The sequence below is a fragment of the Talpa occidentalis genome, unplaced genomic scaffold (assembly GCF_014898055.3).
Source record: "Talpa occidentalis isolate TD23 unplaced genomic scaffold, MPIMG_talOcc4v2.1 talOcc4.8, whole genome shotgun sequence".
NCBI lineage: Eukaryota > Metazoa > Chordata > Mammalia > Eulipotyphla > Talpidae > Talpa > Talpa occidentalis.
The window spans coordinates 80,501,994-80,646,172 of record NW_023605194.1 but is presented as its reverse complement, the minus strand read 5'-3'; the positions used below and the strand labels follow the sequence as shown (position 1 = coordinate 80,646,172).

Here is a 144,179-nt window from a genome sequence, read left to right as displayed (position 1 = left end):
GTCTGCTGCACCATGTGGGTCACCTCTCTGTCCTGGGAAAAAACTCGTGCTGCAGTAGCTGTGATAGCTTCTTAGTGCTGAACCCCTTGCGTCACCAGGGAGGCCCCAATTAATTTTTTTTTAAATATTTATTTATTTATTTATTTATACAAGCACTGGGTACAGTCAGAAGCGCGGGAGGGTGAGAAAATTCACCAGAGCCAGAGCGGGGAGCAGAGCAGGCAGAAGGACCGAAGTACACTGCTGAGGGGAGCAGAGGGCAGCAGGATTGGTCTGCGAGCCATATGGGACCCTCCTCCGGTGGCCGGGGAGCAGCCGGGGATCAAACCAGCGCTGCAGAGGCTGCGGGCAGCTTCGCAACCCAGCGCTCAACCGCTGCGCCACCAGGGAGGCCCCCCAATTAATTTTTTAACATGTTTAATAGCTACACTAAGATCCCCTTCATATTACATTGTGGTATGTTTGAATGACTCTTAAACCGATGTCTTCGAAGAGGTAGTCTTACCAACTGCAGAAGAAGAAACTTGACCATAAATAGCCATTGCATTCTAGGATAGCTCTAATTAGATAAACTTGCTTTGCATTTTGATTCATTTTCATTCATATTTAGCTGCATTTTCTGCTCTCTACCCCATTATTTTGGAGACTACGTTCTCACATTAGAAAATGTATGGTCAGGTGAGCAGACCTCTCTTGTCTCTCCAGCTGTTCCCCTCAGCAGTGTGTTTCATCATTCTGCATGTTCTGTTCCCTGCTCTGTCTCTGATGAATCCTCTCACCCTTCCGTGCATCTGTCCTGTACCCTGGCTCTTGTATAAATAAAATAAATCTTTAAAAAAAAAAAAAGAAAATGTATGGCCAAATAAGATAGCACCTCAACAAAGCTGGCAGGTAGGGATAGCTGAATCTATTAATCTCCAATTAAAAAGTTATTCATTATAATGAGTTTTAAAATTCATGATAAGAAATTTAAAAATAAGTTTAAAAGATATATTACTGAAAATAGCACTGATTTAAAAGAAAATAGTTATTTTAAAAGATAGTACTAAAGACAAGAATTAGATATCACCACAGACATTTTTTTAAAGTTTATAGAGATTAAAACATGATATCTCTTTTTATGTATCAGAAATTTCAAAAATTACCTTCACATACAGGAGATTTTGGATACCAACCAAAGTTATAGCACTGAATTAAATCTGATCCACTTAGATAATAATTTTCATGACAGAAAAATTGAACTACATCTCCTTCTTCATAGGTTTCCTTAAGAGGATGAAAATAACCATTTTCTATTAATCTTAAAGAAGAGCATCTTAACTCTAAAAATTGGAAAAAAACAAAGAGGTGTTATTCTTTCTACTAGAACAATATTCATCTACTACTTATTTACTGTATAAGCAATAAAATGATAGATTTGCCATATTTTGTTATGAACAAGAAAAGAGTGTTAATTTGTATAGTAATTAAATAACATTAGCCTTATTTCAATATCTGAACTAAAAGGAATTTGGCTCTTCAAGAGTTTTAAATGATGAAAGCCTGCTACCTACATAATTAAAACCAGAGGCAAAAAAGAACTATGTAAAATGCAACATAGTTAGAATGACAATTTTATGGGTTTATATATGAAAAGAAGTTTACTGAGTGGGATAAGGTTGTCTTCCAAGTGAGCACCTACTGGTACATTTCGGTGTGAGAGACCATCCATGCGTGCGACATTCCACCTCTTCTGTCTTCTTCCCTCCAGCTGTGTAATAGCCAGTAGCACATTCATACTGTAATTTGTCCTTCACTTTAAATGTTTTCTGTGTTGTGGAGTAAGTTCCATGATGTAAGTCAGGGGCCAAACATGTTTCTAAAAAATATTATAGTTATTTATTTTGTGATTTAAAAAAATCTCAAATTTATTTTCCCTGAATCTTAAAATTATATGAACCAAGTTTTGCATCTCTATTCCCTTTTCTCATACATCTTGTGTCCTAATGCCACAAGTCTTTTATTCTTAAAATTCTAATCTAGTGTACTTGACCAAAGACCACCATTAAACTGAAGTTTTATGCAATAACAATTTTTGGATTATATGTCACCTGTGAATTTATATGATTTTAACAGTGTACAACCATTAGAATGTAAATATTCAAATTACTGGCTAATTTTTACTGTATTTGATATTGGTTTACAATATAAAACAATGTGTATTATCCCAATTTCTTCTCCAGTAAAGGAAATAGCAAATTTATTTTGAGAGAAACAGGTATATTAAGATTCTTTCTTATTGGGCCTCCCCTGGTGGTGCAGCAGTTGAGCTCTGGGCTGCAAAGCTGGCCACAGCCTCTGCCGCACCGATTCGATCCTGGGCCGCCAGCAAGGGTCCCACATGGTGCGACAGACCTCTCCTGTCATGCCCGCTGCTCTCCTCAGCAGTGTATTTCGTCAGTCTGCCTGTTCTGTTCCCTGCTCTGGCTCTGGTGAATTCTCTCACCCTCCCATGCTTCTGACTGTACCCAGGGCTTGTATAAATAAATAAATAAATAATATATATATATATATATATATATATATATATATGATTCTTTTGTATTATTCTACCCCAATTTTTTTCATTATTATAAAATGCTGGAGTTAGCGTGTGAGTTTAGAATGTTTGAATTAACTAAAAAGTTTCTGCATAGCAAAAGAAACTATAAATAAAACAAAAGACATCCAACTGACTGTGAGAAAATATCTGTACATCATATATGCAGCAAGGGACTAGTCTCCAAGATGTACAAAAAGCCTCATAAAACTTGATAAAAGGAGGATAAAGAACTCAATTAATCAGTGGGCAAAAAAACTAAATAGACACTTCTCCAAAGAATACATACAGATGGCCAACAGGCAAGTGAAAAAAATGTTCAACATGACTTATCATCAGGGAAGTGCAAATCAAAACCACAATGTGACACCACCTCACTCCAGTGAATTGGCCCATATTAAAAACAAAAACAAAAACAAAAAAAAGAACTAACTAATGTTGGAGAGGGTGTGGAGAAAAAGGAAATCTCTAAATGCTGCTGGTGGGAATGCAGACTGGTTTAGTCTCTATGAAAAACAATGTGGAGTTTTCTCAAAATATTAAAAATGTGTGGTTCAGTAATTCTACACCTACATTCTACATTTATTCAAAGAATACAAAAACTAAAGTGAAGGGAGTCATATATATATATATATTTTATATATACCAAATAAATATATCATATATACCTAATATATATATTATATAGGCAGTAATAATTACATATGATGTATATATAAATATATATACCTTATATAACTTAGCTATTATAAATAGTGTTACAATGAAGACATAACAGCTAAGTTATGAAAGTAACTTAAGTGCCTAAGGACAAATGACTGGATTAAGAAGATATAGTACATACACAGATGGAATACTATTCAGCTTTAAAAACAAACAGGAAGACTCCTGCCATCTGCAACAAGATAGATGGAATTCCAGGGCATTATGATAAGTGACATAAACCAGAGAGTGAAAGACAAATACCATGTGATTTCACTCATAAATGGAGTATAAAGAAACAAAACAAAGGAACTGTCAGAATTAAAGCAAAAAAAAAAATTCTAGAAATGACTGCAGAATTGAGGTTACTAGAGGGGAAAGGGTGGGAACAAAGTGGGGAAAGGCCCAATGGTACGCCATAAAGAGGATAAGAGTGCTCTGGGGTGGGTGGGTATCGTGAAGTACCTCTGAGGAGGCCTATTCCTCTAAATCATATACTGTGATGGAAATCAAGTTTCCCTCAAATAAATAATATAAAAAAGAATGTTTGAATTCAGGAAACATCTATAAACTGCTTGCATTTGCAGACATAATGAAAAATCAATTATAGTAGTAAAAATATCCATAAATCTAAAAATACGCTAGCCTGGCAAACACTTAACTTCATTTTTATGAAATGAGTCTTAAACACATACCATGCTCCTTTCTGCAGGTGGGTTGAGAAGACCATCCATCAGGGAGACACTGAACCACTTCTTCATCCTGCCCTCCCGTGGTTTTGTACCCTGATGTACAGCCATAGCGCATACTTTCTTGAAATGTGTACAATGACTTTGCATCAGCAATGTAACCATTTCTCAAGTCAGGTTTAGTGCATTTTTCTATGGAGAAAAATATTTCTTTGCTTACCTTGATGAAATTAAACTTGTCCTTACTACATTGTAAAACTAAAGCAAACATTAATATTCTCCTTGGAAGTTGAAAGAAAGAAAAACTTTTACTCCATAATTCTTTGATTTAATGCAATTTTGGAAATATCCTCCATGTTCTGCAAGAAGTTGTTCTAAAAACTGGTATCACTTGACAATGAAATTCTTTGTATTACTAATTTTATTTTCATCATTATTTTACCCTCACCACCTCTGCTTTTATTTATTTATTTATTTTTTACTGGTCTATGCAGTTGATTTATTTAATTAATTTTTATTTATTTTATTTTATATAATTCTTACATCTTTTTTCATCTTTGCACAATGTATGCATTTTCGTTTTGGTTATATTCCCCATAAAATTGCACCTCCCCCCTTATTTTGACTCTAGGCCTTCCGTTCCCCTCTCCCCCTCCCCCCTCCCACCCAGTGTCTCTGGTTTATAGTTGCTTGTTGATTTTGATTTTTATTTTGTGTTGATTGGTCTTTTTCCTGGTCTCTTATTTAGGTTTTCTAAATTCCTTCTATGAGTGAGACCATCCGGTATTTTTCTTACCACCTCTACTTTTAGAAAAAATATCTAGAGTTCTTCCACCAGCTGATTGTCATTCATGGTCAATAGGAGGAATCCCATTTGGATTTACTTTCAAATACTGTGTTTGATAACACAGTAGACTTACCATGTAGCAAAAGCATGTATCTACTTCGTTGATCCTTAAACAATTCTGCAGAAATCTTAATATGAAAATTTTATTCCTTTATTTTCAGCAAATGACCATTTAGCTTTGTAATAAGTCTCGATAGTCAGTTCATATAGATTGTAACTGAGTATAGACATGTTACTCAAAACCTGTATAGAGTTATTCTAAATATTTGCAACAGTAATGTTTCAGCCAATAAATTTACCTTAGCATTGTATAGAGCTCCATTATTCAAGTCCCATTATTAGACCCTCTTAACAAACCAACTTAAAAAAGTTAAAAAGACTTGCCCAAAGATATTAATTTAAATGTTTCATACTTGCTGTGTGATGATACTTTACAAGTTGTTTCTCATAAAAACATTATTGCCATTTTATAGATAAGAAACTGGCTAAGAATGTTAAAGTCACTCAGCACTGGTGAAGCAGGATTTACAGGCACAATCTGACTTGTATCTTAACCATTACACTATGGCACTGACCCTCACTTTTCTTGTGCCTCCTGTTTCAACTCTCTTACCTCACCAGCAGCCTCCTCCAGGAGTGTCACCTATAACAGTCTTTGGCTTCAGCCACTGGTTACATTACTTCTGATCTCAAAGAGTTAGTAAAGCTAAGATGTTTAATTTATTTTTATGCTCTAATTATAAATGATATTTATTTATTAAAATAAATGTTAGTATTAGCCTGTGCTAACACTAAAGTGCAAAGCTCAAATTTATAGTCTGTCCTGGAAGAATAGACCATAGACCCAACTTTCTCTTCTAAATTGACCAAAGCCCCTTGCTCTGCAAACAAGAACTCAGGAAATTCTCCACTCAGGTAAGATCACCTGACCCAACATAAATCCATTGATTGACTTTAGCATAGCCTGACACAAAATAAAGAGATAAACCAATCAGATTTCCTTTTCACAAAGTTCAACACAAAATTTAAAAAAAATTCAAAAGGATGTTATGAGAAAAGAAGTTGGCATACAATGGGAAGAAGTCTTTCAAATGATAAAACACTAGAGCAACAATCTAGTTCTTCCTGAGCCCAGGATCAAGCATTTTTCTAGCTTCCTGTGCAACATTATCTGTATAAATTCCTCTACTTAAAATAACTCAATTGTACCTCTTCTTTACATCTAATAAATAATTTTAATTATTATCCTTATTTTCTTCACAAGGTTTCATTAAGAGCCAGTTGGGAAAGAAACATTTTAGTGAGAAATACCATTTAATTTCAGAATTTAATTCCTGCTGAAATAAAATGACAGTGCACCAGTAATTTTGTTTTTATGTATCAAAATGTTTAACCATTTGTCAGTTTTTATTGGATCTTTATAAACATACAATGACATCACATCCCAGCAACTTACTGAAGCAACTTGGTTCTGGAGACCAGCCTCCTGCCGTACATGTGGTTTTCTCCTCTTGTTTACCAGTTTTGGTTGTATAACCAGGCAAGCAGGAATATGATATTTTTTTACCTATGCTCATTGGAAAGTAATAATTTTTGAAAGTATAGTAATATTGGGCAAAACTTCCATTTTCCAAGTGAGGAAGACCACATGGTTTCTCTGAAATAAGTAAATATCAAGTTGAAAACAAAACATATCTAAAACTTTGACATTTGTGATCAAACAATATATTTTTAAATTGAAAGTGTTTGCAGACACTTTAACTAGTATTTATTTATTACCCAAATGTTTAATGTACTTTTGTGACAATCTTTTTCAATCAGAATTAATAGACTAGCAACCCCGACAAAATCATGTAAAACTAAGCAGGCCACTATTTTATCAGGAGCTCTTTCCCTACCTTTTATAAACAGCGCATTCTGATAGAGATATAATACAAAGTCACATATGTAATTGTGAAATTTCTAGTAGCCACATCAATAAATAGGTGTGTGAAATTTATTTTTAATGATAGGTTTTACTTGACATAATATATATTTTAAAATTTTACTTTTTTTTCTTATGAAGTCTGAAATCCAGTGTCTATTGGCTCCTATAACACATACCAAATTTGGCACAGGCACAGTTCAATAGTCATATGTGGCTGGTAGCCACTCTATTGGACAGGAGTATTCTAAAATAGATGAAATTCTCTAAAGATATGCAAACTTACAAAATTTTGAAATAAATGGTTTTTGCTTTGTCAGTTAAAAAAATAAAAGGATTGAGCAAGAATTTTACAAATCAGAATATTTAAATGGATAGAGACATAGTAAAAAGTATTCAACTTTGTGAGTCAAAAGTGAAATGCAAATTTAAACCACCATGGCTACAACTACACATGCCCTAGAATGACTAACATGAAAAGACAGATGGTCATAATGAGTGTTGAAGTTGCGGAGAAATCAGAACTCTCGTGACTCCAGTAAGAGTATGAATTGCTACAACCTCTCATGACAAGATAGTTTTGCACAATCTACTGGAACACAATATGCACACAGCATATCAGAAAAGCATATATCTATCTGTGTGCTCAGGAACATGTAAAGAAAAAATGATTAATGCAGCACTTTCATTCAGGTCCCAAATGGAAGCAATCCAAATGCCCATTAATGGTGGAAAAGATGAATACATTTGAGACTATGCATAAATGGAATACTAAACAGCAGCACAAATGCTAAATGCTGAATCTCACAAACATATTACATGATAAAACAAGCCAGACACAAGTGAGTGAATATTATATATGCTTAATGTAATATACTTATTAGGACATCACTGACATAAACATTGCATTAGTTTCAGGCACACAACATGTTTTGATGTTTGTGTATATTGTGAAAAGTTCACTCCAATATGTCTAGTTAACATGAGTCATCTCATATACTTACTAATTTTTGCTGTGATGAGAACTTTTAAGTTCTACTCTTTGCAACTTTCAAAAACACAGTATTATTAACTATAGTAACTATGCTCTATATTACATACTTTTAATGTATTTATCCTATAATGGGAAGTTTGTACCTTCCAATCACCTCCACCAGCGGCCCTGCACTCCATCTCTGCTGCCCAGAGTGGCAGATTAGGGGAAGAGGGTGAGGAAGCATTGAGGGTGTGGATGGCAGGAATCTGAGGCAAGAGATGTGCCTGTTCCAAGACATTGGAGAAAACACTGCTTCTAACTGCAGCTGCTCAGAAGCTACTGGAAGCTCAGATGTGAGGACTACAGTGAACAGCAGAGAGGGGTGCAGAGAAGCCACAGAGACCATATTCAAGGATCCAGAAATACCATAAAGCAATAGGAAAGCAGTTCATGAGAAGAGGCAGGAATGCCTTCCTCCAAAAAATTTCTAGACAAAAGTTGGTAACATCAAAATAAATGATTTCTCTCAGTGAGAAGCACTGCTGACAATGCACACACTTATTATTCTGGAGGAAGGAGTTTGAAATGTCCCAAATCAACAAGATGCTGAACTGTATACCCCACATAGAGTTTCCACCAATGAGTGATAAAAAGACATGAAGCAAAGGGAAATAATGATTATGTAAGTTATAAAATCAAGGAAAAAATTGTCCAGTAATCACACATATGAGTGTATATAGATTTAAGAAATTGTCACAGAGAAATAAAATGATTATATGACAGCATTTATTTCACTTATTTCTGTCCAGGAGGATGTTAGAGGTAACAAAGTGTCCATCATTAGAAGACTGGATAAGTAAAACATATGAACACTATGTAGTCCTTAAACAACAACAAACTAGATTCAGCAACATGGAGCTGAATAGCGATAAGGCAGTAAAATCTGTGGTCATGTTTCATCTATGAAAAACATGCAAACGAGACATAATTAACAGAAGTATTTAAATATTTAATAATACATCAAATGCACGTCCCAGTTTGGTTCTAGGGGAACGAAATCCAGAATCAGGGCTAAAGGGGTATATATATACATAAAGGAAAAGTAGCACCCTTCATAGGCCAATCCTCTGAAGTGACAAGTAAAATTAACTTCATTGTTGCCCCAAGACACCCAGTAGGGGTGGGCAAAAGTACATGAGATCATAGCCTCTGTCTTTAAGCAATTGGCTTTTTTGTGGACCAAGCTTACAACCATATAATTAGAAAATTAGCTTGATTATTTCAGTGTCTTCATGAGACATATAATAACTTTATCAGGTGGTTTCCCCCTATTTAGACAGGAAAAGAAAACCAAAGAAAACTATGTAAATATTCCCTTATTTATAATTAGATGCATTAAAGTGAATTCATGTATCTTCACTTTCATCACTTTAATTATAGTTTATCTTCTTTTTCAGTAGAAAATTTGTAGTAAACTGTTCAGCTAAAAGTCAATTATAGGGCCTCCCCGGTGGCGCAGCGGTTGAGCACTGGGCTGCGAAGCTGCCCGCAGCCTCTGTAGCACCGGTTCAATCCCCGGCCGCCAGCAAGGGTCCCACATGGCGCGCAGACCCCTCCTGCCATGCCTGCTGCTCCCCTCAGCAATGTGTTTGGTCAGTCTGCCTGCCCTGCTCCCCACTCTGGTTCTGATGAATTCTCTCACCCTCCCATGCTTCTGACTGTACCCAGTACTTGTATAAATAAATAAATAAATCTTAAAAAAAAAAAAAGTCAGTTGTAATCTGGAGGATGTTTCCTTTAAACAAATTCCCTAAGGTGTCTATTTTTTCAAGTAATTTTGCTTTGTTTCCTACATCTGTGGACATTTCATAACCTGACTGGTTTCTTGTCCCTATAAACTAATAATGCTCATCACTGTCCTCCCATACACATCCACTGTCTGCCTCATGTTCACAGTAACTCACACTCGAGGCTGTGTGGTTATGAAGATTTTTTATAGAGTCCGCAGGTTTTGGTTTGTCTGGACAGTCCTGGTTTAAATGTGTTGGCCACATATTTATTAATAGAGCCTCCTTTCACTCCCAAAGTGTCCTCATTTGCATAGTCAATTATATAGTCCTCTTACTTATTACAACTTCATGACTTCAATCAATGAATAAAGCATTAGGATAAAAATCAAAATTTTTTTGACAGTTGACAATCTTGCTGAAGATTTACAGTTACTTCTTATTTTTCAAATTTTCCACTTTAAGTTCTCACTTTATGTAAACAGAATTAAAATTGCACAACTTTGTAGTGCTAGGAGTGGCTTCCAGTGTGCAATTAGAATTAAGGTTAACATACAACTTCTAAATGACCATGTTGTTAACCTGAAAACCCCTTAAGGTATTTAGATACTGTTCTTTTATCCCCCCAAATCCAGATATACAAAGGGTGTATTGTCTTATGTTACTAGAAGAATACTTTGCTAGTTTTGCCCAAAGGGAAATATCTAAGTATTAAAATTATATTTATAAGAAATATTTTTTAGTAATATTGATGTTCCCAACTGAGAGCATATATTAAAAATCCAAATTCAATTAATTTTAGAGATTTCCTTTATATTTTTTAGATAATAAATAAGAGTAAGAATTATTTTTACCTTCTGCATTGAGTTCTCCTGATATGATTAACAAGATGATAAAAGCCAAGTCTTTTGACCTCATCTTCAATGGCATGCTTAATAAAGACTAACAATTTTAAAGCAGTAGGGGTTCCTCATTAATTACACAACACTTCTCTTGAAGAAAAAGTTAATTATTTACAACATCCAAGTCTCTTTGTCACAAGCTGTATATTTCATTCAAAATATTTTGTATAGTACTAACATAACAAAACTATGTTAACTTACAATATTGATCATGCCAGAGGTAAATAGGAAATTGATAACCCATAAGGGCAGAAGCATAATAATTAACTCAAACTACATGAAAAGAGTAACATTTTAACTCTAATTTTCAATTATAAGTCCACAGAGTAAAGTTCACTTGTGGCCATTGATTTCTTTACCACTATTGATCAAATGAAAAGATGAACTTAGGAACATGAGATAATGGATAACTGTTGTTAAAATATGACCATGTCAAATAAAACAAACCTCTTGATTCTGACAACAGGATGGTGGTTACCAGAAGGAAAGGAGATGGGGGAAAATGAATCAAGGGGGTCAACTGTATGGTGGTGGAGATTTTGATGGGTTTACAATGTAGCATATACAGATGTCACATTATAATGTTGTACACCTGAAATCTATATAATGACATAAACCAATATCATATATATATATTTTAATACATATGCATATGGTGCTATGTATGTTGTACGGATTAAAGAGAACAACGATCTTAAATGTCTCGAGTAATGATAGGATATTAGTAGCTATGTCTACTATTTAGAGAGTTGTATTTTGTGGCAAGTGATTAAAATAAGCTTTGTGCTATATTGTCATTCATTTATGAAAACTTTTTTGAGTGTTCATTCTATACTAGGTCATTTTCTAGTTTTGGGTATAAAGCAACAACAACAAAAAAATAAAGATTAAAATGACCCCCTTCATGAGTTCTTATTCGAATGGGTTTTTAATTTAAACTACAAAATAATACTATGACGTGAGAGTTATCATTTCAATTTTGTACCTTTAAAAGATCACATGTCCCAGTGGACTCTCACAAGCCTAACATTCTATGAAGCTGGCAGCCAAAATAAGAAACAGTGCTCAGAATGCCCCTTCCACTGAAACCCACCCTCAGGGTTAACACTACCTTCACTTCTAACAGCACAGGACAGTTGGGACTGGTTTCATACTACAGCAGCGAGACTGCCGAGTATATTTTTAGTCTGACTTCTTTTGCTTCACATTTTGTTTGGAACATTGATGCATATTTTAGACTGCAGCAGAATTTCCTCTCTGTATATGGCTCCATTCTATTAATATGCCATCATTATGTATCCATTTTACAGTCCAGGATTGCGCTCAGTTTAGAGATTAATAAACTAGTGTGTCACTTCCAGTTTAGGAATATATACACTATGACTTCTGCTTATCTTCAAGGAATTTTTCAATTTGAAAATTTTCAAACAACATCCATCTGGTCTTTATTATCAGTATGTTATTGTTTTAAAAACATATATTTACCTGTCCGGAGCCTCATGGAGCATGTGCCGTGTTGCGCATGCTCGCAAGTTAGGTTTCGATTTCTATTTCGCCTTCGGAGAAACCACTGCGTTTCCGAAAAATCACGTGGGACTGAGAGGTACGAGGGGAGGAGCGAGGGGGGATAAGAAGGGAACCAGAGGAGAAGGAGAGAGACTGCGTAGAGGAGAAGGAGAGAGACTGCGTAGAGGAGAAGGAGAGAGACTGCGTAGAGGAGAAGGAGAGAGACTGCGTAGAGGAGAAGGAGAGAGACTGCGTAGAGGAGAAGGAGAGAGACTGCGTAGAGGATGAGGCGAGGAGACCTCGAGAAGGAGACTGTGGAAAGGATACTGTGTAGAGACTTTGAGAGAGGATACTGAGAAACGTACTGAGAGAGGAGCATAGAGAAAGCCAGGGAAGGTAGTAGGACAGGGAAAGGAAAACACATGTAAAAGTAGGAAAAGGAAAAAGGAAAAATAAAGAAGCAAACGCTAGTGTCAATTTGTCAAGCCCCTCATTTCAATCCTCAGCCCTTCTCTTTCCGTGCCTCCGAATCCCGCGGGTCGGGACAGGTGGCGCCCAACGTGGGGCACGAAAAAGAACGAAGGAACCGCTGAAGGACCAGCTGTGGTGAGCCGGCAAGTAAAGTAAAGTAAGGTAAGGTAGCTGGGACCATGGGCAATTCAATGTCCAAGGGGCAGTTAGTTATTTCCCTGGAAGCTCTTCTAAAAGAGTTTGGGGTTCCTCTCAGTAGAAAAATTCTTAAAGGATTTGTAGAGACCCTTAGTATCACTAGTTAATGGTTTCTGAAGCAGGATCAGGTCGATAGTGACAATTGGAATAAGGTGAAAGGAGATATTGTCTTGCATCAGCAATTATATGGCCTTGAGTCTCTTCCTGGCACTACTTTGACGGTCTGGAGAGTGGTGGGAGATGCTCTTAATGCCGGTGGCACTGTTGCCACTCAGTTAGCCACTGAGGCCTTAAGGACAGCGAGACAAACGGAGGAAGAAGATAGAAGTTCCATTAAGAGTTCTACATCAGTAAGTCCCCCTTCCTCTACTCAAAAAATAACAACAGCCCCTTCTCCAGATGATTCTACTGATGAGTCGGGAGGAGACGAGGAACAGGATGAGAAAGGCCTCAGTTGTTATAAGGCAGGGAAGCGTAAAAGGAGATGGAAAACACCTGGGGAGTCACCTTGTAGAACCCTCGACAGGGTTGATCTTCCGTTAATGGAAAGACTGTGCTCTATGATGGAAAGAGTTCTGGCTTCCCAGGCCCCTAATTATGCTTATCCGGTCGTGGAAGGGACAGATCCTCAGGGGGTGCGTACTAGAGTACATGTCTCCACATCTTTTAAAGATTTGAAGGCTTTGAAGGAATCAGTTACTCAGTATGGCCTCCAGAGCACTTTTACGCATACCTTATTGGATAGCTGGATCGGCACGAATCCGACTCCTAATGATTGGAAGGCGCTAGTCAGAGCAGTGACTTCCCCAGGGGATTATTTGGTATGGAAAGGTATATTTTTAGAGAACTGCACCTATACAGCTAAACTCAATGCTGAGGCTGGATTTCCGGTTAGAAACAAGGATATGTTAGCAGGAGAAGGGCAATATGATAGTAATGACCAACAAAAAGATTACGATCCGGCTGTATTTGCCCAAGTTGCAGCAGCTGGACGGTCAGCCTGGAAGGCAATAGGCGATAGAGGAGGAGCCGACATTCAATTAACAAAGGTCATTCAAGGGTCGACAGAACCTTATGCGGAGTTCCTAGCAAGATTGATGACTGCAGCTGGCAGAATTCTAGGTAACACTGATGCCTCCCTACCAATAGTTAAACAGCTTGCATTTGAGAATGCTAATAAATGGTGTCAGGAAGCTATTAGACCCTGGAAAGCTAGGGCTAGTTTGGATGATTATGTAAGACTTTGTAAAGATATTTGTGAAGCGCAAGTTACCGGTGCGGTGATTGCTCAGGCCTTGCATGGTCCAGTAACTGGACCCCGAAACCGTGTCTGTTTCGCTTGTGGTCAGAAAGGGCATATAAAGGCCTCCTGCCCGGTTTTGGGGCGGAGCGGGGGTGCTACGGCACCACGAATTGCTAACCCTCAAAAGAAACCAGGCGTTTGTCCACGGTGCCGAAAGGACAATCATTGGGCAAACGAGTGTCGGTCTAAGACAGATTATCAGGGAAATCCGCTGACCCCCGTATGGGAGGACAGCCGGGAAACGCGTGGGGGAGGGCACAGCCCCGGCGACCCTCTCAGCCAATTATAGGGGCAGTTCAGAGCAATCCCCAAATAAGGCAAAGTTTTTCTCTGACCTCTTCCGCACCTCTCCAGGAAGTGGCGGATTCGATTTGAGTGTCTCCGCATATACTGTTCTTACTGCTAACATGGGAGTGCAATGTTTACCTACGGGCCAGTATGGTCCTCTCCCCGATGGAATTGTGGGGCTAATAATTGGCCGCAGCTCCAGTGCCCTTAAAGGCCTGCAGTTCATCCCAGGCCTTGTTGATACTGATTACACTGGAGAAATTAAGATTCTTGCGTCCGTTGCTCGTGGAGTTATCTCTATATCCCCCGGTGACAGAATAGCTCAAATTATACCATTACCAAGATTAGCCAGTGACGGAAAAGTCCACCGTGTAACTCGCGGTGCTGAAGGTTTTGGCTCTTCAGGTAACCCCGTTGTGAATATGGCTCTGACATTAGATAGGAGGCCTCTAATTGAATTGATAATTAATGGCAGAACATTTAAGGGCCTTTTGGATACTGGGGCAGACACTTCCATTATATCCAAGGAGCATTGGCCTTCACAGTGGCCTGTGGCTACCGCTTACACATCCTTGCAGGGTCTGGGAATATCCCAAAATCCTTCCAGGAGTACTATTGTGCTCCGCTGGAGAGACAATGAGGGCCATAGTGGGCAATTTCAACCTTATGTCCTTCCTGGAATCCCCATGAACCTCTGGGGATGAGATGTTCTGGTGGAGATGGGAGCTTCCTTAGTCACGGATAGTCCAGCTGGCCAAATGATGGTTAATCAGGGCTACGTGCCTGGACAAGGTTTGGGTAAACAACAGCAAGGGTCTCCCTCTTTTAATCTACAGGAAGTGACGAGGGAAGCAGGGGATAAACGAGGGCTCGGTTACCCTTTTTTCTAGGGGCCGCTGTGATTAGGCCTCCACCCATGCCCATTCCTATCACTTGGAAATCTGACACACCTGTGTGGGTACCACAGTGGCCCCTGCCGAAAGAGAAGTTAGAGGCCGCAAGAATGTTAGTAGAAGAACAGCTACAGGTCGGACACATAGTCCCGTCTACTTCCCCTTGGAATACTCCCATCTTTGTTATCAAAAAGAAGTCTGGAAAATGGAGACTATTACAGGACCTTAGGGCAGTGAATGCAACTATGGAGATTATGGGACCAGTGCAACCTGGTATTCCCTCTCCAAGTGCCATTCCGCGAGATCATTATATCTTGATCCTAGATCTTAAGGATTGTTTTTTCACTATTCCATTACATGATCAAGATTCCAAACGCTTTGCATTTTCTATCCCGGCCATTAATGCTGCTGCCCCACATGACAGATATCAATGGGTGTGCCTTCCTCAGGGTATGGCAAACAGTCCCACCATCTGTCAAATTTATGTCTCCAGAGCCATTGCTCCTGTTAGAGTCAAACATTCGCAAGTGCATGTATATCATTATATGGATGATTTGTTACTGGCAGCTCCCACGTCTGACCTGCTGTATGCCTGTTTCCAGGACCTGGAGAATCATTTACTGACGTCAGGTCTAAAGATTGCTCCTGAGAAGTTACAAATGGCTGAGCCTTTTCAGTATTTAGGATACCATTTGAGTAAAGGTAGTTATGCTCCAGCAGTACCAAAATTGGCAGTAGCTCACCTTCCCACCTTGCATGATTTCCAACGCCTATGCGGTGATCTAGCATGGATACGTTCTTCGCTCTCTATTACATCGGGAGAGCTGAAGCCTCTTTTCGACATGCTGAAAGGAGAAGCAGACCCTGCTTCTCCTAGAGTCATTACGAAGGAAGCTCGTGAAGCGATTACCAGAGTCGAAAAGGCTCTAGCCCTGGTGACCTTAAATAGATTGTCTGTCTCTCGCCCTTTTGATGTCTTGGTATTTTGTAGTAACCTTACTCCCACAGCACTTATATGGCAAGATGGTCCCGTTTACTGGATCCATCTTAACATCTGTCCAAAACGAGTCTTAGAGCCTTATTTTCATTCGGTTGCCAGAATTGTACAAATGGCTCTGGACTCTCGCCTACATCTTTCAGGTACTCACCCGCGAGCTGTGATTCTCCCTTATAACAAAGAACAAATTCAGTGGTTAATACGCCATGATGAAACATGGAGTATCCTTTATTTTACCACTTCAGTACTTTTTGATTCACATTATCCCAGCAGCCCTTTATGTAAATTTTTACAAAATCATCCAGCCTGTTTCCCCAGGATCCTCGTTACTGAACCTATTGCGGGGGCGCGGACAGTGTTTACAGATGGCTCCAGTAATGGTACAGCCTCCTTTGTCTCTGAAGGGGATCGGAAGGTGGTCTAGGTGCCCAGTGGTTCGGCCCAAGTCATTGAGGCGACCGCCGTCCTCTCGGCTCTCGAGACCTACTCACAAGAACCTATCAATTTGTATTCTGACAGCAAATATTTGGTACATGCTTTAAATGTTTTGGAAACTGTTGCTCATATTTCTGTTCACAGCTCCATTGCACCCCTCTTTCATCAGTTGCAAACACTGATTTGTAAGAGAACTCATCGCCTTTTTGTGGGTCACATCAGAGGTCATCTTCCATGGCCAGGACCTTTAGCGGCTGGCAATGCCGCAGCTGATTCTCTTACTAGGGGACGTCTAATTTGTCCAGCACTTCAGAGTGCTATGGAAGAACATGCAGTCCTGCACACCAACGCCACGTTACTTAAAGGTCGTTACGGGTTGACTCGTCGTCAAGCTCGTGACATTGTTCGTACTTGTCACAAGTGTGCACCTTTTGCTCCAGCAGCTGTGCCTCCCCCAGGAGTTAACCCCCGGGGCATCCTCCCTAACCATATTTGGCAAACCGATGTGACTCATGTACCCTCTTTTGGACGACAGAGCCTGGTCCAAGTCTCCGTCGACACATTCTCTGGTTTTCTTTTCGCCTCCCCACATTGCGGTGAAAAGACTTCTGATGTCCGCTCACATTTGCTACATGCGTTTGCGGTAATGGGCCGCCCACGTGTCATTAAGACAGATAACGGTCCTGGTTATACCAGTAAGGCCTTTGCCTCCTTTTGTGCGGTCCATCGCATTGTGCACAAAACAGGAATTCCATACAATCCGCAGGGGCAGGGTATAGTTGAACGTGCTCATGGTTCTCTGAAAACTATGCTTTTAAAACAAACAGGGGGAGAACACTCCCCCAGGGACCGTTTGACTACAGCTCTCTTTACCCTTAATTTTTTGACCCTAGATACTCAGGGGCGGTCAGCTGCTGATCAGCACTGGTCGCCAGACCCTCGGCAGGTCACGATGCTGCAAGCGAGATGGAAGGACCCAGTTAATAATGAGTGGCAACCACCCGCGCCAGTATTAATACAGCTGCCAGGCAGCATTTGTCTTTTCCCACAGGATGCAGAAGCAGAACCGATGGGTTCCTGCTCGATTGGTTCGGTTTGTCAATATACCTGACCCTGCTAACATTGATGACACAAGCATCCCAGATGTTAGTACGATGGGCGATTGTGCATCAGCTGCCGTTTTTGCTCCTCATTGATCATCATGATTCCACTTTTCCGCAAGTATTTGCCACTAATCTTACTGTTGGTCTGGCTTCCAAGCCATTGGATAGTGCCCCGTTGGGCCAGGGTGAGGTGAAATTATTTAATGGCATTTATTCTGTAAACATTAGTTCTACCATTGAATAATTTGTTTGTATTCAGAATAATAGATTATAGAGTTTGTCTGCTGCTGTCTGTCTGTCCCCTCCTTTCTTTTTTGTCCTCCCCAATAATGCAGGAGATGCCACTGGGTTGAGCTGCTCAGTGGAGACTTGCCCCCTCTCTGCCTCCTGGGCCCGGAGTGCGGAGAGAGCGATGATCGTTGTCTACCTTCTATTTTAGTCATGCCCGTGGATGTTTCTGCACACCTTTCCCCTGTTCTACCTAGGAGGAGACGTGATTTTAGCATCACTGCAGCTATTGTTGCCGTTTCAATAGCAGAGGCCGCGGCTGCGGCTGTGGCTGCTGCCGCCGTTGCTGTCACTTAAGCTGCTGTAAATACGGACACTATGGACAATTTAGCTGCCGGTGTTGCTTCTGCATTGTCAACACAGTAATATATGAATGGACATTTGCAGAATGGACTTTTTATGCTTAGTCAGCAGTTAGCTCATGTAAGAAGAGATAGACACACTTTTGTTAACCACTCACATGCATTGTAACTTTTTGTACAGTTTTATTTGTGTAATTCCTGTTATGGTGAAAAATATGTCTATGGAAGTAAATAGGTTAAATAGTGTAATCAGAGGACCTTAGAACCACCAGCTCCTGAACCTGACCTCTCAATTGGCGAGACAGCTCATAACTTTTAACAACACTCGGGTTACCCTGTTTCGAGTAAGGGTCTCATTGCCTGGTTTAGAGGACTCCTCCCAGAGTTGCTGTTTGTGCATTCGGCATATGGTTTCTCCGTCGGCTACGGAAGCGAAACAAAGAACGTGCTATTGTGGTCAGGCAAGTACTTGGCGCCATGGTACTTGACCAGGACTCCCCAGCGGCATCCGGATGGGTCAACTTAGCCCTAGAGAACCTGTGAGCCAAAGACGGGTAAGAGCGTAGCCCGTCCAGACCAACCTAAGACAGCGGTCCAGACCAAGTGCGCTGGATTAGCAAAGACGGGTAAGGCTGGCTACAGGATATGCCAACCTAAGACAGGCCAGGTATCTCATTTAAAAGAAAAAAGGGGGAGATGTCCGGAGCCGCATGGAGCATGTGCCGTGTTGCGCATGCTCGCAAGTTAGGTTTCGATTTCTATTTCGCCTTCGGAGAAACCACTGCGTTTCCGAAAAATCACGTGGGACTGAGAGGTACGAGGGGAGGAGCGAGGGGGGATAAGAAGGGAACCAGAGGAGAAGGAGAGAGACTGCGTAGAGGAGAAGGAGAGAGACTGCGTAGAGGATGAGGCGAGGAGACCTCGAGAAGGAGACTGTGGAAAGGATACTGTGTAGAGACTTTGAGAGAGGATACTGAGAAACGTACTGAGAGAGGAGCATAGAGAAAGCCAGGGAAGGTAGTAGGACAGGGAAAGGAAAAAACATGTAAAAGTAGGAAAAGGAAAAAGTAAAAATAAAGAAGCAAACGCTAGCGTCAATTTGTCAAGCCCCTCATTTCAATCCTCAGCCCTTCTCTTTCCGTGCCTCCGAATCCCGCGGGTCGGGACATTTACCCACTCTTTCTGAGGCATATCAAAGTAAGTGGTAATGTTTGTGGATGCCTCTCTGAATACTTAAGTAAATATATCAGTAACTGAAGCTTAATTATTTTTACAATTATTTTCAAAATGAAATTTACAAAGAAATGCACGATTTTTAAGTGTGCATTCTTTAGTCTGTGTATCTCAAATCTCTACCAATTACCATTGTCCCAGATATTTCCTCTTGCACCTTCCCAGTTAGTCCCACCAGTCACATCCTTTGCTTCTTTAACAATCTCATACCAATGGAAAAATACAAATATTCTTCTTTGTAAGGCTTCTTTCTGTCAGAATATTTTGGGATACATCCACATTATTGTGTGCACCTGTATGTCATCCCTTTTATTGTTCAATTTTACACTGAAGTTTAGGGTATTGAAGTTGAAATAATTTGTGGGATCACAAATTTGACAAGTGTTAGAACAAGGAATCAGATCTCTTTCCTAAAAAGTAAAAAATATATATATAGAGATATCATATTAGATCTCTAATTTTAATGATATTAATTTCAGTAAATATAGTAAGTATATAGGTCTACAAATCAAGTAAAGCAAGGAAGTATAGTTAATGTTTCAAAAATTGCAAGGCTGGATAAACCTCTTTTATTCCAGTTAAGGATAAAGCTAAATTTTAAAATACATGCTGCAAACTGTCCGTCAGCAACACATTTCCCTCTCTTGGAGGCAGATAATGCGACAGCAAAATACTGAGAATTCAGACCTGCACTTCACTGTAAGGGAAGTTCATCGGGCACAAGGAAAATACCAGAGGAAATCTGGGTCTATAGAAAGACTGACGAGCAACCAATTAGCACCTATGTGAGCAAATACGAAGACTTCTTAATTATATGGGTTTAAAGCAAAAATGATGATGAGGATAATAATTTATTGCTTATAACATGCTAAAAGTAAAATGTTGACAATAACACAAGGCTGGGAAGGCAGAAACGTGGCATATTGTAAGGTCTTTTTACTGTATGTGAATTGGTATGTTACTTACAGAAGGATTGTGATAGACGTTTACCAGAAGCCTGAAAGTAACAAAGAGAATAATATAACAAAAAATTAAAGGTAATAGCCAACAAAGTAAATAATGTAATATATATATATATATATATATATATATATATATATATATATATCCTATTCAATGTATCCAAAAAAGGTCAGAAAAAAAGGAGGGAGGAGGAAGCAGATGTGATGAATATAAAACAGATGGTTTAAATTCAGCCACATCAATAATCACATTAACTTAAAGTCTAAACATCTCAAGTAAAAGGCAGAGATTGGCATATTGGATTCAAAAGTAAAGATTCAATTATATGCATTCTACAAGAAATCCTTTTTACACAAATACACAAAAGGCTAAAAGTAAAATACAAATATACCATACCATAATCGTTTCCGAAAATGACACACATGTTCTACTTCTCTGATTTGGTACTAATGGTTACTGCTAGAATACCTGACTTATTTTGTCCAAGAGAAGGAAAATTGGACTCAAGCTGATTTATGAGCTCTGCCCAAACTTTCCAATTGTACAAACTGGAGAAAAATGTAATACAATATCCTCAATGATTCAAGTTACCAGTACCTAGCTGGAATCACCATTTGGCTTTTTTCAGGTAACCTGAAATAGCGTGTGCCCTGTAAGATATGGAGTTTGCTAAACAAGCAACATCTGCTTGCTGACAGAGAGACTGAATTAAGATGAACTTTTCATTAAGCAAGCTGCCTAGCTATGATGGGAAACAGATTGCTATTACCCCTTCAGTATGTTAGCACTTTAGAGCAAATATGAACCTGAGTAATAGGGACTTACTGTTTAACAGGTATAGAGTTTCAGTTTTTCAAGATGGAAAGTTATGGAGAAGGATGGTGGGGATACCAATACCAATACTATTTATTTGAAATATCTCCAGGTATGAAACGTCATGTTTTGTCATTATTATACCAAATGATGGCAAATCATTGTTTTACTTTGCAAAACAAGGACAAAGTTCAAACCAAATTTTTGTTTCATAATTAAAAAAACATTATTATAAATACCAAAGACATGTGCAGTTATAATGAGACATTATTCATAGAATACTCTCTAGGGTTTGTTTCTGAAATAAATTTCTATGACTTTTTTGTTTTTAATCAGAAGGGACACATAATTTACTCCTGTTTTAGAAAGACTACTTTACATTGTTTTCCATAATTGTTCTTGACATGTTGGGAGTATTTCCTTCATCTTTTACATAGGCTTAAAATTTTTACACACACCCACAAATACATATGTCCTTGAATATAAATTTTGATTATCTTTTTCTGGATTCTTTTTATCTGTGATAACCAGTTAGAAACAAAGTACTTTCATTTGATTCTCCTTTCTTGAAAAAGAATTATAGATCATCACTTTTTGTTTACGCCAAGGATCAACAACTGGTTGAACAAAACAAAAATTAAAAGCAAACCTATGAGCAAGTTTACCTATTAACGACAAATAAGCCAAAGATGGTATTTCCTTAGTAAACATGTTTGAATGTACTAGACTTTTGTTGCTAAAAAAAATTAGAAGTTATAAAGATAATGACCTGGGGGGAAAAATATCATGTACTGAGAAATATTTAACAATTTGGAATACAGAATACACAATGTGTATTTCTTACTTTCAAACATGAAGCATAGATGAGGTATGAACACCTAAGTAATACTAGGTATATTTAGAGAAATAGAAAGAAAAATGTTCATGGATGTAAAACTAGTATTTGTAAAAATCATAGCTATGCAACATTATATATTTATAAATTTAAGATTAAAGATAATATTGTATGGTCATAACAACATCCATTGGAAATTTTGGTTAACTTAGGAAATTCAGGCAAATATTTTCATTTAAAACTCGCTTCACCATTAATAAACTCACCTAAAATAAAATTAGATTGTCAACACATTTATATTCCTTCCTTTATATAATGTAATACCTAAAAAATATAGCTACTACTAAAGTAAAAGGCTTAATTAATTCACTGTTAGGTTTCACAGTCTTTAACATATATATATTAACACACAAACACAGATGCACAAAACTTTTTCCTTAGAGGAGTCTTCAAATCCTGATATGGATTTATCACATAAATGTAGAAGAAAGTTCTTTATAAAAAGTTAGGATATTATGTAAAATTTTAAGTATTTTAGATTTAAATTCAATAATGGAAAACATTTTAACATCTGAAAGCCATCCTCTTGCACATGTTATATAAATATTTCTTATGCAAATATGAATTGACTATAATCATTTTAGATGAAACTAATACCAATAACATTTTTTTTAAAGCCGGTTAATTATATCTTAGCCTCTTTTGTACTAAAATTCCGTTAAAGAGAAAACCAAAGTATTTGGGAATCAACAAAAAACAGTTTGGAAAATACTGAGTACTAAGTCCTAAAGCAGTTTATCAGAAGAAAAATGCAAGGTAAAGAGATGCCAAAGTTACTTCAGTTAATTTCAATATACTCTTAAAATGCCAATATTATCTTTATATCTATCTTAAACAAATCTCAGGCAATTTTAGCCTAACTAGCTTTAATCCAAATTCTAACAAATAAATTAGTTAAATGATTTCTCCATTTATAGCTACTACTGCTATCTTTCAAAATTAAAATTGATATATAATTTCCATATACAGTCCCAGACCTTGGGACTTTCAGATTTCAAATAGCCATGGGAATTAAGCTTCTGAATACCTAGATTCACACACGCTCAGTATTGATAAGAGTGACGTAAAACTATAGAAAATAGCATGCTTGCTTCAGTGCTGCATCAATTTTAGGTCTGTGGTATTTGACTAGAAAACAAGGTTCAATTACAAGCTCTTGTCACATAGGTTGCTTGCACTTCATTTCCGTAAGTGTAGCCTCTCTATCTGGATGGCCCAGCCAGTCAAGGAAATAAATGGGGATAGGCATTTGAGGGATTATTTTTAGCCTCACAACACTTTTCTTTTTCACTTATTTTATTTTTTAATTGAGTTATCAATGGTTTATTTTTTTTTAATTTATTTTTTTTTATGTCTCCATGTAAGGGAGTGTTTTGTCACTCACTCTGCAGCTCTCCAAAAGGAATACTGCTGATATTCCAAAGGGTATTTTTTTATTTTTTATTTTTTTTTATTTGAAAATATGTGATATTTTATTTTTTTTAAATAATAAATTTTACTTTTATATTCCCCATACAATTACAACCCCCCATTCTGATCCCAATCCCTCCCCTCCCGCCCCCCACCCCCGCAAAAGTGTCTCTGTTTCATAGTTTTTTGTTGATTTTGATTTTCACTTTCTTATAGTTATTCATTTTCCTGGTCCCTTATTTAAGTTATCTAGATTCCTGCTATGAGTGAGACCATCCGGTATTTTTCTTTTTCTTTCTGGCTTATTTCGCTGAGCATGATCCCTTCCAGCACCATCCATGTTGCTGCAAATTGCATGTATTTATCTTTTTTGAATGCTGAGTAATATTCCATGGTGTATATGTACCACATCTTCTTGATCCAGTCATCTATTTTTGGGCATTTGGGTTGTTTCCAAAGCTTAGCTATTGTAAACAGTGTTGCTATAAACACAGGGGTGCAGGTGTTCTTTGGAATTGATGTTTCTGTGTCCTTGAGTTATCAATGGTTTAAAACACCATGTATGATGTAAATGAATAGTTTCACCACTCCTCAGTAGTATGTGAGTTGGCAGAATCTTAATACTTCTGATACTTATTTTAGAACAATGCCTCAATTTATCTATTAAATTGGAGTAGTAAATTTTCCTTTTCCCTTTTGATATATGATTATGTATAAACTAATATATTATAAACGAATATATTTTAACTAATATATGTAAAATATATATACTAATATATTTTAAGATAATAGGTATGAATAACTGCTAAAATCATGTAATGTACCACTCATATGCATAAAGCTATTAAATAATAAAGGCAATGAAGAACATAAACAAGTACATTTATTACATAAATATTTAAAATCTTAATACAAAGTCAGGTTTTAGAAGTTACAGAAAGTCAAAAACACTGTACATGTTCATGATTAGTTTGAAAATGTCATTTTTTACTGTACATAATGAAAATGGTTATATTTATTAATAAGGAATGCCAAGTGTATCCATCACCATTTGAATAGCTTGGAGAGGATTTGTGATTTCTTCCACTTTATCTCTTCTTAAAACCCAATCTGGTTTAAGTCTGTGAAAAGAAAAAATCTGACATTAATAAAGCTCTTCTCTTCACAGAGTTACCTCCCCTGTTTTAACTAAAGTAAAATGTTAGGCAATTCCGGAACCATTACTTCCCTTACAACATTCTCAAAGAGGTGGAAGGGCTTCACATTATTGCCCATTACTAGTTCCAGACTATTTCATCCCATCTTTCCTGAAAAATAATCTTGGCTCCGTTGAAGTTTATGCTATTTAGCTTCACCTCTGCTCTTTGTTCACCTACCATCTACCAGTCAAAATAATTCTCAGTGATTTGTTCTCTGCACACTTAGCTTTTGATCTTCTTTTAATTCCAGTCACCACTCTTAGTAACTTCAATATCCATGTGGCTAAAAAATCAACAACCTGGGCCTCCCTGGTGGCGCAGCAGTTGAGCGCTGGGCTGTGAAGCTGCCCACAGCCCCCACAGCCTCCACAGCGCCGGTTTGATCCCCGGCCACCGGTGAGGGTCCCACATGGCGTGCAGACTTTGCCTGCTGCGCCCAGTGCTCTCCTCAGCAGTGTACTTCGGTCCTTCTGCCTGTTCTGCTCCCCGCTGTGGCTCTGGTGAATTCTCTCACCCTCCCGTGCTTCTGACTGTACCCAGTGCTTGTATAAATAAATAAATAAATAAATAATAAAAAAAAATCAACCTTCATGGGTCAGTTTTTGCCTCATCTTCCTTCTGCTCTATCACAACCAATCCTATTTTAAATGACTACATAATAGACTTGGCCATCAACAGAGAAGGCATCACCAATGACAACATAACCTGAGACTTCCATTTTCTAACCACCACTTCTGATTCATCCATCTCGCTTGATTTAATATACACACTGCACTAATTTTTTGGCCGCACTGGGATCTCCAATTTATTAGACCTTAACACACAATCCCATCATCCACCAATATGCTCTTCTCAATTCCTTCCTAGTTTAGTTTAGCTCCATCAATATAATCCCCTTATTAAATCCCATTAAAGCTCTTTCTTATTGAATTCATCTGGAAAATTCCATTTGGATTCCAAGTTGAATCCAAATATTTTCTTTTACCACTCCTATGTATCTGGACATTTGTAAATAAAAATTACAGAATCAAGCTGATTTTATTTTATACCAATAATTGCAAATCTAAATGAATACTTTAAATTTCCTGGTACGTTTCCATTCTTTTTTTCATATGTTCCCTCTACACCCTGCCTGATCTGACTCTGAGCTAATGAATTTAAAATCTCATACTTTAAGAAATAGTATTAATTAAAGGGGAATTCATATATCTTTCTCAGATGGAGTCCTACTCTTTCCATCTTCTTATTCTTTCATATTAAAAATCCAAATATCAATTAATTGGTGAGTGTGGATGGAATGCAATGGAATAGTACTCTGTGATAAAAGGAAATGAAATTCTAACACATGCATTCACATCTAGAAACCTCAAGCATTATGCTAAATAAAAGAATATAGTCACATAAAGTCCCTTACTATATGATTCCATTTATGTGACAACGTAAAAAGGGAGAGTATTTGAATCCAAAGGGGTAAAAGTGAATTTTGGTATGACAGAAATAGTTAGTGGTGGTGGTTTTATAATCATATACATTTGTCAAAATCATTGAATTGCACAGCTATATGATGAATGAACTTATACTGCTGATAAAATTTACCTCAAGAAACCTGACCTCTATCAAAAGAAGAATCCATTAATATATCAATAGCAGTTTTTATAACATAATTAGCATTAAATTTTACAGTGTCTTTAAATGAAAATTTTATGTAGAAATGGTCCAATTAATAAATTATAAGCAGATAGATTATTTTATTACTTTGTAAAATATGCATTCATAGACCAATTCACAGCTATTTTACAACTTATGACTATGAGTAATTACAATATTAAATGGGATATAATCCAAGTCAAAAAACAGTGCCTTGTCAACATTGAAAGATTTATATCTGGTAGACAGAATTTCTAAATCACAGAAAGGAAGGAGATTAGGAGAAATGAAGAGAGGAAATTAATACTGCAAGCTATTTCACTTCATCAAAATCAGTTAAATCTTTTTGTTAAAAAGGAAAAATCAGAAAATAAATTCATCAATAAAACCCTACTGCCTGAGCAAAATGTAAAATTATAGTTGAATTACCAATATTACAAATTTTGAACTACAAATGGATAACAAATTAGTACTATAATTATTACAAAATTATAGTTTCAATTTATATCATTTAACGAAAGCTATCAGAGTTCTCTACCTCTCTTAGATTTACTAAACAATCGATTTTTATTCATAGGAGCATTCTGATTAGCAAACTCAATAATGTTTGCTAAATGAACAGATGGATGGATGGATGAATACTGACACAAATTGATAAGAGTACATTTACTGCTTACCTTGAAACTACCCTGGTTCTTATAGGTGTTTCTGGAATAAAGGAAATGCTCATAGAAGAATTCCTTTGTTTATTAATTATTCTTTCAGTATTCATTTTATGTTTACGAGCTGTAAGTTTGTAGAGACTATAAATACAGTCAACAACTTTGGACCTACTTCGAACATCCTAAAAAAGAAAATTCACATTTAATAAAATTAAGAAGAACTGAATTTGTAACCTTCTATGCTAGCAAAGTCAATCATAATAAACAACTGCTATGCATTAAATTATGACCTTGTTTAGTAATCAAAAGCCAAGTTCTTCAAGTTCAGCAGTTAGTTTTCAATTACAATCTAATCTGTAAGACAATTATAAAGAAGGCAAATATTCTGAAAATGTACACTTAATTGAAACTGAAAAAAGACAAACATTATTATAGTCAATATACCTATTATAGCCTGTTAACAAACTTGTGAATTTTACCTCCTCAAAGTTGCAAAGTTGTCTACTCATCTCTCTCTCACTGACACAATCCTAGGTCAAGTGCAGTCGCTTGCACAGATCACTTGCCTCCTTCTTTCATAATGTTCCTACACCCACACATGCTCTCCCAAATCTATTCTTCAATCAGCAACAAGTGATGCTCACATGTAAGTGAAACATTTCTTTCCTTAAAATTCTTCCAGGGCTTCCATTGTACTTGGGATTAAAATAACAATCCCATCATGACCTATGGTCACCCCTACATTGGGAGCAACACCTAGAAAGAATACTTCAGACTTCTCATCACAGAAAACCTTGAAAATGTTTTTATGATTTCCATAGGAGGATGAGGAGTCATACATGACCCTTGTTCTACCTTGTTAGGATAACTTGTTATTTCCTCAAGTAAAACAAATTCTATTTTTGGCATTCCATTCCCCTGATACTTGAGAAACTCATATTATCAGTGCAAAAATTAGGTTTGAACATATACAAACCCCTATTTTAGTTGTGATAGTTACTGAAGGCAAAGAATAAAAATCTAAGACCTAAGAACCTAGAAAAGTAACCTTGAAAAAGTAACCTGATTAATACTTACAGAGGCTCGATTTGTTGTCTTCAATAAAACAGCTAACAGACAACAAGTTTTTGTGAAAATGCTTCCCCCTTTATCTGCAACTTTGTCACCCGGTTTTTCACGGTATCTCTGCAAAAGCTCCAATAGTGTATCGACACAGTTTTCTACATCATAAACTGCTGAAGTAGTTTTTTCATACTTGAAGAGATCAAAATGAAATCATAAGTTAAACATATTAATGGGAACACTCCAAACCAAAAGATTGCTCAGTCAAATTTTGGACCATCTGTAGCAAGTGCAAAGGACTTCATGAAAGGACTGTTTGATATTGCCATTTCTGGATTCATTTCATATGTGGGTCTGTATTTTATTTCTTTATTTTCAACCTACTTCTGAAGTTCCATAGAAAAAAATGAATCAAATATAAAATCTCTGAAAATGAACATCTTAAAGCAAATAAAAACACACTTAGAGACTAGTGAGACCCTCTCATAAAAAAATATATTTATCTGTGAATAATCATAGAGTAAGATGATAAAAGCAATGCTTCTTGAGAGAAAGGTAGTTTTGCTTCTAAATAAAACAAAAATAAATGTGATACCAATATCCTAGGATGTATTTTCTTGTCTCAGTTATCTAAATGTGTCTTAGATTAATATAAAAGTTTGCTTGGTAATAATTATAATAACTCGAAGATAAAAATAACAAAGCAATATTAATAGTTAACACTGAATCTGGCACTTCTAAGTGTCAAGCATTTTATGTACACTGTCTCATTTAATCCTAACAGTAACATTATGAGGTGGGTAGTATTATTACTGCATTCATTTTACAATTGAAGAAGGTGAAACACAGGCAGACCAAGTAACCCATACACTGCAAAGCTGGGATTCAAACCCAGAGGCTGAGCATCAGAGTCTGTGTTCTATAAGAAAATACTGGGTAAAGTGCTAAGCTGAGATTGAGGCAATGGGTGGAGAGATAAATCTACTTCTGCTATCTCAATATCTTTGATTGCATGCATTATAGTTTGGTACAGATATCTGTTAGTAGTCCAAAGCCAAAATACTTAAATTCTAATATATAGATTATTATAGGGTAAGTTATAGCAATATATTATCTGTGCCAGACATAATTATAAGAGGGGTTACTGTTTCAATATAATATAGTGGATAAGAGCAGCAGCTCTAGAAGTAGACAAAAATGGATTCTAATTAAACTCTATCACTTGACTCACACTCAAGTTATTAGATAAGGAACCTAACTTCTGTAATGATTTTTATTCCTTGTCTATCAAATGGGATTAATAAAAATGACATTGAAATAAACAATACTGTAAGTATTAAATTAAATAATACATGAAAAACACTAGCCCATAGTAAACAAATAATAAATGGTATATACCACTGTTATTAATATCATAAGGACAGAAGAAATAAAATCATAATATAAAAAAATTAGCGTTTCTATCTACAATTATGTCAATTAAACAATTCCTCTCTAAGACTTAGCCAAAAATGGATTTTGACTTGGAGCAATTAAAAACTTAAGTTTCTGGATCACAGTTCTTAACTAAATGAACATGACATTATCAAAATGGAAAACTACCTTAGCAACATTAAGCAAGACTTGTACAGCATATCTGATGACTTCCATGCAAGGTACACTCCGATTACAACTTCGGATCAAAACAAATATTTTAGCTATTGCTCCACTCTGGGCCATATTCTCACAACAAAGTGGAGACAATCTAGTAACAACCTCTGAAAGGGGAAAAACAAAACAAAACACCAAGGTTATTTCTGAGCAATAAAATGAAGTTTTAGATAATACTGTACTATCATAATATTATTGTTTGCACACACAGATAAAAATGCATTTCTAATCTTATGTAAGATATTTTTAAAATTTACTAACCTAGATGCTTTAAAGCCTCAAGTATTGCAGAAATGTGCTTATATGTCAAGAGATAATGAAGTGCAAGTGCAGTTCTTTTGTAGAGTTTGTTTTCTTCTCGAATCTCCCTATTAACAACTTGAAGACTTAGTCGTATGGCTTTAATTTTCGTACAATCATTTTTCTTTCTCCAGGAATATCCTCTCCATAATGCCTTAAAGAGATAAAACACAGTAGTTTTAAGATTATAACCCATGATATTTTGAGCTTAAATCTGTTTACACAAAGTAAATATTTTCTATAGATTTACAGGCTGTGATTAGAAACTGTGACATCAACTCAGTTCAGATTCTAATAAAAAGCAAAACTAATCTTCCTAAAAAAGAACTTCATCTAATATTCTTATACATAAACTGAGACATCATTCATTGACAAACAACATCTAAATCTATTCAAAATGTTAAAATGCTTTTTCATCTCTCCTGGGAATTTGAAAATAAAGATTTAGCAATGAAATTATGGTAGTATACATTTATGAGTGCTTCTATTTGGCTAATTATGTTAGCTTTTTAAAATGTTGTGATATGTCTTCATAATATTACCTATTATGCAAAAGAATTGCAAACCAAATCTTGACCTAAATTCATAAAATTTTCAGTTACCTGAATTTTAGTAATTCCATTATTAAATTTCTCCTGTTTTTTATGGAAGAGAAAATGGCGTATTCCCTTCTGTATAACTGATGCAGCCCGATTTTGCTGGTTCAGACGTTCTTGAACTTCATGCCGAATTTTTATGATGTGTTGATATCTTTGAATAAATCGCTTTCTCTCTAATCTTGCTCGAAACCATCTCTGTTTAAAACATGTTAAGATTTTTTTCTTTTTTACTTCAGGATCTTTAATAAATTTTTACACACACACAAACATGCATAAATGAAATAGAACATTTTATTGAAATATCTTTCAACCGTCCTGAGTAGCATTGCTTCTCTGCCTTACTAGGTGCAAATCCTTCCTATTCAAATTGGATGTGTCTATGTTTGTGTGTGTGTGAATTTCATATTGCCTTCATTTTATAATATGTATAAATTCTTTCAAATATAATTTTGCAATATTTTCACTTAGTATTTTATATATAAGTATATGTTAACGCATCCAAGCAGGATTCTTATTAAGAATATGAAAAATTCCTGTTCAGTCATAAGGAAAACAATACCCAAAGTAAAATGGGGAAAGTGTAAGGGAAAAAAAAGCAAACCAATATACAAAAAAGAACTTAACTGATATATATGAAAAAATATTTAGATTTGTTAGCAATTCAGCAAACCAAAGCAAAAATGAGATATAATTTTCTATTCACCAGAATGGCAACCATCAGAAAGTCTTCCAATACCATGTGCTAGCAAGTATAGCCATTGTATTCCTAGACTTTGCTAGTAGCTGTGTAAAGTACTTAAGAGAATAATTCAGATCTTAATTTAATAATTTATTTAATAATTCAGAGCTATGTGCACCGTTCACAAAACATCCACCTGTTTTTTTTTTTTTTTTTTTAAAGCGGCATGTATTTATTTATTTATTTGTTTGTTTGTTTGTACAAGCACTGGGTACAGTCAGAAGCGCAGGAGGGTGAGAGAATTCACCAGAGCCAGAGCAGGTAGCAGAACAGGCAGAAGGACCGAAGTACACTGCTGAGGGGAGCAGCGGGCAGCAGGAGAGGTCTGCGCCCATGTGGGACCCTCCTCCGGTGGCTGGGGAGCAGCCGGGGATTGAACCGGCGCCGCAGAGGCCGCGGGCAGCTTTGCAACCCAGCGCTCAACCGCTGCGCCACCGGGGAGGCCCACATCCACCTGTTTTTAACCTATCAAATCATCCTAAAAACAATATGGCAAAAGGCAAAATATTAAGTGACCTCAGCTTAAGATATTTGGAAATTATTTATTAAAAAATTAAAAAGTCTTAGAAAAGTTATATAGTTTTACTGAAAATGAGAAGCTAACCTGAATACAGATGACTGAATTAATCTGTTTATTAGCATTCTTTATAGCCAGGTGAAGTTTATATGCTCTCTGAATTTTAAGAGCAGACAGGTGATAAAATGCTGCTGCTGTGAAATGAAGAAGCCTGATTTTGGCTCTCTGTTCTGAAATCTAAAAGAGAAAAAAAATATTAATAATCAAATCCTAAGAAAACCAATGTTTATTTATGCATGGCCTCAAAATCAAATCATATAAACTAGTAATAACAGATTAACTTCCAATTACTAAAATTACTTACAGTGTAATTCAAATTGATTATAACTCTTCACTACACAATATATGCAATAGTGTAATGTATAACTCAGGGTATAGAAAGCAAATTTATATTTTGACAGTTTATGCTAAAGAAATACAGCTTTATATTTAACTACACACTACCCAATAACAATTGCTTTGTGATTATGAGAGAAGTATATGAGAAGTATATGAATATTAAACTCAAAAGGAGTATATGAATTGTTTTCCCCAAGTACTAGATAAGTTAGCAAAAATCCAGCACAAAACTCTTGTAGCATAAGCTTTGTTCAGAGGCCTTTTACCTTTAGATTTCCACTTTCAATTTAATGAACAGAACACAAAAGAATTCTACTTTTAAATTATGAATTTAATTATTTTGTCTTTGCCAGCGCTTCATATATTGGATGCCCAAACTTTACAAGCTCCCTCACAAGGATTCTCTTGCTGAAGATGTGAAATTAACACGGGAATGGTAGTTACAACACTAAAATAGTCCCTTTGCGGTAACAAAAGGCTACTTCAACATCAATTAATATGGAGCCCTCCTATCATAATTCTTTCAGATCCTTTAAGATTTCTACAATTTCTTCTTTGTCTACTACAAAGACAAATTTTGTTTTGTATTTTTGGTGGGGAGCATCTGTGGGAAATAGTCTTATACGACAAACTATGGCAACCCAATGATCTTGTTTTACCGTTCTGCAGAAGCTGAGTCAATCCAAGTTAGTGGTTGTATTTGTTCTGAAATTATTCTCTGAATACCAAAATATCTTAAACACAGTTTAACTCCAAAAATGCTCATAAGACTGAGATGCTTTACTTAAAAATACTTACCCTTTTTCTTACTAACCAACCACGCACCAGTGCTTGCAGAACAACTGCACATTTTTTCAATTTAACATATTTTATCTTTTCATGCTTCCCAACCTCCCTGGCTCGTATAAATCTTTGTATGGTCAGAGCAGCAGACTTCTGCCGAAGAAAGTCCTGCCGTGCTTTATATGCTCTAAAATTTGCTTGGATCAAAGAAGCAGCTTGATGTCTCTATAAGGAAAAATTTACAAGTAACAGTAACAGAAATCATTAAAAAAAATAATAAACTTTAAAAGATAGTATAGCTAATTCACTTTTTTACAGCTTTAATTTTAAGCATTCTTATTTCATACACAAGAAAAGGTGATGGTTCATAATTTATAAACCCATCTAGCTCTTCAGCTGAAAACAAAAATTTTATGAAGGTTTAAGCCAGGGTCAGTAAGTATCTGGAGCTCTTTTCCTCTCATCCTCTTGACAGTTTTCACTGTGAGGGGGGAAAGGAAAAACATGACTACCAGATGAAAATACTTTATAAAAATGTAGGCCACATTATAGAGTGCAGAAAGAATGTTATTAACAGTTACGAAGGAAGCTATTTTTATTTTAAGAACCACAGTGTACCACCAGCATATTGTAAGATTCTTCCATTATATATCATCCTGACAACCAAATGAGAAGACATTAGAAAAAGTATATGGATTGAAATGGGAACTAGGTTTGTTTTACAACATAGACTTCTGACCTACTAGCTGAATGAACTTGGGAAAGTCACTTTATCTCTCTATACATGAATGTTCTCATCTATACAATGGGTATTCTAATAATAGGTACCTCATAGGGTTATTGTGAGGATCAAATGAATACATAAATATACAATAGCAGATGTAATAATAATAGTGGTTATATTGCCACAGTAAATATTAAACATCAAAATGCACAATATTTTTATTTATTTACTAAAACACCATAAGTACTACAGATTTCCTAAAGTATTGTGTTAAATATATTAAGTAGGATACTGATTGTGGCCTAAATAAACTGCTTGATTTATACTAGACAAAATATGTACATCTATTATTTCTCCCAAGAAATTATTATTTTTTAAGATTTTTTTTTATTTATTTATACAATAGCTGGGGTACAGGCCAGAGGTGCGGGAGGGTGAGAGGATTCACCAGAGACAGAGTGGGGAGCAGAAGAGGCAGAGAGCACTGCTGTGGGGAGCAGTGGGTGCAACAGGAGAGGTCTGCTGCGCCGTGTGGGAATTTCCCTGGCTGGCTGGGAATCAAACCCGCTCTGCAGAGGCTGCAGACAGCCTCACAGCGCTGTGCTCAACCATTGCACCACTGGCAAGGCCCCCCAAAATTATTTATTCTAAGTCATTTCAAGTTTGCGTTTGAGAAGCTTATAAATATAGAGTCATACACAAAAATGCTCACAAGAAGTAATTCTATGAGTGAATATAATTTTTAAGGGACTACAACAAATATTTAAATCAAATGTATCATTAGGTCTTTCAGACATTCTTTTTGTTTTCTGTTTCCTGAAGTAGTTCTTTGCAAACAAGCTTTATTTTTACACCTACTTTTATCATTAAGAAGTGCTCACAAGCTATTCTTGTACAAAGTGTAGCTCTCCATTTTCTCTGAATGACAATTGCTGATGCTCGCAACTCCAAAAACCTAAAAAGGTAATTATTGGAAAGTAATTTCAAATTAATCTATTTGATAAATATTTACTGCCACCCCCCCTTAAATGCTAAATGATACAGAAAATAAGGCGATGAGAAAATAAAATGAAGTGAAAAAGAATCATTTATATCTAAGTTCTATTAATCAGAATTTTACACTTGCCCAAGAGTGCACTCACACATGCACACAAACTGACATGAAAAAGTTTTGCAGTTGGCAATATTCCAGCAGGCAAGAAATAGAAGGTTCTAGAATGATAAAGAATTTGAAACGGGACAAAAAGAAATTATGATTATCCACATCCAAAGACAGATAAGGGAGGTGGACGTAGAATGGGAAAGTATAAAATCTGAGTCTTGGAGCAAACAGATACGGGGTGGTTAGGAAGAGATATTGGAAAATTATGAGCAGCATAAAGCAAATGAGAAAGATATTCATTTGAAAGGAAAGACAGGCATTATCAAATCACCTAAAATAAGTATTCTGGAAACAAAATTGATAAAATTTAAAATGTGGGGGCTAGAGATTAAACCTGAGATGTCAACATAGTGAAAATAGGTAAAAATTGAGAATGGACAGGCAGGCTCTTTGATCTCTTCTTGGTTAAGTAGAAAAGGTAGAATTTTTTGCTAGATTTCTTAGCAAATAAGAGTTAAGTGTTAATGAGAACAATCTGGCATTTTGGTGAAGAAAAATTAGATACTGGTCCTTAATAGTAAATAGTAGCAAGTATATCTTTGGATGTTAAGTTTTGATTCTACCCATGAAATTGATGAGGAATTCTTCTAATATTAGAGTGCTCCACTAAAAAAAATCTTGAAGCCATCATTAATATATTAACTACTCAATTCTGGGAACTCAGTTCTGAAGAAAAAAAAAAAACCTTATGAAATAGCAAATAATACAGCAAATCTGGTAACAGCGTCTGAAAATGAATGTAAAAAAAATGAACTAGGAATAGGGAAATGCAATTAACACAAGCTAGTAGCTAGGTCTTCATCATAAAAGATGAAGAATATGGGGGTCATACAAAGTAAAAAAAAGAAAGAAAAATATGAAAATAACTGACAGCCAAATCAATAAACAAAATAGATCAATGCAATAAGGAAAACAAACTTTGTGAGAGTACATTATTTCTCACCTTCCATACTTATCTTAATCCCTAAGAACTAGAATTAATCAAGTTTAAGTAAATATTTTTACTTAATTATAATATCAGGGCTCTATTTCAAAAAATAATGGAGATCCTACAAAACAAACCATACAAATTAAGCACAGTAAATTTTTAAAAATCAATAGGCAGTATTATTTAATATATGTACTTGGCTACCACACCCCCCCACACACACACCCCTCATTTTCTCCCCCACAGCTATAATGCATTACCAAGCTCTCTTCTGTTTGGTATAGAAGCAACCTTGAAAGATTTTAACAGCTTTTAAAACAGCTAGATATTCTTTACGTGCTTTCCAACACCTATACCAGGCTTGAATCTTGCAGGCAGCTTTCACTCTACTTAAATATTTCCTGGCTTTATATTTCCTCCACGCAGCCTATTAAAAACATAAATAAAATAAATATGGAATGAGATGTCTACTTTTCTTTAATTGGAAGAATTGCTATTAAAGACTGCATAAGGTTAAAAAAAAATTAACCGCGGAAATAGTCATATCATGACTCTTCTAGTAGAATTATTCTTCCCTGACATACAATGAATGACTCCTGTGAGAACAGTGGTGCTACAGTGAATGCCTACTAAGTGCTTCATCACACAGATTCCTGTGGTTGGCTGCCAGCTAAGCTATATAACCATACAAATATTTAAAAACTGGAAGATATGGAAAGTCAATATGCATACTGTCATCACTATCTCAATCCATTGGAAGAAAAGAACGAGCACCATCACATGACTATTCAGCTTTCTGAGAAGGAATGGAATCCTTTCCACCACCTCCCACTCCTCACCTCCTCTCCCTCACATACTCTTGTGATTTGTGTTTAGCTGGTAGGGAAAACCTGAGAGCATATCTATCATAGGAATGATCAAATTTTCCAATATGGACAACCTGCAACTGACTAAAAGTTTAAATGACATCTGTAACGTATTAGGTGCAATAATATAGGTAGGTGGGTAATGACATCTTTAATCAGAGAAGAGGAAATCAAAGTTTAGAAAAATTAAATGATTTGAGGTCACAAGTAGTAGGCAGAGGTATTTTATTTAATCATCGCACATGAGATTATTAAGGTCTTATTTGATAAAATAGAAATTGATATTGAGAAACAGGAGACTTATTACCACATAGCCAGTAGCAACATAGTTAAAATTTGAACTCAAGAATAAGTGACTCCAAATCACTAAAAACAAATACTGCAGCCACTCTTTCTATGTGGGTTAGGGTCTACATTTGGTTGGCAGAGAAGAATTACATGTATGTGATGTCTTTAACATACTTGGAGCATATTATATATGGCTTTTATGTAAACAAAGCTGAATAAAAACATATTGGTATTCAGAGTGGGAACCAAGTGTCTGTACTTTTAAAGATTCTAAGTGATTTCATTGGGCATTTGAGACCACCAGTATAAAAAAATTAGAAGTGTAAAATATAAGTTTATAAATTAGTTATATAAAAGGAACTCTGTTCAATAATAAAATACAAAACTGCTTTGGAAACCAAATATGCAAAAACGGTCTGAATAAAGTACAATGGGAATATTCCTTTGATACATTTTACTTGGCTATGTCCAATTCACCCTTTCCTTTATTCTTTCTACTTAATTGCTAAGGAAATTCTATAGAGACTACACCTGGGGGATTGGGGAAAGGAAGCAAACATTGTTTAAAAATGAACAATGATATAAGAAAAATAGAAAAAAAAAAAACAGAAAAAAAATACTCTTTGGCAAAAAATAAAAAAAAAAGCCACTTTGCTCTGGGAAGACTCCTTGGACTTACTTAGGTTTCCCTTCTTCACATTCCAGCAACAAATACTTATTTCTTATAATATACTCCTTGCCAATTTATCTTCTTTGAGGATGGCAAGTAGGTGTATTTTACTATTATTATAATTGCATATGTATTTAGCACATTGCCAGCACTAAATATTTGTTGAAAATAAGCGCTATTTGTAGCTTACCCACAACATAGCAAGACACCAACTTTCCACAAGTAGGCTCAAAGCTCAGATTATTAGAGTTAGAATAGAAATAGCAGAAGTACTCAGAATTAATGCCTGGTTCTTGTTCACTATGCACAACATCAGCAAGTTATTTAATCTTTCTCAATTTATATTTAATCTTTCTCATTTATATTTCAGAAGAAAAATATTCTACATCCCTCACACATTTGGAGAACAGAATAAACAGTAATATAAAAGTGCTTTGTGAACTATATGTACTAAATACTCTGATAAAGTAAGTATGCCTATCTAGACTAAGTAGTTCTGATTAACAGATTAGTAGAATAAAGTTACCTTATTTGTTCTATCTTATGCCAAGTAATACTTTGCCTTAGCCTAAATTTTCCATGTAAAAAAATAACTTTACCCAATAAAGAACTCCCGTTAATCAAACTATATTCTCCCAAGTCTTCCAAGAGTGCTATTACCAACTGAAATACATCAAACATAGTCTTTGCTGTGTTGACTGAATTATTATTCATTCTCTTTTCTCACTTTCAAAAATGTTTGTTTAGACAACAAAGGAAATGGTAATGTAACTCAAAGTATTACTCTTTATGACTAGCTTAGGCTCATTTTATAAATTCTAACAAATACTGGTCAAAGAAAAAAAGCTTTATATTTAAATATACAAATACCTGGATTTTTATGGTGCTATCTTTAATTTTTTGAAATTTCCGTTTCTGCATAAATCCTTTCATTACAGCTTGAATAATGATTATGCTTCTCCTAATCTGCAAATAAACTTCTCTTTGATGTTTTGTAGCCAGAAAGGCTCTGTGGTGGTTTTGTAAGATCTTTGCTGCTTTTCTGTATGCTAGAAACTGTTTTCTGGCTTGCCATGTCCTGAAATACTGCTGTAAAGTGAGGGCAGCTCTTTTCTGCTGAACAAATCGTTGGCGACACACAGCCATCTGAAGGAAGGACTGAATTTGTAGGGCAGCAGGCTTTTGTGTTTCCAATTTTCTTGTGACCATTTTACAAAAAGCTTTTTGAATTGTTACTACAGTCTTTCTTGGCAAATCAAACTCTGCTTCCTGTGACCAAGCACCCACAAAGGTGTTATAACAATTGTGAGTCCCAGCTGCTGAGCTCTGAACGACCTCACATTGGGTTTCAGTTCTGTGACAGTCGACCACGGTTTGGGGAAAAGCAGCAGCCAGGTTTCCCTTAGACACATTTTTCAACTCTGATCTAACTTTCTTGCCTCTAAAATCACCCTGAATAGTGTGTAGGGATTTCTGAACTGCTAAAACCGTTTTTCTTTCCAATTTTATTCTTACATATGACCTATAATAATTCTGTATAACAACAGCTGCAGCTTTCTTTGCTTGATAATCAGCATTTGCCCTGTGCATTCTGTAAAGGGACTGAATTCGTGTGGCAGCCAGATGCATATGCTGGATGTCCCTTCGGACCCTGTAGCGTCTATAAGAAGACTGGATACAAATAACTGCTTGGGTACGCTTTGCAGTTAGTGCTCTGTATCTTCGTTGAACAAAGATGACTGTTTTTCTAAAGTGGAAATAACGCTTCCTTATTTTTGAGGCTTTAAAATACTTTTGGACAATGAGGGCAGCCTGATGCTGTTCCTGAATCTCTTGCCTTAAGATCATGTCCTGGATACAAGCTGCTGCTTTTGTGAGTGCATAGTGTTGAAGAGCTTTCTGTGTTTTATTTGCTCTATATACTTTTTGTACTAGTTTTGCAGCCCACTGAACCTTTTGGTAGAAATAATACTGCCTATACATTCTATATGTGCTTTGTATTATGACAGCAGCTTTTTGCTTTTTCCTCATAAGCTGTCTCACTTTCATTCCTTTATATGCAGCCTGAATGACCACAGCAGACTGCCTTTGCCTGATAAAATTTTCTCTTTGCAATTTTACAGCTCTGTATCTTCGATAATGTTGCTGAATGAGAACTGAGGCATATTTCCAAGTCTGAAATGTAAAGTACGCTCTGTGCATTCTGAAAGTAGCCTGGATGACAGCTGCAGCCCTGTGCATCTCCTCTACCTTCCTCTTTACCATTAGCCTCCGGTAAGATGACTGGATTGTAATGACTGCCTTTTGTAACTGCAAGAATTGGTGCAAGTGATGCTTAGTACAAACAGTGTCTCGATATTTCCTCTGAACAAAAATAGCAGCATTTTTGAGGGAAATGAATCGTTTTCTCATCATTGAAGATCTAAACTTGCTCTGAATAAGGGTTGCAGAGGAATGCATACTTCTCAGATGTCTTCTAGTCCTCATGCCCCTAAATGCAGCCTGCAGAGTCAAAACAGAATGTCTTTGTTGGAGGTAACATTGTCTCTGCAGTTTTGCAGCCCTATTTGCACGGTACCACCGCTGGATTACAAGCGAAGCGTGTTTCAAGGTCTGGTACCTCGCACGTTCTACACACATCCGGAAGGTTGCCTGGAGGATAGCAGCTGCCCTGTGCATCTCTTGCATCATTTTTCTTACCATCCATCCTCTATATGATGACTGGATTTGAATGACTGCCTTACGTAATCGTAGGAATTGTTCAGAGTGATACTTTGCACAAGCACTTGCACGGTATTTTCTCTGAACCCAAACAGCAGTTTTCCTGAGAGATAGGAATCTTTTTCGAGTCAGCAGAGTTCTAAATCTTCTCTGAATTAGAGTTGCAGCTAAATGCCTAACTTTTAAATCTCTTCTGGCTTTCATCCCCCTAAAAGCAGCTTGAATACATATTATAGAATGCCTTAATTTGCTGTATCTCTGCAATTGTTTGTTTTTCTCCTTGACTGCTCGGTACCTCTGTTGCATTGCTTTTGTCACCTTCTTTAACTTATTAAAATATGTCTGTTGTCTGTATCTTCTGTAGTAGGACTGAAGGAGTATTGCAGCCACCTGAATCTTTCTCGCAGCCTGTCTAACTCTCATTCCTCTAAAACTTGCCTGAATAGTAATAACAGCTTTCAAAATTGTCAAGAACTTTGCACGCTGAGTTCTAACTTGATAGTAGGCTCTATATCTTACTTGAATCACGACAGCTGCTGTCCTCATTTTATGGTATCTTATTTTTGACTGATGCATTTTAAAAGTGGCTTGAATAACAGCGGCTGCCATATGCATGCTCTGAATATGTCTTCTTACTCTAATTCCTCTATAAGTAGCTTGGATTTTAATTGCTGCCCATTTTAAATCAAGGTATTCCTTACGTTGATGGTTTGTAATTATAATACCTCGAAACCACCTCTGAATGGTAATAGCTGAAGCTTTACAGGTTGCATATTGCCTTTGGTTTTTGTAAGTTCTATATTTAGACTGTATAGTGACTGCTGCTTTGTTCCACTCCTTAATTCTTTTTCTCACTCTCATACTTCGGTAAGCTGACTGTAAAACTACAATAGCTGCTTTGGTTTTCAAATACAAATGATGCTGTTTCCTTCCAATGCTGTAAGCTCTATAATACATTTGAATGAGATGAGCAGCATTTTTCATGGTTTCCCACTTCCTTCGCTGCACGTGCATTCTATAGTATGACTGTATAATGATAGCACATTTCTGTTGTTTTTGAATGTGTCTCCTTGCTGTTTTTCCCTTCCATGTAGACTGAAATATCAGTGCCGCATAACGGAGTTCAACATACTCCATGTGTTGCTTCTTTCCTACAGTCCATGCTCTCAGATGTCTCTGGATGACTAATGCTGCAGTTTTTATCACTCTAAACTGCTTCTGGGCCTGGATCATTCTAAAAGTAGACTGAATCTTCATTGCGGCTTCATTTTCCTTTCTGATCTGCTTGCGAACTTTCCAACCACGATAAGCAGACTGGAGAGAAATCACAGCTGTCCTTGTCTTTAGAAAATGTGTTTTTATCTCATAAACAGTCCTGCATGCCCTATACCATCTCTGAATTTTGACAGTAGACTGAAGCACAGATTGATATTTCACCCTTGTACTATAGCCTCTGAAAGCAGTTTGAATTTTGAGAGCAGCGACAGATTGATGTTTGATTAGCTGGCGCACTCTATAGCCTCTGTAAGCTGCTTGCAAGCAGGTAAGTGCTCTTTTGATCTGCAAGTTCTTCCTCTGATTCACCTGTGATTTGTATGCACGATAGTAAATCTGAATGACAACAGTTGCTTTATAAATTTTCAGGTAACACTGTCGCACCTTTCTCATTCTGAAATAAGACTGTAGTGAAATAGCAGCTTTTCTTTGCAATCTCATCTGCTTTCGAACCAGGTATCCTCTAACAAAAGCTTGCAGTTTAACACAAGATGCCTGCACCTCCATGTATTCTTTTCTCATTTGTGCTGCCAATTTTAGTGACCGATACCAGTGCTGGATGAACAGAGCAGCTGCTCTTAAACGTAAGTATCTTTTACGAGTTCCTTTCATCCTGACAATGGATTGTAACTTTATAATTGAGGTGAGAGTGCAGTTAAACTTGTTCCTGGCTTGCATCCCTCGATATGCGCTCTGCAGAACAATGACAGCAGAACGTGTTTTCTGGTAAGATGATAGAACATTTTTGGCTGAAACATAAGCTCGGAAGTGAATCTGAATTACCAAGGCGGCATTCTTCATCTTCTTGTATTTCTGTAATTGTTGATATTTTCTTATGTGTGCCTGCAATTTGATGACTATTTTCCTAAGGTTTAGAAATTGAAGTCTGTCTTGCCTCATTCTCCAATATGACTGAAGAATACAAGCAGCTCTAATTTGCCTGTGTAACTTCTGTGCTTTCATTCTCCTGAAAGCACCCTGTAGTCGAATGGCTGCGGCCCGTTTCTGCAAATAGTTTGTGCGTTCAATCTTTCCTTCTAAATATGCTCTATAGTACTTCTGGATTGTCAGAATAGATTCTTTTTTCTTTTCATATAATTTTTGGGCTTGAATGCACTGGAATCTTGTCTGAATAGTAACAACACAAGATCTAATATGAACATATTTCTGCAATTCTTTGTGCATTCTATACCATGACTGTATGACAATAGCAGCTTTTTCTTCTTTAGCACGTTTTCTGGCATGCCATTTTCTAAAAGCTCTTTGCAATATTATTGTAGCTTTAATTTGTAAGTGCATTTTACGTTGCTTCCATCTTCTGAACATATACTGGATGATAAGGGATGATGATTTTATCATTTTATATCTCTGTTGATCATGGTTTCTTCTTAAACAAGCACGCCAATACCTCTGAATTGTAATAGTAGCCCACAGGTATTGTTTGTAAGAATTAACGGCAATTAACATTCTTATCCTAGATTGTAGGATGATTGAATAATATTTCAGTTTCAGAAATTTTTTTCTAGTGGAATATCTTCTCCAACACCTCTGGAAAAGGTAAGAAAAAGGACAAAAAGTAAAACAGACATGGGTTTCTATACTTATCATACTTGAAAATACTAATTTTTCTAATATTTTCCTTAAAAAATAAGTGAATTTTTATATTTTTTTCAAAAGTAAACACATAAAGTATATTTTGAAAAAGATACTCATCTATTTGTTTGTAGTTTAGGTTTGTACATTGACATAGCTAAAACCAATTCAGAAATTTTCAATTCTAATATTTATATTGCATTTGCATTCCAGAGGTATAAGAAATATAATACTGTGTTATATTCAAATAACATATTAGTAGCAAACAAGTAATAATAAATCTACAAAGATTCTTTGTTATTGAAAGAGAGGGGAGGATTTCCTTCTACCCTCTTGGTCTTTCTTTGGTGGTCTAATAATTAAATTGCCATAAGACAGATTAATAAGAGAAAAAAACCAGGTTAAATTCCATGTACTTGGTGATGCCATTAAGAATATGCCATCTGGCCCTGAGCAGAACAACAAACTTATATACTTTGTAGATAAAATACTGAAATTTTTGGTCTGGCCATTAATTTAGTGGGCTATGTAAGCTTATTTACATTGGAGGAATAAATAGGTCCTGAAAACCCTGACTGTGGTGATAAGAAGTCTTCTCTCCTCCTGGTGTAGGACAGTGGCTGCCACAAAGAAAGTTTATATCCTGCTCTTTCTGAGGAAGAGGGGTTCAGAGGAAAATTCTTGCATTTAGGGAGAATAGGGAGAGTCAGTATCAACATTGCACTTAGTATTTCTCATGTAATTTCAATTAAAAGTAATAAATACACCACTCTGGTACATTTGGGGGCAGCCTGCTTTGAGTTCCAACACTGTCTCTTGATTCTAAGTAATTTTCTAGGAATTTATCCCTGGATCTTACATTTTCCCACTATGTCTAAATTGCTAAACTATCTTACAATGAAGCTATTTGAGGGATTCTATACTATCACCTTATGGGCCTGACAACATAAACAGAGGAGTTTGAGAAAAAAGTGAACAAGGTAACTTTTAGAGTCATTCAAATTAAAATTGCATCCTTTCTCCAAACATAGCAGTAAAAAATACACTTCTGGAAAAGGCATGGTAGCTTCCTTTCCCACATACCCTAACTTAATCCAGTGATATTCCAGCTCCACAGAAAAGGTTACAAAGTCTCAAGCTGATTCTGGACACTGGTATCTAAAAGACCCTTGGCTACTGAACACTAAGTGTTGGATATTCTTGTAGCAAGACCATTCTTTTGTTCAAAACACTCCAGGGGCCTCCCCTGTGGCGTAGCTGGTTGAGTGCAGCACTGTGATGCTGCCCGCAGCCTCCACAGCGCCAATTCGATTCCCAGCTGGCCAGGGAGATTCCCACATGGCACAACAGACCTCTCCTATCTTGCCTGCTGCTCCCCTCAGCAGTGTATTTTGGTCCTTCTGCCTGTTCTGCTCCCTGCTCTGTCTCTGGAGGATTCTCTCACCCTCCCCAGCCTCTGGCCTGTATCCCAGTGCCTATATAAATAAATCTTAAAAAAAAAAAAATCCTTTAAAAAAATACTCCAAATATTGCTAAAATGGTGGTAAAGGATCAGAGGAGAAATTTTCCTTACATTTAAGTAAGTTAGTACATTGGTTGGCACCTTACTCTGGCATGCATATACCTGTGCTTGGTCAGCTACACCTATTCAAGGATGAGAAATGTTAGGGAAAACATATACCTTACTGATCCCCTAAGTTTTTTCTCCCAATAGATTCTGCCATATCCCTTTATTATGTTTGATTGTGGTTTTGCTCTTACCCTTCAGCCTGAAAAGAAATGTTGTACACACTTTCTTTTACTATGAAGAAATGCATAAATAATCAAACATTTCTCCAATTACAGATAAGCTAATTTATGCCAAATGGCTTTGAAAACTATAACTCTATAAAAATGTAAGATAAGTAGAGGTTTCTCAAAATATTTAATATAGAACTACATATAATCTAGCAATTCCTCTCCTAGGTATCTTACCCAAAGAATGTAAAAACATAATATGAAGGGATATGTATACCTATGTTCACTGTAGGATAATTAACAATAGTCACATTATGGAAGTAACCTACATGCCCAAGGACAGATGAGTGTATTAGGAAGATGTGTTACACACACACACACACATTCATGAATGATGGAATACCACTCAGTTATATAAAAAGGATGAACGTTTGCCATTTGTGACAACATGAATAGAACTAGAGAGGATTATGCTAAGTGAAATAAGTCAGAAGGAGAAAGAGAAACACTGGATGGTTTCACTCATATGTGAAATAGAAACAAAACAAACAGTCAGACAACACCAAACCAATAACAAACTCCAGTTAACTGACTGTCAAACTGAGGCTACAAATGGGGAGCAAGGGCCTAGGTGGTGGGTGGTGTCAGCATCTACTGGAAGCCCTGGCTAAGCAAAATGAAAAAGATATAAAAGGCATACAATTCAAGAAAGAAGAAGTAAAGCTTTGTTTGTTCACAGTTGACATCATCACCTATGCAGAAAATCCCAAAGATGCGATAAAAAAAATTCTGAAGCTACTAATTATAGCAAATTTGTAGGATATAACAACACCCACATTAGCAGCAAAATAAAAGAAAGATTTAGGTAAATATCCCATAATAAACACATGGATATAAATGGTCTAAACCACCATTAAAAGGTTCTCAAAACATAAAAATTAAACAATTTAAACTTCATAACACATATAAAAACATAAGTAATTTAAAGAAAAAAGTAAAAAATATTTTCTGCAAATGATTATCAAGAGGAAGCTGGAGTACTTATATTAACAGTGAGCATGGCAGCTTAAGAGAAATGAAAATTATGAGGTCTAAAGGGAACATTTACACAATAAAAAAAGACTTAACTCACCAAGAAGACCTAGTAACCCTAAATGTATACCACCTAACAGCAGAGTTTGAAATACCTGATGAAAAAAATGAAAGAACTGAAGGGACAAAGAGTCAAAATTAAGGAAAACACTTCTCTCTCAAAGGAATAATAGAAAATCAGTAAGGATGTAAAAAACCAAACACCATCAACCAAGTGGATCTGGCTGACATCTGTAGAACACTCCACCCAACAACAACAGAATACACATTCCTTTTAAGTACACAGAACATTCACCAAGATCAGGCATCACCAATAGTATTCTGTAAAAGGCCAGAGAAAAACTATCTTCAGCTTTGTGAGACATTTCTGTTTTAGCGGCTCAATTCTGCCATCATAGTGTAATAGGAGCCCAAACTATACATAAAAAAATGGGTATGGGGATCCTGCATGATGCCATGGGAAGTCTGGTGGAGGCTGAACGAAACATGTGTACATATGCAGGAGTAAATATGCAATCCCCAAGTTATACAAAAATGTAAATGATTGGCAAATTTAATAAAAAGAAGAAAAAGAGGGCCTCCCTGGTGGCACAAGGGGTTAAACACCACACTATGAAGCAATCCACAGCCTCGGCAGCATGAGTTTGATCCCCAGGTGGCCAGGGAGCAACCCACATGGCGAAGCAGACCTCTCCTGACTCGCCTGCTGCTCCCCTCAGCAGTGTACTTCAGTATATCTGCCTGTTCTGTTCCCTATTGTGTCTCTGGTGAATCCTCTCACCCCCAGCCCCTCTGGCCTGTACCCCAGGTCTTGTATGCATAAATAAATAAATCTTAAAAAAAAAAAAAAAAAAAAAAAAAGGACATGGTATAGTTTTGTTCTAAAAACTTACATTGACCAAAACAGAAGGTAAGCCAAATTTGGGCCATGGGTTTGCCATTTTTAAGACTTCCTATAAAACTATGGTAATGAAAGCATTTGTGGTATTGGTAAAGGTACACTTACATTAATGGATTAGACTTCAGAAGAAGGTAGACACAAATATGGGCAAATGATTTATGACAAAAGTATAAAAACATTTCAACAAAAGAAGAGTACCCTGTGCTACTTAGACAAAAATTAATCCAAGTACAGTCATGTACAAATGATGTTTTAGTCAATGATAGACCATATGCAAGAAGGTCGTATTACATACAGTTTAGGTATATAGCAGGTTATGTCATCTAGGTTTGTGTAATTATGCTCTGCCATGTTTGCACAAACTGTTCATTGTTGCATTTCTCAGAATGCATCCCCATCCTCAAGTAACACCTGGCTGTACATTATAGGTCTGAATTTAAAATGAAAAACTTCTAAGTACTTAGGTATGATACTAAAAGTTTAATCAATAAGAGGAAAAAAATGACAATGGGAATTCATCACAACTAAATACTTTTTCTCTGTAAACGTTAGGAAAATTAAAAAGACAAGATCAGACTGGGGTAAAGAGTTGAAAATCACTGATGAAGGACTTGTATCCAGAATATATAAACAACTCTCAACACTCAATTAGATAAACAACTCATTTCAATACACACTTCACCAACAAAGACACTTGGAGCAGGGTCTCACTGCATAATAGTAGCACACTTGAATCCAATAAAGATATTTGGAAGGCAATGAAGTAATTGAAAACATTACAATATCATTACCTACCATGGAAATACAAATTAAAACCAAAATGAGCTGCCACTACACCTGCTTTTATCAGAATGACTAGAAAACACTGAGAACAGAGTGTTGGTAAGGGTGCAAAGCAATTAGAATTCTCACACATTGGGACTGGGAGTACAGAATGCCACCCTAGAAAAACGGTGGCAACATCTTATATAAAGTTAACCTGACATTTACCAAATGACCCAGCAACTGCACTCCTAGATATTTACCCAATGAAATAAAATCAATTAAACTGGAAAAAAATGAAAATATCTTTCCATAAATTGTGGTAAGTTATGGAATGAAATACTACACAGCAATAAAAAGGAACAAACCATTGAAATATTCAACAATTTGGGAGAGTCTCAAAGACATAATCCTGAGTGAAAAAACTCAGTTTTAGAAGGTTACATACTATATGGTTCCTTTATGTGACATTCTCAAAAAGACAAAACTATGGTAATAAGAACACAACTGCAATTCTCTGGGGCTGGGTATGGAGATAGAAATGACCACAAAGAAATAGCATGCAGAAGTTTTTCTGGGTGATGGGAATTTTCTATTTCCTGATTGCCAGGGGAAAAATAGGCATTTTGAATTGTTTGAACCTTATACTGAACACAGCATAGAGTTTTACAGGTAATAGGGTTGTATTAAATATTTGTTAAAGTAGTAGGTAAAATACAGAGACCTAAAATGTAACCATTTAAAACTTTATCATATTTTCTTTCTTAAAAATGTCATTAAAACATTTAAATTGAAAAATTCCAGTATACTATACCTGAATAACTGATGCTGATTTATTTTGAACTTTTTCTAGTTTTTTCTTTTTTAACATTAATAAATTTCTCTGTGCTAAGAGCCTTCGCCAATATTTCTGAATGGTCAACACTGCATTAGCTTCTTTTTTCAAACGCTGTATAGTTAGAAAATTTACTATAGCTGATTGTATAATTCTTGCAGCTTTATCTCTCTCCTAAAATCAAAACAAAATAAAAATGAATTAAAAACGTAATCACTTAAGATCGATTTACTGAAGCCTATGGCCTTTGTGGCTGTAGAAATTCAAGTTCTGGGCCTCCCTGGTGGCACAGGTGGTTGAGCGCAGCATAATGAAGCTGTCCACAGCCTCTGCAGTGCCGATTCGATCCCTGCTGGCCTCGATCCCTTCAGGAGAGACAGACCTCTCCTGTCCCGCCCGCTGTTCCCCTCAGCAGTGTATTTCAGTCATTCTGCCTGTTCTGTTCCCTACTCCGTCTCTGGTGAACCCTCTCAAAACCCACACCTCTGGCCTGTACCCCAGTTCTTGTATGCATAAATAAATCTTTAAAAAAAGAAAAAAAGAAATTTAAGTTCAAAGACCACCACTCCAATTTTAAAACACATTAGAAAGCTACCAGCATGGTAGTGACAGAAGGGCAGAGCATTTTATGTGATATTAGAGATGCTACAGATGGAAAGCAGATTAAATCCAAAAAGGTAAATATATTACCAAATCTAGCAATTATTTGAAAAGCTATATAAACTGATGGTAAAAATTCCCAGGTCCTCAGTCATTGACTTGACTTTAAATTAGACTGTGTGTCATCATTTTTAATCCTATCTGTAGCTGACCTAACTCATTACCAGTTTATTTTGCTTTGTATATGGAGCAAATGCAAGATTTCACTTTGCTTTAGAGTTCATGCCTACTGGTTGGCAAGAAGAACTGAGTGTTGTTAACGAGTCAGGAGAATTTTGGACAATGCTACTTCATTTGTCAGATAATTTGACCATTAGCCAGTGTTTCTTTGTCACTACAAGGGTTTAAGTCATTCTACCCTCAATATTTTCTATATATCACAAAGACATGAAACCAAAACATAAAACCTGAAAAATAGCTATCTCAAGATAAAGTTTCTATGCTTACTTACTTATGATATATCTATTAAAATATGCAGGCAATCTGCTGCTTAATGATCCAAGTAACAAATTAATACATAATTGGATACTTAATGTAATTGTACAAGAGAGGATGATGGCCATTTGGAGGAAGGCAAGAAGCAACAGTCTTTAAAACACAGGTAAATTTCTGCTATGTGGATCAAACAGATAAATCAAGAAAAGCAAATCTCATGAGCAAAGAGATAAGAAATCTCTACAGTTAATATCTGAGTATGTAAGCCTGAGTAGAAAATAAAGCTGATTTTATTACCAAAAACCGAATTCTGATAGATATCTATTTCTTGGGATTTTAAATATCTTACTGCCATATAAAAAAAAATGAATGAAATAATTTGAAGACTGGTCAAGAAAGTCTTCCCAGAAAGCTTTCCTAAAACCATTCTCCTAGAAGATTGCCAGAGTATAGCCTAATCCGACAAGGAGTATGTGGACAAGAATGCAGATCCTGAGCAGGCAGAGACTATATAGTAGCCAATTACCATGACTTTAAGTTACTGCTTATTTGCTTAAATTTACTACCATTATTTTGAGAAGGCAAGAGCAAATAATTTCAATTAGCATTATTTCCAAGTCTGGTATAATATGAGACAATACACAGCATGTTTAAGAGTCGTCAAAATTTAGCTTTACATATCCACTTTCTAAGAACTTCATGATAAATGTGTTGTGTTTCAAAACTCAGGAGCAATATTGTAGAATAAATTTCTGAAATATCTGATTTTCTTAAGCATATCTGCCTGTTCTTTTTTTCCAAATAATACTTTTAAAGTAATAAAGGATAATCTGGAAGATAGTTACAAGGCAGACCAAATGAGCAGGCTGACAGGACAGCAGAAACAGGCACTTGACACCAAGGCCCAAGCAGCACTAGTTGAAGTAAAGCCTCTCAGAAAAATTTTGCAGACAGGTTAGATTCCAATAGAAAGGAGTGAAGAGCTTAGTTAAGTATTCCCAGTTTATTCTTTACAAATTTGCAAAGTATTTAAGTCATTTCACTTCCCCTACAGCAGACTAAATGAAGGGCAGACAGCAGCTGGAAGATACATCAAATTAAGGAAATATCTGAAGTTAAGTGAAAAAATATCCATCACTTATTCAAAACATATACAATTACTAAAATTACTTGAATAACTGGATATAACAGTAAAATGTAAGAACCATTAGCAAGAATCAATTAACTGTTGACCATCTTATGTATTACTATTTACATTATAATGTTTTCATTTTTAGGAGTACCTGATGGCGTTTTAGATCTGTTTTTAGTTTATATTTTCTCCAGGTTGTCTGTATGATTCGAGCAGCTCTTGTTTCTTTACGAAGATCCAAAAGTCTTGCACAAAGAAATGACAAATATGTAATAACGACCTAAGAGAAAATATAGAAAAAGCTGAAAACAGAAGATCAATAGAAAATATATAATATACTATGATCTTCTGTAACTTTTATTATTACGGGTTATTAAGAATTCTCCTTTTACTTACTTTTTCGTCTGGAATTGTATTTGACATATCTGTGTGATGAATCATAGCAGGTATTCCACCAAGATCTCTAACTGCAGACCTAACCAACTGAAAATTTTTCTTTTCATTTTCTAGGAGTTCTTTGTATAGTTCTGATGCATTGTCTACTATGTAAGTGAAAAAAGAAAGATTAGAAGGCCTGATCAAAAGTCAGATTAAGCAAAGAAAAGAATGGAAAATCAACTCAACCGAAAGGGACTGACCATAATCAAGTGCATTATGAGACATCTCCAGAGGACTGTCATCAGATTCAGAAGATGAATTTAACACCACTGAACCAGTTTGTGTACACTCCACAGTCTGAGTGGTACGCTGACATATAGCATCAAAAGGCATGTAGCAAGGATGATAGTGGTGGATCAGGTAACATAACACGCGACCATCTGAGAAAGACACTGTGAAATTCTCCACCTGATTGGAAATAGCAGAAAAATAATTAATACATTAGATTATAATATAGATACTAATGGTCTTATAGTGCATATTTTCTTTTAATAGTTAATAACATCACATTAACAGCTAACAGTAGCTACTATAATACCATATTCATAGCCAAGTTCACCATTATAAAATATTAACTATTCCGAAAATAGAATCTAATGATATTATTGTACTGGGTAGGATAGTGTTCTTTTTAAAATTTCATGTTCTTCCCAGAAGCTCAAAGTGTGGTCTTTTTGGACATAGGATCACTGCAGATTTAATTAGCTAAGATGAGGTTATATACTGTAGTAGGGCTCTTTATCCAGTATTACTGGTATCCTTATAAGGAGTCAGAGATAAATACACAGGGACAAGGCCATGTGAAAACAAAGACAAAGATGGGAGAAATGTGTTCACAAGCCAAGAAAAACCAAGGATTGCCAGCAACACTAAAAGTAAAGAAAGGCATGTAACAGATTCTCCCTTAGGACCTTCTGAAGCTCTCTACTATTTAGATAAATCACAGAAGATTAACCATATACTTAATTTTTCTAAAGGTACTTGTTCAAGGTATAGCAGTTCACCATATTTGGCTACATGTATTCTGTATCTTTGTTCTTGTTTTATATTCCTTACCAGATACTGTATTCAAAACTGTTAAGAAAAATTTACTTTCCATGTATCAACTTTTCACCCTGAAATACAGTATGACTCTACCAAAGGATTACAAAAGACTCCACTTAGACTTTTTTCTCCTCCCTCTACTTCATGGTAAGGTTATTCATTGGCTCTTTCTATGTGGTAGCTATATTTGCATTTACCTTTATAATAAGAATGTGATCCTTTGGTGCCCTAGTTCTATGCAAGTGTCTCCTATTAAGACTCCCCTTTAGGGCATTTTTTTCTTTTTTAGTGATATTAAAATAAGTTTGTACTTTAAATTGGTGACAAATTAAATATGGTGTATGATACAATAAACACCCTCACTCATTTGAGGAGAAGTTCGCTGATACGTACATAAACTAAAAAGATCTATGCATTAAATTTAATTGACCTTAACCAAAATTTATTTAAAGATACTGAGCTAAAACAAAAACAAAACCAAAATGAAATTAAAAGTTACCTTTTTATAAGAAATATAAAAACCACATGATAATATCAATAGATGCTGAGAAAGCTTTCGACAAAGTGCAACACCCATTCATGATAAAAGCCCTTGAAATTCTTGGGATACAAGGAACATACCTCAACATCATAAAGGCCATCTATGACAAGCCAACAGCCAGTATCATTCTCAATGGTGAAAAGCTGAAAGCAATTCCATTAAGATCTGGAACAAGACAAGGATGTCCACTCTCACCACTGCTTTTCAATATAATACTGGAAGTCCTAGCCAGAGCAATAAGACAAGAGAAAGACATCCAAGGAATCCAAATAGGAAAAGAAGAAGTCAAACTATCACTATTTGCAGATGATATGATAATATACATAGAGAACCCCAAAATCTCCACAGAAAAACTAATTCAACTCATCAATCAATTCAGTAAAGTGGCAGGATACAAAATCAACACGCAAAAGTCAGTAGCCTTCCTATACACAAACAATAAATCTGAAGAAGAAGAAATCAAAAAAACCACCCCTTTTATTATCGAAACAAAAAAAATCAAATATTTGGGAATAAATCTAACAAAAGAGGTAAAGGACCTATACAAAGAAAACTATAAAACACTGTTAAAAGAAATAGAAGAAGACACAAAGAAATGGAAAGACATCCCCTGCTCATGGATTGGAAGAATAAACATTATTAAAATGGCCATCCTACCAAAAGCAATATACAGATTCAATGCTATTCCAATCAAAATCTCAATGGCATTCTTCAAAGAAATAGAACAATTATTGATGAAATTCATATGGAATCACCAAAAACCCCGAATAGCCAAAGCTCTACTGAAAAAAAAAGAAGGAAATGGAGGCATCACACTCCCAGGCTTCAAACTATACTACAAAGCCATAATCATCAAAACTGCATGGTATTGGAACAAGAACAGACATACAGACCAATGGAATCGAATAGAAAATCCAGAAATAAACCCACAGATTTATGGTCAACTAATCTTTGACAAAGGAGCAAAGACTATGCATTGGAGCAAAGAAAGTTTGTTCAATAAATGGTGCTGGGAAAACTGGGTCGCTACATGCAAAAGAATGAAGCTTGACCACTACCTCACACCATACACAAAAATCAACTCAAAATGGATTAAAGAGCTAGACATAAGACCTGAAACCATAAAATATATAGAAGGAAATATAGGCGAAACACTACGGGATTTGCACATCAAAGACATCTTTACAGACACATCACCCAAAGCAGTGATAGTGAAGACAAAGATAAACAGCTGGGACTACATCAAATTAAAGAGCTTCTGCACAGCAAAAGAGACAATAACAAAAACAAAGAGAAACCCCACCAACTGGGAGAACATTTTTGCACTCAACACTAATGATAAAGGACTGATCACAAAAATCTGCAAAGAGCTGATGAGACTCAGCAACAACAAAGAAAATAATCCAGTCAAAAAATGGGCAGAAGAGCTAAAAAGAAACTTCTCTGAAGAGGAAATGCAAATGGCCAACAGGCATATGAAAAAATGTTCAACATCACTTGTAATCAGGGAAATGCAAATCAAAACTACCATGAGATACCATCTCACACCAGTGAAAATGGCACATATTAAAAAAACTAGCAACAACAAATGTTGGCGAGGGTGTGGAGAAAAAGGAACTCTCCTGCACTGTTGGTGGGAGTGCAAACTGGTCCAACCACTATGGAGAGCTGTGTGGAGATTTCTGGGCCTACTAAACATAGAGCTTCCATATGATCCAGCAATTCCACTCCTAGGTATTTACCCAAAGGACACAGAAACATCAATTCCAAAGAGCACCTGCACCCCTATGTTTATAGCAGCACTGTTTACAATAGCTAAGCTTTGGAAACAACCCAAATGCCCAAAAATAGATGACTGGATCAAGAAGATGTGGTACATATATACCATGGAATATTACTCAGCATTCAAAAAAGATAAACACATGCAATTTGCAGCAACATGGATGGCGCTGGAAGGGATCATGCTCAGCGAAATAAGCCAAAAAGAAAAAGAAAAATACCGGATGGTCTCACTCATAGCAGGAATCTAGAAAACTTAAATAAGGGACCAGGAAAATGAATATAAGAAAGTGAAAATCAAAATCAACAAAAAACTATGAACCAGAGACACTTTTTGGGGGGCGGGGGGTGGGAGGGGAAGGATTGGGGTCAGAATGGGGCGTTTGCAATTGTATGGGGGAATATAAAAATAAAATTTAACATTAAAAAAAATAAATAAATAAAAGTTAAATGAGGCAAAAAAAAAAAAAAAAGTTACCTTTTTATTATAAAAGGCACAAACAGCATTCACCCATTCCATCAATAGCTTGATGTTATCACTATATCGTTCAAAGGAACAACTATTCCTTTCATCTTTTTTTTTATTAATAACAGTGTCAGACTCGCATGACAGTACGGACATTGCTTTCTTCATACTCTGGGTGTGTTTTAAAAAGTCAATTTCTTCCTTTAACTGATCTAAATTAAGGGAAAGATCCACCTGAAACACAAAATAGGCAAACATCTTTACAGTTTTCATATGTTATTTTAAACCGAAGTCAGTCTTGTAATTTTTTGTTTTTAAGATTTATTTATTTATTTATTTATACAAGCACTGGGTACAATCAGAAGCGCGGGAGGGTGAGAGAATTCACCAGAGCCAGAGTAGGGGAGCAGAACAGGCAGACTGACCAAGTACACTGCTGAGGGGAGCAGCAGGTGTGGCAGGACAGGTCTGCGCACCACGTGGGACCCTCGCCCTGCGTCCGGGGATACAACCAGCACCACAGAGGCTGAGGGCAGCTTCACAACCCAGCGCTCAACTGCTGCGCCACCAGGGGAGGCCCTCTTGTAATTTTTTTTGAGGGCAATAAAAGTCTACATAAAAGTGAGGGAATGTGCTGTTTGATTTAACACAGCTGACCCTTAAACAGTGTGGGCAGGAATTGCACATGTCCACTTACATGCACTTTTCATTAGCATGTTTCACTTTCACAGATTCAACCAACCTCTGATATCTGTTGGTTGAATCCACCATGCAGAGCCTGTGGTTACTAAGGGGCATCTATAGGAAACTTGAGCATCCACAAATTTTGGTATCTTCAGGAGTCCTGAAACCAACCCCCTTCAGATAGCATACAACGACTACAGAAGTTTTAGAGACATCAAAAGGGGAGAGGAGTGGGTCAGCACCCTTAACTGAAATTGTTCAAAGGTCAACTGTACATGGGATTTAGGGTCATGTAAACCTGGGTTTTAATTTCAGTTCTGCTTCCTATCAGTGATGCCACTTTTTAGCATCGGTGTCCTCATTATAAATTAGTGCTAACACCAACATTATAGGGGTTTTGTGAAGATTAAGTTGGAACATATAAAGCAATTATCACTGTGCCTAGGAAAGAATAAACTCTAGCCAGTAATAGTTGTAATTGTCAGTCTTTCTTTGATGCAAATGCTTTCATAAATTAATATTAAAAATTTATAAAATTTTCAAAATGTACCAAATGCATAATACCTGAAAAGCAAATGCTATTTTCCAAAGCAATGCAAGAGTTTTTTCTCTGTGTCTATCCACAATATCCTTAGATAGGATTGTATTTCCTACAAATAAAAAGACAATCCATTATCACAATATATGTACATATTAATTTTCAGTGAGAAAAAAATATTTTATCTCTACTTGATTTTTACCATGCTCATCATTTAACTGAATTCCTCGTGACTGAAGAATTTGAAGAACAATGTCAACATTGTGTATCCTTTGAAGACGACTTATCGCAGGAATCCTGAGTTTCTTTGAAAGATTCCAGTTTCGTGTGAGGAGTTCCATTATTCGCCTAAAGGCAATGGAATTTTAGATGAAATTATTATATAAAAACATATGTGAAAATAACATTTAAATATGTAAAGTCTCCAATTTAAAAGGTCTTAGGGTAGAAAGACTCAAAAAAACCATTTGTCAAAATTCTGTTGCTTATACCACCACTAGGTATTTACCCAAAGAATATGAAAACACTAATAAAAAAGATTTATGCACTTTGTTCATAACAACAGTATTCACAACAGTCATGTCATGGATCCAAGCTGTGTGCCCAGGGACAGACATGGGATAAAGAAATCATGGAATATATATACTCAATGGAACAATACTCAACTATTTCAAAAGATGAAACAGTGCCTTTGGGACAAAAATGGCTCTTGAGGTGATGATGCTCAATGGAATAACTCACAAAGGGAAGGACAGTCACAAGATGTTTCACTCATTTGCAGAATAGAAACAACCAAAGGAAACAAAATGGAAAAAGCACAGCAAAAAAATTCTTAAACTATGTGAAAAATATAACTGATTACCAAGGGAAAGGACAGGGAGAAAGGAGGGAAAAGGGAAAGGATATTTGCATGATAGCAAGGGATATCTGATAGAGTCTGAGGAAGCATTTGGACAATCATGGCATGTAGAGTACCCCCAAAATTATGAAGTTACCTAAACTATTGACAAATTAATAAAATTTGAGAAAAAAAAGAAAACCCAAACTCTGTTGCTCCATGGTTAGCAAATAGTTATTTCTCATTTTAAGCTTAGTGGTTGAGGTTTATGAACAGAACGTAAAAAAGAAAAGAAGTATGGATAGCATACAAGATTTCTGGTCCTGAAACCTGACACCATATTTCTGGGGCAAATACTTACATAAGTGCTGCAGACACTTCACAGTTCATTGAACCCAAAATTTATTTCCTCAGATGAAAAAACAAGAAAGATTGTACAAGAACGGAAAAAAAATTTAGTCCATTTCATTAAGTAAAATAATGCTGTTTCTAATACTTACACAAGTCGCACCCCACACTGCAAGTCTACAGCAAGATTTGTAACAGCAAAATCAAATTCATCAAATGGTGTCTGAACATGGTTAACAGGTAATCCCAATAAGCTAAGATGACGGGAAAGGTCACCTTCACCACTCAGGAAGTCTCGTGAAAAAGCCAGAAGAATTCCTTTACTAGTCTATGGAGAAACAAGTTGCAGGTATCATGTCAATATTATAATCTTGTATATAGTAGAAATAAACTTTTCAAATTATTCTGTGCATGCAGAAATAAAGTAAAATAAAAGTAGAATAAAAAGTTTCATATAATATGGTAATAATGCAAATCTCATATATATCCAATTTAACACCTTTCAAAAACTTATTTATAATTGATAATACACTAAAAATAATTTTCCCTCCAAATTAATTGCTCTGAAGCAGTTTTATTCATTCTTGAATCAAATGGAGTTTGATTCTCAAATAATGAGTCTTGCTGGTGAAATACCCACCAACAAAACCTTGGCAGAATTAGTACTACTGATAAGCTTCCCTTAGCAGAGTACTGCTCATTGGGAAACTTAGTTTTTTTTCTAAGGAGAAAATATACAATACAAACACAAAGACCTCAAATGTGAAATATAAAACATAAAATGTAAAATGAAAATTATATACCTTGAATTCAGCATCTTTACAGAAGAGACAAGGATCATGATCAATAAGTTTGGAGATTTTAGCATAGTCAAGGAAACAAACCAACAGCAGTAACTTTTTCAATGTAAACTTAGATAAAGCTTCTTCATGACCTTAAAGTACAAAAAAGCATATCAAGTTAATCTATGAAAGACAAAATATATAATGTGCTAGAAAAAAAAAGTAATAGTAAGAACAAATAAACAGTACGTGCCTTTCCTGGTGCTGAATATATATGAACTGACTAAATACTTATAACAACTATGGCACAGGTACCATTTAATATTTCCAGCTCATGGCTGAAGAAATAGAAGAACAGTAACATCAAGAATTTTAGCTTGTCTCATTCAAGAAGTATTTAATGAACAATTACTATATGCAGGCATCATCCTACATGCTAGATAGATTGCAGCAAACTAAAAAAAAAAATATTATCCCCATAGAGTTTACAATCCATTAGGGAAACAGACTGGGAAGATACAACAAAGAACTAAAAGTAACTATAAATAGTGATAGAGGACTTGATGGGTAGTGATGGGTGTGGTGGAAGGGGGATTGGTTCCTCTATGAAGGTAGAATTTAAACAAACAAGAAGAATGAGAAGAAGCCAATTATGCATTTATGCAGAATTAATGCAGCGGAGACAGAACTATTTACCATCTCTATATAGATGAGGTACAGTGGGGTGTCTATACTCAGCTGCTATATCAGGATTCCAAAGCAAGCGATGAAGAATAAACACAGCCAAACCCGTGACATCACTGTTGTCTTCCAAAGATATGAGTTCTCCATAAATTGTCTGAAAGAGAAATTAAGGTTAAAGTTAGGACCTCTAAAAAGCAAAGGAATGAAATAAGGGAAAAGCAGACAATGATTTCCAAAGAACCAGTAATGCTCTGTATCCTCAGTAGTACAAAAGTGACATAGCTAAATAAATCTAGAATTATTTGACATGAGAAGCTGTCAGTTGACATATAATTTTCTGATTAATGAAAGGGTTTTTGGAATTGAAATAAAACCTAAGCAATGTTACCATCAAGCTCTGTGACCATAGTAAGCATATCACTTGTTTTTCTAAGCCTCAACATCTTGATAAATAAAATCCAGATTATTGTAGAGTCCCTTCAGTTCCAAAGATTTTTCTACCAAAACAAATTAAAGAATAGAATATGCCACATGACAAAGGTTAAAAGGCTAAAAAAAAAGGTTTTCCAGCAAACTACTAAAAGAAAATGGAAATACAGGTGATCTCTTTAAATATAAGCACATTTTTAACAGTCTACTAGTAACTTCCTAATTCATTCAGTTTTAACATTACTGAGCTAACACCATGGGAAAAACTTAAGTTTCAATGACATTTTTATGAATAGTGTTCCATTAAAATGGTTACAAGGTTAGACTTTGACATTAGACAGGTGTAGAATCAAATCTCGCCCAATTACTGGAATCCCAGCACCTAACATCTAAATTTCTGTTTATGTCAGTGAAGTAAAAATATTAACATATCACTGTGTTTTGAAGAGGCTTAAATTAGAAAAGGTATTTAAAACAGCCTAGGATTGTGATTTGCAAAAGTTCAAATAAAAGCTTAATATAGTATATATTTTTATTATAGTCGGTATCAAATCAAATATATTTAAGAAACTAACAGGGAAAAATGTTTTGTAACAATATGACAAAAATATATAATGGCATAGTCTAAGAAGTTAATGAATATTTATTAAAGGACCTAAATTTTTATACTGTCAGATCAGCTAAGTTAATCAAATGACTATAAATAAAAACCTATAAATAAAAATTACTTTGTTAAAATGTCTATTGAAAGTATATAATAATCTTTTTTAATTCAAAATCTAAAATGCATGTTTACCTCTAGGCCAATTCGTAACCACAAAGGATTATATGACAACAGCCAATTCAGGACTTTTTGCCTCTCTCCTGAAATGCAATTAAGAGGAAGTAAGCTCAGAACATGAATCAAAAGGAGACAAAAAAATTTAGTGGCGAGAAATCAGTGGAAAAACGAGCCACTTCAATGATTTAAATAAAGTACACTTCCATTTTAAATATACAAATTATCATATTTAAGTTCATGAGAGCCTAGGCAACAAAGCCAAATTATGTATATTTTTCACTCTATAAAGTCTCTAAATCTTAAAAAAAAATTAACCTCAAGATTTCTATAGTCTTCTTACCTACATCTTTCCAGAGGTGTCTATCCCTTCGTACAATTAACCGCTTAGCTTCAATTTCAATTTCAAGCTTTTTAATAGCTTTAACCAGTTTTTCGGAAGTAAACAAATGACATGCTGCACGACGTAACCTATTCAACCTGCACCGAGCAGTATAAGCCCTGAGAGACATTTCATCCTTTGTCGGAGCTCTAGGAACACTTATTTTATGTTGGTTCTCCATTCCCAAAAGGAGAGTGGCAGCATTGACTGGGTGAAAACAAAAGGAAGAATGTTTCAGTTAAACAATATTTGCAGATGTCCTTAAATGCAGCAAATGCAATTTAAGATGGCAAAACAGAATCTATTCTTTGTCCCTTTTAAATTTGCCCCTCTTTTTCCCAACTCAAAGCCAATGTGTCAGCATTCATTCCCTAGCTTGGACAAACTATTGCTGTAATCTGTTGGCCCTACTTGCAAAATGTATCCCAAGTATAACCACTTCTCACAACCTCCACCACTATCATCCATGTTCAAACATTATCATCTCTATCCCAGAAAAATGAAATAGCCTCTTATAAGGTTTCTCTGTTTCCATTATCTTTAGAAATTAAAAATATAAACCTAGAGAATGTAATTTTTTAATCAATTATGTTTCGAAATGCAATGTGAATTTTTATAAAATGTTTTCTCTTAAGAAGAGAAATCAATGGTAGGTTTCATTTACTTTTGGAAAACAATCATTTAAATACCACCTAACCAAAGGGTATTGCAAGGTAAAAATTTTATAAGCTTTTTGAAAAAATACAGACCAGTCTCTGCTTACATATTACAATAGAGAAATCATCATCTTAAATACAGCCTAAATGATGGTTCGACACTTTAAATGTTTAAAAAGATATTTCTGATTTTGAGTTGAGTTCCTCTCTGTAACTTCTATGGAAGATTTCCACAAGTTTTCTTCTCTTTCAGGTGAAAAACCTTCAAATGTTTGAAGTGTAGTATATCTCCCTCTTTTTTCTATTCCTGAGTCTTCTCTTTTCCAGAGTAAACACTGAGATATTTTAAAAATTCTTGAGGGCCTCCCCTGGTGGCGCAGGCGGTTGAGCGCAGTGCTGTGAAGCTGTCCTGCAGCCTCTGCAGCGCCAGTTTGATCCCGGCAGGCCTGCGAGGGTCCCACATGGCGCTGCAGCTGCAGACCTCTCTTGTTGCGCCTGCTGCTCCCCTCAGCAGTGTATTTGGTCAGTCTGCCTGTTCTGCTCCCCACTCTGTCTCTGGTGAATCCTCTCACCCTCCCGCAAATTTGGCCTGTACCCCGGTTCTTGTATAAATAAATAAATAAATCTTAAAAAAAATAAAAATTCTTTTTATCAACTGATTTTCAGATCCTTCATAATTCTATAGCTTGCCTACAAACATCATAAACTAAGGTAAATGATGAGGGAGACGGAAAAAAAAAAGTGGTGACAATATAACCGAAGCGATCAGTTTATACTGGTTTGTTAAATTTATTCACCAGAACATTACATTTAATTAATGTAGTTAAGACTGAACTGGATTTCTTCTAAGTCATTTTCATTAGCCATTTTCACTATTAACTCAGATGAAATCTGTATTCAAATAAAGCCCATTCACCTAAAAGGCTGGAAATTGCATTGCTGATAAGTGAAATTAGAACACACAAAAAAAGTTCGGTACCTTCTGTAAAATATTCCCTAAAAATTCTCACCTACAAAAACTTATTCAGTTCAATGAATTAGTTTTTGTTTGCCTTTTTGGGGAGGGGAGGGAGTCAATTAATTTGCAAAACATCATAATAAATTATAATAAAATACAGAAGAATAAAGAAAAATTTGTTAAAAACTATACCTATATTTAATTTAAACAGATTTTTACCTTCAGAAATATTTGTTTTTACAGTAAAGTCGTCTGGAGTTAATATAAAATTTAGCCACCAAGTGAAGCCCTTTTCCTGCTTTTCCTTCCACCGTTCATCATAAAACATGTTTTTAGCAGCAAATGGCATTGGGTGTCTGGGAATATCTGAGAAAATAATTCGGTTATTGAATAAGAAATTTTCCTTTATTATGTGTTATACTGCAACAGGCCATCTTGATTAGCCATTTTATTACCATCAAAATACTGAACAATATTTGCTTTTCCATTACTTGCTAGAAGTAGTTGAAAACATTTTGGGTACAAAATGCAAAAAAGGGAAACAGTGAGGTAGCACCCCCCAGTTATTTGAAATCCTAAGTCAAGGTGAGTCAATTTCATTAAAATCTGTTGGAATGCCCTATTTGTTATCTGAGTACATGATTCTTCAAAGCTTATATTCAACAAAAAAGCATCAAGTAATTTCCATCTAATTACACAGAAATTGTAATTAACCTTCACTAAAGGTTAAATGAAATGTAATTAATTTTTATTTCAAGTTGGTTTTTCAGACTCTAAAGATAATAAACACTTGCCTATTTTCAAAGGTTTTATGAAGGTCAAACTGGCCTGAGCCACAGCAACAGAGGGTCTTGTCCTTTTTTTGGTTTTATAATGAGGAGTTCTGTTTACTAGTGAATCTGAAATAAATGAGAAAGCAGAATAGTGTTAAAAGATATAGTTCCCTGAATGAGCTGTTACAAAGTTAAAGTTTGTGTTCTTCACAATCATAATCATTAAATATTGGCTAACTACTAGACTCTGGTACTATGCTATAAGCTCAGCGGCCAACAGTAACTTCATCTGGAAACTATAGAACAGAACTTATAATAATTTATGTTGTGTCTATAAAGGCTATGGTTCAAATTCAACTGCATTTTATTGTGTGCATATATTCTAGATTCTGTGCTAGGTGCCGAGACTGCAAAATTGAAAAATATGATCTCAACCCTTAGAAGTTCTCACTATGCTACATGAATTTAAAAAGAATTATAACATTTCATGTAAAGGCAAAGTATATATGATAAGATTTATGAGAACAAGGAAAAGAGAGAGCTAACTTTTTCTAAAAAGGTAGGAGAGTCTTTCAAATCAGGAATACACTTTAGATGACTTTTTTTATTTTCATTTTTATACAATGTTTGATTTCTCCTTTGAAATAACACTTAAAGTGGATGTTAGGCCTGAGGAATGTTACTCTGTTGACAGAACTGCAATATAGCTGAGGCAGAGAATACATACAAGAAAAATAATATAAAAAGAAGAGATTGATAAGATTTCAATAATATTAAAAAATAGTATTAACCCCTAATATTTGAATTTGTGCCAGGCACTATCATAGTTTTTTTTTGTCTCAAAATAGATTTCTTCCTGTAATCATTACAACAAACTTGTGAGAATTATAATACTATCATTCGCATTTTATTATATAGTTAGAATATTGGTGCTTAGAGTAATGAAACCACATGGTCATGGTCACACAAGCTAGTCACAGTTAGGATAAGAATCTGGATAGTATATGTTCCAGAGCCTGGGCTATTAACAGTTTGGAGTACCTAGTATGCAAGGAGGATTTAAAATCTAGGAAGCAGATTTCAACACTTATCATTTATAAATGTATTATCAACTATATTTTAGAAAACAGCATGGACAAGGAATGAAAGAAGTTGACATCAGAAAGAGAAAGCTAAAAGGAGGCTACTGTTATGACTCAAGTTAGTGAGACTGAGAATTTAAACCAGAGGCAGTGGAGACGAACAAGAATTATTTTAATATTAAACCAACAATCCTTAATAACCAAATGTCAGGGCCTCCCCGGTGGCGCAGCAGGTTGAACACAGCGCTGTGGCTGTGAAGCTGTCTGCAGCCTCTACAGTGCAGGTTTGATTCCCCGCCAGCCAGGGAGATTCCCACATGGTGCGGCAGACCTCTCCTGTCTTGCCCGCTGTTCTCCTCAGCAGTGCTTTTGGACAGTCTGCCTTTTGTTTCCCATTCTGTCTCTGGTGAATTCTCTCACCCTCCCATACCTCTGGCCTGTACCCCAGCTATCGTATAAATAAAAAATAAATCTTTAAAAAAAAAATAACCAAATGTCTAGGTAAGTGGTGGCAAATGAGAACTCTAGTGATGGAGAGTGAGATGGAGAAAGAGATTTCCAGATATCTAACCCAGGTGACTGAGGTCAGTAGAAGGTGGTAGTTACCTACAATGGAGAATGCAAAGTCACCTTGGCAATTAAGCTCTTAGTATAGCTGCTCCCTTCCTCAAAAGCAGCTATCACACCAGCTTATACTGCTACTAAATATGAACAAGGAACAAATAAAAGTGGGCAAACTATGGACTCTTGACATCCAAATTTTAGTGTACATAAATAAAATTTTATTGAAACACAACCACACTCATTCACTTATATATTATCTATGACTATTTTCCTTCTACAGTGACAGGGTTCAATAGTTGCAATAAGGAACATATGACCTGCAAACCTAAAAATTTACTACCTGGATCTTTACAGAAAAAAATTGATTAATTTGATTTAGAGGGATCACAAATGTATGCCAATTGTAAAAATAAGGAACATGACTAAAATGTAACATATTTATTAGGTTATAAGGCTCTTTATATTTGAATATTTTTAAAATAAAAAAACGAGAAGCAATTTCTTATTTGGAAACTTTGTAGAAGCTAGTTCCTCTGCAGGCAACCATTTTATTCAATGGGGAGACTTTTTTGAACTACCTCACAACTCTTTAGCCATTCACACATGTCAAGTGAAGTGTGTCCATATCTTCTCTTTCATGACTCCCTGTGCACAGTTCCATTAGAGGGCTGAGAACAACACAAGGATGGGAATTACGTACCTTTTCTCCATGTATCGACAGAGCCTCGACCAATGTCTAGCACATAGCTGGCACCTTAACAATGCTTAATAAATAAGTCTGGAAAAATTGGCTTCTTTCTCTGCTCTCTTTGGTAGGTTAGGCTAGAAAGAAACTTTGAGCCGTTCATTCTTAGTGAATTGCCAAACTCTCATACTTGGCTCATACATTTAGATACCTAATGTGTTCAATATTCTCTAAACCTAGAAAACAGGTTGAACTAGGTGGCCATCTCAAACAAATTGTAGGTCCAAATGTCAACACTTCAGTGGTTCAATTGCTCATTCATTCATTTCCAAAGTCATTCATTCATATGATATTTTGGATCTTGCTGAAGATTAAAAAGGATATGTTTCTTATTATCAAAGAATTTATGTAGCCAGAATATAGCTACAGGATACAAGAAAACAACATAAGCAAAGAAATAGAGTTAACATGTAGGTAGAAGATATCATATATGCCTATTCAAAGTTGCTAAAGGAACGTAACTAGAGAGAAAACTCATCAGGGAAAAACCGTTAATAAAAGTTGTTTATAGTCCTTGAAACAAGTGAAAGATCTGAATTCATGAGAAACAACAGATAAGAAAGTAAGAGGATAAATGAACAGAAGGGTAACACTAGAAAGGCTAGACAACCGTGGAATAAGATATCAGATCGCATAAGTAGAGATCACATGAAGATATCTTCAAAGACAGAATAACAAATTTGTATATCATCTCGTAATAGCAGGGAGCCATTGAAGGTCCCTGAGCAAGGAAGTAGGGAGTACACATATTGGACAGCACCCAGTACCTCTATTTACCCTGGCATATCAGAGATTTGAGGTCAGATGATCCAAGTCAAAGAAAAAATGCTGGAGTTGGATATCTAGAGAAAATGCTGAAATTGTAAAGATGGTTATTGGAGAGGGTGATGCTTTTAAAAAAGTATGGCCTAAGCAGGTAAGCCCAGGAAATTGGAAGGATCATCTACTAGGATTACATAAAGAATAACAACAGTTAGCAGTTCTGGAGGATAATCATGAGCCAGATGTAAAAATCTATAGAGCAATATTTCACTGACATAGGAGCAACATGGGGTAATATGAAAAAGTTGCTTCGAGCTGTTTATTGCTGTTGGTTTTCATTTATTTTTAAGGAAGAAAAGAGTACAATGCTTTGGAAGTAGCTCTAAGAAGGAAGCTGCCACTATCCTGCAAGGAACCCCAAAGTCAGAAAAAATAGATAAAATATAATTGAGAAGTTGCACTGAAACTGTTCCTAAGGGAGAGTGAAGTTTGGTAAGGCCACAAAATGAGAGAAAAGTCAGAGGCCACAATTTAAAGCTAGAATTATATAGAAAATGGTTCAAATTAGGGATGTTCAAATAAAATTTAAAATACAGATGTGGGGTATTTCTTAGGCATTGTAGAAGTCTAAATTATCTAAATTATCTGTTAAATGACTAGTTGGCTTGTTTTCCTGCTTGGCTTCCAAAATGGGATTAGCCTTGACTGCTTTTGAGCAGGCAGTAATTAGACCATTAGAGAAGGAACGAGGTTTTCCCAAAGGAATGTACAGCTCTGGGTCCTATCTTGATTCTTAACTAATGGCTGAATAAGTGCTAAGGAAGAATAAGTCACTGGAAGCATAGGTAAACAAAGGTCTCTTCTGCAGGCCTCAGGAGGTATTGTAAGGGCCAGGCATTTATTGGGCCTTACAATCAGGGCCTGGACTAAGGTGAAGCAAGTAGAAAAAGTAGTTCTCTTGGGCACAAAACTTGAGAGGATGTGAAAAAACTCAGTAATCAAGATTATCATTTTAATGTACCATTTCAAAATCTAAATTAATGCAGAAAAATTATGATGAACAGAATATCAAGTTTTAAATAAGATCACAACTATTTCACAATTCAGCCCTATATTCCATTTCCATTAAGCAAATTAAAAGTACAAGTCAATTCAAGCTTAGCAACAGCAAATTTACTAAATCAAAAGAAACAGAAAATAGGGCCTCCCGGGTGACCCAGTGGGTTGAGTGCCATGCTGTGAAGCTGTCCACAGCCTCTGCAGCTCCAGTTTCATCCCCGGCTGGCCAGGGAGATACCTACATGGTGCGGCAGACTTCTCTTGCCTCACCCGCTGCTCCCTGCTCTGTGTCTGGTGAATTCTCTCACCCTCCCGTGCCTCTGGTCTGTACCCCAGTTCTTGAATAAATAAATCTTAAAAAAAACAACAACAGAAAATAATGTCTTTTATAAAAAAGACTTACTGGTTTTCTTCTTCAGGTTCAATTTGTCTCTGTGAGTACGTTTTGATATGGGCGTTATCACCTTTTTTGTTTTTTTAACAGTTGAAGACTCCATAGGAGAAAAGTGGATTCTTTTCATTTCTTGGACTTCTGTATGTTCCATAACTGTCACCCTCACATCTGCATTTTCCGTGTTTCTCTCGCTCTTTCTTTTAAGAGCACCTAAAAGTGTCTTTGAGGAAGGTGTTATTCCATTTCTGTAACTCTTACATTTACTTAATTGTGGCTGTATAATGGGAAGATATTGATGAAAAGTATCTTTCTCTTTATGATTATCTATTACTCTTTCACATTTACTTACAGCAGTGTTGAAACATCTTTTTGCCTTCTGTTTATCAGTATTAGTTTGGCTTCCTCCTGCACATGCGGGCTTCCTTTTGGTAATAGTGGCGGAAAGTATTGGCCTTTTCTTTAGTTGTTTCTCTTGGCTGTAACTAGAAATCTCCTGAGCTGCCAAACATTTAGGCTGATTTTTTTGTGTAAAACTATAATAATTTGACTTCATTTCTACAGTATTGGATTCTTCAAAAATAGCTTTGGGAGATTTTCGGTCCTGACATTCAGGAATGCAAGGTAAAACTTCATTTTTTCTCCAGTCTTGAGAATTTTCATTTGGTAATGGTGATAATTTACTTGTTTCCTGAGAGGTACGTAAGTAGGCCATATTATCTTTTACAAATTGATTTGGGGATAGAATGGGATGAATTGACTCTGATTCCAGCTCTGGATTTAGTTCATAATTACCATTTATGAAAGAATCTGGACTTAAAATTGTACGGTAAATCTGATGTACAATTTTTGATTCCAAATGCACAGGCCTTGAATTATCTTTCATAAATGTATCTGATGAAATTGTCACTAATCCCAGTTCATTATTAACTGCATGGCAATTGGTCACAAAAGAATCTGGACTTAAAAAATTTCCTTGGTTTTGTGTAATATTCAAAGTTGAAGAACAGCTTGGGGTAAGACTAAGTTTACTTTCGTCAATGTGGTCATTAATACTATTTATAGAGTTAAAGGAAGTTTCAGTTATAACTTTTTCATTAAAATCTTTTGGAATGTTAACACCTTCTGCTTTCAATAGTTCCTCATTTTCAGATAAAGGAAGAGATGTATAAGTAGTAGATCGACGTATACAGAGTGGCAAGCAAGTCTCACCATGGCATTCTTTAAAAGTGGAGCTAATAGGTGATAAGGGTATTTCATTTTCAAGAATTAAAGAATGGTTTTCTGTTGGGGAACAGCTTTCATTCATAGCAAAGTTTTCACAGGGTTGTAGTGGGCTCCTAACTCTTTCAACTTTTTGGGAAACACTAAATGTCTTATTAACATTTTGAGCATATGCAGTTCTCTTGCTGTGACTTGAAGAGGCTGATACTTTGTTCTTATTAATGGTACCCCAAAGACTCCTCTGCAGAAATAAACAAAACATATAGATTAAGTTAACAGCTACTGAATATTACCTTAAAATAAGGAATATTATGCTCCTTCAAGATGGTTATCAAAATAACTTTCACATATTATTGAATATTTTCTTAGAATAAGTCATAGAATGATTAAAATATATTACCTTTTTCTTTTTATTCTCTTCTGCATTTCCTAGTAATATGGCTTGGTGTTTCAGAACATCATTTACAAGAAATACCACAATCTCTCTTACTCGGCCTTCTTTAATAGGTGTCCAGTTGACAGAAATAACAATTTTTTCTTTAGGCTATAATCAAAAGATATCAGCATAGAATATAATACACGGTTAATAGTTATTGGTGATCAACACTCTACACCCTAATAACATTTAACAAATTGCTATATAATTTTCCCTACCCTAACTTCTCATTCATTCATTGTAAGGGAAAAAGTCGCTAATAATAAAAAGGTTCAAACAAGTAAAATTATAATAAAATATTAAATGTATATGAAAGCAATAGAATAGTCTGCACATCATATTGTTTCTTTCAATTTTCATTACATATTTTCCTTCTTTAGCATTTGTACAGCATTAGGACTTGATACAAATAGAATCATGCAATTTGTGAACTAAAAAATTAATTTGTATAGTATTTCTATTGCAAATATAATGATTTTATGGTTTGATGACTTTTTCAAAAAGAAATGTAATGATGATCAGCCAACTAACTTGCTCCTTCCAAATTCCTACAAAGTCCATATCATCATCATTACTGATATATTTTCAAAATTATTTATTTATATATATTTTACATCAATGTTCATTTTTGTACAATGTTTGCTCTCTTTTCTCAGGTGTAGTCCCTATAAAATTCTCACCACCAATTTACCAGTGCACAATCACCATAGTCCCTTATGCTCTCCAGCCCTCTTTTGATCCCTCTTCCTCCTCCTCCCCTGCAGAATGTCTCCTATTTATAGTTTCCTCTTTGTTTTTTTATTGTTATTATTATATTTTCTTTTTTTGCAAAAGTAGATGTTGGGTTCCAGGCATACTGTCAGGCATCTTATTTACTTCATTTATCCTTACATCTCCAGGAGGCAGTGAGTATGCACATTTTATAGATGAAGTAACTTAGACCCAGAAAGCTTTATGTATTTTGCCAAAATCATACAGCTAGTGATTCAAACCCAGGCAGTCTGACTCCAGAGCACACACTTTACCACCTACACCCTACAACCTGGCAGGATCAAATGTAAAACCCTCACATGACAAAGCAAACTGTGTCTCTTGTTTTTCCAAGGAAAAAGACAAATTTTGTTTTGAAGGAGAAGCCATATAACATCATAAACAGCTGATTTAAAAATAACAGTAATCTTTTACTTATAAAAGCAGTAAATTTTTAAAAATCCCCCAAAAATTTCAAAAACCCCAAAAAAGCCTTTAGTTCCACCTATCAAAGAATAAGTAAAAGTGTTACATAGACAGACAACAAACATCTCTTTCTCTAGAAAAGTAACAAGTCATAGACTATAGGGGTGAGGCAGGTTCTGAAATGTGGCTGTGCAGATTGGTTACACACCAGTTCATGGATCTCAAACCAGAGCTGCTTCCCCCTACCTTGTGAAGCAGTTACTCGGCTAACTGCTCACACGCCCTCAACTCATGGTCTATCTTCATACGTGCAGGGGTTTTACGCGGTGGAAAACCCACAGTAGTCACAATAAGAACCCAAATTCTCTGCTTTTTGGTGACAGGGGTGGGAATGCTACTCTGGTCAATGCACTGCAGAAAAAACTGCAGGGGGAGTTACTGAAACCACATGCATAAACTTAGTGCAGCGACACAGACATTTATTCTCCAGGGGGCTGGTGACCTGAGGCTCCCCGCCCAGCCGCGCTCGCCCCTCAGCAGAGACCAGAGAGCTACCTCCCAAGGACGGCGCCAGCGCCCGGCCCGCGCCCCGGCCGCCGCCCTCGCTGGCTCCCGCAGCCGCGCGCCGCGCCGGGACTCACCTGCAGCACGAAAAAGCGGCGCGAGACGCTGAAGCCGCGGTCGGGGGCCGGGAAGCGCTGGATCTTCACCTCAGCCACCTCCTCGTTCGGGTTGGCCAGGGCCAGCCCCAGCGTCCGCGAGGCGCCCGGGCGCACGTCCCCGAAGCAGAGAAAAGGCGACCGGCAGAAATGGCTGAGGGACAGGACCGGCGGGGACGCCGCCTCCCCCGGGGCAGCCGCGCCGCGGGGCCGCCGCGCCTCCCCCGGGCTCACCTCCCAGCGGCTGCGGCCCGCTCGCCGCGTCGCCATGGCCGCTCGAGACCCCGCCGCCCCGGCCCGACTCCCGGGAGGCCCGGGAAGGAGGGCGACTGCTGACCCTCGGGGCGGCCGAGCGGGTGGAGGGGGCGAATTCGACCGCCTGCCGTCCCCAGCGGCAACACCCCAGGGGGAGGGAAGCAAATGCCAGCAACGCAGCCAACTGCGGATGCTGCAGACTCTGAGGAGCAAAACAGAGTGCGCCTGCGGTTCCGTTTAAACTTCCCGCCTCCGCCAATCAGCACCTCTGGGACGCGCCCACCTCCCCCTCAGGCCAATCAATGAGCAGCAGCCACTGACCAATGAGAAGGCAGCGCCTTATTTAAATGATTGCGTTGGCCAGTTCTGGAGTCACCTCTGACTATACCTTGTTTTCTTTCTGCTATTGCTAATAAACCTGTCCTTTTTATATGGGGGCTGGGGGTGAGACACAGGGCAAACTAGGAATTAGGCAGTTTTAGGGACACTGCAGGAGGGGACCTCGGAGAACTGAGGAAGGCTTCAGAGATAAGGGCAGCAAGAGGAATGTAACTAATTCCACCTGGAAAAACAAACATCCCAGAACCAAGGACTACATTGTTAACGCTGGCCTTGGTTTCCTTCAGTGGTAAAGGGAGGCAGAGATTGGAGAAATGGAGAGTGGTTTAATTTATGGACAACTTAGAAAGGCAGCTGTTTAACTTCAATGCAGAGATGCTCATCCAAGGACTGGGCCATAAAGATAAAGAAATAACAAATGGGGAAAGAGAAAGCTGTTAGATAAGGAATGTGAAGATCCCCTGCTTAGTAGCAAATTAAGTGAAACAGCCGAGAACTAACCAATCACAGAAAGACTGGTGGAACTTTAGAATAATTAGGGAAAGAAGGTATATATTCCCTGAGACACAACTCCACTTTGGCTTCCTTGCCCCTCCCAGGCCTGGTTTCATGGCCTGGGAGTCCTGCTTTATTTCTGTACTTTTCAATAAACTTTTTCTTTCTCTAAACAAACCTGCCTCTTCTCGCTTTCTTGCCTGAGAGTCTGCGAAGTTCCTGCTGCGGCTTCGTGAGACACCAACCTGTGGGGGTCTAGTGGCTGGGACTCAGCGCTGCCCCTGCAGCCTGGGATCCGTTCCTGGCTGGGAGACTAGGCCTGACAATTCCGGTATCAGGGCGAAGGAGATTGCATTGGCTCCAAGTTACTTTCTCCTGGTAGGGGAACTTTGGGTCACCTTGGTAAAACAAGGGTCTTAGAATTGAAATTTCTCTTTAATTTTGTAAACAGGTTATGTTGAAAAGATAGTAACATTTTCATAATAAACAGAGCAATCCTTGTAGATGCCTACTACAACCTTAGGCAAAACTGTTAAGGAGGCAAAAACTAATCTGTCCTTTCTCCCATCCAATATACCCCGCTCAGAATTAAATTTGTTAGCTTTACCTTTGCGGTTTCCTGGAGCAGAATGAGAGAGAAACGAAGTCAAATTAAGAGTTTGTGTAACATACTGATTTTAGTGACTGACCATAGCAGGGGCTCAGAAAATGTACATACTGCTTCTTACCTCTGGATATTTGAAGCAAAACTAGATGCGCATGAAACTGAGCTTCTCAATAATCAGTAAGTGGTTTTGACAGGCAATGCCTTGACAAATGACTTCTTGGTTTTGATTTTAGTTGTAGGTATCTTTTAGCAATATTTCTAGCTTTGATACGAAGTTTAGTATAATTTGTTATGCAGCAATAATAAGTATCCTAGACATTGCCTCTAATTGCAAGACTTAGTTAGCAGAAATGGGCTCATCTGTGAAGAATTTACTATCCTCCTAACATACCGATGGAACTGCCTGCTGCAGGCTCAGTTATGGTGCCAGATGGAGACAAGAAGTTACAAGTTTGAGACAGGTCCTGTAACATAGCTTTTGCCTTAGACTAGCAATGGCCTTCCCCATGACCAGAATGTATGGTTCTGAGGTCAAGGGAAGAATGGTCCATCACTCTTGCATTAATGAGACTCTGCTACATTTCAGGCTTCTAAAAATCAGCGCGACTAATTCAATCATAATAGTCATTATTAATATTTAAACTTAATTAGCCACTTAGAACCCATTAACTTAATGGTATACATATAATATATAAAGTATTTCAAATATCTAGTTTATGAGAAATGAGTAACATAAAAATGTGCAAGATACCTGCCTTTTGATTTGTTCATGGTCTCTGCATTCTTTTTTTTTTTTTTTTAAGATTTATTTATTTATTTTTACAAGCACTGGGTACAGTCAGTAGTGTGGGAGGGTGAGAGAATTCACCAGAGCCAGAGCGGAGAGGAGAATAGGCAGACTGACGAAGTACACTGCTGAGGGTAACAGCGGGCAGCAGGAGAGGTTTGCGCGCCATGTGGGACCCTCGCGGGCAGACGGGGATAGAACTGGTGCTGCAGAGGCTGCGGGCAGCTTCGCAACCCAGCGCTCAACTGCTGCACCACTGAGGAGGCCCTGCATTCAATTTTTAAGGAGACAAGCATTCCCATGCTGTGAAAATGTGTTCAATAAAATCTAGGTAAGCTTTATTAGGACCAAAGGACTTTATATTTATTTTAAATATCAAAATAACACAAAGAACTAGTTCAATATACAATACACTTTCTATTTTTCACAGAGAACTGAATTTAATAGACATTTGTACTTAAGAAACACAAGACAGCCAAAATATCTATAAAACTCACAAGATACTTTACAGTTGACAAAATAACAAATTTTGATATTTTAGATATTTCTTTGTAATTGCTTTTAAAAGTGTCCTTAATGATTAAAAACAAAACCTCTGATTTGAGACTGAAAATGAAATTCAAAAGCATTTCCACTTTAATGTACATCATAAATCCCCTTAATCAGAACATTTACTGTACAACATGGAGCAACTAAATGCCCACCTCTCTACTCATTTTCGTGGCAGCCCTAATCACCAACTGTAATGCAGTATCATCTATAGGGGTAAGAGTCTGATTGTTGGAATCAAAACTGTAATTACACCACAGTACACTGTCCAAATGAACACAAGCAGGAATACAAAGCAAATAGGTAAAATAACATTGAGATGCACACATGCTCTTCATTCAAGAAATATTTTTGAATCTCTAATAGTAACAAGGACTGAATTATTTCTTTACCTACGAATTTGAGTTAAAAAAAAAAGCGGTCTGTTCATCCTTGTATAATCTCTATTCTCTGAATACTTCTTAATTTCTTTATGTATAAATGGCTGCAGAGGCTAAATTTAAAATGTTTTGAGATTTCTCAATAGTTATAGACTTTAACGTCCATACACGGCAAGTTGAAACATGAGTAAACAAAGCATAGGCACTCTTTCTACCAAAATAGTGTTTCTCTCATCGTTCCACAACCTAACCCTATTACTTCTACTTTAAATGCTACTTCCACAGAGGAAGAGCAGAAAGCATGCTAATAATCTAGCATATAAGTATCTTTTAGTAGAAATAATCTTAGGGGAAGTAAGAGGGTGACCCCTCTCCCCAAAAAAACTTTACTGAGACTTTACTGAGAGAAATGTGCAAAAGGGAAGAACTGTCCATAGTTGCTAAAAATTGTTTAGAAAATTATGCTCACATTACCCATTATTCACTCTCAATAGCAAATAACATTTACATTTACTATTGAAAGTTTCAAAAATGCTACTTACTCCTTATTAAAGAACACATTTCAAATTTGGCACGAATCTTAGAGATAATCAAATATGACTTTTCAAGTCTGATTTTTTCCTGAGTTCATCAACTCAAGTTGTAAGTTATTTGGGGTGTGGCTGCTCCTAATGAGAAACTCACCTGAAAGCATCATCTCTTGTTCAGTTTTAGGCAAAGTGAAATAAGAAGGCTTTCAGTGTGATTATGTGTTCTTTTGAAAGGGTGGGTGGCTAGGAGGGAGGAACAGAGAGGCAGACAGACCACTCATTTTTTTTTTTTTTGGTCAGATTCCTCTAATAAGTATCTAGAGACAGGCCCAGGAGTGGCTTCACAGTAACTATAAAGGCCACAATTGAGATTAAACAAACAAATGTTCATACTAGTACTTAGTGCCAGTTTCCCTACATAAACATAAAGCATCCAAAAAAGTGTTCCTGACCAGCAGGTAACACAAACATAAAAGTCATAACAACAAAATTATTTACTAACAAGTACAATCTAACCAGCAGGAACAACACTAAGCAACTACAACACATTGAAAAGGCACAAAGCATTCAATCCAGAAAATACTGGGTATAAAAAGGACACTGTCAAAGAGTTACTGCTCCAAATCTGACTTTTCATCAATGACATATTAGAATGATCTCATAGGAAGAGAATTCAAACTTATAAACATAACAGTTTGTTTTTAAATTCATTTGCAACTATAGAGTGAAAAGCAATGAATAATATTTAATTACATATTAGCCCTTAACTAATGGTTTATAGTCACTCTGCAAAGATGTTTTGACACTTTGAAGGTTGACAGAAAATTATTAGTGTACCTATTTCATGACCTACCATCACTTAAATGGATGTCACTTTATAAAGCACCAATTTAAAACCCTATTTTTGCTACTCCACTTCTCTCAGCAATTAATGGATGCAAAGATCAATACCTTTACAGTTGTTGGTTAAATCTTACTGTAAGAACAAACCTAACCTAAAATGAGATTTTAGGCTGCAAAAGATTAGGTTTCTTGTCTTACAAAAATAACTTCAAATTGTCTTAAAAAAAATCTAAGGCAAAATTATTTTAATAGTGTAGTGTAAAAAATAAGTATATTACTTAGCATGTGATAGTGTCAACTTAAAAGATAACCTTCAATTAATTAAACTAAAGAAAACTGAGTATTTTTACTTGTAGTTGGTTTGTCAGTATGACTATTCCCAGAGTATTTCTTCTGTTCTTATTTTTACACATATAAACACAAACACTTAATACTTAATCTTAGTATTCAAACTAATGATTTTTTAAAAAATTCATAATCCTAGGACTTCAACTGTGCTTCTTTGGACAGATATTTATGCAAACAACAAAGAATTTAAATTCTTTAAATTTTTTTAATACCTACTAAAAATCTTTGGTGCATTTAAGTAAAAACCAATTTACACTAACAAATTTCTACACTTGATAAATTATTCAATTTACATATTAAGTGCTAACTGCTATCAACTAAAATTAATTTAAAGCAATAAATTATGCTTATAAAATAAAAAATTCTAAATGAGGCTGAAATTAGTTGCAAGATTCAAAATTTTCAGTTATAGAATTCATGGATTTTAGAGTTAAAGAAAAATTTGCTCAAATATTGCAAAAGGTTAACTGAAAAGTATAGGCCTCACTTCATACTTTTTTTTTTTTTGCCAATTTAAAAACCTTATATACATTCAGTTTGCCCAAATCCATGAGGTTTCACAATTTAAAAATAACTTATATTCTAATTTGGAAATCAGAGGCAGCAGTTTTTTCTGTTTGCTTACTCACTGAGGCTATTTCTTCGCAAGAATTGTCCTACCTGCCTCCCAGACTGTTTAAGATTACATGAGAAATGTAGTGCCTGGCACACAATAAGCATTCATTAATGCTAGCTTTCTTCCCTTACTTGTAGCTCTGCCACTTAACTATGAGCTTTATCAAGTTCTTTTATCAATCTCAAGTTCTTTATCTCTAAAATGGAAATACAGCATGTTGATTCTACTTCAAAACTGGTTATGAGGTTTACATGAGAAAATGTATGTGAAAGAATTTACAAAACAGTAAACCACTATTAAGTTAGCTACAATAATAACTAAACACAATTATATTCCACTTTATATACGAGATGTATTCAGGAAAGTTCTATACTGTAAACCAATTCCTACAATCAAATCATATCGTTAAAAGAATTAGATTATTATTAAAAGAATCCTAAATATCTTCAAAAAGCATACTATTCTTTTCAAAGTGAAAACGCAACAACGTTTTATTCTGCTACCAAACATTGTATACCATACACATACACATATTTACCATTGGCCTTTTTTTAAGTCCCACTTTTTCTATGTAGGCTTATCTGTAAGGTAGGGTACATTTTTTAAGTATGTTTTTGTTTCAGTCTAGTAGGATTTTTTAATTAAAATCTTGCAAGTCTTTATGACAAAAGTCATAAAGATGTATATTTTTAAAAAGGTCAAATTGAAAGACTAATAGTACCACATGTAATCAAGTTCTTTCATATAAGTACCCCAGATATAACATTTCCACACAAAAGTTAAGAATGCTTTAAAAAGAATACATTAATTATAAATGAGGCCAATGAGGTTTTATTATTTATATGAGTTACTTTGGTTAACTGCCTCAATTCTCAACATTTTTTTCTTTTCCTTTAGTTTCACTAGTATGGTGAATATTTCCTTAAGTACCTTCCTTTCTTAAGTGCTTCAGCAAACAGTTTTATTCATTAAGGGGTTAAATTTTATTCATTAAAAGTTAATTATTTTATTTGTGATATTTTTTCACAAGGGTTGGGCCAGACTTAACAGTTTACACACAAAAAAGTGCTTAAAGCAATTAGGAGTGTAAACAAAACTGAAAGAGAAAACTCTTAAAATTGCTATTTTTCCAGTAGTTTACCTACAAATGTCATGCAAATAATAAAGCAACCCTGCCTATTCTAATCCTTCAAGCAGCTCTACTAGGAAACATTATCCTAGTTTAAGTTTAAATTGACTTGAAAATATGGAAAGTGCACATCTTCAAAAGTATTTTATAATTTTGACTGATTTTATCCTCAATTAATCTTATTCAGTGAGGTTTTGCTGTAACTGCTAGTTTCTTTCACCAAGTCCTCATCTTTTATCCCATATAAAAATAAAAATCAAGAGTAATTACAGACATTTGGCGTATATGAAAAGCAAAAATAAAGATCTAGATTACATGTAAATCTGTATACAAATAGTGGTTCCCTTTGATTAAAGTAAACAGCATTAAGTTTAGTTAGATGAGAGTTTTATCATTTGTTTGGCACCATTTCTAACAATTATACATGAAATATCTAGGTCCTGTTTCCCAGAGTTTCAATTAGCCAAGGTAACTGAGACCAAAAATAGCCTGTTCATAAAATTTCATTAATTAGTTATAACTGTCCCTTGTTAGTGAGATGAAGATAGATACTGTGAAATACTGTTGGTGCTTCTGAAATAAATGAAAAAATACAAAAGGTGAACTTACTTTGAAAGATAGCTAGTTAAAACTGGCATCTTTTACTTTAACATATTTTCAACTTGTTAATGCCTAAGTCCTATATTTGCATTTCTTATTCATAATTGAAGTATAGGCAAAAAACAATCATTTGGGTAATTGTTCCAACTGGACATTACATTTAACAAGCTAATCTTTTATCAGTAAGCTTTCTGACATACAGTTTATCAAAAGTCCAAAGGATAATGATAACACAGAAATATCCAAGACTTTCTTATAAATACAAATTCCTAATTTCAATTTTCAAAATCTGGAAGAAATAACAGTGACTCTTAAACTAGTATCAGGAACAGTTGCAAATACCAGTATAGTCTTATATTCTTTCTTAAAGGCTACATCATCTTTAAACTTGTTTGGAAGATGGGCAAAGGAGAAATGAGACTGAAGAAGAGTAAAAATTTTCACTTACAATTAAAAAAAATACCCATATAATGTAGTAGCTAATAATTCTGAAAAGTTTGAGAAATCATTAAAAATTACTTCTAATCTTTAAAAATCACAAAAAAAGGTTCACTTCAAATATTATTTATGCCTGAAAATGTTTCCAAGCATGTATCTTGGTAAACAGATACTTTTTTTTCTTGATTTGAAATGGTTCTGAGGTCTTGAGAAACTAGAGAAAATAGCAGCCCTACTAAAAGTCATCAGCTCTAGGCTACCATTAGCAAATTACCATCAAAATAAGTCTGTGGAATGTTTAGATTTACTCATGAATGATGCTCATTATTAGAAATATTTTGTACAGTAGTAGTGTTATCAAGGCCCAATAATGTTCCAAGATAAGAATGTTCTCTAGGATCTAGCATTTGTTCTGGTCGGACTGGATGAACTATGTTTGCAGGTTGAGGAGTAAGAGTGTACTTTTCCAGAAAAGCTAAATCAGTTGCTCGTGGATAATCAGTTGATTGTGGCTGTGGTGACAAGATCTCATGAGAAGATGGTGGAAGTGTGGTAGTGTGACGCACCAGATCATTCTGAGTGTCAGGCATCTGAACTGGAACCAATGTTACTGGAACACATACTTCAGCAGATACATTCTGTAACATAGTCTTGGCTTCCGACTGATAAACTTTGGGCTGGTCCATATATTGTTTTGTTTCTGTTTGAAAGATTTTATCATCAGATGAGTACTCTACTGGCAAAGATACAAGTTTTTCCTCAGAAGTACTGAGAGGATCATCAGGAGATTTTATGCCATGAACATGGTCAATGTGGTATTTCAGCTTGTCTTTCCGCTTAAATGTTGCATTACAGTGCTGACAGTTGAAAGGTCGGGCATCAGAATGAATAACCAGGTGTTTTGTTAAAGTTTTCTTAATTCTAAAAGATTGATTGCAAATCTGACACTTGTATGGTTTTTCACCTGTATGAACAAAAATGAAATTAGGTGTAAAATGCACGCCAGATGGCAAGACAATTTTAAGCAGCAAACTGTCCATGTGAATACTTTCAAGAACTTAATAAAGTAGTAATATTATTATATGTTATCACCAAATAGAGACAGTATAGTAAGTTGGTAAAGAGAATTGTTTCAAACATCAAAAAGGTCTCTGATATCAAACTACACCACTTACTATCTGAACTTTGAGCAAGCTAACTTCTAAGCATAGTTTTCTCATCTGTCACATGGAATGCAGCACCCACTCCACAGAATTGGTGAATAGATTAAAAGACAAAATGAAGTAACAGCACTGTAGAACTGTACCTGGCACATGATAAATATTCCATAAACCTAGGCTATTACTGCTATTGCTTTTATTTTTGCTATACCCCCTAAAAAGTTGTAAAACCAAAACATTTGATTTGCTATCACTCAAAAAGGATACAATCAAAATTGTAACTGATTAATATGGATTTTTAGATTAAAATAAGTTGTGATACTTATCTTTAGCTTGAGATCAAAATGAGAGCTGTTTAGGGTAAAGAATAAGAAAGCTCTACCAGTTTCAATTCCTCCTGAGTCAGATTCTTACAAAGTAACTTTCTTTTATAAAAATGAAACATTATAAATTCCTAGGTTGGCCAGTCTGGTGGGTAGAATAATGGCTTCCCAATGATGCACTACCTGAAATGGGAGATTAACTGGGTTATCTAGGTGGGCCCAATCTAATTACACTAGTCTTTAAAAGTGACCAATAACTGAAGAGTAGGTCAGAGAGTAGCAATGAGATAACTCAATCTGGCATATTTTTCTTTGAAAATGAAAGAAGGGGACAAGGATACAAGAAAAGTGGCAACCTCTATTAGCTGGGAAAGGTCTCAGTGAGAAAACGATAACCTGGGTCCCGGTCCTACAACTTCAGAATGGTCTTACTAATAACCAAGATGGGCAGGCAACAAATTCTTTCCTAAAGACTCCATAAATTTTTGAGGACTTACTAACCAGCTAGATTTTAGCCTGGTATCAGACTTCTCACCTAAATTACAGGGTTGTAAGATCATAAATTTGTATTGTTGAAGCCATTAAGTCTGTGGTAATTTGTTACAGCAGCAACAAAAAAGTCATATGCCCCAAACATAGTGGTATTAAAATAGATACAAAGGCACACTTTAAAACTAACTAAAAGACTTTATATTAATTTACATGGGTTTGATGATATCATTATTTTGTTCATCTTTCCATTTAAAGCATCGCCAATCATCATAGAAAACTAAGAAATAAAGTATACCTTCAAGCCGAACACTAACATCAAGTAATTATTCATTAAATATTTATTATTTTGTAGTCTACTGATACATTCAAGTCTCAGTAACAGAAAATTTACACATACTGGGATATTGGGTTCCTGGTACTATTAGATTTCTATTTGTTTTTTGACTAGTATCATTAGTTGACTAGTATCATTTTTGACTAGTATCATGATGTCACTAGAAAGAAAGTGAAATATGACAACAATCTAATACATTATATAAAGGGTTAACATCCTTGAAAACAAAACATTTGCGGAGTGGGCGGAGCAACATGGCGGCGAGGAGACGCTGCTAGTAAGATCTCCCATTAAAAAAAGTTAATAGGGAGGAAAAGCGGCAGGTCCCAGTGAGAACTGGGACACGGAAGATAAACAGACGACTCCAGCAAACTGCCCAAAGAAGAAAGTGGCCATAAAAGAGGACGAGAAGGGAGGGAAGCGCAGAACCCTGCTCCCCTCCCCCGTCCACAGAGGCGGCACTCTCCGACCGGCAGAGAGGAGGAAACAACAAACCAAAACGGCCAACAAGAAAAACGGACACAGCAAGCGGGACTGTGAGTGGAAAGGAACTATTGCAGCCACCACACCCCGTGAACGGGAGCTGAGGCGAACCCTGCAGGATCCGCCGCGGAGGTGAGCTCCAGGCGCCATTAAAGAGAGCCCCGCCCAGGAGGAGACCAGCCCCAGCACACAGCCCCGGCCGCCCGGCTGCTTGAAACTGACAGATGACTCCTGGAAGAACCAGAGGGGAACAGAGAAGCCCACCCAAGATGCCGGCCAGTCCCAACAACACAGTGTCCCAACGCATACGGCAAATTAGAAAACAGACAGTAGGGAGGAGAAGAACCACACGCAACCTAGCAACTCTCCAGAGAAAAAGCACACCACAAAAAGAAAGCCAGCCCCCAGATTGCAAAGACAATAACTTGGAAGAATTTCTGAGCCTTCCAGAAAGAGAATTTAAAATTGCCGTGATTAAAAAACTGACAGAAGTCATAAAGGAAAACAATGATAAGGGAAAAATAATCAACGATCAGAAGAATGCAATTGAGTCCCTAGAGAGGGAAAACAATGGTCAGAAGAAAGAAATTGAGTCCCTAAAGAGGGAAGTAAAAGAAATGCAGGAGATCAAAGAATTAATGGAAGAACTAAAGAATTCTGGGAAAAGCAATGAAAGCAGAATAGATGAAATGGAAGAACGAATAAGTAATCTTGAAGACACAGAAATAAAAAGAACCAAAACAGAAAAGGAAAGAGAAGTACGAAGGAAAAAGAACGAAGAAAGACTTCGGGAACTATCTGACTCCATGAGGAAAGGAAATATAAGAGTTATAGGAATACCAGAAGGAGAGGAGAGAGATGTAGGAACAGAGAAAATATTCAAAGAGATAATTGAAGAGAACTTCCCAAATGTGAAGAAGGAGCTGAAAATTGATATACAAGAAGCAAGAAGAACACCAAACTTCCACGACAAAAGGAAAAATACAGCAAGACACATAATAGTAAAGCTCCCAAGAATCCAGGACAAGGAAAAAATAATGAAGCTGGCAAGAGGGAAGAAACAGATAACATTCAAAGGAAAACCAATCAGGCTGACATCAGACTTCTCTGAAGAAACACTACGGGCAAGGAGAGAGTGGAGGGACATAGTCAACAGACTCCAAGAAAACAGATGCCAACCAAGAATACTCTATCCCGCAAAGCTCTCCTTCCTCTTTGAAGAAAGAATATGGACCTTCCCAGACAAACAGAAACTCCGGAATTTCATTGCAACTAAACCCCCACTCCGAAAAATACTACAAGGAGTCCTAAAGCCAGAACCTCAGAGGGACGAATAACAATGAAAGAAGGCCAAAAAAAAAAAAAGTTATTAAAAGAATAAATAAATAAAATCAAAGGAAAGACAAACACAATGGCAAATACAGATGTTAACATATCAATATTAACTCTAAATGTAAATGGACTAAACTCTTCAATAAAAAGACACAGAGTGGCAGCCTGGATTAAGAAACAAAACCCAACCTTTTGCTGTCTCCAGGAAACACATTTAGCTACAAAAGATAAAAATAGGCTCAAAGTTAAAGGATGGAAAACAATCCTACAAGCAAATGGACCAAAAAGAAAGCAGGAACAGCTATACTTATATCAGATAAAACAGATTTCAAACTCAAAAAGATAAAAAGAGACCCCGATGGTCACTACATTATGATCAAGGGGACAATACTTCAAGAAGAAATAACACTCATTAACATATACTCACCAAACGAAGGAGCACCAAAATATATCAGACAACTGTTGTCCTCTCTGAAAACAGACATCAGAGAAAACACATACGTAGTGGGAGACTTCAACACACCACTATCAACAATGGATAGATCAACAAGACAAAAAATAAGTAAAGATACTAAAGCTCTAAATAAGGACCTAGAGCAATTAGGCTTAACAGACATCTATAGAACACTAAACCCCAAAAAAACGGAGTACACATTTTTCTCAAGCGCACACGGATCATTCTCCAGGATCGATCACATACTGGGGCACAAGACAAACATCAACAGATACACCAAGATTGAAATCATATCAACCATCTTTTCTAACCATGAAGGCATCAAACTAGAAATAAACCATAAAAAGAAGGCAAGGAACTTTCCTACCTCATGGAGATTAAAAACCACACTACTGGAAGACCATTGGACTAATGAGGAGATCAAAGAAGAAATTAAAAAATTTTTTGAATTGAACGACAAGGAGGACACTAATATCCTAAATGTATGGGATGCAGCAAAAGCAGTAATAAGAGGAAAATATATAGCAATAGAAGCTCACATCAAGAAACAAGAAAGAACGCAAAGAAACAACCTCATCTCGAAGCTCAAAGATCTAGAAAAAGAACAACAAAAAAACCCCAAAACCAGTAGAAGAAAAGAAATAATAAAAACCAAAGCAGAAATAAATGAAATTGAAACTAAAAAAACAATCCAAAAGATCAATGAAACCAAGAGCTGGTTTTTTGAAAAAATCAATAAAATAGACAAACCCCTAGCCAGGCTCACAAAGGAAAAAAGGGAGAAAGCACAAATAAACAGGATCATCAATGAAAGAGGAGAAATCACAACGGACACAGCAGAAATCAAAAGAATAATCAGTAACTACTATGAACAGTTATATGGAAACAAGTTTAACAATCTAGAGGAGATGGACAAATTCCTACAACTCTACAATCACCCAAAGCTAGATAAAGAAGAAATAGAACACCTAAACAGACCAATTACAATTAGCGAAATTGAAATGGTAATAAAAACCTCCCCAAAAACAAAAGCCCAGGACCTGATGGATTTACAAATGAATTCTACCAAACATTCAGAGACGAATTAGTGCCTATCCTTCACAAACTCTTCCAAAAAATTGAGAAGGAAGGGACAATACCAAACACGTTTTATGAAGCCAACATTACACTAATACCAAAACCGAACAAGGACAACACAAAAAAGGAAAACTACAGGCCAATCTCCCTAATGAACACTGATGCAAAAATCCTCAATAAAATTTTAGCTATCAGAATCCAACAATGTATCCATAAGATAATTCACCACGACCAAGTTGGATTCATTCCAGGGGCACAAGGATGGTTTAACATCCGAAAATCAATCAACGTTATCCAACACATCAACAAAAAGAAATATAAAAACCATATGATAATATCAATAGATGCTGAGAAAGCTTTCGACAAAGTGCAACACCCATTCATGATAAAAGCCCTTGAAATTCTGGGGATACAAGGAACATACCTCAACATCATAAAGGCCATCTATGACAAGCCAACAGCCAGTATCATTCTCAATGGTGAAAAGCTGAAAGCAATTCCATTAAGATCTGGAACAAGACAAGGATGTCCACTCTCACCATTGCTTTTCAATATAATACTGGAAGTCCTAGCCAGAGCAATAAGACAAGAGAAAGACATCCAAGGAATCCAAATAGGAAAAGAAGAAGTCAAACTATCACTATTTGCAGACGATATGATATTATACATAGAGAACCCCAAAAACTCCACAGAAAAGCTAATTCAACTCATCAATCAGTTCAGTAAAGTGGCAGGATACAAAATCAACACGCAAAAGTCAGTAGCCTTCCTATACACAAACAATAAATCTGAAGAAGAAGAAATCAAAAAGACCATCCCTTTTGTTATTGAAACAAAAAAAATCAAATATTTGGGAATAAATCTAACAAAAGAGGTAAAGGACCTATACAAAGAAAACTATAAAACACTGTTAAAAGAAATAGAAGAAGACACAAAGAAATGGAGAGACATCCCCTGCTCATGGATTGGAAGAATAAACATTATTAAAATGGCCATCCTACCAAAAGCAATATACAGATTCAATGCTATTCCAATCAAAATTTCAATGTCATTCTTCAAAGAAATAGAACAATTATTGATGAAATTCATATGGAATCACCAAAAACCCCGAATAGCCAAAGCTCTCCTGAAAAAAAAAGAAGGGAATGGAGGCATCAGACTCCCAGACTTCAAACTATACTACAAAGCCATAATCATCAAAACTGCATGGTATTGGAACAAGAACAGACTTACAGACCAATGGAATCGAATAGAAAATCCAGAAATAAACCCACAGATTTATGGTCAACTAATCTTTGACAAAGGAGCAAAGAATATGCATTGGAGCAAAGAAAGTTTGTTCAATAAATGGTGCTGGGAAAATTGGGTCGCTACATGCAAAAGAATGAAGCTTGACCACCACCTCACACCATACACAAAAATCAACTCAAAATGGATTAAAGAACTAGACATAAGACCTGAAACCATAAAATATATAGAAGGAAATATAGGCGAAACACTACGTGATTTGCACATCAAAGACATCTTTACAGACACATCACCCAAAGCAGTGATAGTGAAGGCAAAGATAAACAGCTGGGACTACATCAAATTAAAGAGCTTTTGCACAGCAAAAGAGACAATAACAAAAACAAAGAGAAACCCCACCAACTGGGAGAACATTTTTGCACCCAACACTAATGATAAAGGACTGATCACAAAAATCTGTAAAGAGCTGATGAGACTCAACAACAACAAAGAAAATAATCCAGTCAAAAAATGGGCAGAAGAGCTTAAAAGAAACTTCTCTGAAGAGGAAATGCAAATGGCCAACAGGCATATGAAAAAATGTTCAACATCACTTGTCATCAGGGAAATGCAAATCAAAACTACCATGAGATACCATCTTACACCAGTGAGAATGGCACATATTAAAAAAACTAGCAACAACAAATGTTGGCGAGGGTGTGGAGAAAAAGGAACTCTTCTGCACTGTTGGTGGGAGTGCAAACTGGTCCAACCACTGTGGAAAGCTGTATGGAGATTTCTGGACCTACTAAACATAGAGCTTCCATATGATCCAGCAATTCCACTCCTAGGTATTTACCCAAAGGACACAGAAACATCAATTCCAAAGAACACCTGCACCCCTATGTTTATAGCAGCACTGTTTACAATAGCTAAGCTTTGGAAACAACCCAAATGCCCAAAAGTAGATGACTGGATCAAGAAGATGTGGTACATATATACCATGGAATATTTCTCAGCATTCAAAAAAGATAAACACATGCAATTTGCAGCAACATGGATGGCGCTGGAAGGGATCATGCTCAGCGAAATAAGCCAAAAAGAAAAAGAAAAATACCGGATGGTCTCACTCATAGCAGGAATCTAGAAAACTTAAATAAGGGACCAGGAAAATGAATAACTATAAGAAAGTGAAAATCAAAATCAACAAAAAACTATGAACCAGAGACACTTTTAGGGGGGTGGGGGTGGGAGGGGAGGGATTGGGGTCAGAATGGGGGGGCTGCAATTGTATGGGGAATATAACAATAAAATTTATTAAAAAAAAAAAAAAAAAAAAAAGAAAACAAAACATTTGCAAAAACCTGCATAGAACATACTGCTCCCAACATTTATTTATACCTATTAGAATATCTAGAGTCAGAAATAATATGAAAATGTTCATGAGAGTATTTTGGGAAAAAAATTACACTTCCAAAAGATAAGAACTATAAAGTCCACTCAATGACTCCTGGCAGTTAGTGTCTTAAAAAATACAAATTTATGACCTTACAGTTTTATAGGGGAGAAGTCTGATGCTAGGCTAAAATCTGGATATTGGGAGGGCTGCATTTCTTTCTGGAGGTTCTCTGGAAGACTGTTTCCTTCTCAAGCTTGTCAAGTAAGAAGCATTTTATGATTTAAAAAAAAATAAAAACAGTACCCCATCATTAGTAAAACACCAAGAAGCACACAATTCATTATTAAAGATTAGAGTATTGACTTTAAATGTCTCCTCTGGTATAGTGCTAACCATGACGGTTCCTTGAGTGTCTTTATTAATTTTTTTTTATAAATGCAAAGATTATTTATAAACTTAAAGTTAGTCAATCAGTTCTAGTATTAAAAAATACCAATTTTAGAAAACTTGCATTTGGAATGGCATCTTTCTTTGAAATCTTTCCATTATTATTTTAAAATGTTATTTTTAATAGAAGAATCAATTTAGGTTTGTAAAAAGACAAAATTTCACAAAGGAAATTTGACATTTATTAAATTTAAAAAGCAAATTTAGAGTGTCTAAAGATACACAAGTAAAAAGGGGTAAAATTTTAAACTTGATGAAAGGAGGAATGCAGATTAAACAAAAATACATTCATGCAGTGAGGCTTTTTTGCAGTAAAATAATCTAATGGCTAATAATCTAAAAGTTGGGTGCATTTCAAAATCATAAATTAGGGATATAAGGCAATAAATGAAAGACTCCTCCCATAACCTATAGAAAGGAATCTATTTTTGAAGAGAAAAAAGACAATACAATAAAAAAGATGCAAAATTTTTCTCAGCTAAAGTTATAATTAAAAAATGCCATCCACTGGATTAGTTATCTTCAGGTATTCAAAGTTAGTATGTGACAATGGCACTTAAGTTTCTTTTCATTTCAAAATTGATAGAGGAATTTATATTATATTACATCTCTTGCTGGTGAAAGGGGAAAAGACAAAAGATAAAAGCAAACAAAAAATCCCAACTCTTTGGAGGCACTACAGTACAACCAAAGCAGTCAGAACATAGGAGGCCAAGATTCTAGATACACGAGAAGGTGGGTATGCAGGTGTTTTCTCTCAACACACTTTCAGAATCTGTGTATGGGGAAACAGAGGCCAAGTGGCAGCCAAAGCCTTCAGGGCATCTTAGTGAAATGGGAAGAAAAAAGTTGAAGTTTGGGCCTACTAAGGATTTCAAGTGTCAAGAGTCTAGAAAGGAACAACAGAGAAATGAATCAAAATGCCTATATTTGCCAACTTCTAAGATCAACATTTGCTGAGTAGTTAGAAATCAGGTGCTGAGAGGTTAAAATGTTGAACAAATACTTCAATAATTTCAAGGGCATTAGGGAGGCAGAGATAAGAGTTCAAGTTTTACCAAAGAGGAGTAACTGGGAATACTCCTCATAGTTTCAGCTGAGTCTCCAGAATGATGACAAACTAAGAGAAAGATAGACTAGAAATAGATCAATAGTAAATCAGTGTCATCTCACGTTCTATCTGCCTGTGCAAAGAAAATTAAATATATCTGAGAAAGAAGTCACCTTCAAGGGTCTCTATTATTTTTCATTCACAGAGTCTGAAGTTCAATTTAAAACTACATATCCAATGAGCCAAGAGTCCTAGGACCAGGTATATACATAACAGAAATGACTACACTACATGTATGAAGTCATGGACAAGAAGGTCCAGGGCCTCCCCGGTGGCACAGTGGTTGAGCGCTGGGTAGCGAAGCTGCCCGCAGCCTCTGCGGCGCCGGTTCGATCCCCGGCTGCTCCCCGGCCACCAGAGGAGGGTCCCACATGGCGCGCAGACCTCTCCTGCCGCCCGCTGCTCCCCTCAGCAGTGTACTTCGGTCCTTCTGCCTGCTCTGCTCCCCGCTCTGGCTCTGGTGAATTCTCTCACCCTCCCGCGCTTCTGACTGTACCCAGTGCATGTATAAACAAACAAACAAATAAATGAAACATGCCTCTATTAAAAAAAAAAATAGAAAAAAAAAAAGAAGGTCCAGAGAAGCTTAATTCACAATAGATCCAAGTAAATACAAATCAAGTGTCAATCAAAGTATAATGTATAAGTAATCATTTATTTCATTTCATATTCATATGAAAATGAAAAGAAACAAATTATTTTAATGGATGAATTTCAATGAATTTCATAGACATAATATTGAGCAAAAAAAGCCAGGCCAAAAAAAAAAAAAAAAAAAGAGTACTTATTGTGCAATCCCATTTGAACAAAGTTCAAACAGGAAAAATGAATTATTGTTGATATGCTAAAATAATGACCATCTCTGCAAGAAGGTTATCTAACTGGGAGAGGCCAGGAAGAATGCTTCTGAGGTTCTGGTAATGTCTGTAACCTCATGAATGATGGTTATGTGAATGTATTTATCCATTTATAAAAATTCATTGAGCTACTCATTAAGATTTTTCTACATTGTTTTATACTAAATAAAGACAGCTTTAAAAATTCATCATCGATAAAAAAAATTCTGCTGTCTAAAATTGAGTTTGAATTTGTTATTGGGTTTATGCTCATTTTAAAAGAATGTATTTTGTTTCAATGAGACAAATACTAAAGAATAATGTAATCACCTCTTTAAGGATTATATAAGCAAAACACATAATGGTTGAGAATAAGCCATTTGTAAAAGAAAATCCTGTATTTACTTTCAATTAATTTCTCTAATTATGTGATTAGAGTGTAATCATAGAAAAACATTACATTTGTTCATTCCACAAACACTTACTAATTATGTATTATTTTTAAGTCCTGAACTAGGCATTGATCTACTCAGATCTATACATCTGAAGTAATTAAGACTACAGATCTAACCAAAACTAAAACCAATCCAATTTGTAGCTTGCTATATAAAGGATATACTAAAAGAATATGGATTCTAGATAAGGGGATTCCAAAAAACATGCTTCCAAGGTAATACAATCCAGATAATGCAATAAGGGTATCCTGACTAGAGGGAAAAATATGGGTAACAAAATTATTCTGTTCACCAGAGATACTGTTACAAAGATAAAGAAAGCTTAGTATCTATGCCATTTCCTCAATAAACTATTTCACAAAATTTCTACCAACTCCACTTCTAACTAATAAATTTAGCAATTCTGCTTCCCTGGTAAGAGAAAAATGACACCTTGGTCAGTAGATATGAATCAATCATACTCTAGAAAGTGAATTAATAAGCTGACATTCTGGTGACTCTTCAGTGGCTATTATGAAGAACTCCTCAAAATACTTCCAACTCTTAGTGCACAGATAAAAAATGCATTTTCTGGACCTGTAAATCTGGGAATGGATTTAGGGACATGGTGATCAGTTCTTGAAACAGCCACTCTGTGAAGTGCTGTCAGCACAGCCTGCTCATCACTTTATATATATTTTTTTTTACTCACAACTTTAAATCAAAAGTAGGCAAGCTATATAGTACAAAAGCCAACGCCAGGCTGTTGCCTATTTCTGTAAATGAAGTTTCACTGGAATGCAGCCACATTCATTTGTTTATACATTGTCTACCATGATATAAATCACACAAAAGAAATTTGAATAGTTGTATTATTGACAATCTAGCCTATACGCTTTAAATATATACTATATAGACTTTATTAAAAAAATTTGCTGATCCCAACTTCAGATAATTTCTCCCTCTCTAACCCTAACCCTAACAGAGCTCATTTCTCAAATTTCAGCAACAGAGACTTGCCTCTAATTTCAATTAACTGCCAGAGACCCAGAAATGAAACTCCACTGGTCATCAACAAATTACTATAAATCAATGTTTCAGAATTGCAATGTAATTATAAAGCAGCCATTGCTCAGTTTCTCCTCTAGAATAAATCCTGTAGGTTTACAATTCTTAAATCATCAGTGGTCTCAAATTAGCTTTCTATAAGTTCACCATCCCTTTCATATCTTAGAGCTTGTTAGGCTTATTGCTTATAAGTATGTGGAAGATAGTATTTATAGTCTCTTCATTTTACACTCTAATGGATGGATATACCCCCAAATTATGACTCTTTCATTTGGAGGTGGGTATAATTTTGGTTTTAATGGCAGCATTTTATCAGTAACAAATTCTTTACTGCTATTGAAATTGTCCAAATCCAGTTATTTCCCATTCTAATATTTATGAAATCAATTATTTTACTCATCCAGAACAGCACCTTGACAAAATCAAAACTGAAAAACAAAGCAGTCATAAATGTACATATGAGTTGCTTTCTTTGAAACAGCAAGCTTTAAAAATTAACTTACATGGTAAGTCAAACGAGGACTTTGACTATATATAGGAAAGAATACAACACAGCCTATATTTTAAAATATGATAGCATTACATAGGAGCAAAAAGAAAGATTTAGAAAATGACAACTTCTAAAGCAGCTGAAGCAAAACAGGCTATTGTAACTATAATGCATCACAACTGGTTACGTAAAAAGGAAAAGTATACAATGGTAACTTGGTGAGCAACACAAGATCACATTTGAATTACTTTCAAAAGAGAATAAAATAATAGAAATGCATTCAGAGAGTTACATAGCCACAGAGGAACCACAAAATATGAGGAAAGGGGAAACTGAGAGCTAAAAGTTGAGTAAATCCTCTAAGGAAAATTTTTTCCTGAATTTTACACAATGATATTCTAAAAATTTGAAGCTTATATATAAAAGAGAATTGAAGGCCAGAATATTATTCATTCATGACAAAAATTTAATATAATGAGTAAAATTATTAATGAGAAAAAACTTGACCAAGGAAAAAAAATTAAACATCCATACTTTACTCCTGAATAATTATACCTATATATATATATATATATATATACACACACACACACTACTCAGTAAGTTTTACCTGAATGTGTCCGAAAATGCATTTCTAGACTTGATTTGCCTTTGAAAATTTTCTTACAAACATCACATTGATGAAATGTTGCTTTATACCTAAAAAGTAAAATAGTTTGAGCTTTTCAATATAATTTTAATACATAACATAATGAAAATACTTTACAACTTTATTACTCTTTGTCTTTCTCTCTCTATATATATACAGATATACATATCCATCCATCCAACTCTCACATTAGTAAAGCACAGAGTTACAAAGGCACATAGAAATACTCTTTATCACTCTTACCACTGGTTCTTCTTCCTTTAGGTTATATTCAACAAACAAATCTATAAAACAAGTCCTAAGAATTTCAACTGTTAATCATTTAATTTTAAGCTTTAAATCACTGAAACTTTAGTTTATTATTATTACTCACTATTAAAAACCAAAGGAAAAATTATAGGGATGAAACAGATTACTGATGGGCTGAAGATGGAAAGACTGGTTAACTATAAAAAGCAGCATGATGGAAATTTTTGGATTGATGGAACTAATTTAGTTTTGACTGTGCTAAGGGTTACAAGATTGTATGCATTTGTCAAACCTGCAGATCTAAACATGAAAAAGAGAATTTTGATGTACATAAATTATATTTTGATCAAAAATTTAAAAAAAGATGCTGAGGCTGAATCAAAGAAACTGCAGCAATCTCAAATTGTGCATCTGACAAAAAGTGACCCTACCATCACTGGTTCACTTGATTACAAATAAATATAAATTAGAACTTAAATTTCAATTTACATTAAAAATTATACCAGGACTTTATTTTTATTATAGACATAAAAACTGAAAATTACAAAATTCAAATCAGTAAGTAGTATAGTGAAGTGCCTAACAGTATGTTTGTGAGTTAAACAATTCTAAACTCAAAATTTAACATAAAGATTAAAATATTCATAAAATGATTAGCATTTCAGTAGTAGTTACTGGGAAGTCTATATTTGACATTGGAAACAATTCATATATAATGTGTACACAGAAATGTAATTAAAGCTAACATGTTCTACAAAACAGATGAAACAGACATTTAAAAAGATCAATCTGATTTAGTAAATTAAAAGTATCAGTGATATACTTAGTAAAAGATTCAGAAGATATATATTTGGTTTGACTTTCATAGCCATGGTAAATATAAATAGATACAAGCAGGGTCACATGGGCACAAAGAGAAAGAAGATGTGGTACTCAACCATGGGTAATTTTGCAATACTCTCCATTGGCAATACCTTAAGAAATTTTCAGTTTTCACTGAAAATGGGGTAGATAGGTGCTACTACCACCTAGTGGTAGAGTCTGTAATTACAAACATCTCACAATGCAGCCTTTCACATCCAAATATTATCTGCCCCAAAATGTTTATGGTGCTGGAAGTAAGAAATCATGGCTTATACTATGAACAGAGTGATGTTTTAAATAGAAATATGCTCAAAACACTTTAATTGTCTCACAGAGGATAAAGATAAAATCAGGCCATATGTATATATCCCTCTATTCTCACATGGATGCTAAAGAGTATAGATTTTCAGAGCAGGAGTGATAAACAGTTCCAAATGAAGCAGAAATCTCCAGTGAGCAAAGACTAAAAAATGTCTGTTGGGTTAATAGTAAATTCAGAGGCCCAAGTGTACCCCCTGCAACAGTGAATGGAAAGTGAAGTGGATACTGAAGCTGAGTCACCATTTAAAAATGCTTGGAAGGGGTCCTCCCTTGTAGCACAGGGGTTAAGTTGCAGCACTATGAAGTAATCCACAGCGACTGCAGCAGGAATTTGATCCACGGCCAGGGAAGTGACCCAGTGGCACCTCTCCTGTCTCACCCATTGCTCCCCTGGGCAGTGTATTTCAGTCAATCCACCTGTTCTGTTCCTCATTCTACCTCTGGTGAATCCTCTCACCCCACCCCCTCAACTCCCACACCTCTGGCCTGCACCCCACTTCTTGTATGTATAAATAAATAAATCTTTAAAAAACTGTTTAGAAGGAGTGAAGAAATATTAGAAAATAATTGGTGGGAGGAGAGGTGCTAATTCTCATAACCTTCCACATTCTCTCTTTGGATAATCTTTTATATACTTACAAAGAAATCTTTACTCATAGCCTAGATTTTAGTCCTGAGATTTAGGCTATCTACCTATCAAGTTTTATATTGACATTTGTATTGTGTACCTCACAGTCAATACACATCATCTCCCTCCAAAATCTTAACCTATCGTCTACATTCTCTGTATCAGTGGCAAGTATCAGCCACTGAATTAAATCAGGAATTCTCTGAAATTAAAATCATTTGGGCCTCCTGGGGCGCGGGGGGTTGAGCACAGCGCTATGAAGCTGTCCACAGCCTCTGCAAAACGGGTTCAACTCCTGGCTGGCCAGGGAGAGACCCACATGGTCTGGCAGACCTCTTCTGTCTCGCCTGCTGCTCTCAGCAATGTTTTTGGTCCGTTGGCCTGTTCTACTCTCTGCTCTGTCTCCGGTGAATCCTCTCACCCTCCCGCACCTCTGGCCTGTACCCCAGTTCTTGAAAGCATAAATAATTAAATCTTTAAAAAAAAAAGAAATTAAAATCATTCATGACTGCTCCCGTTCCCTCGATAAAGGACTAAGTATTTTTCAATTAAGTAGCTTCCACTGTTCATTATTAACATTACTCCCTAACTTATGACACCTATGCCCTCAAAATTTTTTCCTAGATTATAACAGACTTCTAATCAATTGATTTCTCTGCCTTCAGACTTATTTACCACAAATCCAGCCTCCATATATCAATAGGCATTATCTATCTAAAATGCAAATCCAACTGTATCACCCTGTTAAAAATCTTCAATGACCTTATATCACATGGGATAAAGTACTGGTTCCATAAAATAAATGTAAGGCTCCCTTTTCTAGATTGCAGAAAGTGGAGCCCTATAAGTTTTGGTTCCACAATTATCTAAGTCAGCAAGCCCTTGCAGGGGGAGGGGATTCCAAAATTATTTCAGAGGGTCAAGAGCTGAAAATTATTTTCAAAACAATACTGTAACATTATTTACCTTTCTCGTTGACATTGACACTAACGATGCAAGATAAATGGTAGGCAGAAGGGCTGGTATCTGAGCTTTAAACAATACTGGTATAGCAAACTACATTCATCACCATGTACTCATAGAAAGGAAAGTGTTATAAAGCAGTAAAATCCCTAATTTTACTAAATTTTGACTTTTTAGACTGTGTTTTTTTTAAATATTCTTTTAAATTTTTTAAAAAAGATTTATTTATGCATACAAGAACGGGGGTACAGGCCAGAGGGGCGGGGCGGGGGGGTGAGAAGATTCACCAGAGACAGAGTGGAGAACAGAACAGGAAGATCAACTGAAATACACTGCTGAGGGGAGCAGTGAGCGAATCAGGAGAGGTCTGTTGTGCCATGTGCGTAGCTCCCTGATAGGGGATCGAACTTGTGCTGCAGTGGCTGTGGAGAGTTTCATAGGTTGATTCTTAACCCCTTGCGCCACCAGGGAGGCCGGTTTTTTAAATATTATCTGGGATGAAAATGAGAAGTACACATGAAGTATTTTTACTGCACTGACCAAAGTGTAATGGTTATGTCAGAGAAAAGCACCCGTGAAACTGACTTGGGAGCTGAAGTAGCTATTCTCTTCACGGAATAGCATTTTACTTGAAACAATGAAAGAAATAAACAATGAAAGAAATAAAAATTACAGTTAAGGATGAGTATTTGCAGACATTTTCTCAAAAATTAAATGAAATAAGCTTGTTACTTCTAGGGTAGATATTGACAATATTTTCTATCAACAATAAAACTTGAGCTCTCAAGCAAATTAAAAATTTTGGAAACTCCATCTGACCTTGTGATCTTGATGACTTCCCAGTACTTGTTTCTGAGATTGGAGGCATTATTAATAAATGTGATCTGGTGCTCTAGTATTGTGAAATATGCTAACGTTTGAAAAGTCTGCACAACCCAGTCAATCTATATTTTTCAATTGACCAATGCAAGATATAATATTATGCATAGATTAAAAAACATTAAAATTATAAACAGACCAGTAAATCAAATGTAACAGAATATGAAAATCTCAGTAATCTTGTTTCAGATTCTACCTTTCAACAAACTACCTTTAAGAATCTATCACTTCTTTAGACTTGTAAGAGCAAAGGAAAATATCCATAATTATCTATGAAGGTTATTAAACTACTCCTCCTTTTACCAACCAGTTAGCTGTGTTATTTACTTCATCCAAAATAACACATGACAGCAGACTTAGATCTAGCTGTCTTCTGTTAAGCTATAATAGAGATTTACAAAAATGTAAAAGTCACTCTTTTAATGTTTATTTGTAATTCTTTTCTACAAAATTGCTATTATATTCACATGTGAAGGTTATATTTAAGTGAATTAATAAGTACATTTCTTATTCAAATTTTTAAATATAATTTATTTAAATGATATAACATTATCATTTATATAAACAAAGGGTATTTTGTTTCTGAGGTACCGAATAATTTTTCAGTATATAAAGAGGGTAGAAAAAACTTAAAGAATCCCCACAGCAAGTGAGTTTTTATTTTTTTTTATTTTTTAAGCAAGTGAGTTTTTAGTTCGAAGACTGTATTTCACCCATTCACACAAATGTTGAAGTTCTTTTTTGATACAGCAATATGCATATCTTTATATCCTATCATTTAGCGGCATTCTTAGTATTCTCTGACTATGATGAATACATTGATTCAATGAGTGCATCATGAACAAAATCGATAAAACAACAAACCAAAATAAGAAAATGCAAAAATGAATAAAAGTCAACACTTCTTTCAAATGGATCTATCATTTTACTGCATTTACATATACTACATATATTTTGTTATATATACTACATAGAATTTGTTGCTCATGCTCAGTACTATTAAACTAAGCTTCTTAGCATCTTAGAAGATCATGTCTATTACTTACAGCATTTGCTCCAATACTAAGTCCAAGAGGTGAATTTTTTGAATACCTTTACACTCAACAACTAATCTCAGTTAAACCTGGACATCTAAATTGTATTAAAAAGTTAATCTTCAGGACCACATGCATCCTTCAAATAAAATATCACTTTTAATAGAATTCAGTGATAAGAAAGACTTAAATTTTGATGACACTTTGTAATAACTGCTGTCTGAGTAAGTATAATGTGCAGTCACTATATTCATATTTAGCTCTCAAAGAGTTACACCAATCAAAGATAAATGAAATCACCAAAGAATGCCAAGACTTTGTATTAGTTTTTTATTTAAAGACTTACTCTTATTTATTTATGCACACAAGAACTGGGGTATAGGCCAGAAGTGGGGGGTTGAGAGGATTCACCAGAGACAGAGAGGGGAGCAGAACAGGCAGAGTCACTAAAATACACTGCTGAGGGGAGCAGCAGGTGGGAGAGGAGAGGTCTGCTGTGCCATATGTGGGTTAGCTCCCTGGCCAGGGAAGAAACCCATGCTGGGGTAGCTGCTGACAGTTTCATAGAGTTGACTTTAATCCCTGTGTCATCAGAAAGGCCCTTACTAACTTCAATGCATACAACCCCTAGCCTTTGAATCAACTGATAACAAGTAGGAAAAATTTGCTTCGCTCAACAACTTCACTCAATATGCCATAGAAACTACAGATATAAAGCTTATTAACCTATTCTCAATAAAACAAAATAAACTATATGACAAACTATAACTTTCTTCTAACTTACACTTATCTAATACAGTGATTATGAGAAACCTTGCTTTTTCACTTACTTTTGCCATACTTTCTCTCCAAGGTGCACACTTTTGTAATGAACGGTGAGATGATCCCTACGACCAAAACATTTTCCACATTCTTCACACTGATGAGCCTTTTCACCTTAAAGACCCAAACATTTTGATTATCAAATACATTTCAGAGTCTTAATCTCCCAGAAACAAATTATCAAACAGTAAGATAACATGGTGGGTTATATTTGAGGCAAATAAAGTAATCCTTCATTCTGGGGTTTTTGCTTTATATTCCTTACTCAACTATTTTTCTTCAATAAATCTGCTTACTTTCATGAATGTGAACCTTTTTCCCCACTTGGAAAAAGGTTCTGTTATAGACTTCAATCTTACCTTTCAATGTAGCAAGATAAATGAAATTACTTCAAACCTCAGGAAAATTTTAGGGATATTTAAGTTTGTATATCAAACATGTCAAATGAATGTAACACAGAATCAAGATAGAGCTATCTTAAATGTTTATAAAAAGGAGCTAAATATTTTCAGATATTTGTACTTATAAGACTATATCCGTGGGGATTTTTTACGCTTGCAATGAGCCAAAGTAACAAATATAAAGGGAAATCTTAGATGAGTTCAATTTCTTATCCACGTTCTTATATTTGGTTATAAAGTCTAATCTTTAAAAATCACAGACTCAATACCAGTGTGCAACTGAACCATGTGACTTCTAGAATTAGGAATTAGAATTCTCTTCCTATAAGTTAAAATGCACAATTCCAATGAAAAAACCATCAAACTGTCAGTGTCAAAGTGAAGATAACAATTGTAACCTGACTCATTGGGATTATTTAAGAAACAAATACTATCTATTTCATACTTTATAGTTAAATTATGTTTATAATCATAATAATAATCACCTGTTCTACTGTGCTCATAAACAAGGCTCTTTCCCATTATTGTGCACATATAGTTCATCCTCTTTGCATTTCCTTACCAATCTGAGAGAAAAATATGAAAGAAATCCCCAGAGTATAAAACTTACAAATAGAGAATAAAGATCTGAAATTGATCACGTTTATTAAAGTACTCTCTCCAAAGAGAGAGTTTAATAAATTCACGATTATATAAACTTTAGTACCTAATTATAATCATTTCTTTTCAAACATGTGAATTTTGCTAACTTCTCTCAAAACCCATCAAAATGAGAAATGCTCTCTTGGCTTCTCCCTTTAGGGAAATGCCAAGAGCAATTATACATAACCACATAACACACAAAATGCAACTTTTAAGAACTTGACTAAAACAAACTTTAAAGTATAATTTGTCACAATAAAGGGCAAACAATTAACATCACAGTGAGCAAAAACATGTCATAAAACTATGTACTTTTTACATACTTTTAAAGGCCTTTATAACCAGCAGAGGGTTCAGAGACCAATGTATACAAATTTATTAAAATTATAACCAAAGAAACATGATGTAGTAGATCCTTTCCAAGAGCATTTTAAAATGATTTTGAAAACATCCTTGCAAAACACACCTTACCTGAATGTATTTTTTTATGCTTTGGAAGGTGACCTTACCTGAATGTATTTTTTTGTGCTTTGTAAGGTGGTCATGACGAATAAATGTTTTCCCACATTCATCGCACTCGTATCTTTTATCATCATGATGTACTCGTAAATGAAGTCTATAAAAAAATATTGAAGATCATTGAAAGTGGTGACATAGGAGGAAAAAAATTAACTCTAAATAGTGAAAACTGGCTTATATACTCAGCCACCCTCATACTTTCTTTATATGCTCCATATCTAGGACCTTCAGGGTCTTTCCCACTCTGTCAACTTCAGAGTCCCCACACCCTTTTTCTAAAAAGCACTTCAACAACTGCACTTGCCCACACTACTTCCTTTTGGAGGATACGCCTTCCTGACTCTTTAGATCCTAAATTTCACTGAACCTACCAATGTCAAGGGTCATTATCTATCTGATTGGCAAAATCTCAGAGGTAGTAAAATTGGGAGTGAATACAGAAGGAATCAGAATTAAATGGGGTAAATGTACAAGTGATCTAAATATAGGTTATATAATGATAACAAATGGTAAAGGAAATAATTAAGAATTAATTCTATTCTGGACAAGTGATGCCACTTAAAAATATAAAGTTGAAAATTCAGTAAATTTTATAAGTAATCAACTTTCTGACATTACATTTTACTTTTCTTCACACTAGCCAAGTAAAATGTGGATCATTGTATAGCCACCCCAAACCAGATTATAAAAGGTTTAAATTATTAAAATTCATTTAACCTTTCATTTTTTAAATTTTTTTTTTATTTTTCACATCATTGTTCATTTTTAAACAATTATTTGCTTCCCCCACCCCCTCAAATGTAGTCCCCATAGTTTCCTGCACCAATGCACCCGTGCACCATTACCTCAGTCCCCTGTGTTCCTCACTCCCTCCCTATGATTCCCCTCCCTCCCTCCTCCTACCCTGCAGTATGTCTCTGATTTATAATTGTCTGTTTTTGCTTTGTTGTGTTTTGTACTGTTGTTATTTTTTTACACTGGTGTCTTATTTGGTTTCCCTATATTCCTGCTATAAGTGAAATCATCCGATATTTTTCTTTTTTCTTCTGGCTTATTTCACTGAGCATAACTTCTAGCTCCATTCATGTTGCTGCAAATGGAATGAGTTACTCTTTTTTGATTGTTGAATAATATTCCACTGTGTATATATACCACATCTTCTTGATCCAGTTATCTATTTTTGGGCATTTAGGTTGCTTCCAGGTTTTGCCTATTGTAAATAGAGCTGTAATAAACGTAGGTGTACATGAAACATGAAATCATGTTTTTGTGTCCTTTGGGTAGATCCCTAGGAGTGGAATTACCGGGTCATACGGTGGCTCCATTTTTAGTAGACTGAGGAACCTCCAGACAGCTTTCCATAGTGGTTGGACCAGTTTGCACTCCCACCAGCAATGTAGGAGAGTTCCTTTTTCACCACATCCTCACCAACATTTGTTGTTGCTTGTTTTTTTTTGATATGTGCCATTCTTACTGGTATAAGGTGGTATCTCAATGTGGTTTTGATTTGCATTTCCCTGATGATAAGGGATGTTGAACATTTTTTCATATGCCTGTTGGCCATTTGCATTTCCTCTTGGGAGAAATGTCTTTTAAGTTCTTCTGCCCATTTCTTGACTGGATTGTTTATTTTGTTTTTGTTGAGTCCTGTGAGTTCTTCACGTATCTTTGTGATTGCTCCCTTATCAGTTGAATGGAGTGCAAAGATAGTCTCCCAATCAGCAGGGTACCTCTCTGTTTTGGTTTAACTTTTCTTTTTTTTAAAGATTTATTTATTTTTATACAAGAGCTGGGGTACAGGCCAGAGGTGCAGGAGGGTGAGAGGCTTCACCAGAGACAGAGAAGGGAGCAGAACAGGCAGACAACAGAAATACACTGCTGAAGCGAGCAGTGGGCGCGACAGAGAGGTCTATGCACCATGCAGGATTCTCACTTGCGCAGCTGGGATCGAACCCGCACTGCCGAGGCTGCGGACAGCTTCACAGCACAGCACTCAACCCGCTGCGCCACCCGGGAGGCCCGTTTAACTTTGCATTTTAATTTGAATTATTTCTATCCCCACAATCCTCTGTGTACATATATGTTCTAGTGAAATGAATAGCTTTCCCATTCAAGTTGCCAAAACAGGTGTTGATTTTACTATAACTAAAACCAGTAAAATAACTAAACACATATAAAGGGGAAACATTCTGTGTAAACTTAAAAGAGATAAATAATGAAAGTTAAATATTAAAGCTTTAACAATGAAATTCATGAGGGCATTAATAAAAAATAATTTGTACACATACCTCATAGTAGATCTATTATTTATTCAGAAAAAAAAACCTCATAAATTGCAAATGTTGTTAGAAATCAGCTATAAAAATAATTATATAACTTACAGGCTTCCCAACTTTGCCATATTTTATGATATTTTTTGATACTCCAGTGAAGGAATGTATTAATTTTAGAACACAGCTTTAACTCAAAACAAAATTAATGAAATAACTATTTGAGGGATGACAGTGAAGATAGTAAAGCATTCAGCAAACTTAGTGGTGAGGAAATAATGTTTTAAAACAGAACAAAGTTAATATTAAGAAATCATAATGTCAGGGGAAAAGCCTATACAGTAAAGATTTTTTTGCCCAATTTTACTTATTATAAGTTTTAAAGAAATGTTTTTATTGAGCAAACAAGTAAAGCAGGGCCTCCCTGGTGGTGTAGGAGTTAAAATCTCAGTGTTCTCAAGCTATCGCCAGCCACTGAGGCTTGAGTTCGATCCCTGCCAGGGAGATAACCTACATGGTGCAGCAGACCTCTCTTGTCTCAGCTGCTGCTCCCCTCAGCAGTGTATTTCACTAGATCCACCTGTTCAGCTCCCCACTCTGTCCCTCTCACCTCCCTGCACATCTGGCCTACAACCCAGTGCTTGTATGCATAAATAAATAAAAATAAATCTTAAAAAAAACAGGTAAAGCAATGATAAGAAAATGAAATTAAAATGGAGATGTGATTTTATGATATTTAAAATAGGGAAAAGATGACTTACCTATACGAACTTCCATGACGAAAACTTTGCCCACAAATACTACAAAGATGAGGCTTTTCTCCACTATGGATTCTCAAATGTTCTTTCAAAGTAGTTCTATGTTTAAAAAAAAAAAATATATATATATATATATGTAAAATATATATATGTGTGTGTTTAAAAGATTTCATTGATGTCATTGTATATATTAAAACAGATTTCCAAAAAGCTTTTTAGAAAGGTATTATAATTAGCAGACACTATATTTTTGCTCCCTATTGGATTTGTCTCACCAGCATGCATACATGCTTAATTGTGGCTTCCTCCTTAAAAATACAAGTAAAAACAATTTAACTTTGACCTTGTTTGCCACTGGTTTGCTCAAAAATGTAATCCTATAGCATTAGTAAACTTTTAAGAAGTAAAAAATTCTTATCACTACTAATAATTAGGTAAAACTGATGTAAATTTTGGTGGAAGGTAAGTTTTAAGTCAAAGAAAAATTTTATGTACTTGTACTTTCAGATGCCAATGTGAAAAAGGGAAAACATGCAGAATACAATTATTGCTATCCTAACACATCCAGCCTCACTGCCCTTGGATAAGATACTGTATAATCTCTGTTGTTCAAAACTATCACTAGTATTTCCTATAATACTAACATTCTGATATTTCGCACATATTAAAAATGCTGAGTAAGATGGATAGTTGTTTTTGGGAAAAGGAAGTAAAAGGCAGTATGTCTGACCTCTGCAGGCTTTTGGTTGTCATTACCAGTTGATGGTTTTTTCCCAATCCCAAAAGCTGAATCTGAATCTTAAACAAAGGTAGATCTATGTCAAGAGATGGTGCTCCTCTATAAGGTCCACCAACATTTGACAAGAGAATCTAAAGGTATACCCAAGTTTGTAAAAAAAAAATCCATAAACCTATTCCTAGACTCCTACCTATTAAGAGATTAAAAGTTAAAAAGTTATTTTGGTTTTTATTAAAATTTTGTTTTTACAGAAAGATCTTTAAAAGGCAAAAGAATTTATAATGCATAAAATGAATTTTATAATTTATCAATCTGTAAGAATAAGTTTTCAATCAAATACAGCATGGCATGCTGATTGTCCTATTTTGTCTCACATTCATCTGTTATTTTTAACTTTTTTAATTATAGAACTTTTATATACTAGAATATAAAATTTATATATATGGGGTCTCCCCAGTGGTGCAATGGATTGAACCACAGTGCTGTGAAACTGTCCACAGCCTCTGCAGTGCCAGTTTGATTCCCGGCCAGCCAGGGAGATTCCCACATGGCGGCAGACCTATCCTGTCTCACCTGCTGCTCCGCTCAGCAGTGTATTTTGGTCCTTCTGCCTGTTCTGCTCCCTGCTCTGTCTCCTGTGAATTCTCTCACCTTCCTGCAACTCTGGCTTGTGCCCGTGCTTGTATAAATAAATAAATCTTTAAAAAAATTATATACATGGCTTAAAGAACAGTATTAAACACTTATATGCAAGGTAAGAGACAGAACATTGCTATACATTAGAATGCTTCTGAATTCTTCTTGATCTGAATTCTTCTTGCAATCTTGCTCTCTCAGAACGATCTTATGTTAAGGATTCCCTTGATAGTTTATTTTACTACATGTGTACATAGGTATATACTACCTATATCACTAAACATACTGAATGCTTTAGTATAAAACGCAAACCTAACGATATTGCCACTATTTGATAAGACCCACAAATAAATGTTAAGAGGTTTCCTGGATCAAACCTGACTGAGGCTTCCCTAAGTATTATTAACAAGAGACCATTTCAGTGGGTAAAATCATGAACAATTACTGGTGAACATAGAATTCACCATTATCTGAGCACTGAGAAGCTAGAATGGACTAGGTATAGGAAATCTGGCAGAAATATGGTTAATATGAATGTGCAACTATGTATTTTCTTCTAAGCATATTACCATGACCTACCTTTAATTCTCATGGATAGGTCAAAAAAGAACTTTTCTATGAAATGAAACTAGTGTCATCAAGTAAATCAATCAGCAAAGCTTAATGAACTTCATTAGCTTACAGGTACTATAGAGAGGCAGAGTACAGATAAGAATTTGGATCAGGGAAGGGGGAATAGAGTTGCTATTCAATGGGTATAAAGTTTCAGTTGTGCAAGATGAAAAAGCTGTAGATATCGGCTGCATAACATGTACCTGTGGTTAACAATACTGAACTGTGGGCTTAACATTCATTACTAGGGTAAATCTTATATTAAATGTTCTTTTTTTAAAATGTTTTTAGATTTATTTATTTATTCATACAAGAGCTGGGGTACAGGGCAGAGGTGAGGGGAGGTGAGAAGATTCACCAGAAACAGAGTGGGGAACAGAACAGGCAGATTGACCAAAGTTCACTGCTGAGGGGAGCAGTGGGCGAGTCAGGAGAGGTCTGCTGTGCCATATGGGTTGCTTCCTGGCTGGCTGGGAATCGAACTCCTGCTGCAGTGGCTGCGGACAGCTTCATAGGTTGCATCTTAACCCTTGCGCCACCAGGGAGGCCCCTATTAAATGTTCTTACCACAGTAAAAACAAACAAATGAGAGGACATTTTGCACAGACTGACTCAAATATTCTATCTTCTAGTTAAAAGAAGAAACATGGCAGCAAGGATCTTAACAATGACAACCTTCAACATGGAATGGGTCATTTCCACTACTAGTATGGACTGGCTACTGTTACACATGTTATACCTGACATCTCGGGATTTTCATTCACCATCCTCCAGTGAATTCCCTTTGCCACTTTTCCATGTTAGAATGCCTACTTCCTATAGCCCTGATTTCCTACTTACCAGTTTACTTTCTCATTTTGGCGAAACAAGCACTTTAACTTGCTTCATGAGTAAGAGGACAATAAAAGCTAATTTTTAACATTACAAAAAATGTTTTATTTTCTCAGACTGGATTATCACTTTAAGAACATAATTCTAGGTTGGAGATTACTTTCTTTCAGAATTTTGAAGGTACAACTGAATCATCTATTTGTATTGTTAACTAATGGCCTGTGTGGGTGATAGAAAAGCCAATTATCTAACTTGTAAGACAATTTTTACTCTAATACTCCTAATTTTGCCTCTCCTTCATCCCAGTTCCAAAGTTATGTTATACTGCCAGTTCCTATGCCTCCTGTGGATTCTCTGATGTAAACTAGGTTCTTGATTTCCCCATTATCACTTCTGGTAGATTTGCTAAAAGTCAGTTACCATTGATAAACCTGTTTTCTGTCTCTCAAACCTATGTTGCTCTTGTCAACTTTCTGTTCCTCTTTATAGTTTACTGACTTTTAAACAAACAAACAATGAACAATTAAAGTAACCTTCAATGCATTTTTAGTGAGATTACAGAAAGGGACAAAATATCCATATAAAATTTACTAATCTAAACTAGCAAATCTTGACTTCACACTACCTCCTATAACATTTTATATAATTTCTTTTTTTATCCTTAAATTTCTCCAGAACAGTATCAGTATTTTTTTGGGTGTAGTTAAGTCCTCACCTTTCTCGTACTGATTTTCCACAGATAAAGCAAGTCCATTTTCTCTTTCCACCATGGGTACATTCTATATGGCGTTTCAAATTTCCAGTGTCATTAAATTGGCGACCACATATATCACATGGAAAAGGACCTAAAAAGGAAACAAAAGTATGCTTTTAAAGGCGAGGTTGTGGAGAAAAAGAACTCTCCTGCATTGCTGGTGGGAGTGCAAATTGGTCCAACCACTATGGAGAGCTGTGCAGAGATTTCTTTTTTTTTTTAAGATTTATTTATTTATTATACAAGCACTGGGTACAGTCAGAAGTGCCAGAGGGTGAGAGAATTCACCAGAGCCAGAATGGGGAACAGAACTGGCAGACTGATGAAGTACACTGTTGAGGGGAGCAGCAGGCACAGCAGGAGAGGTCTGTACACCATGTGGGACCCTCACCGGTGGCCGGGGATCGAACCAGCTCTGCAGAGGCTGCGGGCAGCTTCGCAGCCCAGCACTCAACCATTGCACCACCAGGGGAGGCCCTGTGTGGAGATTTCTTGACCTACTAAAGATAGAGCTTTCATATGATCCAGCAATTCCACTCCTAGGTATTTACCCAAATGACACAGAAACATTAATTCCAAAGGGTACCTGCATCCCTATGTTTGTAGTGGCACTATTTACAGTAGCTAAGCTATGGGAACAATCCAAATGTCCAAAAGTAGATGACTGGATCAAGAAGATGTGGTGCATATATACCACGGCATATTACTTAGCAATCAAAAAAGATTAACACATGCAGTTTGCAGCAACATGGATGGAGCTAGAAGGGATCATACTCAGCGAAAGAAGTCAAAGAAAAAGAAAAATGCCGGATGCTCTCACTCATAGCAGGAATTTAGAAAACCTAAATAAGGGACCAGAAAAAAGACTAATTAATACAAAGTAAAAATCAAAATCAACAAGCAACTATAAACCAGAAACACACTACGTGGGTGGGGAGGGGCGGAGAGAGGAAGGATTAGGGTCAAAATAAGAGGGGGTGCAATTGTATGGGGAATATAACCAAAATGAAAATGCATACATTGTGCAAAAATGAAAAATGATGTAAGAATTATATAAAATAAAATATTAAAAAAATAAAGTTTAAAGAGCAGACACCAAATGAAAATAAGTAGGTATGTTATAAAGTTGACCCCCCCAACAATTACTGTATATTATGCAATTATTTATTTAGTTTTCTCTTCCCTTCTAGATTATTTATTCCTAGAATGCAGGTTACAATTACCTCTGTATCCCTAGAGTTGAGTATAGGGCCTAACATCTAATTGTATATTAAGTGCTGAGTATAAACCAATTCTTAATTTGAAATCAGATTAATAAAATTAGAAAATAATATACACTAAATTTCTCAGGATAGTGAGAAAAGGGAAACTGAAGAAGACTCAACAGAGCATATAAGAGAGTTGTTGGTTTGAAAATATATTGTTGTTCCTTATAACCACAAATGTTTAATGACATTGAGTAGACAAAAATTCTATGGCACATTTCTGGTTAGTCTTATAAAATTAAACCCAGATTTCTCACAATATTGACAGTCAGTGGACTCCAAAATTCACCATGATTTACCAAAGTTCTACTGAATAACAAACTGAAAAGAAGACAAAGGATGTGTCAGAAAGAAGTTGAGTTGGCACAGTTCAAGTGAACTATATACTTGGAAGATGTTTCAGAATTTGGAAAAATAAACTGAAAAAGAATTTCTAATGAAGAACTGATCATACAGCACAATGGAGAGAAAATGATATTTGGATACTGGAATTCAAACACTTATCTGTAAACAAAACTGTTGAGTAACCCCAGTAGTTTGGAGGGAGGTTCAGCATGTTTCTGCATGTTAGAATAAGAAATGCCCTCAAATTGTATACTGTATTAAATATGTTTAACATAGCCTCACTCAAAATCTCTAATTCAACTTCCATAGGATCTGAGTCTTTAATTCATTTATTAACCCATTCAACAAGTATTTTTTTGAATCTTAATTTGTATCTAGCATTGTGTTAAGTACACCAATAAGAAAAACTCCTTCACCACTGCCTACAATTTTCCTCTCCCAAAAAATCTCCAATGGAGTTAGGAAAAGGAAAGTCAGCATTTGCATAGTTGGAAAAAAATAGAAAAGCAAATAAAAGTATCCAAAAAAGCACACTATGGGAAGTGTGTTAGGTGAAGAATAATAGACATCAGCAAAAGTTTTTATAAATAACTAGATGTGTATCATGGAAGGCTCCAGCTGGACAGAGAAAGAAATGGAGTATTATCTTTCATGTTCAGTTATTCATCAGGATTCTTCACAGGAAGTAAAAATATTTTCTTCACTTACACTGGATATCCAGTTTTGCATATAGCTAAACCTTTTTGAACTTTCATTTATGAAGTTGAGTAGGAAGCTTAAACTAAAGCAGACTTTCATGCTAACTTTCTAGATAGACTAGAATTAGATTTGACTTCTACACAGTGGAATCAGGTTGAGTTTAAGACTCCATTTTCTAAGATGCCATGGTTTAGATTTCTAAGTGAAACTTAAACCTGACTAAGCCATTCAATGATGATGTAAAAACAAGAATCCTTTGCTGATCATGACTGCAGGCTCCTACACTGCAGAGTCTGGTCTGATCCCAGGTCAGACAAATGGATTTGGGAACCAATCCAAAAGTGTCAACGTAATTTACCTAACTTCAGACTTTTCTTGTGCCAGACCCTTTAAAACTTCCCTATTGCTAAATGCCTTGGGACTTCCCAGTGGTTGTACATCTGAATCTTGACTCCTATTTTAAATATATGCTACCAGAAAAGCAGGATTTGGGAGGTGGAAAATAATAGGGGGAAGGGGCTCAATGGACCAATGGTGGAGAATAATGGGTGCTTTGGTGGTGGGTGTGCTGTGGTCACAAAAAATTTAAAAAGGTGTGAACCTATACTTCTCAATCATATAGAATATTGTAAACCAATGTTGCCTAGATTTTTTTTTCTCAATCATATACAATATTGTAAACCAATGTTGCCTAGATTAAAAAAATTATACGATTAAAAAAAAATCCTCCGTGTGGATTCTGCACAATTTTATAGTTCTGCAATCGTCAATTACTAAGTCAAATGGTTTCCACATTCACAATTTTGTATTTATACTTAATTTTAAACATAATTTGTTTTAACCTGTTGTGCAGAAAATTTTTCACAAATTTCTTTTCTGCTATATTTACCACTCCTGCATTTTATGTCATTTACCAATTTCATAAGCATGAAGTATATGTTTTTGTCCACACTGTCAATAAATATATTGATAGAACTGGAAAAGGACTCTATTTGGGATGATAAAAATTCATTTTGGGGGCTGTCATAAATGTACCTACTTGTACTGCCATCTAGACCACAAGTGTTTATGTTGTTCGTAGTATTAGAGAAAGAAGTCAGCAAATATAATACTGAATCCCAAATCTACTAAGTTTATTGCATTCCTTAAAAAAAGATAACTTTTTTCCACACATACACACAAACCTATCCCAAACACAAAACTATCCAATAATCAATTTTGAACTAATGCTACTTATGACCAGGAATGTATCTGCCACCAAAAAATAAATAAGTAAACATATTTTACTCATCTCCAGGAACTGAGCAAATCTGGTATTCCTTCCTGTTTATATGATTTTTTTTCTCCTTAGTGGTTCAATAGCAGCAGGCTTCTCCAGCATGATGTGATCATCAATAATTGTTATATGACTGCTTTTGGAAAAAGTAATTTGCTTACCCAGATGGAATTTTTCTTGATGCTTTAACCGTGCAAATCGTGATTTGAAATGTTCTTCACAATAGGTACACTTGAAAGGTTTATCTTGAGAGTGTAGAATCATATGTTCCTCTAAGTGTGGCCTTCGAGTAAAAGATTTCTTACAAATCTAAACGAAAATGCACATGAAATATAAGGGAACCTGAATTAAAACACAGAGCTCAAGGTGAAAAAGAAAAACCACATAAATTCATGAAAAGATAAATTTCTATAGAAATTTCTGGAGAAACAGAAAGCCTAGCAAAAGTATAATTAAATTCTAATTGTGATGAAAAAAAATGTCTTAAAGGAAGTATTGTTAGGATTTATTTTAAATTTATATTAAAAATTGCTGAATTTCAACTTCCTACATTTCTGACAGCTTAATTTCTAGGATTATGGAATAATGTTACTATATAACTCTCATTAAGATTTTAAATACATTAAGTTTATATTTTAAATCACTTATATGTCATGAATAAAAAATTTACCATTATTGCCATGTATTTAATTAGAAAGAAGAGTAAGAAACCACAGAACACATTAAAATTTATTTCTTAAAGTACTCAACAGGAAGAGACACAATTTTATAAACATATTTGGCAGACATTTGAAAAGGGAGAGGAGGGACTGATGTAATAATAATTATATAATAACAACGTTATAATGTGTAGTATGTATCAGGTATGATACTAAGCAATTCATGGATTATTTTATTTAATTTTCACAATAATCCTTATGAGGTAGATACAATTACCATTTTACAGATGAGGATGATGAACTCAGTAAGGAGGAGAAAACATAGTATGTGAAAGTGAAACAATAATTCCTAGAAGCTGAAATCAGTGAAATGGTGAGAATACAGCTGTACATATAAATTGAAGCTTATGAATAAAGAAGCTAGAATGACAGCTGGTGATTCCTTTAAACAATGTTTACCTAAAAATGAGATAGTCCTTTAGTGGTGTGGTAGGATGAAAGTATTTATAAAATCTTTGCTACTCTTACCATTGAAAAATAGAGACTAATTCTTCTCCATTTAAATCTGTCCTAGCTGTAGTGACTTTTTTGAGCAACAGAGTGTATTAGAAGTGATGCTCTGGGACTTTTGAGGCTCCACCACAAAAAGCCTTACAGTTGTTATCTAGGCTTCTTTGAACATGCACTCACCCTTGGAGCCTTGTTGCCATGCTAAAAGGAAACTCAAGTAGCCACATGAAAAGATCAAAGTAGAAAAGAAAAAAGGCTTCTGGCTTACTGTTTTGGGTGAGCAGTTAGCATTACCAATGCTAGTAATACTAAGCTGCCAGCCATGTGAGTGAGCCACTGGCAGTGGCCCCAAACAAGAACCACCCAGACCATTCATCAGTTGAAAACAACTGTATTTCTGTTGATGCCATGTGGAACAGAAAATTATCAAAATGTGTCCCAAATTTAGATTACTTATCCACAAAATTGTGAGATATTAAGAAAATGGTGGCAGACACTAATTTTTCCAGGTGGTTTGTTACAGTAGCAACAGACAACCAGAAAAATTCATTCACTCTATATTTTGCAATGTAACATCACAGTTTATATACACAACAATGAATATATCATACAGTAACTACAATAAAAATTGAAACCAAGATTTCTATTTCTCAGGTTGTCAACTAAAAATTAATTCATTTAATTTAGAAAAAATATTAGCATAACCTTGTACAAAAGAAACATTTTAAATGTATAATAGGCTAGGTTCATATTACTTTAAAACCTAACTACTTCCGCCATGTAACATTACATTTATTTTGCTTTTGTTTGAATGTAAGGGTGATTCACTTCATTATTATTTTTAATTTTATTGACGTTTTTGGAAGTAACCCTGGTTTACAACACTATATATGATTCATAGATTCATAACTCTTTAGCTGTATGTTACAAACTACACCCATCATACCAGTCTTCTACTATAAATAAAATATCTTACATCACATTTCCAACTTTCACTCTTAGTCTTCTTAATAGAAATAAATTCTTGAGCATTTTCAGGATGAAATCTAGAAAAGAAAAAGATTATTAAGATTGTTAGTTAAGTTAGTATTTCAAATCTGATGATAGTAATTACAAGAGCCAGGCATGGATTTCTTACAGAAATCACTTGTGATTACTTCAGAAATATAGGAAGATATTATCACTTTAATAAATGTGTATGTAGGCCTAAGTTTATACTGAAACAAACACAGAGAAAGTGAATTACATTTTAAACACATTCAGAAACCTAGCTATTCACAGATAATCTTTACGGTTATTCATTTGTTTTTAGACCATATTTCAGTAAATTTAATTTTCAAAGCATTAAATATGCCATACACTACTCTATTTCTCAAAATTTTTATACATTGAGGACAAAGTTGAGCATGAAGATTAAATTCCCCAGAGTTCTAATACCATATATTTTGAAAACACACTTGTCAAATTTCCAGACAGAAATTAGGATAACCAAAATCCTGTATTTTGTTTCAACATCAAAAAGTTTCATGATAACATTATTTAAAAAGTATGAACAAACTAACACTTGCTACTCTTTTCTTAATAAATATGTAATCTGCAAAATATTAAGCAATGAAAGAACTGGAAACAAGCTTTCCAAGGATGTTTTTAGCTTACTACATATTTAAATTAGAATTCACAACATACTATATTATGGAAGCAAGGTAATACTTGCCTCTTAACATGCTTGGCTAAAGTCTTCTTGCTTGCATGAAGTTTATTACAATAAGGGCACTTGTGCTCCTTCTTATGAAATTCTGTTTCATTACTGTGCTTCTTTCTGTGAACAGTTAGGTTAGACTTTGTCGAATATCGCTGGTGACAAATATCACACTCAAAGGGCTTCTCACCTGTGTGAACACGTGTGTGGCTCTCATATTTCCCTATAAAAAGAAAATTAAAATGAAATTCAATACATTTACAACATAATGATTGAAATGACAGTGGAATAAAATATCGTGATTAATATCGTATTTAACACAACCATACACCCAAAAAATGACAACTTCATGTAAATGTGTATTTCTGATAAACCTCAGACTTACTGCTTTGAGTTTACTACTTCTATATTTACCTTTTCCAGAAAACTTTGCTCATTAAAAAAAAATAAATTATTCATGTTTACATGAATACATTTTAAAAATCAAGTTTTTGGGAGATTTGCTTAAAATTCTGTTGGCAAATTCTCTGAACTGAAATAAAAATTTCATATATAATCTTTAAATTTAAAATAGACCTTCAGCAGAAGATCTACACACTTAAGATTTAGTATTTTCATATTTGACTTTTACTTTTACTATTTGAAAGAAATTTTCAAATTGGACAGTCCATGTAAAAATTTCACTAAAAGACAAAATATTTTATACACATATGTAAAATAATATTTTCATTTCTCTTCCCACAGATTGTAATCTAGGAATCACTCTATAAATCTAGAATACTCAAAGGAACATATACTTCCTTACAGCCCATTCATATAAGACCTAGCCAACTTAGAAGACATTAAGAAACAAGTGAATTGCCTGTATTTGACTACATGCATAATAGTGAACTGCTGAAGTCAACATTTATGAGCACTATCAGAAAAAGTAAGAAAAGGAAAAAATTAACACACATATGCACAGAAGCTCAGAGTTTATTTAATGGGAGATTTATGTTATATTCTGAATAAATATCTGAGTTCTATACAAATGTTCAGTTATTTCCAAAAGAAAGAATCAAGAAATTTTAATATACTTTCCAAAGAGAAAAGTTACAATAAAAAATTAAATACTAGACACATTTTGGCTTAATTTTTATTTATATTCCTACTTAGATTAAAATTCTTCTACAGTTACTTAAAACACAAATTTCCACTTTACAGAGGCAAAACAGCATCACAGGAAAGGGCACAGACCCTGGACCCATGCACCTGGAAATGAATCCTGGCTCTTTAAACTGCAGGCTATGTGACCTTGGACAAGTAACCTTTATATGCCTCAAATCTTTCTCATCTGAAAAAAATGGAATAGTATTTACTTCAGAGGACTGTCATAAGAATAAATTGATAAACATAAATTGATAACAGTATGTGACACATAACAAATTCTCAAATAATGTTGGCTATTATTACTACTACTCTATAATCAAAGCTGTGAAAGTGCACAGTAAGTATCCTAAGTAAAAATTCCAATTAAGGATACTTTCAAGAAAAGGTAATAAAAATAAGAACAAACACTTTCAATATGAAGAGCAATTTTCAGTTAAAAGCTTAGCTTTGCTTTGTCCTGAAAAATAAATGTATACATTTTTCTTCAGACCAAAGCTAATGTAAAAGTATAGCATTTAAAAAAAAGATAATTCTGTATGTATCTGTATGTATGTATGTATATACACACAATGGAAATTTTAAAAACCAAAAATATTGCCACTGAGATTATTGCCAAAAAGATTATCATAATTATTTGGATATTTAGTAAAAAAAAAAATTACCCATTTATTACATGATTACATTTAATAAATAGAGTATATTATTAAAAATTAAACACACTGCACTTAGATAAAAAATACTGCGGAAAGGGGCCCAAAGTGTTTTTCTTAAGGTAAGGGGGATGGTGACAATCACAGGCAACGAAAAACCAAAGTATGATGAAAAATCCATTATATATTCAGGTATAGCACACACAAACAATGATCTATGGCTTTTTCTATATGCATGTAGTCAGGAAACTCAGTCATTATTTAGGTACCTACTAAGGTTGGCTTTTTAATTAAGCTAACAATTTTTTTAACCTCTCTCTAATTTATTAACACTTCATGGAATTGTATGGCTCCACCTGATTTGCAGTATATGTTATAACAGACCAAACTTGGGGTTTCAGCTGAGAACACTGGAAGAACTTCACTTTGTCCTCTTGCCATTGCTAAAACTGACTGGTATCCTCATTTCTCCCTCTGCCACTGCTGGGCATATCCTCCATTAACACAAGCATATATATACCCTACCCCCACCACCTCGTTCCCTGCTGTGTTCAAGCGGTAAGATCTACCATGGGATTTTATTTGGGAGAAGGGTGTTCTTCTGTGTCCCAAAGTTAAATCACAGACATCACATCTTATAAATATGTCCTAAAAACCAAGAGTTGAGCAACGTTACGCTTTAGATCAGTGTTTTACACCTAATGGTGATTAGTTTTCATAGTCAGTTCCTTGGATTGTGACTAGTATTGGTGGGGAAAAAGGGAACAGAATAGAATCAGAGTGCATTCACACTAGTTTCATGTAATTGTTTTTGCATCATCGTATACATAAACAAAACCATGTAACGGCATATTGTATAAAAATATGTGTGTTTCTCACCTCAAACTATCCACAAATAGTTGGAAAAACAGTGATCTATGTAACCTGGTATAATCATATGATTACTGCTGTAACATAATTTCTTTGGAAGTATGCTTTCTGAGTTGCTTTCTCTCTATTATTATATGGTATGCTTATATTGGATTCCGTAACATTTGTTTCACATCTATCTACTGATTATGAGATCAGGTACAGAGTATAAACACTATCAGAATGGGAAATTATCATGTACAAGAGTCAGATAACTCTCCACTATAAACATAGTCAACATTTACAGCTGCTTCTTTCTTAAGGATGGGAATTCAGTAATAATGTATAAATCAAAACATTCAAGGTTTTCAAATAAAGTTTCAATAAAAAGAAGTATTCCCTCACAGAACACTAACCTATATCCAACCATTCTAGATCACAAACAAAATGTTAAGCAACTTCATCCACAGGATTTTTCCAAACAGAATCCTAATTATAATTGTGTCGCAAACCAGGACACACAAACTAAAGATATTTTCATATGAAAATGTTTGACTTCATGCTTCAGTATTTAATTATTCCCCCGTATAGGAAATTATCATCGTCAGATTTTATGTAGTTTTTCACAAAGAGAAACATAGGCAAATTAGCTCATCACATATCTGATATTGCTAAATCTTCACTTATACCTTAAACTTACTCACATGGTTTATGCTGAAGAATATTTTATTAAAAATATTTAACTTTTAAGTAGAGAATTGTGTCACTGTTGTAAGTCTTCCTCTACTAAGAACTAAGTGGATTCTGTCAGGATAGTCTAGAATCAGTTTTTTAAAAAGCTACAAAACATTTTCTATCTCTAGAAAAGATTGTGGATTTTTTTTTTATTAATTGATATTTTAGAGGTAACATTGGTTTATAACATTACGTATGATTAAGAGGTATAGGATGATACCTCTTTTAAACCAAGAAAAAAATTTAGTTCCCAGTAGAAACAATAAAAAAAGAAAAATTATCCAAATTTTCTGTCATCCCATCTGTCATTTTCTCCCCATTTTTGCCTTTTCATCCACTAGGTTTTGGTATTAAGGGGAAAAGGTCAAAGAACTCTTATTTGCATAAGAATAGGCTGAGAGGAGGACAGCTGGTAGCCTAAGGACAAATATAACTGGATCAGGAGTTTCACTCCACACAACTATTAAATAACATCAGAAAGGATAAAAGATCCAAAGTAATGGAATCAAATTAGTAGACTACATATTGTGGAGCTAATGGTTCCAGCAGGTCTCAAGAGTTTATTTATTATCTCTCATAAACCCACTCCAAGACAGCCAAGTTAGAAGCTTAAGGAAGCCTTACTAGTTTCTTACAAGTCCAAAATAAAGTCAGAAGCCAATCTTTCAATTTAATTCAGTTAAACAAGAACTTAGTGAAAACTTATTATTTGAAATGACCTGGGTTATTACAAAGGTGACCAACCCCTTAGCAATTTCAAAAACACAACGATCTCAATGTCTTTACACATGTCACATGTTGGTTTTTGGGCCTTGTAAACTCCTTCCTATTTTTTAGGTCTCATTTTAAATACTATCTGCTCTGTGAAGTCTTTCCTAACTTCTTTAATCCTCTCTACCTATCCTTATAAGTTTATTTTTTGTTGTAATATGATTATTTTTGTATATAATCAAGGAGAGAGAATATATCATTTCATATTTGTTTAGCAATATTTGGCATATTAGAGACACTCAATAACTACATGAGATTAATGATTAATAAGAGCAGCTAGCACTCCTTGAACATCCTCTAAAAGCCATACAATATTTTAAGTGATTCACAGTCTACCCCATTTCATTCTTATAATAATTCCCATAATTCCCATGAGAAGATACTATTAGCATCATATTAGCCTCATTCTATTCAACCTATAAAGAAACAAAAGTATAGATTTGGATTTTAAAAATGCAGGCAATCTGACATCACCATAGCTCATACTTTCTAATCAGTATAATATAAACTGTCTGTCTCTATCTCTTTCACTCTCTGTCAATCTCTAAGAACTTGAGAAAAGTCAGTTCTTGCTTAGTGAGGCTACCCAACAGCAGGGGGTGGGTAAGAGGACTACAAGATAAAATACATTTAAAAAGGTGGCTGGAAATAAGCCTACAATATGATCTATTGATTCCCACAACTATCAGAGGTCACCTTGGTTTAAAAAGCTGCAAACTGCCCTCCTAATATATCAGGACCTAATCTTGAACAGTATTTTCCCAAATACTCCAGATTCTCAGGACATGAAAGGAGTACTCCAAAAGTCTTATGGTAAAATAATTTGAGGAAATGCCAGGTTGAATAAAATTAACAGAATTCTTTACTAGAAAATTTTACAGTTAATACAGATTACAAATTATAAAAGATTTTTTCTAGTTCTACCTGAATACAGAACCGCTGTCTCATAAAGCATCTCATGGAGGTAGTGTTCAATACACACGTATTGAAATCTTTGTGCAGGATCTACAAAGGCATTTGTGAAGTGACCGTTGCTCACTCATCTTGAGACAACTTAGGTCAAAGAAGGGGGAATACAGGAGGCATTAGCTAAGGATACAAAGTCTAGGAAGCAGCTCAATCAAAAAAATGTTCTCTTCTCTATACCCCTCAGAGTAATTGTTCATGGTTGTAAAAGTGTCTTTATCAAGTCACATTTACACATATGTTCTTCCAATTGACTGAATTACTCAAGAGAAATAATTTTATTCATATTTGTAGGGAGCCTCATAGTGAAAACAGTTGATACTTATTAAATTGGCTTGTCAAAAGGGTTCCGATTTAAAGAAAGATATTAAAAGCATATTAAAAAATAGAGGTTACCACAGTTATACCATAGTATGCACTATCAAATTTTGAGAGCAAATGATTACCAATACATTATAATAATAATTTCCAGCTATATAACAAAAGTAACACTGTGAGACACATGTGGTATATTAAAATGTATGAGTAACTTTACAAGATTAAATTTAGATGTTTCATTTATCATTATATCTTTATGTATATAGATATCTCTTGTATTTCATAACTTTGATTTATAAAAAACAGTCTATTAAAAGTTCCCATTAAACAGTTCATATAAGACACTTCCAAAAATCATTTCACTAGCAAATATTAGATCTCCTGAATTTAAATATTCAATGATACATTTTAAACTTAAGGCTGTAGGCCATATTTCCTACATTCACTTTTCTAATAAAGGGTGATTTGTTTATTATTACAAAAAACAAAGAAAACTAATTACGATGGATCCTCAATTCTCTACCTACAGGATGACATTACATTCAGCACAATTCTATTTCTAACTATGCATTAGTATAGTATGAAACACCCCAATTCTAGACAGTACTAGGTATTACAAAAGTGAATATATTTCTAATGCACATATTACCATACGGGGGGGGGAACAGTACACAAATTATTAAATTACATCTAATGTAATTTTCTACTCAATTTTCTACAATGACTCAAAAATGGCACTAGCTATGAAATTAACATATAAATCAAAGTTCTACCATTCTAATTACTGATACTCTGGAACTTTTCATACCATATACATGAACTAATGATCACCAATTGTAAGCACATGAAAAAAAAATAAAGGATAACATTAAAAAATCATGAATGACAACAAATTTAAAATAACAGATAAAATATATACTGAAAATCAAGTGTCCTTGCTAAAGTAATCTTTTTAAAAATGGCCTCTCATTAGTTTTTCATTATCACCTTTACAATAAAATATCACAAAAACCGTAAGTTATTAGAGTGAGAAAACAAGCATTCTTACCTATTCGGTCAAATGTTTTATCACATTTAGGACACTGCAAAATTTTTTTGTTACTGTTTTGAATGACTACAGGAGTTAACCCCTCATGAATATTTCCTACAGAATCACCAGCCTCAGGTTCCTCTTCTGCATCATGATCTTTTTCACTGTGCTCTTCAATGTCAGAGTATTCATCTGACATGTCCTCTAGCTCATCATCTTCAGCATTATATTCACTTCCAGGATCCTCAGAATCATTTCTGTCGGACTTTTCCTTATCAAAACTTTCTTGATTCAAATTGTCTGACCCATCACCACTTTCTTGCTCATCATCACTGGTGTCATCAAACTTAACAGGGCACTTCCTATTTCTTTTTGATCTTCTTGTAGAAAAACTTCTCTCTAGCATTTTTAACCCATGTTTTTTCCCTAATAAAAGGGATCTGTGGGTTTTAGCCAAATGATTCTCTAAAGACTTTTTGTAACAAAAATGCCTACTACAAAATTTACACTGATGATTATTTGATAGTCTTCCAGTTAATTCATTTAGTGTTTCCTCTGCTGATGACTTCTCAGTTAGCTCAGACTGAAAAGTAGCAACATTTTCATTATTTAGCAGTTTAACTGCATCTATAATGTCCAGAAATTTTGCAGCCTCTAAAACAAGAGGTATTTCATATTTGTACACAAAAAACTCTGATGTGTAAAGAAATTCAAGCAAATGTTGAAAAACGGAGTGTGTTACGTGATCCAGGGTGACAACATCTGTGCTTGGATTTTTGCTTAAACATGCGTGAAAGTAACTACTGCCAACAGCAACAACAACTTTATGTGCACTAAATTCTTTTCCTTCTACTATTATAAGTAAGTCACAGAAAGATGGCTGCTTCTGCCTATCATCATTTAAATACTTCAGCAAATTCTTATTATACTGCAAAGAACTCAAAAGTTTTCTCTGATCTGGAGAGGGAGGAAGTTCCTGGAAACAGCGAAGAGATTCTGGAGTTGGTCTTTCTGTGGAATGAGAATAGGTTACTTGGTCACACGCCACTGCAACATTGCCTTCTGAAGATTCTTTATGATAGCCTAGATGGATTTTCTCGTCAAGATTTGAAGTAACCTTTCTCCTTTTCTTCATTGCAGTACAACAATTTCAGGACAAGAAACTTCATAAGTATCTGAAAGGATTTATAAAAGAAAACTAGATTGTCTTGGATAACAGCTTCTGGAGGGGCGTGCCCGAGGGTTTCATGGTCTGCAAAAGAGTAAGAATCACGTAAAATAACTCCTTGCCAAAGCAATCCTAGATCTTGCACGACATTGGTCAACGAAGCTTACTAAATTGTTACTAAATGATCATAAAGTCACAGCTTCCATTCCTTGTGGCTATGATTTTAGGGCAGCAATCAAGGATGGCCGGATTAGAAAAGACAGCCAACAAAAGAATAATTGTAAAGGAAGCCAGGGCACACCTTTAAGGCCCGATTCACGAACAGGGTGGGAAACAGGAGTGCAGAAAAAAAGGGGGACCCCACCAAGATGGTTGAGGATGCAGATTGAGGCGGGTTACATTCGTGGCTAGGGGCGTAGGGTTGGTGACAATAAGGCCGTCGCGGCCCCGAAATCCACGTCTCTTCATTAACATGCTTTCCGTCGGCGGGCAAGACACAGCTCTTCAGGGACAGAGAAGGTCCTCGGCCAAAACCACCCGGCAGGAGACCGCCCCAGGAGGGGCGCAGAGCAGAAGGGTCAACGGGAGGGACGACCAAGGGAAGCACAAGAGCCTTCCCAGGCCCTGCCCAAGAGGCGACTGCACTCCCAGAAGGCGAACCCGCTACCCTTCCCACCCCAGCTTCCCTGGGCAAACGCCCCACAGACCCATTACCGGGAACCCAGGGCTCCCCCGCTGGCTCCCAGCCGCTGAGCTCCACTCGGGGCGCGCCCGCTCCAGGGCCTACCCACTTCCGGGTTCAGCCCCCCACTCGCCCTCCCTCCCTCCGCTCCTTCCCCTCCCAGAGTCTCGCCGCCTCCGCTGCCACCGAACACGTCAACCGAGCGCGCAGCCGCGGAGCCGCCAAAGAAGCCGGCGTGCGCCCAAGTCGGCCACTGCGCCTGCGTGCGCTTCATTCTTCACGCATGCTCCGTATGTTCTCCTAGCTCCCCAGGGGACCAAAGCTACGCCCCAAGTCTGTTACTACGGGTTTTCGCAGCGGTTTGGTGGCCTACAAGATTGAGCCATTAGAACCCTACCGGTGGAAGGGGCGTGGGAGCGGAGAAGGCTGAGGAGAATTTAAAAGAAATTGGCGGAGGCGCAGTGCACCAATGGTACCATCCCCACCAGGGCACTTAAAAGTTCGTAATCTACAAGACAGCAACCCAACTAACGGTGGCATGTACCCAAAGAGCTGGGGTTGCTGTTATTTTTCCGATTTAGACGGCTAACGCGGTTGCGCTAAAATTATTTGTAAATTTTTCATTGTACACAGAAAACCTTTGAACATGTGTATGTAAAAGTATACGACTGGTAAGACCGGAAAGGAAGCCCATACAAATCCTCAAAAACAAAGTTTGAAACCTGTGCCTAAGACTTCCAACAGTCCCAGATGATGCTGATACTGTGTGCTTTTTCATAGCAAGACCCTTTTAGGCTCCCAGTATACCTGGGTGGGGGTAAATGGGTGGGGTCACCAATCTGGTAAACCATCCAGTATACTTGGTCTCTGCCATGTTTCATTTTCTTTGTGTCTCTACAATCTAGGGTCTTGCTATGATATATAATCATCTAGCATGATAGTCTCAACCTGTTCTTTAAAAATGGACAGAAGTGAGAAAGACAAACCTAGATTCATAGGGGGAAAAAAATTGACACATTGCTTATAGTAGCTGACTATAACAAAAGGCAAAATCACTAAGAATGATACCATTTTAAAAAATTATTAACAACACTGTCCTAAATGACACATGAAATATTGTACCTAACAGCTATAGCATACACACGGAACACTTAAGAAAACAGATCAAGTATTAGGCTATAAAACAGTTATCCATGATTTTTAAGGAAATTGGGACAAATACTCTGTTAACAATGTAAAAAGATTGTCAAGGAATAGCAACAAGAAAATTTCCATATATTGTTAATTTCCATATACTTAATATAAGTTCCAAATAACATGATTCAAGGAGTAATCACAATGACATTGCAGGAAATGAAAATTGCAAATCAAACTCACCCCTAAAAGTTAGGTGCAAAAATTCTTAAAAAATCAAACCCAAGCGATACGTTTGTTTGGTGTGTTCGTGTGTGTGTGTGTGTGTGTGTGTGTGTGAGAGAGAGAGAGAGAGAGAGAAAGAAAGAGAGAGACAGAACACTCAATTGGATTTAATACAGGAATGCAAGAATTATTTAACATTTGAAAATTAATACATCTGAGTAAGGGGTTATTCTGGCTAAACCAACCTAACATGGTTCTTGCTGAAGGTGAGCCAAAATATCAGCTGTCAGCTGAGTGAGTTAGAGAATGCAGAACCAGGTATCAAGTTTAGAGGATGGGGGATTGTGGCTAACCTATTAAAGAGGTTTCTTGCTAAAATTGGACAAGGCAGAGATTAACAGACACTTGAAAGTCAGGGCCTCATTGAGAAAAGAGTTTAGAGAAGTTTGGCCAAGAAGAGAATCCTTGGTAAGTATCATCCAGTAAGTTGAAGGCCTTAAGAGCAAAGGATGAACTTTCCTTTAGAAAGCAAATATTGTTTAAAAATGAACAATGATGAAAAAAAAAATAGAGTTCTCCTGAGACTTAACATAGGCTGAGTTTCCACTATGTTGCCTTGCAACAGACTCAAGACTGAAATGAACTCTTATAGGCCTTTCTTACAAATTTTGGACTTAGCAGCTTCCACAATTAAGTGAGCCAAATCCTGAAAACCAATCTCTCTCTCTCTCTCTCTCTCTCTCTCTCTCTGTCTCTCTCTCTCTCCACCCCACCTACCCATCTACCTAGCTACCTATTGATCTAATCATTGTTTCTGTTTCTTTGGAGAACTATGACTAACAAACCATTAGAGAACAATAAGAACATCCATGTCTTGACATTTTGAAGGTATCAGAATTTTTTGTCAGAGAAATTAGTAGGTAGGCTACTAAGGCCCAGAGGAGACAGCCAAGGCAGAAAACAAAGAAAGAAAGGGAATCTAAACTGTGCCATCTCCTGTGGCTTCCATTTGCTGATCTGACATGGTCTTATCACCCTTTAATAGATTATTTGACAAGTTTATTTCTGAAAACTAAATTATTTTTCTTCATTTATTCATTGATACCCATTGAACAACTATGTTTTACCAGGCACATAACATATAGAAAGACTTAATCATGAAAAGATTTCTCCCCAAAGGAGCAAAAATTTAAAATAGCTGGTAATGAGCCTTAATGAATTACATCGAGGACCTCTGTGTATAATCAATCCGCTACAATAGTACAGACAATTTTTTTTTCTGTAAAGGGCCACTTAGAAATATTTTACAATAAAAAGTAAAACAAAACAGTCAAGCCATAGTCTAAGCGAGGATACACCTACATTTGACAAAGGACCTATATCTAAAATATAAAAAAGAACTCATACCTAGAAGAAAAACATACATACATATGGAAACTGTTTGAATAGACACTTCAAGAAAGATAAACACCTGAAAGGCCTTCCTTAGCTTAAACTGCATCTTAAAGGCGATCTTATTAAAGACCACAGTGAGACATACCACTATATATCCATTAGAATAAAGTTATAAAGACTTGCTAGTCTTTGTATCAACCTTTTGTGAGAATGTAGATATATTAGATATCTCATACAATTCTGTTGTATAAGCAGGCTGGAAAATAGTTGAGCAATTCTGTGATCTTTAAACTCACACATACTACAAAAGCTGGCCATTTCATCTTTGTTTGAGGGAAACATAGCATTATGTCCACACAAAGTCTTAGACACAAACATTCATGGCAACTTTACCTATAATATTCAAAAACGGGAATCAACCCAAATGTCCAACAACAGGTAAATGTATAAAAAAATGTATATTCATAGAATAAAATACTAATGCTTAACAAAACAAAAGATAAGATAAAGGCAACAACATGATGAGTCTCGAAAATAACTATAAGACAAAATGAGTATATTCTATATGTGAATTCATTTATCAAATGTCTAGAAATTGCAAATGACAGGAAATCAATTTGTTGCTTGGCGATAGCAGGTGGGGTAAGAGTTTGTGATAGATTACAAAAGGCCACAAGAAAAGCTTTGTTCAATGTCTTGATGTGTGTGTTACACATATTTCATAATTGATCAAATTATACACTTCAAATGCAAACAAGTTTTTAAATGATAATCCTAAAAAAACCATTTCTACAAATGAATGTCACACAGACACATGAACAAACAATGAAACAGCAGAAAAATAGAAAGCCCAGAAACAGAGCCAAATTCACAGGTGAATTATATAAAAAAGTGAAATTTCAAGTTTGTGAAAAAGACTATACAATAAATGAGACTAGACAAGGAGGTAGTTCTCATAATTAATATTAAGCTTGGAAACTTCTCAGAGGATCAAGATAAATTCCAAATAAAATTTTTAATGCAAAAATGAAGCCATAAAAAACTGACAAAATGCAAACTTCTAAATAACAGTAAAGTGGGGAGAGTCTTGGTAACTATGAATAAAGTGTAGATACAGTTAAGGGAAAAAATTATGAAATCAACCAAATAAACATTAAAAGAATTGAATGGAAGAGTTCCAATGTCACTATGATATATTAAGTAGCTCAAATCTATTCTCCTGCTGTGAACAGCTAGTATGAAATGGTTTTTGGAAAGAACTTTCAAATGCATGTGATAGCTACGAAGGAATTATGTGTGAGGAACTGTGAGGCCATAGAGTGATTCTGGCATTTGGGGGAACTTGTGCCTAAGAGCTGCCTCTGATAGGAAACAGCAACTAAGAGGCTGGTAAGAAGAGCAGACCCTGGACAGATGTTTTTTGTTACTGTGATGTATCACATTTACTGACTTGCAGATGTTCGACTATCTCTGTTGCCCATTTAATCATGGTCTGTGATCCTCTTAAACTACTATTGAATTTTGTTTTCTATTATTTTTGTTGAGGATTTTTCCATCTATGTTCACCAAGAAAAAATTAGATTTAGATTATTACACATTAGACCAGATGACCCTAACAGACGTTTACAGAATATTCCATCCAACAGCTTCATAATACATATTCCTTTCAAGTGAAGGGTGACATTCTCCAGGATAGATCATATCATAAGCTACAAAACAAGTATTAGTAAGTATAAGAAGACTGCCAGATTATGAAGCATATTGTATGAAACCAGCAATCCATTTTAAGAAGAAAACTAAAATAAGATGGTAGAATTGAGAATATCAGAGGGAGAGTAGGAAGGTGGAGAGAAAAGGAAAATAAACCCAAAGAACCAAAGGCTATAGGTATCTTGGCAGTAGCTGTCATAGGATAACACAGATCTGCAGAGGGGTGAACCTATACTTCTGAATCATATACAGTGTTGTAAACCAATGTTACCTCATTTTAAAAAATAAGAAAAAGAGAAAAGGACCTTAGTTTTAGGTGAATATCTGTGCTTGATTTGAACAGTGTGCTACTGATTCATGAGAAACAGAAGAGAATAGAGAAAGGGGTCGATAACCATGGAACTATCAAAAAATATTGGGGAATGGGTTCGGTTTTGGGTCAAACTCATCTGAGTTCAAAATCTGTCTCTTATTCTATCCTGTTACTGTCAGCTTTTATGCTTCTCAGACTAAAGTTAAAAAAAAAAACTCAATGTCTTCAGTCTTTTCAGTTCAGTTTGAAGAAAAACAATACTTTTCTGAACAATAATTCATTGAAAAAAATCACATTTTTAAGTAGAACAAAACATTTGCCTGATAATATGACATGATATATTCTAAAATATTTCTAGATTAAATTCATGGTGGAGGATATTCTTTTAGAAAATGTTTTAACTATGCATGTGCATGTGGCCTGATACTATCTTTTATTTTTCTTTTAAAATGTTTTTATTTTATTTTTTTTTTTTATAAATTTTATTGTTATATTCCCCATACAATTGCAGCCCCCCATTCTGACCCCAATCCCTCCCCTCCCGCCCGCCCCCCTAAAAGTGTCTCTGGTTCATAGTTTTTTGTTGATTTTGATTTTCACTTTCTTATAGTTATTCATTTTCCTGGTCCCTTATTTAAGTTTTCTAGATTCCTGCTATGAGTGAGACCATCCGGTATTTTTCTTTTTCTTTTTGGCTTATTTCGCTGAGCATGATCCCTTCCAGCGCCATCCATGTTGCTGCAAATTGCATGTGTTTATCTTTTTTGAATGCTGAGTAATATTCCATGGTATATATGTACCACATCTTCTTGATCCAGTCATCTATTTTTGGGCATTTGGGTTGTTTCCAAAGCTTAGCTATTGTAAACAGTGCTGCTATAAACATAGGGGTGCAGGTGTTCTTTGGAATTGATGTTTCTGTGTCCTTTGGGTAAATACCTAGGAGTGGAATTGCTGGATCATATGGAAGCTCTATGTTTAGTAGGTCCAGAAATCTCCACACAGCTCTCCACAGTGGTTGGACCAGTTTGTACTCCCACCAACAGTGCAGAAGAGTTCCTTTTTCTCCACACCCTCGCCAGCATTTGTTGTTGCTAGTTTTTTTAATATGTGCCATTCTCACTGGTGTAAGATGGTATCTCATGGTAGTTTTGATTTGCATTTCCCTGATGGCAAGTGATGTTGAACATTTTTTCATATGCCTGTTGGCCATTTGCATTTCCTCTTCAGAGAAGTTTCTTTTTAGCTCTTCTGCCCATTTTTTGACTGGATTATTTTCTTTGTTGTTGCTGAGTCTCATCAGCTCTTTGCAGATTTTTGTGATCAGTCCTTTATCATTAGTGTTGGGTGCAAAAATGTTCTCCCAGTTGGTGGGGTTTCTCTTTGTTTTTGTTATTGTCTCTTTTGCTGTGCAGAAGCCAACAGCCAGCATCATTCTCAATGGTGAAAAGCTGAAAGCAATTCCATTAAAATCTGGAACAAGACAAGGATGTCCACTCTCACCACTGCTTTTCAATATAATACTGGAAGTCCTAGCCAGGGCAATAAGACAAGAGAAAGACATCCAAGGAATCCAAATAGGAAAAGAAGAAGTCAAACTATCACTATTTGCAGACGATATGATATTATACATAGAGAACCCCAAAAACTCCACAGAAAAGCTAATTCAACTCATCAATCAGTTCAGTAAAGTGGCAGGATACAAAATCAACATGCAAAAGTCAGTAGCCTTCCTATACACAAACAATAAATCTGAAGAAGAAGAAATCAAAAAAACCATCCCTTTTGTTATTGAAACAAAAAAAATCAAATATTTGGGAATAAATCTAACAAAAGAGATAAAGGACCTATACAAAGAAAACTATAAAACACTGTTAAAAGAAATAGAAGAAGACACAAAGAAATGGAGAGACATCCCCTGCTCGTGGATTGGAAGAATAAACATTATTAAAATGGCCATCCTTCCAAAAGCAATATACAGATTCAATGCTATTCCAATCAAAATTTCAATGTCATTCTTCAAAGAAATAGAACAATTATTGATGAAATTCATATGGAATCATAAAATGTTTTTAAAGCTCTTTTGCTTTCCCAACATTTTAATGTTCCATTTATATAATAAACTCAAACACAGAGAAACTTGCTGGAGAGTCAGAGGAAATAAATAGTGGTAGGTATGTATTAGTGCATGTCATAAAATAATATGTTTGAACTTTTTTAGGTAGAAACACATTTGAATATATCAAGCCTACAATGTAAAACACACTGAATTTTCATAGGTAAACATTTTTTTCCACTGGAGGGTGCAATTTGTCAGTATATCAAGGTTTCCAGTTTCTTTAGTGAGTATAGTTTGTAAATAATACCAGAGAGCTGATTATTTCCAAAACAATAATGTAGAATGCTGAGCAGATTTCATGGAATTTTAAGTACATGAATTTTCACTAATAGAAATATGTGCTTTATGGTACAATATACTTATAATTTAATTAAGATCAAGTGTTTTATAAATAGCATATTTTGTTCTATGTTTGATTTTCTTGATTATTACTACTGCAAAAAGTGTATGGTGATAGTTGACATTGAAGATGTAGTTCTACCTATAATAATATGAAGTTTTTAAGGATTTTTTTCTTTAGCAGTTTATGTGTTCATTTATAATCTCAATTTTATGTAGATGATTTTCCCATTATTAGACATACATAATGTGTGTTCTAAAATTAAATATAAATTTAATAAACATGAAAGTATGTATATTTACTTGAAACTGTCTTGCTTTTATTATATACTTATATAGTCTAAAGGCTATTAGATAATATGCCTTAGATGTAATGCTAATAATATATGAATTATAACACAGCCAATATTTATTAAACACCAAGTGTCAAGCAGAGTTCTATACTAATTAACTTTCCATTTTTAACTTACTGAATCCTCACAACATCCTCCACAAACAGGTACCATTTCCCCCCACTTCAGAGATGAGGAATCAAAGGTGTGAATTGACTTATTCCAGTTCCATATAGTTAGCACGAGGATTTAACCTGCAAGGGCTGATTCCATGGTCCTGACTTAATCACTATTTAATAACTATTAATTCGAATATTAAATTTGTTGATACCAAGCACTGCTACTCAAATGCAGTGTCTTGATTTTTATTTTAGACACTTGAAATAGGCACTTTTCAGGGCCTCCCCAGTGGCACAGCAGGTTGAACACAGCGCTGTGAAGCTGTCTGCAGCTTCTGCAGCATTGGTTCGATTCCCTGTTGGCCAGGAAGAGACCCTCATGGCACAGCAGACCTCTCCTGTCTTGCCCGCTGCTCCCCTCAGCAGTGCTTTTCGTCCGTCTGCATGTTCTGCTCCCCACTCTGTCTCTGGCGAATTCTCTCACCCTCCTGTGCCTCTGGCCTGTACCCCAGTTCTTGTGAAAATAAATAAATCTTTAAAAAAAAGAAATAGGCACTTTTCATTGTTAATGTCTCAAAAACATTCAGCAAATATTGTTTGGCATAAACTGATAAAATGCCTGTTAATTATGACTTTGATAAACAATCTTGTTGCACACATTTTTTATTGCCTATCCTGGAATCTGTCATTCCTTTCCTCTTAGTAACAGAATACCAATATTTTGCTGGCACACAGTCACTCAGAGTAAAGACTTCACTGTCTGGTCTCATGCAGTCTCTTGTCCCGACCCGCGGGATTCTTAGGCACGAAAAGAGAAGGGCTGAGGATTGAAATGAGGGGCTTGAGACAACTTGACGCTAGCATTTGCTTCTTTATTTTTCCTTTACCTTTCTTTTACTTTTCCCTGTCTTTCTACCTTCCCTGACCTTCTCTCCGCTCCTCTCGCGGTAACCTCTCACAATAACCTCTCGACCTTCTTGTGGTTCTCTTCTTATATCCTGGTAGCTCCTCCCATCGTACCTCCCAGTATCATTTGATTAACAGGAAAAACCTGTGGTTTCTCAGCAGGCAAATCGGTAAAGCGAAACTTAATTGATGGCACGTGTTGAGCAACATGGCGCATGCTCCAGGCGGCTCCGGACATCTCCCCCTTTTTTCTTTTAAATGAGACACATGGCCTGTCTTAGGTTGGCATATTACGTGACCAGCCTTACCCGTCATCGCTAATCCGGCGCACTTGGTCTGGACCGCTGTCTTAGGTTGGTCTGGACGGGCTACACTCTTACCTGTCTTTGGCTCACAGGTTCTCTAGGGCTAAGTTGACCCATCCGGATGCCGCTGGGGAGTCCTGGTCAAGTACCATGGCGCCAAGTACTTGCCTGACCGCAATAGCACGTTCTTTGTTTCGCTTCCGTAGCCGACGGAGAAACCATATGCCGAATGCACAAACAGCAACTCTGGGAGGAGTCCTCTAAACCAGGCAATGAGACCCACACTCGTAACAGGGGTAACCCGAGTGTTAACAGTTATGAGCTGTCTCGCCAATTGAGTAGTCAGGTTCAGGAACTGGTGGTTCCAAGGTCCTCTGATTACACTATTTAATCTATTTACTTCCATAGACATATTTTTCACCATAACAGGAATTACACAAATAAAACTGTGCAAAAAGTTACAATCATGTGAGCAGTTAACAAAAGTGTGTCTATCTCTTTTTACATCAGAGCTATCTGCTAATTAAGCATCAAAAGTCCATTTCATAAATGTTCATTCATATCTTGCTATGTTGATAACGCAAAAACAACATTGGCAACTAAATTGTTTATAGTGTCAGTATTTGCAGCAGCTTGAATGACAGCAGTGGCGGCAGCAGCTGCAGTGATGCCAAAATCACGTCTCCTCCTAGGTAGAACAGGAAAAGCAAAGATGTGCAGAAACATCCACGGGCATGATTAAAGTAGAAAGCAGACAAAGGATCACCACCCTTTCCGCACTCCGGGTCCAGCAGGCAGAGAGGGTGCAGGGCTCTGCTGAACAGTTCAACACAGTTGCATTTCCTGCATTATTGGAGAGGACAAAAAAGAAGGAGGGGACAGGCAAACAACAGTAGACAAACTCTGATCTATTATTCTGGATACTAACGGATTGTTCAATGGTGGAACTAATGTTTGCAGAGTAAATGTTATTATATAATTTCACCTCACCCTGGCCCAACAGGGCACTATCCAATGGCTTGGAAGCCAGACCAGTAGTAAGATTAGTGGCAAACACTTGCGGAAAAGTGGAATCATGACGATCAATGAGGAGCAAAAAAGGCAGCCGATGCACAATCGCTCATCGTACTGACATCTGGGACGCTCGTGTCATCAAGGTTAGCAGGTTCAGGTATATTGACAAACCGAACCAATCGAGCAGGAACCCATCGGGGCACTTCTGCATCCTGTGGGAAAAGACAAATGCTGCCGAGCAGCTGTATTAATACTGGTGTGGGTGGTTGCCACTCATTATTAACCGGGTCCTTCCATCTTGCCATATAAGCGCTGTGGGAGTAAGGTTACTACAAAATACCAAAACATCAAAAGGGCAAGAGACAGACAACCTATTTAAGGTCACCTGGGCTAGAGCCTTTTCGATTCTAGTGATCGCTTCACGAGCCTCCTGCGTAATGGCTCGTTACCTAGAATTTGGCCAGCTGCAGTCATCAATTTTGCTAGGAACTCCGCATATGGTTCTGTTGACCCTTGAATGACCTTTGTTAATTGAATGTCGGCTCCTCCTCTATCGCCTATTGCCTTCCAGGCTGACCGTCCAGCTGCTGCAACTTGGGCAAATACAGCCGGATCATAATCCTCTTGTCGGTCATTACTATTGTATTGCCCTTCTCCCGCTAACATATCCTTGTTTCTAACCGGAAATCCAGCATCAGCATTGAGTTTAGCTGTATGGGTGCAGTTCTCTAAAAATATACCTTTCCATACCAAATAATCCCCTGGGGAAGTCACCGCTCTGACTAGCACCTTCCAATCATTTGGAGTCGGATTCATGCCGATCCAGCTATCCAATAAGGTATGCGTAAAAGCACTCTGGAGGCCATACTGAGTAACTTCCTCCTTTAACGCCTTCAAATCTTTAAAAGCTGTGGAGACATGTACTCTAGTAAGCACCCCTTGAGGATCTATCCCTTCCACGACTGCGTAAGCATAATTAGGAGCCTGGGAAACCAGGACTCTCCATCATAGAGCAGTCTTTCCATTAACGGAAGATCAACCCTGTCGAGTATTCTAGGAGGTGGCTCAGGAGGTGGCTCCCCAGGTGTTTTCCATCTCCTTTTACGCTTCCTTGGCTTATAGCAGCCGAGACCTTCCTCATCCTGTTCCTCCTCTCCTCCCGACTCATTGGTAGAATAATCTAGGGGAGGGGTTGTTGGTATTTTTTGAGTAGATGAAGGGGGACTTACCTATGTAGAACTCATAATGGAACCTTTATCTTCTTCCTCCGATTGTTTCGCGGTCCTGACGGCCTCAGTGGCTAACTGAGCGGCAGCAGTGCCACCGGCATTAAGAGCATCTCCCACCACTCCCCAGACTGTCAAAGTAGTGCCAGGAAGAGACTCAAGACCATATAATTGCTGATGTAAGACGATATCTCCTTTCACCTTATTCTAGTTGGCACTATCGACCCGATCCTGCTCCAGAAACCACTTACTAGTGATACTAAGGGTCTCTACAAATCCTTTAAGAATTTTTCTACTGAGAGGAACCCCAAACTCTTTTAGGAAATCTTCCAGGGAAATAACTAACTGCCCCTCGGACATTGAATTGCTCATGATCCCAGCTACTTTACCTTACTTTACTTGCCGGCTCACCACAGCTGGTCCTTCAGCAGTTCCTTCGTTCTTTTTCATGCCCCACGTTGGGCGCCACCTGTCCCGACCCGCGGGATTCGTAGGCACGAAAAGAGAAGGGCTGAGGATTGAAATGAGGGCCTTGAGACAACTTGACGCTAGCATTTGCTTCTTTATTTTTTCTTTTCCTTCTCTTACTTTTCCCTGTCTTTCTACCTTCCCTGACCTTCTCTCTGCTCCTCTCGCGGTAACCTCTCGCAATAACCTCTCGACCTTCTTGTGGTTCTCTTCTTATATCCTGGTAGCTCCTCCCATCGTACCTCCCAGTCTCATTTGATTAACAGGAAAAACCTGTGGTTTCTCAGCAGGCAAAATGGTAAAGCGAAACTTAATTGATGGCACGTGTTGTGCAACACGGCGCATGCTCCAGGCGGCTCCGGACAGTCTCTGTTATACATAGCTACAGAATTAAGTGGGCAATGAAATGTTAAGTATAACATTAGTTACAGAATTATAATAAATTAGCTGAATGGAAAATGCAGTTAGAGAAATACAAAAGTCACACTAAATTTAGTTTCTTGCTCTTAGCTTTTCAGAGGCCCTTCTTGTGACTGAAATATAAGTCTATGCAAATCACTCAAATGTTTATTGCATTAACAATTTAATATTTAGATTTCTACCAAATTAGATAATTTCCAAATGAATCACTAAAAACAGTTATCTAAAATCTCATTTTTTCTAGTTTTCTCTGACTTTCTTTATGCAGGTATTAGGATAGATGCTACAACTTAGGTTTAGATTCAGGCTTGGGAAAGATTAACTTTGCAGCAAATCAACTGTTTCGTTCTTTTCACTTAATGGGTTGGTCCTATAGGTATATAAAATGATCCACTTGAATGTCTACCAAGAATATGCAAAGGGAAATGACAAGTAGGGCTGGAAAAATCCTTAAAAACAAATTAAATTCTCCCTGTATTTTGCAGAGGAAAATAACATTCAAACTGATCAAAAACTTGACCAAGACAATTTACCCAAGCAAAAGTTTGCAGTAAAACATAAATAGCATGTACTCTATTATTAGTAGATGTAGATCAAATCTTGACTCTGTAATTCATTAATCAAGATGGAACACGACATAGTACTTAGCCTCTGGGAGGATGAGGTTTTTAACTAGCAAAATAAGCTAGTGATAATCTGTCCTATAACACTGTAATAAAGATCAAATCATAAGATAGAAGTGACAAGAGTTTCTGCAAACTACTGTGTTATGTAAGTGGTGGTTATTAGATTTTGCTTTTTGCTACAGAGAGAACATGCCATAAAATGTGTATAATATCAACAATTTAGAACTGGTTTCCATACAAACAAAAGAGCAGGAGATATCATAGATTCTTTATAATATGTTTTATAAAAAGTTTCAGACATTATCTCAAATGCTAAATAGAGTACAATTCTTAGTTTATTATTTTAAAATCATACATTTGTAACCTCCAAGTTTCTTTAGTTTGTTCAAGTCTTTTACAAAGAATTTTGACATAAATATTCTACCCAAATATATTAAAATAAAACTTCATGTTCTGTTAAAAAATTTAATGTATATAGCCAATGCCATTGATTAAATTATTTAATTCAGGAAATGAAAGGAGTCTATTCCACTCCTACCCCGAAAGATCAAGTGAGTGACTAAGATATAAATCCATTTGAGGAAATGCTTCAACCTTCTTTGAATTATTTGTCTCTGAAATATATTCCTTGGACATAAAATGATACAAATTTAAAACATTTATGAACTAATTCCAAAATAAACAGGAAATCTGAAGTTGCTAGGCAGTACTGTAGCAACAATGTCCACATATTACTCAGGTCTAAGGCAAATTTACAATTGTATATATTACCTATAAATACATATTTATGTGCATAGGGGATACACCGTTTTTAGTCTGTGAAAAGTAGAAATCCTTTACCACAAAGCTTAAAAGTTTTGAATATTTTATTAATCAAATTCTCCAAGGCCCATGGCAGCCAGGCTTACTTCAAAGGGAGGAGGAGTTTATGGTTTCCATTTTCATATCTGACAATCTCTCTCCCTTCACTTCTTAGCATAAACTTCCAGTGCAGTTGTGATCCTGCTCCCAAGAGGAAAGGAAAAAAGGAACTTCCAGTCAGTTCTTCTGCCCTTCCCTCCCACCTCCTCAGAACAGCTCCTTCAATAATGTCCCAAAGGGTGAGGAGGGTATATGAACCCAGAAAAATCAGGGATAGTTAGCCAGTATTCAAAGTACTTAGGTAAAAATGTACTGGGAATGAGCAAAATGTCCTTTTTTATTCCTCAGCAACCTGCCTCTGAGAAGTGAGTCACTTAAAACAGAGGACTTAAATAAATCAGAAATAATAAAAAGAAGAATCTAGCCCCTGGATAACATCTAAAATTAGATGAATTTTATAATAAAATAATTTTTGCAGTAAAAATTAAAAAAGATGAGGAGGGTAATGGATAGGGACATTTCATATAGTATGGAGAATATTATGTATCTAGTAAGAAGGTGTGTTAAAGGCCCCTATAATGAACTGAAGCATGGGTCCTTTATATTTTTTAGGAAATTTAATAAAATTTATATGTAAAAACATAAATGAGTATCTAAAGCAGGGGATTTGCTTCATGTATTCAGTTTGAGGGTTTTTTCTGAGTGATAGCACATGGAAGTAGGCATTAACTGAAATGCAAGCTTTAAAAAGTAAATTTAAATATATGATAAATGCTCTTGAAATCTTTATGTCAATGAACACAACACTCTTGCCCAATGCAAGTAGGGCAGGACTATTTTTCCCCATCTTGCTTCTAATACTTTCATAATATGCACCTAAAATACAAAAAGAGCACTTGCCATGTGCCTGCTATCAGACACCTCTACATGTTACTCCATTTGCCTGTTGTCAGGAGAGTAGGCAAGGGATTGGATTCTGAAGGTGCTTGAACCAATGGGGGATGCATCATAAAGTTGGATAAAGTACAATACAGGAAAATTCTCCCAGAATACAGGCTTGAATACCTTGAAGGACCCTAGGAAACAATGCAAATGTGCTGAGAGAATGAAGCAATGTGACATGGTAAGCAAGAGAGAAATACCAGAACTGACATCCCTGTTGGCAGAAGATGGATTTAAAAACTAAGTGTTCTTGCTAGAATGGATACTGTGCACTGACTAGAATTTTCAGCACTATGTCAAATATGAGAAGTGAGAGTGGACATCCCCGAGTTATCCCTGCTCTTTACCAAGTGGAAGAAGTTCCTTTTTCATCCCTATATTTCTAACCATTTCTATCATGCATGGGAGTTAGCTTTTGTCAAATGTCTCTTCTGCATCTAATGATATGACCATATGATTTTTCTCCTTTAAGTCTCTTAATATGGTGTATTGCTTTGGTTTTCAAATGAACAGCTTGTATACTTGGGATAAATAAATCCCAACTGTTAATGGCATATAATTCTCTGAATATACTTTACTTTTTAAAACAATTTACTTATATATATATATATATATATATATATATATATATTACATCATTGTTCTTTTTTTTTTTTTACAGTGTTTGCTTTTCTTCCCCAGGTATTGTACCCATAGAATTTCCACCACCAACTCCCCTATATGCTATCACCATAGTCCCTTGTGCTCTTTCCGCTAAATTCAACTTGCTAGCATTTTAGTGAGCATTTTGTTTTTGTATCTACATTCTTGAGAGGTAAAGATCTGTAGTTTTCCTCTCTTATAATGTATGTATCTGTTGTAGGTGCTAAGGTAATTCTGCCATCTCTGAATGAGTAAAGAAATGTTCTCTCTCTGTCTATTTTCTGGCAAAGATTTCAAAGACTTGGCATAATTTATTTCTTGAGTGTTTCATAGAATTTACTAGTAAAATAGTCTGGACATGGTGCTTTTATTTTTTGAAGATTATTGATTAAATCAGTTTCTTTAATAGAGCTAGGCCTATTCGGATTATTTATTATTTCTAGTGTGGGTTTTGTAGTTTGTCTCTAAAGGAAATGGTTCATTTAATTTAAATTATCAAAACTGCAGGCACAGAGTTATTCATATTATCCCTTTTATTGTCTACGGGATCAGTGGTAATGACCTGTGTTTTATAATTGATCATGTCTTATATTTAATGAAATATGTAATTGATCTGGAATAATCACAAATAAATCCTTATTCAGTTAAGAATGAATATACTTTTTAAAATTTAAGCCAAAAATTATGCAGATTATATTGAATAACTTTTCCTATAGCATTGACCTTCAAGTCATTCTTTTTTTAATTCTTGTTAAGTGCAAACCATTTTTCACCTCTAATTTTTTCCAATTAAGTGCTTTTCTTTCCAAGTCTGGTACAAATACTTGTACATATTTGTTCCTACTGTCAAAATATTTCCCAGGAAAAACTTGAATGTTTCAAAGGAATATTTCTTATTATATGTTTTTGTTGATTCATAACTTCTGTTTGCAGATTGGAATTATATAACCAAGGTTATCACTGTCACAATGTTAACCAATTCTAATCCTGAGTCATAACAGTAAGTTCACGAATAAATTTGAAAGGCATGATACAAAAACAAAACAAAACAAACACCCACCCAACCCAGTAGTACTATTTCCCACTTTGCTAACCTTTCAAGGACACTTAGCCATTAGAAGAACATTATAAGTACAGACAGATTTCATGATTAGAAGGTTCATTAGTAAGAAGGTACAGAATACTAATCACAAGACTTTCATTTGCACTGACAAGGTCTGACCTAGCTAGCATTCATCAGTGACAGTGGAATTGCTCCCTGGTGGTATCAACCACAGGCAGGACAGAGAAAACATGTTCTTCATGAAGGAATTTATCAAAAGTAAGCAGAACTGTATCACACACCATTGCTCTCAGGAGCTCCCCAGAGAGTAGCCAGAATCTTATGAGTCAGTTTGTTTGGTCTGTAAAATGCAAATTGCTCAGGAGAACTTTGCATGTTAAAGAAAGTCACTTTAATCTTAGGAAACTAGAAAAACAACCATCACATGAGTGTGCACCTTAAATAAACTGACCATTTCTTTTTGCTTTGGTCAATACTAAATCAATAAGCACAGACTACACTTTGCTATAACTGCTAATTATAAATGTTACAAAATCTTGAAAATATTTCCATTTACAAAATATTGCGACACCAAAAAAGATAACTAATATCAATCAAAATTGCATATTTTAAGCCTGGAAGGATATTTTCACATTTCAATCATAAATGTATATTCAATGGCTCTTTTCCCAAATGCCACAATTTTCAATAGTTATATCATCATAATCTACAAGCATTTTATGAAAAATATCCCTGTTCCCAAAGTTGTGGTTGGTCCTATGAAGGTTAAAGCCCAGCACTGCCAATTTTTCCACTGCAAAGGGCTGACCGCTAGTTTGTTATAAAATTAGCAACTAAAAAACCATAACAAAATATACACAAAACTGAGTGGAAGACACTTAGGCTCTGAAGTCAGACAAATCTGATGTTGAGTCCCTCTGGTTACTTAAATACTCAGAGCCTCACCTTCCTTAAATGTACAATAGAGACATACCACCTAGCATACAGCGTTGGGATAAGTGATAAGCAAATGGTGATTACTGTAACAAACTCCAATTTGTGTTGCAAATATTTCAAATACAGAAAATCACCAAGAGAGAAGGGAATCAATGAGACAGGTGAAAACTACTAGAACTGAGAATTGCACTAGGTCTAAAAATTCTCCATTTTTTTAAAAAAAAAATCTCCATTTCTTGCAACAATAAAATTATTATCATACATTTTAATGATTCTGAAGTTTATATTAAAATAAATGGTCAAATAATCTGGTTAGGATTAAATTCTGATACAGTTAGCATTGCCTGAATATCACATAGTTTATGAGACCTTCTTAGACAGGTGAATTTTAACTTTATTTTGGATCTTCCTTACTGATCAAAATATCTTCACTATTATTAAACTCTGATACAGGGTTAAAACAATTTTTTTAAAACAAAATGTGATGAAAGGTCATAGATAAAACCAATTTCTCAGAATCATGAAACTTTTTAAATTGAATTTTATTTTATTAAAGATTTATTTATTTATTTATACAAGCACTGGGCACAGTCAGAAGCATGGGAGGGTGACAGAATTCACCAGAGCCAGAGGGGAGAATAGAGCAGGCAGACTGACCAAGTACACTGCTGAGGGGAGCAGCGGGCAGCAGGAGAGGTCTGCGCGCCATGTGGCACCCTCACCCAGTGGCCGGGGATCGAACCAGCGCTGCAGAGGCTGTGGGCAGCTTCAAAACCCAGCGCTCAACCGCTGTGCCACTGGGAAGGCCCTAAATTGAATCTTAAATAAGAACTAATGTTACAAATTTCAATATAAAAAAGCCACATAAAAAAGACATATTATGAAAAATCTCCAAATCACCCCTCACACAAAGCTGTCCTCTCCAAAGGGAAATAAAATTGATATTTAATTTTTCTAATGCTATTTTATACAAGATATAAGTGGACACATAATAATTATTACTTCTTTGATAACACAAATATTACATGTGCTATACATAAAATTTTTCACATTACTTTTTAAAAATATACTTTGAAGAATTTTATTAAGTACACAAATAACTTTTTTTTTAAAGATTTATTTATTTATTTATACAAGCACTAGGTATAGTCAGAAGTGCGGGAGGGTGAGAGAATTCACCAGAGCCAGAGCAGGGAGCAGAACAGGCAGATTGACGAAATACACTGCTGAGGGGAGCAGCAGGCACGGCAGAAGTCTGTTGCACCATGTGGGACCCTCACCAATGGCCGGGGATGGAACTGGTGCTGCAGAGGCTGCGGGCAGATTTGCAGCCCAGCACTCAACCACTGCGCCACCAGGGGAGGCCCCACAAATAACTTTTTTAAGCAAGTGTTTGTGTTTCATTATTATTCAGAAACCAGTCCCCTTTATGTCCCCATTGATGGACATAAAGGTTCTGCCAATATTTTATAATTATAATGAAGTCATTAATAATATTGTTCATAAAACATGAGATTTTCAAATTAGGAAAGATTGACACAAAGCTATTCATTTTATCAGTGGTGTTTTGCAGACTCCAACATTTCTGAATAAAAGAGAGTAGGAAATTAGCAGAGGGATATAAACTACAGGGTTCTTTGAATGCTGTGGAATGATAATTAATGATATGGTAGGTAACAGTATTCAACTACTGATTGAGTAGTATTTAACAAAGATGAATGTTCTGAGTATGAGGTCTTCCTGGCATTATGGTGCATTGGGAGTTGAGAAATTTTATAAGATTTTCCAGTGAAAATAAAACTAGTGGTGTATTAAGGCTATGCAGGTAAAAAATGGCTAGGATAGCAAAGATAAGCTTTGTAAAATGAAAACAGTAAGAGATCAGGATCTAAATCCTAGAAGATTAACTCAGATGAGAAACGCAGGCTAAAACTCTAAAGTATTATATGTCTACCTAGGCATTCTAGGCAGCAGGCAGTCTATCAAGAGCAGAGTTAGTAAAAGCATGTTGGTGAACTGTGATGTCAGTAAACAGGCTACCAGACTTTCTCCCTATGCAAATACTATTTTGAGTTTGGGTGGCCCTGGACATATTTATGAGCAAGTTGTGAACAATATCTGCAAGCGCCTTGAAATTATGTTTGTCTAGAGAAACAAATATCCACTCTGGGTTCTTTCCTAGCCTGGTACAGATCTAGCATGCTGGGTTTCCATAGTCAGGGATCTTCAGGAAAACAAAAGCAAGGTAATAATCTGGCAGAAAAGTAGCCAACAGGATTGACCTTCATATCACTAGTTAATATAACATGATCCATAACTATGTGTCCTATTAATACATTAAGCATTTTACATAATAATTAATTCTTACAATAATTATAAGTAGGTAATATTTTCATTCAAATGTGAGGAAACACAGATTAAGTTACTCGTCTGAGGTTATGAAAAATCACAGAGCCGGTGTGAAAAGCACAATTGCCAGACCTGGAGCTCAAGTTTTTAAACAATAAACAAAGTACCACATAAGTACCTGAGTACAAGCAGGTGGTTAGAGTTCCATGTGCCAGCATCAGTCCCTACACAAGAGATCAAAAATAATTTTGGGCCTTGCTACACAGTGGGGAGAGAGCACTGAGAGGTCCAATGTACTGATAAACTTAACTTTTCACTGCTTATTAAGTTAATTAGAGACTAGACCTACAGTGAAGGAAGGCGAGAAGAGTCAGGGATGAAACTTTCAGAGCAAAGGGAAAAACTTGGGCAGAAAGCAACATGGAATTGCAACATTGACTGTTCAGCAGCACATGGCACATCTCCTGCCTGGTATTCATCATTCATGGCTTCACTTTCTCTCTCTCCCCCTCTTCCTCTCCCTCTCTCATCCATCATCAATGCATATATCCTCTCTCTCATCTACCCATCCATGCATCCATCATCTATCTGTCCGTCTGTCTGTCTGTGTACTTATATTGAAATGTGTGGTCCAGGGGCCTCCCCGGTGGTGCAGCGGGTTGAGCGCAGCACTGTGAAGCTGTCTTAGCCTCCGTGGCATGGGTTCAATTCCCGGACAGCCAGGGAGATACCCACATGGCACAGCAGACCTCTCCTGTCTTGCCCACTGCTCCCCTCAGCAGTGTATTTCGTCAATCTGCCTGTTCTGTTCCCTGCTCTGTCTCTGGTTAATCCTCTCACCTTCCCGTGCATCTGGCCTGTACCCTGGTTCTTGTATAAAAATAAATAAATCTTTAAAAAATAACATAAGGGCCTCCCCAGTGGCGCAGCAGTTGAGCGCTGGGTTGCGAAACTGCCCACAGCCTCCGCAGCGCCGGTTTGATCCCTGGCAGTCAGGCGAGGGTCCCACATGGCGCACAGACCTCTCCTGCTGCCTGCTGCTCCCCTCAGCAGTGTACTTTGTCACTCTACCTGTTCTGCTCCCGCTCCCGCTCTGACTGTGGTGAATTCTCTCACCCTCTCGCACTTCTAACTGTACCCAGTGCTTGTATAAATAAATAAATAAAAATCTTTAAAAACTTTATAAAATAAAAAGTTAAAAATATAAAGTAAATCTTTAAAAAAATGTGTGGTCCTTGAGGGAAAGAGTTTGTATCACTTGTTTACTGCTATATACTTGATGATCAACCCAGGACATTGCACAGATAAACTATTAGGTGAACAATGAATGCTGTTCTCATTTGCAATAGAACTAATTTCAGCTTTGACTGTACTCACAGTTTTGTAGAAAAGATGAGTATTATTAAAACAGGAACATAACAAATATAAAAGTATACTCTGATGCATGGAACAAAAGGAAATACAAATTTCCCTGGTATTGAAGACTGAATATAAACAAAAGCTGTTGATTTCGGTGTTATAGGTTGAATTGTTCCCCCCCTCCCCGCCGTAAACCTTCAGTACTACAGAATTTGACCTTATTGAAAAGCAGGGTCATTGTAAATGTAACTACTCACTTAAGACAAGGATATATTGGAATAAGGCAGACCCTAATATAACCAATATTCTTGGGGAATTTGGAAACAAACATGTACATAGGGAGAATATCATGTAAAGAGGAAGGCAGAGTAAGGGTGTTGCAGCAGAAACCAAGATGGAACACTATTCATCTATAAAAAATGATGAACTATTGCCATTTGTGGACAACATGGATGAAACTGGAGGGGATTATGCTAAGTGAAATAAGTCAGAAGTAGAAAGGCAAATAACAGATGATTTCACTCATTTGTGGACTACAGAGGGAAAAAACCCCAAAGAACAGACAAAACTAAACCAAAAGAAACTATATAAATATGACTGCAGAACTGAGGTTATTAGAGGGAGAGTCAAGGAAAGGGTGGGGTCAAAGGGGTTTGGTAATCCAACGGCTTAAGGTAGAGGGTTATGGGTATTTTGATGGTGGGAGTGGTGTGGTAACATACACTGAGGAGGTGTGAAGATACTCCCCTAAATCACATGCTGTGTTGTAAACAATGTTACCTTAATAAAGAAAAAAAAATGTGTTTGTTTTGGATTTTTTCTGAGTGCTGAATTTTTAAGGTTCGTTCCACTTGCTAAAACTACCAAATGTTTAAAGATGTAACAGCTCTTTGTGCTGATAGCTTCTACTTCCACTTTGTTTTGTTTTGTTTTTTCCCTTCAATAATAAGCATTTGGGCACAGAAATATTCTCAGCACTGGAGTTTAGGAAGTCAACAGATGGATTTGGGGTGGTGGGGGACAATTCAACTTATAACTCCCAAAATAATAGCTCTTAGCACAAACATTACGGACTCTAATAGTGAAAAAGCCTTGGGCAACTATTACTCTAAATTCTGAGCTTCTACACTGTCTCTTCAGTCTTTCAATTTATTCATCTCTTCTTCTCCACAGAGAGGTTAGATTCATTAGACATTTATAGATATAAGCATAATTCATGGAAGAAAACCCAGCATGAGTATTTCTGAAGATTCTGCAGACTTGTGTGTTTTTTGATTATTCACCAGGGATGGCAACCCAGGCTCCTCAAAGTCCAGGGTCAGCACATGAATCCTTCTGTACTCCTTTGCCCTATCTTTTTATGACCAATGCACACAAAATTATATGCAATCTTTTGAGCACGCTATATTTAAGAAATACTATAGGATGCTAAAGGTTTTAGTTCATTAAGGATTTTAAAAATTAATTTGATGTCATCAATATAGATATTCGGAATTGTTCGTGTTATTTTTTAAGTAGTGTCACAAGAGATGAATAAAATGTCACATCACATTTATGATGTGAACAGAATTTTTTTTTTCATATTCTCTCTTACTTGCATCTCAGGGTCAGTTGCTATTTCAACTTCTCTTTTGTGGTGAGGAGAGGTGTATTGGTAGGGACTGACTGAGAAGAGTGAGAAAAGCAAGTTGTAGATTATACTTATTTATGAAGAGGAAAAGAAGCAAAATAATTTTTATTTCTATCACCTAACTGCTCACATATATTTTTAGTAAAGTTATGTTTTGTTGCTTCTTGTCTGGTAGTCTAGGCTACATTCTTATCTCTGTGAGTGGCATTACTATTAGCCCAAGTTCCTAAAGTGGTAAAATTTATAGCTTTCTTGCTACCTTATTCTCTAGATTGGTCCTTTCAATCTACCTACTATCTCCTTGCCATTCTCTCTTCCTCTGTTTTAGTTCATGCCCTCATCCTTCTCATGGGTTATAACAATCTCTTTTTTATTGATTTCCAGGCTACTCACCTGCCCTCATCCAACTATTGCCACATTATCACTGGTGTAACCTTTCTAAATACAAACCTAGCTATGCTTAATCACTATTTAAATCCATCTTTGAAAACCTGGTGAAAGACAGAATTAGACATTTAGTGGTAAACTTAATATATACACATGGATTTTTAATGATGTGCACTCTAAACTTGTATGTTATAATACAATGCTACTTTCATTTTAAGTAAGGAAAGCATGACTGTGGGTGGAGAAGAAATTAAAAAAGTAAAATCTAATTCTTTTTCATATTGAAAATTAAATACCTTGATTTTGTGGTTTACTGCATCTTATGTGCCAACATCTCTTCACACTTGTGTTTCTGCTAGATCAGAATATTTGCAGTG

General features: G+C 35.9%; 3 protein-coding genes across 6 annotated transcripts in view; all 3 read right to left on the bottom strand.

The window, feature by feature from the left end:
* Window positions 1–10,458, bottom strand: part of F13B (coagulation factor XIII B chain) — a 25,405-nt gene extending 14,947 nt beyond the window's left edge. The window contains exons 1-5 of the mRNA XM_037497731.1: window positions 10,358–10,458; window positions 6,273–6,473; window positions 3,976–4,161; window positions 1,682–1,858; window positions 1,146–1,322 (exon numbers count right to left, since the gene is read on the bottom strand). Coding sequence (XP_037353628.1) covers window positions 1,146–1,322; window positions 1,682–1,858; window positions 3,976–4,161; window positions 6,273–6,473; window positions 10,358–10,433 — 817 coding nt within the window. The 5' untranslated portion in view covers window positions 10,434–10,458. The remainder of the gene's footprint in view (window positions 1–1,145; window positions 1,323–1,681; window positions 1,859–3,975; window positions 4,162–6,272; window positions 6,474–10,357) is intronic.
* A 13,993-nt stretch (window positions 10,459–24,451) lies between these two features.
* Window positions 24,452–71,327, bottom strand: ASPM (assembly factor for spindle microtubules). 2 transcript variants are annotated; one of them, XM_037497889.1, is made up of 28 exons: window positions 71,040–71,327; window positions 69,187–69,330; window positions 67,575–69,027; window positions 62,981–63,085; window positions 62,406–62,552; window positions 60,534–60,779; window positions 60,209–60,276; window positions 58,996–59,137; window positions 58,321–58,451; window positions 57,670–57,845; window positions 56,534–56,679; window positions 56,358–56,443; window positions 55,122–55,343; window positions 51,480–51,687; window positions 51,238–51,383; window positions 50,993–51,121; window positions 48,594–48,788; window positions 38,569–43,242; window positions 36,135–36,301; window positions 34,643–34,739; window positions 33,076–33,285; window positions 31,966–32,115; window positions 30,626–30,817; window positions 29,985–30,177; window positions 29,676–29,830; window positions 28,089–28,265; window positions 27,027–27,193; window positions 24,452–24,624 (listed from the first exon to the last, which is right to left on the bottom strand). In XM_037497889.1, exons 1-28 carry the CDS (start codon window positions 71,325–71,327, stop codon window positions 24,522–24,524), a joined length of 10,317 nt encoding a protein of 3,438 aa, XP_037353786.1. In that variant the 3' UTR covers window positions 24,452–24,521. The 2 variants fall into 2 exon arrangements, with proteins under 2 accessions (XP_037353786.1, XP_037353787.1); XM_037497890.1 differs by having other exon boundaries at window positions 51,238–51,380.
* A 2,563-nt stretch (window positions 71,328–73,890) lies between these two features.
* On the bottom strand, window positions 73,891–121,097 carry ZBTB41 (zinc finger and BTB domain containing 41). Of its 3 annotated transcripts, none has more exons than XM_037495785.2 (11): window positions 121,008–121,097; window positions 119,151–120,384; window positions 112,680–112,887; window positions 111,942–112,011; window positions 109,958–110,105; window positions 106,173–106,302; window positions 102,643–102,738; window positions 99,602–99,708; window positions 98,058–98,163; window positions 92,251–92,339; window positions 73,891–79,937 (listed from the first exon to the last, which is right to left on the bottom strand). In XM_037495785.2, exons 2-11 carry the CDS (start codon window positions 120,265–120,267, stop codon window positions 79,282–79,284), a joined length of 2,727 nt encoding a protein of 908 aa, XP_037351682.1. In that variant the 5' UTR covers window positions 120,268–120,384; window positions 121,008–121,097; the 3' UTR covers window positions 73,891–79,281. The 3 variants fall into 3 exon arrangements, with proteins under 3 accessions (XP_037351682.1, XP_037351681.1, XP_037351683.1); XM_037495784.2 differs by having other exon boundaries at window positions 121,015–121,097; XM_037495786.2 differs by lacking the exon at window positions 121,008–121,097 and adding an exon at window positions 120,665–120,971.
* Window positions 121,098–144,179: the final 23,082 nt, after the last annotated feature.

Bases quoted from the DNA above. Each gene is read 5' to 3' on its own strand.
- ASPM (XM_037497889.1), bottom strand. From the start codon at position 71,327: ATGGCGACGCGGCGAGCGGGCCGCAGCCGCTGGGAGGTGAGCCCGGGG. The intron at 60,277-60,533 runs GTAAGAAGACTA...ATTGCATTTCAG, and splicing joins ACACCTCTGGAAAGATGTAG to GAGAGAGGCAAAAAGTCCTG. The intron at 48,789-50,992 runs GTACTCCTAAAA...TTTTGATTTTAG, and splicing joins CAGATCTAAAACGCCATCAG to GAGAGAGATAAAGCTGCAAG.
- ZBTB41 (XM_037495785.2), bottom strand. From the start codon at position 120,267: ATGAAGAAAAGGAGAAAGGTTACTTCAAATCTTGACGAGAAAATCCAT. The intron at 112,888-119,150 runs GTAAGAATGCTT...TTCTTTTTATAG, and splicing joins TAAAACATTTGACCGAATAG to GGAAATATGAGAGCCACACA. The intron at 92,340-98,057 runs GTAAGTGAAAAA...TTTACTTTTTAG, and splicing joins GGAGAGAAAGTATGGCAAAA to GTATAAAGCAACATTTCATC.